The sequence below is a fragment of the Thamnophis elegans genome, chromosome 13, assembly GCF_009769535.1.
Source record: "Thamnophis elegans isolate rThaEle1 chromosome 13, rThaEle1.pri, whole genome shotgun sequence".
NCBI classification, from domain to species: Eukaryota; Metazoa; Chordata; class Lepidosauria; order Squamata; family Colubridae; genus Thamnophis; species Thamnophis elegans.
Genome location: NC_045553.1, coordinates 30099961 through 30244139, shown reverse-complemented (window position 1 = coordinate 30244139; position 144179 = coordinate 30099961). Strand labels below are relative to the sequence as shown.

Sequence of the window (144179 nt, the reverse complement as noted above, 5' to 3'; positions counted from 1 at the left end):
TTGGGGGTAATATGCTGACTCTGTAAACACCTTAGAGAGGGCTATAAAGCACTGTGAAGCTGTATATAAGTCTAACTGCTGTTGCAATTGTTATTGCTACATTAAATGAAATCAAATTACTTTTTTTAGTCTAACGGTAAAGGTTTCTCCTGTCCAACTCTTGTCCAACTCTTGGAGGCAATGTCATCTCCATTTTCTAGCTGAGGGAGCCAGTTGTCTGAAGATACTTCCTTGATGACCAGCATGACATAGGGCAAGGTGCACGGAATGCTGTTATCTTCTCACTGAAGTGGTACCTATTTATCTACTTGCATTTACATGTTTACGAACTGCTAGGTTGGCAGGAGATGAGAAAGTAGAGGGAGTTCACCCCATTCTGTGATACTTAGATCTTGAACTGTCAACATTCTGGTTGACAAGCCCAGAATCTTGACTGTTACATAAATGTACCTTCCTTTCTCCTTCCTTACCCCTCCGGCCACCCCTCTGCCACTTTTTTGTCATCCTGCATTACCCAATTTTTATATTGTAACTTTAAAAAACCATGCTTAAGTTGAATTTTTGCAAGAAGCATAGGATAAATGCTGGCAACTCAGAAGAGATAATGCTAAAACTGATGCCTAATGACCTCAGCAGTTGATTGATTGCTACATTGACTTTGGATAGCAATAACTATTCCACCATGTTCCCAGAAAAAATTGGCTGCAGGCAAGCTGTTAAGTTAGCTCTCTGTAAAGAGATAGGTATACGATGATAAATCAATATCAAAGCTTGCTTTGCATACAGAGGTCCTTAGGTTTCCAGATTTAGGTGGGTGGTGTCTTCTACTCTCTCAGAATTTTAGAGCGGCTATCAAGCAGAATAAGGAAAAGGATGAGAACATTCCTTTGGGAGGCAACCCTCCCCTACAACTAGTTAAGCAAACCACATATAGACATCTGCTTCTCAAGCTACTTTGGTAGATGAGTATGTGCCTGCAAGTTAATGTCAACTCTTAGCCATAACGTATATCGATTTTCTCCAGGAGGATCTGTCCTCAAGCTAGTCCAGCAAGAGGCATCTAATGGCAAGCTTTGGCAATCAACCATTTGCATTCATACCTGCAAAACGTGCTCCTTGTTTCAATCCCCCAGGAGTGGGGAACAGCCTGTAAATGGCTCTGTGCCTCGGCTTTGTGCAGCAAACAAAGCATGCTAATCAAATTGATAGGCATCTGCATCAATGTTTACACAGAGCTATTTCAGGGATTTTGTGAGGGTAAGAAAAAAAAAATGCTGGGTTGTCTATAAAATGAAAGAGCCTCCTCTCATCCTGTTCTTTAAAGTTACTATCTGATTGAAGAATAAGAAACAGATCCATAAGTTTTCAATTTACCAGAAGTAAAATGGGGAAGGGGGAATTACTTACAATAAGAAGAGATCCCAGAAAGAAGCAATGCCAAATCCCTTGCACTATACTGCCAAGAGATCTTCATTGATGACTTAAGTTCAAGGCAAGGAAAGCTTTATTTTCATGATAAACAGGAACCATCGAGCAGATGATGATGATTAAAAGGCTAAAATGGGAGAAAAGAGGCATACCTTCCTGGATAATCCAGTAAAAAGGAGAAACTTTACAAATTTCAGATCAAACATGGAATAATAGAGTTGGAAGGGGCCTTAGAGATCTTCTAGTCCCATGATGGCAAAGCTATGAGATGCGTGCCGGAAGTGGCACACAAAGCCATCTCTCTTGGCATGGGACCCATCGCCCTTTGCTCTCCTGGGTTCCGGCATGCCAGCCAGCTGGTCTTCATGGGCGTATGAGCACCAGCCCCCTGGTCTTCTGGTTTCTGATGTGCATGCATGCCCAAAGACCAGCTGGTCGGTGCGTATGTGCATGCCGGAAATCATAAGATTATCTTCCCGGTGTGCGCATGCACATCGGGCGGCTGCTCTTCTAGTTTGCAGCATGAGCATGCACGCTGGCCAGCTGGTCTTCATGCATGCATGTGCACCAGAAACCAGAAGACAGTGCACATGGATGTACCAGAAGAGCAGTCGTCCGATGTGTGCATGCGCAGTGCTCTTTCGGTTTCCAGCACATGTATGTGTATGCTCCTGTTTCAGCCCTCAGCACCAAAAACGTTTGCCAACACTGTTCTACTCCAACCACCTCCTTGACCAGGAGACCCTATACTATTTCAGCTAAATGATTGTCTTTTTGAAAGCCTCCAGCGATGGAGCACCCACAACTTCTGAAGGCAACTGCTCTTCCATTGGTTGATTGCTCTCACTGTTCCATTGTTTCTCATCTTGCCTTTGACCCTGTCTTTGGAAAGAACCCCTCAAATGTTGGAACACGGCTATCATGTCATCCCCTATTCACTAGAATAGCCATACCCAATTCCTGCAACCAATCTTCACATGTCATAGCTTCCTAATCATTGTTCTTGCTCTTCTCTGCACTCTTTCCAGAGTCTCAACATTATTTTTAATATATTGTGGTGACCAGAACTGGATGCGGTATTCCAAGAGTGGTCTTACTAAGGTTTTGTAAAACCTTAGAAAGATGATCATGATCAGTTCCATGATCTTATGGTTCATTCCTTTCAAGAAACATGTCAATTAATGTGCTAAAATCTGCCTCCAATTTCTCAGCTATTTTTTTCAGGGTGCCTGAGAACTAATTTTGACTTTTGAAATCTGGGAGCTTTTCAATTGACTTCATTGTTAGAAATGGAATAATGGTTTCTTACTCTAAAACTTTCTCTACCTCTTGCCTATCCATACTTTTCAAGCCTGGAAAAACTTTCTAAGAGGAATTCTCCAGTGAAGTTTTCTTTTGGACTTAATGGAAAACACAAGAAGTCAGAACGGTTGTACAATGAAACGGGCCACATAAATAAGTACAAGAATGCCACATTCTCAGAATTTGTTTCCAATGCATTGTTCTCACTGTACCCCTAATTTCTTTTCTTCCTCCGAAATGGATGCATTTATACTTGAACATGTTTTTTTAAGGAAATATGAGATGACATACATCCCCCTAAGAAGTTATGTTAAGAATCTATATCTGTAACTTTTGAATTGGAGCCAAAAGAAACAAAGTTCATCTCCATTTCCTGCCCAAATATTTTCATAAGCACCAACAAGAAGTTCTTAGAGAAGGACAACATGGCTTCCCTTTGTGATTTCTGATAACCTTTCATGACTCAGTCAGCAGTTTTAGCAAATAAACAGAAGAATAATCTTGCCCATTGGAACTCTCCAAACACCAAGTTTTGAGAGTTGAGTATCTTTAGGATAAACACTCCATAAATTCAACTTAACAATCTATCCTTCAGGAAGGTCATCTCTAATTTCAGAGCACTGCTTATAAATTTTTGCAGTTTTTCTTTTCAGGAGTACGGTTTCAAGATAGTCTTTGAGAAGCCTTGAACATTGCCTTGAGTCCTTACAGATAATACCAGAGGTAGTATTCAGCTGGTTCGGATTGGTTCACCCGAAACACCCACCCGGGCTCCAGAACATCCTATGTAGCCTCATTTTTGATGCTACATGTGCATCAGTGATGGGATTCAGCCAGTTCTCAACTATTCGGGAGAACCAGTTGTTAACTTTCTAAGCAGCTCGGAGAACCGGTTGTTGGAAGAAATCTTATTTTGTTTTTTTCCACTTTACAGAGCTAATCCTGTAAGGAAGGCAGGAAGGAAACATTCTGGTGTTGTTTCTAGTCTCATCTTTATTGCCCTGATTACAGAAACTGCCTCTCCGATTAACCCTTATTACATTGTCACAGCTAAGGCAAAGCGCCCATCAATGTGAGTGATGTTGAGTTGGCCACACCCACCCAGTCACATGACCACTGAGCCACGCCTACCCAGCTGGTTATTAGGGCAGAGAACCGGTTGTCAAATTATTTGAATCCCACCACTGATGTGCATGCCACATGTTCAAGCAAAGTGCATTTGCTGAAGGCTGCACACATGCACGGAAAGTGCACGTGCACACGCTCACATTTGCAAGCCAGTGGTAAACTTATCTGAATCCCACCGCTGGATAATACCACATCATTATAACTTGCAATGTGATCAAATTCATCAATTATGAAATAGGGAACAGTAATCTCCACTGTATTCGGTTTAATTTCAGTTGAAGAGTCAATCAACACTAGATTCATCCTTATCCTGTCCTGTCCTAATTTGCTTTCTTGCAACTTCTGTACTCTGGTTTCTGCCATGGACTCCAAAGCCCATACGGTCCTTGGGTTGAAAAGCAGTTCTTCATTCTGCCTTAAAAAAGGAACTTCAGTCATGTAAGCCACATCCTATTCTTATCCATTATCACCTGTATTTTTCCATTGGTCCACTAAATGCACTAAGCCTTGTGGTTAGATGGATCCCTACCTTGGTATTTCCCTCTTCTCTTCCCATGGAATACAAATACCTCCTCTTACTTTTTGTAAGCTATGATTTGATCAAATCCTCCAAAAATAGCTGATGCACACAGACCAAGACCAAAAATGGGAATCTGTGTGTTATTTCCAACCTACCATGGCTGAAGCACAATTTCCTGTAATGATTGAAAGTGCAAATTGACTTTTTCTCTCAAGCCAGGGAGAAAAGGAATTAAAAATAATGGTTTAGGAGCAGACTCATTCCAAGGTGCTTAAACTGTCAAACTACAATATTATACCATACCTGAAACAGCCTACCTCACAAGTAATAAAGGCCCAGAGATATTTCCTAGCGTTATCAATAAACACTAAAACTCCAAGATAGATGAAGCACAACAGGAAAATTAGTAATTTCTAACTGCCCTTTAAAAAAAAAAAGATCTAAAACTAAAAAGACAAATCAATTCATTGGTGGCTCATGCTAATTTTTATCTTTGTTCCAAAGTCATTCCATGCTATTTTTGCAGGCTGATTAAAAATCTGTTTTCATGAAAGTCTATTTCAACATATATTATTAAATCTACTATTTCCAACAATATATATGTGTGTGTGTGTGTGTGTGTGTGTGTGTGTGTGTGTATATATATATGTATATGTATATGTATATGTATATGTATATGTATATGTATATGTATATGTATATGTATATGTATATGTATATGTATATGTATATGTATATGTATATGTATATGTATATGTATATGTATATGTATATGTATATGTATATGTATTGATTTGAATATATATAGATTTCAGAATGGAAGTAGTGATCTTCCTCCCATATTTGGGCATACCGGGGGTTGTAAAAATCATATATATATATACTTAAAGTCACAACCCCTGGTATGCCCAAGTATGGGAGGAAGGTCTCACTTCCACTCTCTGTCATTAGGCTCGTCACAAGAGACCATCCAGACAGAAAACCAATATTTTTTACTGTTGCCTTTTTGTTACATTTGCTATATTTATGCTGATAAATAAATAAAGGGAGACTAGTATAGATCTATTTCAAGTTATTTAGCTCTCATCAGCTAGCCATACCCAAGTTTGGGAATCGAACCTGTGCTCTATTGCCTCCCAGGCAGGGAGTTAACCATTTGAGATACAGAGAACGACTCCTTATCAGCCAGCCAGGGTGGGAGGTATATACTTAAAGTCACAACCCCTGGTATGCCCAAGTATGGGAGGAAGGTCACACTTCCACTCTCTGTCATTAGGCTCGTCACAAGAGACCATCCAGACAGAAACCCAATATTTTTTACTGTTGCCTTTTTGTTACATTTGCTATATTTATGCTGATAAATAAATAAAGGGAGACTAGTATCATCCAGTAATCTGGCCACATGGGAAAGAACAACTGGACATCTTCCTTACACACCTCAACAGCCTACACCCCAAGATACAGTTCACCATGGAAACAGAAGCAAACAACCAACTCCCCTTCCTGGACGTCTTAGTCTACAGGAAATCTAACGGCTCCCTAGGACACACCATCTACCAGAAGAAAACACACACCAACCGCTATCTGCACGCACTCTCACACCACCACCCAGCCCAGATCAATTCCGTAGCCAAGACACTCATCTCCAGAACAAAACGCCTAGCTGATGAACAACACCTAAAAACCGAACTACACACTCTCACCAACGTACTGACATCCAATGGATTCCAAAGAAATAAGATCACCAACCTAATCCAAAAAGAAACCCCCACTAAAGTCCAGGACAGAGAACAAGAAAATGGAAAAGCCCTCCTCCCATACATAAAAGGCACCACAGACAAAATCAGCAAAATCCTCCGCAAACACAACATCAAGACAGCATTCTGCACAGACCGGAAAATATCCACCATCCTAAGAAACCCTAAAGACAAAATTGAATTAGAAAATCAAGGAGTATATGAAATCCCATGCACTACTTGCCCCGCCACATACATCGGACAGACCAACAGAAGAATAAGTGCACGCATTGAAGAACACAAAAATGCAATCAAAAAAGAAGAACCAACTTCTTCCCTGGTCCAACACCTCAAAGCCACAGGACATAAAATTGACTTCAATAAGACCAGAACCATCGCCAAGGCCGAACACTTCAACAACCGTATAATCAGGGAAGCAATCGAAATAGAAAAACACCCACATAGCATGAACAGGCGAGACGACACCTCCCGCCTGCCAGCCCTTTGGAAACCCGCCCTCATTAACAAACGAATCCCAAACATGAAGAATGAGACCAGGCCCACACTCACAATAGCCACACAGAATACTACCAAAAAACATCCACAAAGAAAACAACCAAAAACACAAACTGATGAGGAGGCACGACCCAGAACCAGAAGCCAGACTGCTAAAGCACAATCAGCCTCTTCAAAACCCCTCCCACCCTCACAGGAAACACAACCCCCCAAACAATCAGAACAGAACACCCCTCCACCAAATAAGGACACACTTCCACCTAATCAAGACACACCCAAGCCCCCATTCAATCAGTTTTCATCCCCTACTGGCAGTTAAAACTTAATCCCCTACTGGCAGTTAAAATTTAATCCCCTACCAGCAGTTATAAGGAACAAACAGCCAGCCAAGATCCCACACTACTCCTGGAAACACCAAACCTGAAGTAGTCAGCAGCAGCCTGAAGATGACGAATGTGACTTCGTCGAAACGTCGCCAAGACATCTCCAATTCTACGCGGGAGAAAACCCGAACAACTAGAGACCTACATATATATATATATATATATATATATATATATATATATATATATATATATATATATATATATATATATATATATGAATGATTTTTTTCTCAAAATGTGTGATTGAAATGCATTTAGATAGTGATGGGGAAATGAGAACTGTGTGGCTCCATTGCTTCATTTGCATGTTTTGTTTGCATCATCCAGTACTGGGAGAGGCTTCCCCATGAAGTGGTCAAAGCTTCAAATAAGGGAAAGTACCTTTTCACGTCATTTCTTTGCATCAATGAGATGCATCTCATTCAGATTTCAGATTCAAAGAATCTTGTTGAAGCAATCAAAACCACCTACAATTGCGCGAATGGATGAATGAATTTGCTAGATTGGTGGGTGGATTTATATGTGTGCATTATCAACCATAGACACAGCCTTCCCCCCTCTAGCCGAAACACATTAAATAAATAGAACATGTCCATCAGCGCAAACATTTTAAGTAATTTATCAGCAAAAGAACACAAAGGCAAAGTCCTAGACATTGGCTGAATATTTTTGCATGCATCGGGATGACGACACCCAGAGATTTCCAAATATAATTAATTCACCATGATTTAATTACATTTATAATCACCTGCAAAGCTGCATTGCAAGTTGTTTGTGTTGGAAGAGAAGAGTGAGCTATTGCTGGAGAATAGACAGTGCTATAAAACGTCTCAGGTGCACAAAGATATGGGCAAAACTAGTCTGCCACTTGCTGTCCCCTTTTTGTGCCTGGGACTCTGCAGTAAAATCAATGACTAATGCCACTTCCAATTTGACATAGACAGGAAGATGTCTACAGGGAACATTCCCTTCTTTCTTTCTCCAATCTCTGTATTGGAATCTAAAACCAGGTAAGGGGGTTGACATTTTCTTTTCCCAGATTCTTATAGGCTGCTGCCTTATCTTGAGTTGCGTTGTTGCTCCATTAAACTCCACTGGATGTAAATGGAAGTGAAAACGAGACACAATCATTTTACAAGCTGATGAGGGTATTCAGCACTCAGTTGGTATTTATAGTTCTGAATATTTTTAAAAGCATCTCTCCTTCCCTCTCACTCTCCCTTCCTCCCTCTCTCCCTCTTTTCCCTTCTCCTTCACTCTCCCTCCCCCTTTTCTCTCCTTACCTCTTCCCCTCTCTCCCTTCTCCTCCTTTCTCCCTCCCATCCAGTGGTGGGATTCAATTTTTTTTACTACCAGTTCTGTGGGTGTGGCTTGGTGGGCATGGCATGGCTTGGTAGGTGTGGCTTGGTGTGTGTGGCAGGGGAAGGATACTGCAAAATCCCCATTTCTTCCTGATCAGCTGGGACTCGGGAGGCAGAGAATAGATGGGGGTGGGGCCAGTCAGAGGTGGTATTTACCGGTTCTCCAAACTACTCAAAATTTCCACTACCAGTTCTCCAGAACTACTCAGAACCTGCTGAATAACATCACTGTTCCCATCTCTCCCTCCCCCACTCACTCTCCCCCTACTCTCCTTCTTTCTCTCCCACCCTTTCCCCCCTCCTTCCCTCCCTCCTCAAGAAGAAAGTCAAGTTCCTATTAATGCAATATAGAACAATCTAGTGTGGAACTGTTAAACCAACAGACAAAATAAAAGGTTTCACCATGTGTCAAAATGGCAGAGGAAAATACTGGCTTCCAACTAATACTTGATCTGGAAAGAAGCAAGTGTCCTTTGGTAATGGGTTGTCTCCCCCCCCCCCCACAGTGTTCTTAAATACATCTAACAAGAATATTCATGTTTTTATCTGTTAAATACTGCAGCAAGTGAAACTCCAGGTTTTCTGACTGCAAATACAAAGAGATTTGCTCATTTGGCTCAGAGTTTTCCATCACAGTGGCATCTTGAGCTGAATGTCAAAATGTTCTGCTATTGATCCAGTGGTAGATTTAGACACAGCTATTAATTTTTGCCAAGGAGCCATCTGTGTTATGTTCACAAATCCAACCAGCAAGTTGTTGCTTTTCTGGGACTAACTCGGTTGATTCCAAGCAATCACCAACTGCTGAGCATGTCTCTGGTTTTCATCCCAAGTCAATAAACCTATGGCCCTGGATATGCTGCATTTTGTTAAAAAATGAACACAAGCAGACATCCATTCTTTCTATGTCTTGCCAAAACATGTGATTTTCTTGCTCTGTAAATTAGCGTGCAAACTCTTCAGCGTATAAACAGTCCATAGTTTAGAAGAAAAGTATTTCCTCAGAATAAGCACTGTTACTCGAATATGAGAGAGTTAGAATACAAAATTGAATATGAGATATCTCTATGGGAAGCAGTGAGGTTCCCATGGAAATAGAAAAAAACTGGTTCAAGGATGAATATAAGTCTCTATTTGTTGCCAAATATGTATAAGGGCCAAGGAAAACGCGTTGAACTAGACAAGGGTCTTTACGTAGCACACTGCTCAGCAAAGCAAAAAAACACTGATTTGTACATTCTTGTTTTTCATTTCAAGAATGATAGGGCTGGAAGGGACCTTGGAGGTCTTCTAGTCCAATCCTCTGCTCAAGCAGGAGACACTGTACCCTCTGGACCAATGGCTCTCCAATCTCAACTTGAAAACCTCCAGGGTTTGAGCACCCACAACTTCCAGTGACAAGCCGTTCCACTGATTAATTGTTCTCATTGTCAGGAAATTTCTTAGTTCTAGATTGGATCTCTTTAATGGTCTTCCAATTCCAATATTCAATTATCATCCAAGGAAGGTTTAAACATCTGAAGGGAATAAAGAAAAAAAATTATATAGGAAATATTGTGGTGAGAAGGTAGAAAAAACATTTTCTTCACAATAATTCCTGCACTTTATATTTCTGAAGAAATAATTTGGTGGTATGGGAATCCTAGGAAATTTCTATAACAAATCAACATAAAAATCTTGTTTGTGCAATTCCCGTTTCAATCAGCTGCATCTAAAGAAATAATGTCTGAGAGTACAAAATGCTAGTATTACTCCAGGTTCGTTACTATTTTAATAATTTGCTGTATCTGAAATGTCTTGAACTAAATCAGGTTGGTACACACTTAAAACAAAAGATTTTCCATATGGAACACCAATGACCTGATTAATAAACCACAACAGAAAATGTGTATTTGGAAAATTATTTAATGTGTCCATAATTGTTTTGGTGGTTTCTTGGATATTGTTGCTGGCTGTACTTCTGTATTATGCACTTTATTTTTATCTCTATTTTGACATCTGATATGTTGGATCCTGTGTGAATAAACCATGGGAATTTCAAAGAAATCTAAATGTAAGTAAAATGGTATAAAGTTGTCCATTTTGAGTCAGAACGACTGTCTCCTTTTTTGTGTGTGTGTGTATAATGGAACATAATTTTTATTAAGAATGTTTATTAGGATTATAGAAAAAGACAAATATTTTAATTGTTCACAATTTCCAAAAAATCTTCAAATATTTAGAAAGAATCTACCTATTGTTTTAAAAAGAGGACATTAACTACAAGAAAGGAAGAGTAAATTCAAAGGAAAAGTTGTACAATCTTTAGATTAACAGAGTACTGCATCCAGTTTTGGTCACCACACTATAAAAAAGATGTTGAGACTCTAGAAAGAGTGCAGAGAAGAGCAACCAGGATGATTAGGGAACTGGAGAGTAAAACATGAAGAATGGTTACAGGAACTGGGCATGGCTGGTCTGGTGAAGAGAAGGACCAGGGGAGACATGATAGCAGCCTTCCAATATTTGAGGGGCTGCCACAAAGAGGAGGGAATCAAGCTATTTTCCAAAGTACCCGAAGGCCGGACAAGGAATAATGGATGGAAACTGAAACAAGAAGGAACTTTCTGACAGTGAGAACAATCAACCAATGGAACAGAAGTTGCCTTCGGAAGTTGTGGGAGCTTCATCACTGGAAGCTTTCAAGAAGATATTGGACTGCCATTTGTCAGAAATGGTGTAAGGTCTCCTGCTTGAGTGGGGGGTTGGACTAGATGACCTACAAGGTCCCAACTCTGTTAATCTGTTATACTTTATTTGCTCTTAATGAAGCTTTCTTGCTGTTGATTACATGATCTATGTTATTTATTCTGGGGAGGAAAAAAAGATTTGGTATGTGGTGGGTGAGTTATCAGGAGAAGGTTTAAAATCTCAACAACACCCAAATGAGAGCTATACAGATATTCCAACTAACACAATCTAAGTAATTATGGGCTGTCAAAAAACCAAAAACAAAGACCCATATTAGAAGCTACGAATCTTTAACTCTACAAGTTAATTGTACTATCTAGCTGCATGAATCTGCCACTCAAGTCTTTAGCTGAAAGCAGTTCCAGATACAGAATGCCAAGTGTTAACTGAAAATAAAATAAAGCAATTAGGAAGGATTACATGTTCCATATTTAAAGAAACCCCATCTCCCCATAAGCTCAGCCATTAGTCCTGCAGTTTGTGAAGCCTCAAACTGCTGGACTAATTAAAAATAATTAAAAGTAATCTATAATTTTATATCCATACTTTTTCTTAAATCATTCTCTGAATCAAAAATTAATTCAATTTCATTTTAATAAAACAAAAATGTTAACTAATGATATGTGGCTTTTGTAATGTGATTCACACCGTCACACATGACTGATATATTTTTACCTCAGGGGCTCATAATTCTATGGTTAAGAAGGAAACCAAATTCTCCCTTTCAGAACTGAGATAACATGCACCCATGCACTATTTTTATATTTTTTCTACCTTATTTGTTTAGCAATTAATATATCATATATGACAGAAATTTATGAATCCCTGACTTAAGATAATACATACTTTTGCTTCTAAAATATTTTTTTCTGCCAAGCGTCTTTAGCATTGGGGAAAATAAAAGTTACTTAAGCAACATTAAACTCACAAACCCTGGAATAGTGGAATACTGCATCTATGCAGAACCTTCTTACTGTCATTCTCTGAAGTTCAAGTCAGTTCACAGAATCCCATGATTTTCTGACTCAAACACTCTATTCCCCTTTCCTGTCCCATTGAGATGGTCAAGTGGGGGGTGGGGAGTCAAGATGGCAGCCCCAACAATATGATTGAGAGCCAGCACACAAAAACTAACAAGTTTCATTCATATCATTGTGGTCACCAACTTGATTTTTTTCCACCCATGCCTTGTGGATACCCATAATCATCATACCAGCAAGTGGCAGGGAAAAGGAATACAAATTAAAATACAAAAAATGGTTAGGGAAAGAGCTTAAAACAAAACCAGAGACTTTAAGACTAGGTGGTGGTAAAGAGATAAAATGAGTCCTTTAAAATTTAATATATCTATATCAGGTAGGTAGATTGGATGGATGGATGGATGGATAGATGGATGGATAGATGATAGATAGATAGATAGATATAGATATAGGTAGATAGATAGATAGATAGATAGATAGATAGATAGATAGATAGATAGATAGATGATAGACAGATAGATAGATAGATAGATAGATAGATAGATAGATAGATAGATAGATAGAGATAGATAATCAAATTTGCAGACAACACCAAGCTAGCAGGAATAGCCAATACTCCAAATGATAGACTTAAGATACAGAAGAATCTTGAGAGACTTGAACATTGGGCACTATCTAACAAAATGAAATTCAATTGTGAAAAAAGTAAGGTTCCACATTTAGGCAAGAAAAACAAAATGCACAGGTACAATATATGTGGTACCTTGCTTAATTGTGGTGACTGTGAGAGGGATTTTGGAGTCCTAGTGGACAACCATTTAAAAAGGAGCCAGCCGTGTGCAGCAGCTGTCAAAAAAGCCAACATATTTCTAGGCTGCACTAACAGAGGGATAGAATCAAGATCATATGAAGTGATAATACCACTTTATAATGTCTTGATAAGGCCACACTTGGAATACTGCATCCAGTTTTGGTCACCATGATGTAAAAAAAGATGTTGAGACTCTAGAAAGTGTGTAGACAAGAGCAACAAAGATGATTAGGGGACTCAAGGATAAAACATATGAAGAATGGTTGCAGGAACTGGGTATGTATATAGTCTGATGAAAAAAAGGACTTCAGTAAGGCATTTGATAAGGTACACAATAACCTACTACTAGATAAAGTAGAAGAATGTGGGTTGGACAGCATCACTACCAGATGGATTTGTAACTGGCTGACCAACCACATTCAACTTGTAGTCCTCAATGGAACTGCATCTACATGGAGGGAAGTATGCAGTGGTGTACCCCAAGGCTCTGTTTTAGGCCCAATACTCTTCAACATCTTCATCAAAGATTTGGATGAGGGAATATATGGGGAATTCATCAACTTTGTAGATGACACCAAGCTGGCAGGAATAGTCAACACTCCAGAAGAGAGGCTTAAGATACAGAAGGATCTTGACAAACTTTAACATTGGGTACTATCTAATAAAATGAAATTCAATGGTGAAAAGAGTAAGGGTCTACATTTAGGCAAGAAAAACAAAATGCAGAAGTTCATAGGTGGTACCTTGCTCAATAGTAGTAATTGTGAGAGGGATCTTGGGGTCCTAGTGGACAACCATTTAAATGTGAGCCAGCAGTGTGCAGCAGCTACAAAAAAAGCCAACACAGTTCTAGGCTACATGAACAGAGCGATAGAATCAAGATCACGTGAAGTGTTAATACCACTTTATAATGCCTTCGTAAGGCCACACTTGGAATACTGCATTCAATTTTGGTCGCCACAATATAGAAAAGATGTGGAGACTCTAGAAAGAGTGCAGAGAAACAACAAAGATGATTAGGGGACTGGAGACTAAAACATATGAGGAACAGTTGCAGGAACTGGGTACGTCTAGTTTAATGAAAAGAAGGACTAGGGGAGACGTGATAGCAGTGTTCCAATATCTCAGGGGTTGCCGCAAAGAAGAGGGAGTCAAACTATTCTCCATGGCACCTGAGGGTAGAACAAGAAGCCATGGGTGGAAACTAATCAAGGAGAGAAGCAACTTAGAACTGAGGAGAACTTTCCTGACAGTTAGAACAATTAATCAGTGGAATAGCTTGCCTCCAGAAGTTGTGAATGCCCCAACACTGGAAGTCTTTAAGAAGATGTTGGATAGCCATTTGTCTGGAATGGTATAGGGTTTCCTGCCTAGGCAGGGGGTTGGATTAGAACACCTCCAAGGTCCCTTCCAACTCTGCTATTGTATTGTATTAAGGACTAGGGGTGACATGATAGCAGTCTTCCAATATCTCAGGGGCTGCCATAAAGAAGATGGGGTTAACCTATTCTCCAAAGTACCTGAAGCCATGACAAGAAGCAATGGGTGAAAACTAACAAAGAAGAGAAGAAACTTAGAACTAAGGATAAATTTCCTGACAGTTAGAACAATTAATCAATGGAATAACTTGCCTCCAGAAGTTGTGAATGCTCCAACACTGGAGTGTTTTAAGAAGAGATTGAATAACCATTTGTCTGAACTGGTGTAGAGTTTCCTGCCTAAGCAGGGGGTTGGACTAGAAGACCTCAAAGGTTCCTTCCAACTCTGTTATTCTATTCTATTCTAAAGTTTCAACAAAAGGTGAAATATAAAAAAATGAAGAGCTTAGGAAATGAGGCTAAAACAAAATCAGGCGATTTTGAGATCTAGATGGTGGTAAAGAGATAAAATAAGTCCTTTAAAAGATATTTCTGTCCCTTCCTGAAACTCAAAATTCAGATATCTAAACTGAACAATGTGGGGTTTTTTTCCTTCCAGCTATCTGGAGAAATCTTTGGGTATAGAGACCTGTAATAACATCTACAAAGTCCACTTTTCTTGGTTCTATTTCTGGACCTTCCCGATCATGTTTCTCTGGAGTCAAAATCTGACCCTGTGGGAATTTGGCCACCCTTATTTAAAACAGTCAATTGTTGTCCTTTCTCGAGAAGAAAACGCTTCCACATTGCGTTTTCTTGCCGTTGCATTATGTACACAGAGCTGACCTTCACGACCGAAATTAACTGAATAGTATGTAGAATGAGAGACACAAATAAATCGTTGGAATGAGATTTTGCAACATTTAAATCTCTTGCCAAATCAGGGGGATTAGAGATATTTTTATACGCAGTGGGAACTGGGCTGCAATTGGCTGGTTGCATTCATTGACACAGGGGCAGCTGAGATAAGGTTTTAGAGCAATAGCTCGCTCCTTAAAAGACTTGGGTTACAATGTGTTCTCCCTAAAGAGATATAAACTCCTGTGACCCATACATGTTCTTTACTGCTTCCAGCTTTGTCAGTTTATATAAAGGTATATGGTCCTTGTTGGTAAAGGCTTGTTCCTAACACAGCAGTTCTTGTCCACTTAGAACAGTGCTGCTGAACACATTAATCAATGGAATTATATCAGACTAGCTGGATACCCATGCTTCGCGCCAAAACTATGTGATTGGGCTACGGAGGAGAAATTCAGTTCACAATCTGTTGGCTGAGTGGTGGTCGGTGATTGAAACACATACGGGAATATCGCTCCCATCGCCTTCCCATCAACGTTTAGTACTGTAAGGAGCTCCAGACTACTCCTGAGTGAAGGAGTGGAACATCTGCCAGTTTGAACTGAGGTAACGGAATGTGAGGCAACTGGCAGTTGGAACAGAGTTCTTTTCAGGTGTGTGTGTGGGGGGAGTAGAATGTCTACCTCCTTAGCATCAGAACGTGTTAATATAAGGCAACTGGCAGTTGGAATAGAGTTCTTTTCAGGTGGGGAGGAGATTAGAACTCCTTAGCAACAGAGCGTATTACTGTATAAGAAATACTGATGACCTAATGGTCATTTGGAAAAATCCTTTCTTAGCGAGCACCTAGAAGCCAAGAGGAACATACGTGCCAAATTTCAAGTTTTGGCTTTACTGTTCTGGAGATTTTGTGATGAGTGAGTGGTATTTGCCTTTTATATATATATATAGATAGATAGATGTAGGCAAACTAAGGTCAAAGATTCACCAAACCCATGACAAAGTTGCATCTGTATAAAATAGATTTCCTCATGTCACTCCACGGTGCTTTTTCAAAAGGCAACTGGATTTTGTTTTCTTGCATGAAGACTTTGCGCTTCTCATCCAAGAAGTCAAAACTGAACTGAAGAAGCTTCTTGGAGGAGAAGTAAAATGTCTTCAAGGCAAGTTCAAGTTGCCTCTTGAAAAAGCACCTTTGGGACAACCATGACCTGGATGACTGAGAATCTCCATAGACCCTTCTCTCGTGTCACTGCAACAGAAGGGAAGGGGAAAGGCTAAAAGGATTGTGTTACCTGCATTGAACTAATTTAACATTTGAATGATTGGCCTTGTAAATATATCTGTCAGAAAGGATGGGGGAAGTATTGTTCCCAACCTTATTATATGTTGTTGTTGTTGTTTTATTTTATTTTATTATTATTTTATTTTATTTTATTTTATTTATTAGACACATTTCTGAACCACACATTTCCCTGAAAGAAAGACTCTGGACAATGTACAATAAAGCATCAAAATTAAAAATAGTGTACAAAAATTAAAAACAATTAACATTTTAGAATTAAAAATATAAAGCATTATAAAAAAAATTTTTAAGGAGGCAAGAATCATAAAACTCCATTAAAAATAGTTGACAAAGGCAAAGCTGGAGGGTTCTCATGATACCAGCCAACTATAAAGAAAAGGCAAAATCCTCACTGACTACACAATAATATTTTAAAGAGAAAGCATAAATATGTTTGCTTTATACATATGTCGAAAAATAAAATCAAACAGACTTTTTAATAAAAGTTGAGGTGTTTTTTTTTTAAAAAAAAGATATAACACGGAGTCTGGAACGCAGTGGTACATCAGCTTAATGACACTGGAACAGCCAGCCAGAAATGGTCTGCTCTCCAGCGGTTTGAGCCCGGCTCTGTGAAATAGGGTGAGCTCTCGCCATTTGCTTCCCAGTTCCTGCCCACGCAGCAGTTTGAAAGCAGGCAATATTGCAGGTAGATAAATAGGTACCATTTCAGTGGGAAAAACTTAGCTGCGTTCATGTGTGCAGAAAGCAGAATCTGATGCTGGACCTGGCAGGACATGCAAGGCAACAGGAAGGGCGGGTGAGCTAAAGGTAGACCAGTGGAGGAAACTGGAAGAGCCAGCAACCCAAGCGCTACTAGGCTGCTGATCTAAGATAGTTCAACCCCTGTGGTACACCAAGAATAGACTGAACTGAATGAACTAGCCATTTAGGCTGTCAGGACTGCATCACACCTAGTGCTTTCCCTGGCATTGTATGCCATACGCCTAAATAAACAAAAGTGCAGTCTAACCTTCAACCTTAGGTAGGATGCATACCACGAATGGTAGCTCAAAATCAGGCAACCTGGAAAGTGACAGATAAGCACTGTGCTCTTTGCTAGGGTAATTCTTTAAAATGAGATAAATATATATATAATATCTTCTGAGTTTCCCTATAAAGCGAGCAACAATGGAGGGATTAGGAATTCCTCAGAGCTATCTCCATATGAGCAGACACATTGCTGAAAAGAAATGTTTTATATCCCACCTACAGGCAGAGAGAGAGAGAGGCAGAGAGAGAGACAAAGATAGACAGAACTGCAGAGGGCGGTACATCCAGAAAAGGACTTGCAAAAACCCAACAACTCATCACATTTCCACATTATATAAGAACTCATTTGATCTGCTTCAGTTTGCTGTAACAAGGCCAATCCTCTTATAGATCAGTTTCTGGACTAAATCGGTTGGCCAAGTTCAATAGACAAGCCACAAAATGAATACCTTTGATTCAGCCCAAAACATTTATTTTGCCGTTCTCTTTCTGCTGACATTTCCAGCTGATCTCTGCTTTATGATAAGTGCCAAACATTTGCCATTCTTCTTCTTGCTATCATTGAAAGTGCCTTGGGAAGCATTAATGAAACTAGTCTGCTAAATAAATTGCCTCAATTGTTTACCCTGAAGCATGAGATAAATTCCTATGAAAAGGCAAGCTGCCGATGGGGATCATTTCTCTGAGAGGAAACAATTCAAAGGAATGATTCAATGAAGTTAAGATTCAAAAGTCAGGTATCCTTGAACTGGGATCAGCAATGATACTTCTTTAGATCATGAAGGATTTCTCAGGATCAGGCAACTTCCATCCACATGCAGCCTTCTTCATACAAAGCGAAGATCGCTTGGGACTTGTCTGCTGTGAAGAATTGGGATCACATGTTAAGTTCCACTTAAGCTCATGCCTATAAGAAGAATATAGTAAACTAGTGGTCAACAGTAAATTGGTACTTAATAAGAGTCAACAGAATTCAAAAGGGGTTGACCACCTATGGGAATGTTAATGCCTCCAGGCTGATTACTGCATCCAGTTTTGGTCACCACACTATAAAAAAGATGTTGAGACTCTAGAAAGAGTGCAGAGAAGAGCAACCAGAATGATTAGGGGACTGGAGGCTAAAACATACTATGAATGGTTGCAGGAACTGGGCATGGATAGTCTAGTGAAGAGAAGGACCACAGGAGACATGATAGCAGCCTTCCAATATTTGAGGGGCTGTCACAGAGAGGAGGGGGTCAAGCTATTTTCCAAGACACCTGAATGCCATACAATGAATAATAGATGGAAACTGAACAAGGAGAGATTCAACCTGGAAATAAGGAGATATTTTCTGACAGCAATCAACCAATGGAACAGAAGTTGCCTTCAGAAGTTGTGGGAGCTTCATCACTGGAAGCTTTCAAGAAGAGACTGAACTGCCATCTGTCAGAAATTGTGTAGGGTCTCCTGCTTGGGTGCAGGGTTAGACTAGATGACCTACAAGGTCCCTTCCAACTCTGTTAATCTGTTAATGGTTCCTTTCTCAAGCTCTATCTGTCCTTCTCCTACAGGAATACAAAGAACCTCTTCAGAGAAGTCCCATGTAAGAACCAGTTCTGTGCAAATGGGGAGTCCACTGAAACAGCCCCTTGAATCCAATGTAGCAGCATTTCATTGCATGTGATTCCTGATAACTATCTGGGCATGTCCCTGAAGTTTTCTTGACAATGCTTTTGGGATAATATTTCAATATATTGAAATGTCACATTGGAAGTGCCCATTTCACTTAATGCCTGCTATTCAAAGTACTCGAAATCAGGAGCAACATGCTATATTTGCAAGAAAAGAGATGGAACTAAGTTTAGACTCCTTTTTGACAGTACATATTTAATTTTGATGCAATATAATTATGTGCATTCTGCATATATGTCCCAAAGGTTCTTTTCTCAAGAGGCAACTGGACTTTCTTGTTTTTTCTTTGAAAATATTTTGCTTCTCATCCAAGAAGCTTTTTCAGCTCCATTCCCTACCATCCAGTCAGAGCTGAAGAAGTTTCTTGGAGGAGAAGTGGAAACACCTTCAAAGAAAAAGACCAATTGCCAGTTGAAAAAAGCACTTTTGGGAGAACCATGACCTGAATGACTGAGCATCTCCATAGAGATTCTGCATGTATTTTGTGCCATTTGTTGAATTTAATAGAATATGAGGTTTGTTTGCTCTATTTTCAACTCTGTCATCAACCATTTCAAATCTCTGCAACCATCACCTCTTGCCTATGTTTTTTTTCATTTTGTAAAGATTTAAATTCTTTGAGAGTATGAAGGATCAAACAGCATTTATTTTACTTATTTTAATAGCCTTTTTAGCTATAAATTTCCCCCTGTGAAGCTGATTATGGAACAGAACAAGACAATTGAATTATCAACAAAACCAACAAGGGAGTCTTAAAATAGATAAGGAATTCAACTAAAACCTTAACTTTTATAACTATACATGTTTTTTCTGTATTTAAACACATTAAGAATGAAAACCTTCATTTTTAGATAAAGAGACTTGACTGACACCTTTCCATCAAGTTTCTTTTAGTAATATAACTCTAAACACAACGGAGCAATAATCTATGTACTAATTTATGTGGGGAAAGAGTTACTTAGGTATAAATTCAAATATATTTGCATAGATGATTCAAGTCAGTCTCCCTCTACCCAAGCCATATTAGTTTTTAATTCTGTGTGAAGTATGATATTATAGAAAAATTCATGTGTCTTGAATATGTATTCATTTAGCACTCCTAGTTAATTATCATACCAATCTGATTTCACTGAACTATTTTAAAGCTATTTATGCCTGATCAACACTCAGCAATAAAAGCAATAATCTCTAATTCCAAAACCACACTGCATAATCTTAAAATAATAAAAGATACTAAAGGAGAAAAATGCACACACAATGAATTCAGGAGAACAACAGATCTTGTATATAGTATTGATGGAGAAATTCAGGAACGTGACTTGAAAGAATATAGATTCCTTTCCATGGTTGAAGTAGTTTACAGAGCTTTTTCATTTTGCAATATCTTTTTGTTTAGGTCACCATGCTGATAGTTCCCCTTTTTGACAGCATCACAAAACAACTTTCCAGCCAGTAATTCCAAGCTAGAATAAAAGCAGAAATAGGAATCAAAGCTATGTGAAATATATGACATTATTAAGGAAGTTGTCAACAGATGCAGCCAGCAGCATCAAATACCTATTGAATCTTCTGCTGTTTTGTTCTGGGAAGTGAGAATGCTTTTGACAACAGGTTCAACAAGCAATTGCCATTCCACTTCTCCTATACAGAAGTCCTCGACTTACGACAACTGAGCCCAAAATTTATGTTGCTCAGTGAAACATTTGTTAAGTGGGTTTTGCCCATTTTAGGACCTTTCTTGCTACAGTTATTAAGTGAATCACTGCAGTTGTTAAGTTAGTAAAGCTCTTCTTTGAACTTTTTCCAAAGTCTCAACATCTTTTTAGTAGTATGGTGACTATACTACACTAGAGTTGCAGTATTCCAGGTGTGCTCTTACTTTTATAAAGTAAGAATTTAGTGTGTATGTGACAGAGAGAGAAAGGATGCTTAGCATATACAGATTGATAATATTTTTGTAACTAGGATCTTTTGTTTTATAAGGAGTTTTAATTTGCATATTTGACTCTGGGACAAGGTTTGCTATTTGGAGTGTTCATATTCTTTTGAGCAAGCTACATGGAAATGGATGGCAAGATAACAAAAACAGATCCTTTCTGCCATTCTTATTGCTAAGAGACGAGGCTTTCAAAATCAGAAATATAGATTTATGTTTCAAATTATTCAGGGATTAGAAACCTGATGTCACTTGCAATCTATGAACAAGTTGCTTACCAATGTGGAGTATGGATGGATGATTATAATTAAATATGCGGAGATAGATAGATAGATAGATAGATAGATAGATAGATAGATAGATAGATAGATAGATATAGATATAGATATAGATATAGATATAGATATAGATATAGATATAGATATAGATATAGATATAGATATAGATATAGATATAGATATATAGATATATATGTTGTATTTGTGCTGATAAATAAATAAAGGGAGACTAGTATAGATCTATTTCAAGCTATTTAGCTCTCATCAGAAGACCTCCAAGGTCCCTGCCAACTCTGTCATTCTATTTCTGTGTAGCCTAACAATAATATATATATACATACATACACACACACACACAAACACACACACACACACACACACACACATCAATGACTGGTGCTGGTGGTTGATACGGTTTGCTGCAGCTTCCTAGATATCGACCAAGTATCTTCTTAAAATGTACAATGTTCCAAGTAGCGCAGTTTTTTGCAGTTCCGCTGGTGTTATTGCAGGAAGCTGCAATTTGTTGATATATCTTGTAAAATTCTTGGACATGATGCCAAGTGCCCCGATGACAATGGGTATCACTGTTGCATGCTTCATCCATAATCTTGTAGTTTCAATGGCCAGGTCACAATATTTCATTATTTTTTCTAGTTCTTTTTCTTCGACTCTAGCATCTCCGGGAACAGCGATATCAATAAACTGTATACTTCAGCCCTCTACAACTGTGATATCCGGCATGTTGTGCTCCAAATGATGATCTGTTTGTATTCAAAAGTCCCACAAGTTCTTCACCTTCTCATTTTCAATAACTTTTTAACACGCTCTGATGCTAAGGCGCTCTACTCCCCCCTCCCCACCTGAAAAGATCTCTGTTCAAACTGCCACTTGGGCATGGCCAGTGCGTGACTCATCCGGCCTGCTGGCTGGGAGTTTGGAGAGGAGCCTGAAGCAGAGAAGGTGATAAGATAAGAGAGGTTTCTGTTGTGGCCCGGCAGGAGTGTTGGAGCTGCCACCAGACTCCGACAGCGAGAGGCCCTATGAGTCAGCCCTGGAGGATATGGATGACCCTGGACAGGGTTCCGACTCCGAGCAGGGCACAGAGGGACTGGTTGGCCACCGGGTGGTGCCTGAGCCTTGGATCAGTGGGGAGGAGACAAGAGAGAGTGATCTAGAAACAAAACAGTGAGTTGTGCCAGGATGCACGCCGTTGAAGGGCTACTCGGCGTCAAGAACAACTACATAATTACAGGAGGTAATTACACTCAGCTGGTGGTCATTAAGCTCCTCTCCAGACTATAAAAGAGACTGCTTGTGCCACACCCTTCTTGCAGAAGTCAATGCTGACTAAAGAGAAACAAACTTGGCAGGCTGGATTGCTGCCAGAGATTGTTTGAAGTGCTGCCAAGGTTTGTCGGCCTTGCTGCCAAGGTCCTTATCTGTTTGTTTATTTGGCTTTCAGCCACCGAGATTTTGAACTTGTTATTAAACAACATTCTCATTTAAGCTTGTCTCGGCTTTCGTTACTGGACGGAGGTGGGGGTCAGAACAGATTGACTTCTGCCCAAGACAAAACTCCATTCAGCTACAATGGAGCAACTCCATGCTGAGAATGCCCAGTTGGCTCAACAGATTGCTTTGCTGGCTGGTCAAGTCTCTCAGCTTCTGGGACTTGCTAACACACACACACCCAGCCATGGAGGAAGTGCCCAGTGGCTACACCAGACAGGTTTGATGGCAAACAAGCTATGTTTGCAGCGTTCCTGGGACAATGCCAGCTGTTTATCAGCTTGAGAGCGGAGGACTTTCCCAATGACCGGACGAAGGTGGGATTTATCATCAGCTTGCTCTCAGGCACAGCTGCCCGTTGGGCTACGCCGTTGTTATCTCAGCATAGCCCTCTGCTGGATGATTTCCAGGGCTTTTGTAATCATCTCCGGCTGATGATTGAGGATCCCATTAAGGAAGAAACAGCCACCAGACTACTCAGGGCACTGCAGCAGGGCAGTGGCTCCTTGCAGGATTATGTCAGCGAATTCCGGCTGCTTAGTCAGGACTCAGCTTGGAATGAGCCAGCCCTCAAGGACACTTTTCAGGACGGGCTGTCTGATGACTTGCAGGATGAGCTGGTGAGGGTGGACAGGCCACCGACGTTCGACATGTTAGTCCACTTGTGCCTCTGGATAGAAGCCCGGCTGCAGAGGCGGAGGCCTCGCCATGCGTCCCAGGAGACCACTAGTGTGCCGGTTCCTCAGGAGACTGCAGTTGCCAGGGGGAAGCCCATGGAGTTGGGTGCCACCACACCCTGAGTGGCACATATGGTGATGGACATACGGCGTGCAGGGGGGTTGTGTTTTTCTTGTGGGGCTCTTGGACACTTAGCCACAGCTTGCCTTAAGAAGAATAGGGGGGCTGCGAGGTCTGAGGCCCACCCCTCAGCTCCAGCACCACGTTTCAGGACTTGGGCGGGGCCCGATCCGAAGAAAACTGTAGGCTGGGTACAGTCTGAAACAGAGGTGGACAGGCCACCACGGCACATGGTTTTAGCAGCACACATCCTCTTATCGGGTAATTTGCAGGGAATTCCAGCCCATGCCTTGGTCGATTCCAGGGCTACCACGAACTTTATGGATGTGGCGTTTGCTACAGCATACGATGTCCCTCTGTGTCGGTGGACCCATCAATGCCAGTCGAGACTATTGATGGCCAGTTGCTTCTGTCTGGGCCTATCAAGGCCGCCATGCAACCTTTGTGTTTGATCCTCGGGGAGCACGAGGAGGCCATCCAATTTTACGTGGCTTCAGGCCTGCATTTCCCCGTGGTCTTGGGCTTGGCTTGGCTGCGGGGCGCACGACCCTCAGATCTACTGGTCACAAAATCTGGTCATGTTCCTGTCCCTGCAATGTGTTGACCACATCCAGCAGGTCTGTGCGGCCCAGGTACCCAGCTCGCCCAAGGTGGACATGCTGCCGGGTTTAGCGCACTTCACGGATGTCTTCAGCGAGCAGGAGGCGGATCAACTGCATCGGCCTTACGACTGTCCCATCGATCTGGTACCTGATGCGAAGCTCCCTATGGGTCGTCTGTACTCCATGTCTGAGCCAGAGTTGGCCACGTTATGGGACTTTCTTGACAAGAACCTTGCCCGGGGGTTTATCCGGCCTTCGTCCTCGCCCTTGTCTGCCCCGGTTTTGTTCGTGAAAAAGAAGACCGAGGATCTGAGACTTTGTTGCGATTACTGGCGCCTGAATGCCATCACGGTACATAACCGGTACCCGCTGCCCCTGATTCCGGAGTTGTTGGAGCGGCTCTGGGAGGCAACGGTATTCACGAAGTTGGACTTGCTTGGAGCCTACAACCTGATTTGAGTCTGGGTGGGGGACGAATGGAGGACGGCCTTTGGCACCTGGTACAGACATTTCGAGTACACGGTCATGCCGTTTGGGTTGACCAATGCGTCGGCGATCTTCCAACATTTTATGAACGATATCTTCTGGGACCTGTTGAATCAGTTTGTCGTCATTTACCTGGATGACATCTTGATCTACTCGACGTCCCGGAAGGATCATCAATGTCATTTGCTTCTGGTTTTGCAGCGACTTCGAGAACATTGTTTGTTCGCAAAGCTGGAGAAGTGTCAGTTTTGGCAGACTACCATCGAGTCCCTGGGGCACCGGATCTCCACTGAAGGAATTGCGATGGAGCAGGGCAAGGTGGAGGTGTTGCATAGTTGGCAACCTCCTTGATGTATGAAGGATGTGCAGAGACTTCTCGGGTTTGCCAACTACTACCAGACCTTCATCCCCAGCTTTGCTTTCTTGACCGCGCCCCTCACTCGGCTCCTGCAAAAGAAAGTGGCATTTCACTGGGGTCCCACGGAGCAGCGAGCGTTTGTGGCCCTGAAGCAGGCTTTTATGAAGGAGTCGATCTTGAAGCACCCTGATCCCCATCATCCATTTGTCATGGAGGCGGACGCGTCTGACGTCGCGGTGGGTGTGGTGTTACTGCAGGTTCACGCCCCTGATGGTACCCTTTTCCCTTGTGCTTACTACTCTCGGAAACTCAATCCTTCTGAGCGCAATTACACCATATGGGAGAAGGAGTTGTTGGCTATCAAGGTGGCGTTTGAGGCCTGGAGGCATCACCTGGAGAGGGCCAGGCATCAGGTCGAGGTCCGGACGGACCATTGGAATTTGGAGGTTTTGACCACAACGTGTAAGCTGAACCAACGCCAGATCCGGTGGTCTCTGGTTTTTGCCCAGTTCAATTTTAAGGTGACGTACATCCCTAGTGTGTTGAATCAAAGGGTGGATGCCCTGTCTAGGAAACCAGAGTATTCTGACCCTGCTGACTCGCTTCCACCCTGGACTGTTATACCCGTTGAATCCTTCGCTGCAGTTCATGAACCCGTGGACATACAGTCTCTGATACGGGATACGCAGTGGGGCGACGAGTGAGTGGAGCAACGAAAGGCAGAAGTAGGGCCAGCTTCCCCATGGACCTTTGATGAGGACCTTTTGAGGTATCGGGACCGGCTCTATGTGCCCACAGGGCCCCTCTGTGGACTGGTTCTCTCCCAGTGTCATGACACTCCAGCAGCGGGACATTTTGGCCTTTTCAAGACATTGCACCTGGTCTCCTGTATGTTCTGGTGGCCCTGCTTATGAGACGACATGCAGAAGTACTCCCCTTGGTAACCCCAGCCCTTAGTCCAATCCATTACTCCACAGGTGTCATGTGGGAGACATCATCAGGTTGGTATGCCGGACAGTTGGCCTTGGCGGGAAACTCCTCTCCCTGCCACATGCACAGTATATGGTGAGAACAACTCCTTTTCCACAGTCCTCCTGCACAGAATACTTCCCACACCCAAATACCATGCCCCCCTCCCCGTTTCAATGGCAGATGAAAAGCAAGCAGCAAAACAGAGGCTGACATATACCTTTTTTCCTTCCTATTCTTTCTACTGGGTAGGTGGAAAGTCAACTGAAATTTGGGGGTGTCTTCCCTTTAATTTTCCCATTCTCTCTCTCCCTCTCTCTCTCTCTCTCCCTCCCTCCCTCCCTCCCTCCCTCTCTCTCTGTGTTTTGTGTGTGTGTGTGTGCCTCTGTGTATATATATCTAGCCACTTTCTTGGGATTTCTTGCTGAAACCTATAATAAAGGTGATTAACTCTTGTTCTAATAGCCACAGAAGCCTAGAACCTGACAGCCATTTGACACCATGATAGAGGTTTCCTGCCTGTTGCACAGAAGGTGCTTCTTCACAATTTCTGTAGCCCTTCTTGGTATTGGCACTTTTTGCATCTTCCATTTCATTGATTGATTTGCTTATTTTAATTTCAAATACAGTGAGTAGAGGAGGTGGCCCTCTTTTGAAATCACATAGCAGTGTGACCAAAGCCATTAACAAATTGGATTAGGTGGATATCATTTCACTCAAATCATAAAGCCATGAGAGAATGTCTTTTTGTGGATTTGTCTGAAACTTGCAAGTTTCTTTTTTAAAAATGGTGGGGGGAAAAACGTCAATATGGTTATCAGGGAGAAACAATTTGCTGGGTCTCTACTGTAATACAAAAAATAAAATATATGTGCAAATAAACAAACACTAGAACAGAGGAAAAAGGTATAAATGAAATTGACACTTCTGAAAAAGATGTTAGCATGAAACAAACCAACAAATCAAGGACACAGCTTGGGTTTTTACACTTTGGAATGCACCTCTAAGGGTCTGAAATTTCCTTTCTTCCAAAAAAAATAACAAAAACAAATATAATAATATCTACTTCTGGATGTTCAAGTCAATATCCTCCTTTTCAGTCCAGCAACAATGACCATTTGACCACTTTAATTAGTCCCTCTGCTGTTATTCAAGGGAAAGGTTCTCTTCAGGTGGGATTACATTCCATAATCCCACAGAACAGAATAATACTTGGAAGGGACCTTGGAGGTCTTCTAGTCCAACGCCCTGTTCAAACAGGAAGGCCTATATCATTTCAGACAATTTTTTTTCTTAAAACACTCCAGTGTTGGAGCACCACAACTTCTGGAGGCAAGTTATTTCATTGACTTAATTGTTCTGTTAGGAAGTTTCTCCTTAGTTCTAGGTTCGGTCTCTCCTTGATTAGTTTCCACCTGTTGCTTCTTGTCCTGCCTTCAGGTGCTTTGGAGAATAGGTTGACTTGACTCCCTCTTCTTTGTGTCAGCCACTTAGATATTGGACTACTGCTATCATGTCAGCCTTGGTCCTTCTTTTCATTAAATCCCTAACCATTGGGTATCCCATCTGAAGCTGATGTTGGCATTTCAAGCTATTTAGAGGGTGCCCAGTTGCCTTTCCCTGCTATCCCTGGACGAGTACCAGAACAGAGTTATTTCTTTGCCTTGTCCTTCTATGTGCTCAGATCGTTACAAAGAACTTTATTGGGAAGAACCAAGCATTGAAGATCTTCTAAACTATCTAAAGCAGTGTTTCTCAACCTTGGCAACTTTAAGTCTTGTGGAATGCAACTCCCAGAATTCCCCAGCCAGCCCCACAATGATCTAAAGAATATATGTATGAATAGTGAGGATGCAATCAGAATAGGTTTTTTTTTTTTTTACAGCTCATTAACTTCATGGAAAGTTTATGAAAGCCCCAAATGTGCCAGCTTAAAAAGAACACAAGAAATGATAGCCACAGCACATCTACTTTAATTCAATGTGCAAAATGCAAAATGCAAAAAAAAAGACCTTTGCTAGGAACATTTTATTAGCAGTCCTATTTCATGGTTATCCTACAACTTTTGCACTTCTATTTTATGATCTGAGCGTATGCTACAGCAGGGCTCCCCAACTCCCAGGCTGCAGGCCATAACTGGGCCCAGGCCTGTTTCCAGTCAGGCAACACGAGCGATGGGGAAGTGCACACACATGCAAAGCCCCACTTGCACGAGCGGCGGGCACGCGCCTGCAAGCCAGCACCACTCGTGCAAGTGGAGGGCACTTGAGCAGAGGGCCCTTGTGCTCGCACACGAAGCTCTCTGTGCAAATGGAGCTTCACACACAAGCACAAGCAGCCCTCCCTCTGCCCAACCACAAAGCTCCATTCCCTTGGCTGGAGTGGGGGGTGGCTGCCACTTGCACCAATTGAGCTGTACACATGCACATGCCACTCGCATGCCCGCCGCCAGGACAGGTCCCCAACGTGAAAAGGTTGGAGCCCACTGTGGTGCAGCATATTTACCTGACCTGCAACTCAAAATTTCATGCAGCTAAAAGAAGCATAAGGGTTCAGTGTCTGTTCTTTCATGCATTGCAGTGCCTTCAGACATTATTGATGGAATGTTTAGCTATAAATTGGTTGGAAACATTTTGTTACAGATGCCCTAGGGAGCATTAATTGGGTCCCAGAAACTGCATAAGCATCACATTCTAAAAAGAATGGAAATTTGCTGTAATATGAAGGCATAGTTTGCATATGAACCATTTTGTATTTTGCTTATACCGTTGTTATTCAACATTTAGCCCAAGAGAAATACAAAATCCACCAAGCTTCTTATTCTTCTGTTTCACCGCAGGCATTTCCTCTGCATTATTTTAACTCTATGCTTTCATTTCGGTGGCAAAGGAATTGCTTGAAATGTTCCACATCCCAAAGGGTCTCAGTCAAGATTACTTAAAGATACAAAAATTAAAGAACAACAGAGTTGGTAGAGAGCTTGGAGATCTTCTAGTCCAATCCCTGCTCAACCAGGAGAGCTTAAACCATTCCAGACAAATAGTTGTCCAATCTCCTTAAAAGCCTCCAGTGATGGAATACCCAAAACTTCTGGAAACAAAACCAGTTACACAACCACTCATTGTGTATTTTAGGCTTCAGTCTTTGTTGCTTTTCTCTGCACTCTTTCTAAAGCCTCCACATCTTTTTGTATTATGGTGACCAAAGCTGTATGCAGTATTCCAAGTGTGGCCTTACCAAGGCATTATTAAGTGGTACTAATACTTTATGTCATCTCAATGCTCTCCCTCTATTTATGCTGCCTAGAATTGTGTTGACTTATTTGACAGCTGCAGCACACAGATGGCTCCTTTTTAAATGGTTGTCCACTAGGACTCCAAAATCCCTCTCACAGTCACCACTATTAAGCAAGGTACCACCTATACTGTACCTGTGCATTTTGTTTTTCTTGCCTAAATGTAGAACCTTACTTTTTTCACAATTGAATTTCGTTTTGTTAGATAGTGCCCAATGTTCAAGTCTGTCAAGATCCTTCTGTATCTTGAGCCTATCGTTTGGAGTATTGGCTATTTCTGCAAGCTTGGTGTCATCTGCAAATTTGATGAGTTCTCTGCCTGCCTGCCTGCCTGCCTGCCTGCCTACCTACCTACCTTTGCATTTTTGCATTTTTTTTATATTGCACTCAATCAGGGGTCCTCAAACTATGGTCTCTGGGCCTAATACAGCTTGCCAAAGCAAGTTACTCCCACTCGCTGATGGGATGGGGTCCTTCAGGCACTTAGCTTGGCTGCCTGTTTAGTAGCTCCAGCCCTTCCCTCCCTCCCTCCATCCCTGGGAGTCCAGGCGCTTCAGTGAGTGGTGTGCGAAACTTTGGCCGGACTCCTCAAAAGACAGCGTTTGCAGGGGGCCAATCTAGTGTCCGGGCTGGCTACAAGACAACCATTCATTCTTGGCCATATTTGAGATTCCTAGCTGCAATGGACAGCAAACCTAGGGTTGACTCCAGGCTCTTCTCTCCACTAACAGGTGGCCCAGCTAAGTGCCTGAAGGACCCCATCCCATCATTAATTCATATTAGTGGTCCACGGGATTTAAAATTATGAATGTATTGGTCCCGAGGTCCAAAAGGTTGGTGACTCCTATCCTATTCTATACCTCTGCACATGGCTTTTCTTGTAAAATCTTACTTTTCTTACCACAGGATTGCATACAGAGACACTGAAACAGGGAACTTCTGTTTCCAAACATGGACTCTCCCAAGTCACGTTTCCCAGATTTCTAATTGATTGATTTCATCATTATTTCATTGATGTATAACTTTCTCTTCCAGCCAGTACCCTAAGCGCCAAAGAAACCACACGGCACAATATAAATAGATATGGGAGCAATGTTTGAAGCACAGAGCTATTTTGGCCTCTTTGGTTTTCAAGAAGCAGTGTTCCTGAGCAATTAATTTGCGTATCAATGAAGATACAGCCACGCCATTCCTTTGATATATTTCTCATTCCTCAGTATTACTGAGTATTCCCCTGTTACTGCTTCTTTCCAGTCTTCAGCCTCAAGACAGGACAGTATTGAGTAATTCAGGCACACTTCAGTGGCCAAGCAAAGTATTTATCACCAAATGGCCGTGTTCAATGATGTGATTTTTTTTTAAAGTTTGGCATTTTAGCTGGGAATTATGCATAGTTGGTGTGTTAAGAGTCTGGGGAGGTAGTTGACCAACAAATACCATCTCCCCCTCCCTCCCTGCCTCCCCAATTTATTTGTGTGTGTGTTTAGTGGTGGGATTCAACATTTTTTACTACCGTTTCTGTGGGTGTGACTTGGTGGATATGGTGTGGCTTGGTGGGCATGGCAGGGGAAGTTTACTGCAAAATCCCCATTCCTTCCCCACCTTACAAACCTGATCTGGGAAGGAATTGACACACACACCCCTCTTCATTTCCCCAAATAAAATATTAGTCATAAGAAAAGGCTCCCAGAAAAGCAAGGAAAAATCAAGCTGCTAATAAAGAAACCTGCCTGAGGCTCATTCCACACTCCAGCCAACTGCCTAAAGGAAACTTTGTAAGAAGAAAACAGTGCTTGGAGATAATGAGCCTATAGAAAGTGGAAGCCGGACGTTCGGCTCCATATACAAGCAGGCAAACAGATCGGTAGAAAACCCATTCAAGACAAGATGTTTCACAATGGGAATCGCCCAAACCCTTTCAGAAACACAAAGCCCATGTTGCACAAACCCCAAAACTTCAAAAACATAGAACCATATAAGAATTCCTCCTCTTATCCAGTTTGTTGTTCAGCTGACTCAGAAAAGATCTGCTCAATGTCACTTTTCTCCTGCAATTAAAAAACTCCTTCCAGCAGCTGCTTCTTGCCTTGTCAATTTAAAGCGATGGTGGCTTGTTTTTTTCTTCTTCTTTGCCAAGCGATCTCCCAGCTGAAAAGTGAGTCCTGATTTTTTTTCCTTCTAGCTAGCTGATCAGCTGGGAGGCAGTGAATAGATTGGGGGTGGGGCCAGCCAGAGGTGGTATTTGCCGGTTCTCTGAACTACTCAAAATTTCCACTACCGATTCTTCAGAACTGGCTGAATATCACCTCTAGTGTCTATGTATGTGTACACCAGGGGTGGGTTCCTGCCAGTTCTAACCTCTTCTGTAGAAGAGGTTCCACAAATCTACAGTGCCGTTTAGAACCGGTTCCAGCTGCCCCCCCCCCGTCCGTCCACACATCATCAAGATAAAGAACAAGAGGAGGAATTCTGGGAGTTGAAGTCCACAAGTCTTAAAGCTGTAAAGTTTGAACACTCCTGCAGTTTTTTTTCTAAAGGGTTAGGGGTGCAAGGGTCTTGTAACTTGACAACTTTAAGACTTGCCCACTTCAATGCCAGAGTTTCTGAGCCAACATTTTGGTTGCTAAGCAAGAGCATTGTTAAGTGAGTTTCACCATATTTTACAAGTTGGCCACTCCCACCCAGTCACATGGCTGGCAGGCCACTCCCACGAAGCAGGCCACATCTACGCAAGAGGTTCTAAAAAGTTTTGAAACCCACCACTGGTGTACAGACACAGAGACATATACACACACATACCCCTCCAAGAGTTACTCTGTGCTAAGTTGAACAGCCGGTAACTTTTATAAATAAATAAATATTTGTACCAAGTCTACTGTACCATCAAGCTCCCCCACTCCAAACAAATGCAATACGAAGTAGCAAAAAATAAAGCTGGGGTCCCACCCATGATAGCTCTGTGTCACCTCCTTTGAATCCAAAAAACGTCACTGGAGAGTAACATTTTCCTAGCAGCCTCTTTGACTAGCAGAAAATCTCATCCTTTTTTCTTTCCTCATTTCATTTTAGTCAGAGTCAAATGTTTAAAAAGATCAGGGCCTGCCTGGATAAAAATCAATAGTACTGTTATCTGAATGTAAGCTTTTATGTGAAAACATGGCTTCCTATTGTTGCAAATGCAGCACAAGTTTGTCCTCCCTCAGTAGCCGCCAGCTCAGCTCTTTTTCCTGTTGATGCATAAATAAGGGTTGAAAGACAGCTGAGAACCAGGAGAATCAGTTGAGGAGCCTTCTGAAAGACAAATACAAGGCACAGTTGAGACAAAACAAGCTCCCTCTCCATTCATCCCTTTTATCCACATTCAGAATATTCAGACTGGTTTCCCTCTCCGATGCAGCAATCTCTGTAAGCATCATTGCGACATCTTTGTCTTTTTTTCACCTGTCCCTAATCCCTCGAGGGAGGGGGGGATCTTAAGCCTAAAGGTTAGAATAGCTGTATTTTTAATTAATTTGTAAGTAGCTTTGGAGATTTTTATGAATTTATTTGTGAGCAAAGAATGGGGTCAAAAATAATTAAATAGCTGCTATTGTTTGTTCCATATCATAGGTTAAGGCAAGGTTGTATGTAAGCAGAGATGATAGATAGATAGATAGATAGATAGATAGATAGATAGATAGATAGATAGATAGATAGATAGATAGATAGATAGATAGATAGATGGATATAGTAGATAGATACTGTAGATAGATAGATTGGATGGATGGATGGATGGATGGATGGATGGATAGATGGATGGATGGATGATTTGGTAGATGGATGGATGGATGGATGGATAGATGGATGATTGGATAGATGGATGTATGGATATAGTAGATAGGTACTGTAGATAGATTAGATAGGATGGATAGATGGGTGGATGATTGGATAGATGGATGGATGAATGGATGATTGGATAGATGGATGGATGGATATAGTAGACAGATACTGTAGATAGATAGATTGGATAGATAGATAGATAGATAGATAGATAGATAGATAGATAGATAGAAGAAATAAATAAATAAATAAATAAATAAATAAATAAATAAATAAAGAAAGAAAGAAAGAAAGAAAGAGAAAGAAAGAAAAAGAAAGATACATTTCATTTTTCTTTTAAGGTCCCTTCAAAGCCTATGATACTAAGATCAGCCATGATTCACTTGTAAACAATACCTATTCAAAAATAGAAAGCACAATACATGTTACAGAATATGTGAAATTTCACAAAAGATATTGATGCTCTCCTACCCAAGAATTGATTTTTCTTTTTCCTTTAAAATTGGCTGCAACTTGAATGTCCCTAACTGTTAATACCATGTCACAAATGGCATTTATTTAAAATTGCCCCATGTCTTTCATATCTTAAATAATGGAGGATCGTTTCCAGTGATCTTCCAGACAATGAGGTCAGTGGATAATTATTTTCATGCTTAAGAGTTATGAATATTTTTTCTGTAGAGCTAATGACCAACTGACCTGAATTTAAATGAAAGTTGTCCTTTAGCAGATGGCAAGGTCAGAGTCAGCACAATACAAATGGCATGATTTAAAATGCTACTTAGATTAACATAAGAAGACTATCAAAACTGTGCCCTGGATGGCAACCAGATCTGATTTAACTGCTTCCTCTGTACAATTGTCCATTCACAATATTTGAGATAGTAAGATTTTAAAATGGAAAGTTTCCTTCTTTTTTTCCTTCTTCCCTAGCAGTACCACCAAACCCATGGTGTATTCATTACAAACTGCATTCATTACAAACAGCAAATTATCTAAATGTCTATGGAGATTCTCAGTCATTCAGGTCATGATTGTCTCAAAGGGGCTTTTACGAAAAGCAACTGGACTTCCTCTGTTTTTGCTTGAAGAGGTTTCACTTCTCATCCGAGAAGCGTCTTCAGTTCTCTGACTGAACAGAACTGAAGAAGCTTCTCGGATGAGAAGCGAAACCTCTTCAAGCAAAAACAGAGGAAGTCCAGTTGCTTTTCGTAAAAACACCCGTTGGGATGGCAAATTATCTATTTTAATGGAAACATAGGCTTTGATCTGGTCTCGCTTGGACTTTATTTTTTTCTTCCTACAAATTATGTCCTTTCTTTAATAGGACAGCATACAAGGAAAACACCATGTAAAGCAATCTTTCCACAAAACTCAAAGAAAGTAAAAACAACAACGCAGGGTTATCACATTCAGCTGGTCTGAACTGTTTAGTTTTCTGCAAAGAAAGCAATGCCCTCCAAAAATCTTGCAGTTATTCTAAAGTAACAATCCATATTTTTAGAGCAAGAACATTCATGGAGAAGACAGACTAAGCATTATATGGATCATTGGCAGACCAGGGGGTAACAGGATGAACCCCTGCAGCATCTGGAGTTATCCTTATTTCTAAATCAAACTCATAAACTGGGCAGGCAGCCAGTTTGTCTCAAAATAGGAGTTTCCATTCCCTAATGTTAGACAAGACTTCACTTCCAAACTGGGATAGGGACTAATATTATCTTCTATGTTCTTCTCCTTTAGTTGAAGGAATCCTGTTTTTAATTTTTTTTAAAAAAATAATAATAAATGTACACTGCCAAGTGGACTTAGCTAAATGCTCTCAATAATTAGAGTCCTCTACTTAATGAAGTTAGACGCACTAAGCTATAAACCAAATGAAATGACATTCATTTTGTTCATCCCTTGTTTTCTTTACATTACCTGTTTATACAGCAGTCTCTATCCCATCCACTTTCAAATTATAAATAATTGCAATAAATAATAAACCATTAAAACCATCATCAGGTTTAATGGAAAGAGATTTGGAAAATGAATTGAATTGTGATGTTATATATGTTGACGGTAGCACAAAAATGGAAGGACCCTTTGATTCCCACTGTTGGAAGAAATGTTCATCTGGGTTCAACTCTAAATGGGGGAAAAGACACAGGAAACATGGAGGCTGCTTGGAAAGATGGGTTAATGGTGGACAGGTTTGACACACATGGTTTGAGGTCCTGGGGAAAAGGGGGATTACATGCTTCCAGATGTTGGGTGAAGAACAAAGGGGGGAAGGGGGGGCTTGCTGAGAGTTCTTGAGTTTTTTATACTCTCTGTTTGGCCCCACCTCTCTGTTTCCTGTTCCTGTATAAGAAATGTATTCTGATTGGTTAAGTGGTTGTCAGGGTCTTAGCTAACTCTGTAGGTTGTGTGTCTTTTGTGTCCCAAGCTTGGTTGAGTTCCCAGATGCCATGTGTTGAGTTTCTGTAGAGGGTTAATCCTACCTTTGTTATGTTGACTACCTCAGGCATTTTAATGGCTCATTGATAAAAGTGGGGGCTATTAAGAGTGAGTGTGTTTCCTGCCTAAAAACATGTTTCTCCATTTCTTATCCAGGGAAATATAAAATTCTGCCTTTTCCTTTTTTTCATATTTCATTTTTCTACGAGAGGGGTTGGTTTTAACTCCCTACACCACAATGGCTGCAAAAGTTGATGGAGTTAGAAGAGATGGCTAAACTGTTTGCTTTGAATAAAGAGGATGGGAAAATATAATCACTGTTGTTTCTACTTGGAAACCACTTCTGGACTTTATGCTTGAGATGGGGGAAAAAAGGAAACTTTGATTTTACATTTTACCAATTAAATAGGTTTGTTGTTGTAGAAATGGCTAATTTATATTACTATGTAAAAGTAAAAAGTTGAGGTTGATGTTATTATCTTATTCTACTGCACCAAAAGGAGTCGGAGTTCAACTTTTCTTTTCTTTTTTTCCCTTTCACCTACACCTTTCCCTTCCCTTCTTTCTCCCTTATTTTCTTACTACTTTCTTGTGTATTTTTGTATGTTATATTACAAAGTAATTTTAAAAGCCAAAAAATCATCAAGAATCCATTAAAGCATGTAGCTCAAATCTAATTAAAAATACATCCCATTATACAGCAACCCAGAGTCATACCCTTATTTGCTTAAAGGTTGTAGGAACAAGATGGCCTTCAATGCCTTCTGGAAAGATATTCAGTATCTTTTCATCTGGTTTGGATCTTCCATGCCAGTGGTGGGTTGCTTATCCCGTTCCAACCGGTTCGGTTGGAACGGGGCCGGCGGTGTCCTCGTGCACGCGCGCAGTTCACGCATGCGTCTTAGTGCCTGCACGATGCTCCAACTGCTCATGGAGAATCGCGCAGCCACTGTATGTGCCATCCAGCTACTCACGGAGAATTGCGCAGGCACTGTATGTGCCATGTGCCTGCGTGGAAGCGCAGAAGCCTTCAAAGACTGGTAAGGAGCGCGGGCGGACGGGTGGGCCCTTCGCCGTTCCCGAAAGTTACTTACTTCCGGGTTCACCGACCAACCCACCCCTGTTCCATGCCCATTAAAAAGTGTTCCACAGAGATGGGGCAGCCATGGAAGATCTCTTATTTGGTCCCCTCCTTCATTTCATGTGGAGACAGTGACCCTTAATACTACTTCTCAGGGCTGGTTGAAACAAACTGGTTGAAGCAGTCCTATAAGTATATACCAGGTGTTGGCAACCGGCAGCTCCAGATTCGCATGCAGCACTTTTGTCCCCCTGCTGTGGCTCCCTGCTGGCTGAACCCATGACTGGCTGGCCCCGCCCCTCACCCTCCCCTTCCAGTCACTCCTCACTTGGCCTGAGAGAGGGGGGAGAGAGAGGGAGAGAGAGAAAGAAAAGAGAGAGAGTGGAGAGCAAGAGGAGAGAGGAAGAGAGGGAGAAGGAGAGAGAGAGACAGAGAGGGAGAAAGAGACAGAGAGAAAGACAGAGAGAGAAAGAGAGAGACACACACATAGAGAGATACCTGTTTCCCACATAAAAAAACACAGGGAGCCATAAAACCTGGGTAGGTGTGACTAGGGCGGATCATGTGACTGGGAGCGAGTGATGCTGAGTTGGCCACACCCACTCAGGTTTTGTGGCTCCCTGTGTTTTTTTTCTATGGGAAATGCGTCCAAATGGCTTTTTTGAGTGTTTAAAGTTGCAGGCCCCTGGTATATACTGTACAGCTGAGGTAATTAATCATATAAGACGAAAGACAAAGGCTTCTTACATCCAATATTGAATCATGCTTTTTTTTTTAAAGCAAAAGAACACAACTTCAAATTAGCATAGAGGAATGGAGCAGAAACAAGTGAGATGAAAAACAGAGATGTGCCTGGCCCATCTTTTCATCTTTCTATCTTTGGATGCTGGGTCATATCATCCCAAGAATGCCCCGTGCACACAACACTACACTTAGACATTCAACAGTAAGCTCAGAATCTCTTCCAAAAAACCCACCAATAAAGATTTCAAATCTTTATAAGAATAAATAAGTTCAGCGGCTTACTGGAGTAAAGGGACTGTTAAGAGTTTCCTCTGCAGAACAGAGCTGTGAAAAATGTACATGGCAAGGAAAGAACGAGAAGCCTGGCCTTGGGAGAAGAAACAAGCTTACAGAATTATGGAATAACAGAGGTGGAAGAGACCTTGGAGGTCTTCTTGTCCAACCACCTGATCAATCAGGAGACAGTATATCATTCCAGACAGATGGCCGTCCACTTTATTGTTTTGAAATCTCCAGTGATGGAACACCAACAATTCCAGGAAGCAAGCTATTCCACTGATTAATTAGTCTCACTGTCAAGAAATTTCTCCTTAATTCTAGGTTGGATCTCCCTCTAATGAATATATACCTGTTACTTCTTGTCCTGCTCCTCAGGTGCTTTGGGGGATGTTTTGGAGGAACTTTTAAGAAAGGAAGTTTCTGGAAAATGACATGATTTTAAATTGTCCATAGCCTAGTGGGCCAAATTACTGCTAAATATATGTTCAGTTTTATCTAGTCACTGACCAAAATAATGTATGTATGTATGTATGTATGTATGTATGTATGTATGTATGTATGTATCAGTGGTGGGATTCAAACTTTTTCACTGCCAGTTCTATGGGTGAGGCTTGGTGGGCAGGGCATGGCTTGGTGGGCATGGAAGGCAAGGATACTGTAAAATCTCCATTCTCTCCCCACTCCAGGGGAAGAATACTGCAAAATCCCCATTTCCTCCTGAACAGCTGGGACTCGGGAGGCAGAGAATAGATGCGGGTGAGGCCAGTCAGAGGTAGTAATTACTGGTTCTCCGAATTACTCAAATTTTCCAATACCGATTCTCCAGAACTGCTCAGAACCTGCTGAATACCACCTCTGGTATGTATGTATGTATGTATGTATGTATGTATGTATGTATGTATGTATGTATGCATGCATGCATGCATGCATGCATGCCTGTATGTGAAGGGAAATACTAATAACAATACAAACTTGTTGGTTTTAGTAGAAACATTTGTTTTCTGTAATACACATATATTGTGCCTTGTATTAGGGTCTGTAAAATATCTAGGCAAATGTCAAAACGTGTGATCCTTGCCATTTGAACTCTTATCGATCTGCAATCTATGGGCATAGAACGTATCCCGTATCCCAGAATGAAGCTGTAAAGAGCTGTAAAACTGACATCCTCCTTCTACCTAAGAGTGTATCTCACCTTTGATCTGTGCCCTTCACAACAGGGGGCCAAATGGGAACAGAGGAAAGAGACAAGACTGATAAAGTTAGTGATGATGTTTCTAACTGAAGGGTAGTTCTTCCCTGCATACCCTTGGGGTATGTTGAGAACAGCTGACCATCATGTCTTTAAGCTTTGATCAAAGATTAAACACTGATTGTTATTCAAGCCTCTGTTTAAGTCTCATGTTTGGCTCATTGTGACTTGGGTGTGTTCTCAAACTTCTATGTGTCTCAACCAGTGGTGGGATATGACTGGTACACCCAGGTACGGGTATACTGGTGTCTGCTGGGAGTACCAGGTACCAGAACGGTACCGTGCTCCAGAGGGTCTGCCCGCCTGCTCCCTCTCCTTACCGCTATTTGAGCCGATCGGGGCATTTGCGCATGTGCACGGAGCATACGGCGCCTGTGCGATGCTCCACCGAGCAGCCAGAGCATTGCAGGCAGTGGGTATGCAGTGTACCAGTTGCAATGGGATCAGGAACCCACCATTGGTCTCAATGTATTATCAAACCTTACCTACCTACCTACCTACCTATCTATCTATCTATCTATCTATCTATCTATCTATCTATCTATCTATCATCTATCTATTTATTTATCCATCCATCCATCCATCCATCCATCCATCCATCCCATCCCATCCCATCCTATCCTATCCTATCTATCTGGGCAACACTTTTCAGAAGTGCTCTGCAATTGCTTTCTTCCTAGGGATGAAATAAAGGGACAGTTCGCTAAGACTAAGGCAGGATTGGAACTCATATGATCTTCCAGTTTCTAACAGTGCTTTCACCTCTACACCAAACTGCCTCTCAGAAACACTCTGTTTTGCCCTTCTGCAAAGTCCTTTTATCAGGTTCAGAACTTGCAAATACGGTATGCTGCAGCTTAATGCTTGATCCTTCATCTCATCTGTTTAAGATTTACTTCTTCTGAAGCTAAAATACTTAGGATAACTAACATTCCTTTTAGCTCAGGGAGGTTATTTAGAGAGGCTACACTATATGGGAACCACACACTTCTCATACACAAGTATTTCTAGGGAAAACAAAACAAACCTATTACTCAGGATAAAGTCAGGAGCTTCAGGGCTCCGTTAAAGTGCCCTTTGAGTGGCCTATCAGTGTTTAAAAATATGGTTGCATTGAACTATACATGACAAATAAATAAGACTTCAGTTTCCAATATCTTGAGAATTAAAAGGCCTCTGATAAGTAACTTCTCTTTGAACAGTTTAAAAATCTATCATAACTAATAAAAACGGAGTCACAAAACAAGGGCATCTCATGTTAAGCAAGAGGGTAAACAAAGAAATAAAATTGGAGAGGGAGGCAAAAATAACTCCAATCCACAGTTTTTTCTCAATTTTTAAGCCCTTGTTCTTGGTTCACTTAGTTGTCAGATGCAATGTGAAAGTTGGCTGCAACTTTCAATTTAGACTTTGGAGGTTGAACGCCAAGGGCTCCTTCTGAAACCTCCTGGGGCAGAGAATTCCTGAGAAGTGTCACCCAGTAGAGATTTTCTTCTATTTCTTCCTAAACCTTTCCAAGAAATGTTTAGGAAAAGTAGAACACATGCCTAGTTCAGTCCCAGACATCTCAGATACAGCTGGGAGATCCCCTTTCTTGAACTCTGCGGAATGATTAGCTATCAAATATCGGCTTGAATGGACAGTGATCTGACCTTGTGTGAAGCACTTCATATAATCCAGAAACAGTGGCAGAAGCAAACGAAGAATGTTTCCAAAGTAAAGACCTACCCAGCTCAAACGGAAAATGCACTCTTTCAACCAGTGAAGTCACAAGGTGTAGCAGCCAATTCCTTCAAGTCATCTTCAATTAGTAACTAGCAGAACTGCTGGAATAGAGACATGTGGTCTTGGCCTTTGGCCTGGTCAGTTTTTATCCACATACTTCCAAAGGTTTTTCCCCAAAAATGTTTATTTTATTTTATTAGTTTGTAATATAAGAAACAAAAATACAAAGGAAAATAGTAGGAAAATAAGGGAGGGAGAAGGGAAAGGAAAAGTATAGGGAAAGGGGAGGGGGAGATGTTGACTTCAGACTCCATGGAATGGAATGGAATGGAATAGAATATAGATTAGAACAGAACAGAACAGAATAGAACTGCAAGGGACCTTTGAGGTCTTCAAGTCCAGCCCCCTGCTCAAGCAGGAAAACCTATACAATCTCAGACAAGTGACTGTCCAATCTCTTCCTAAAAACCTCCACTGATGTAGCGCCCACAATTTCAGATGGATGGATGGATGGATGGATGGATGGATGGATGGATGGATGGATGGATGGATGGATGGATGGAATAGCAAGAATTACTGGGCCAGAAACTAGTCTGAAGAGCCACATAGTGTCATCCTTGACACAAAGGAATAAGCAAACCAGTGGTGGGATTCAGCCAGTTCACACCTATTCGGGAGAACCGGTTGTTAACTTCCTAAGCAGTTCGTAGAACCGGTTGTTGGAAGCAAACTTATTTTATTTTTTTCCACTTTACAGGGCTAATCCTGTAAGGAAAGCAGGAAGGAAACACTCTGGTGTTGTTTCTAGCCTAATCTTGATTGCCCTGCTTACAGAAACACCCTCTCCGGTTAACCCCTATTACATTGTAACAGCTAAGGCGAAGCGCCCATCGACCTGAGTGACATTGAGTTGACCACGCCCTCCCAGTCACATGACCATCAAGCCACACCTACCCAGCTCGTCATTAAGGTAGAGAACCAGTTGTTAAATTATTTGAATCCCACCACTGAAGCAAACATACTGAATTCTGTAAACAATAAACAATGCTTGAATTCCAGTTTTAAACAGTCATTCACAAACTAGAACTTAAAAATGGGATGCAGATCTCATTCAACAGAGAAAAGGAAACAAGGGGTGGGGGAGACAGAAAGAGATAGCAAGATAAATCTCCTAAGCACCACTTTGGACAAAAAAACCCCTCTCAGCAGTAAATACAAGAGACAGGTTCAGAATTAATCTTCAGACCATATTAGGAACTTGCTGATATGGAATGCAGCAAGAGCAACATTTGCAGTAGAGACCCTTACAGACAGAGAGGAGGGGAGCTGACTAGCAAATGACTCTGAGCAAACACTATGTTCAATAAAGATGTAGAGAATCTGATGAAGATTATTTTCTCCAATCCCTTGAGCTTTCAGGGACGGAGTTGAGAACAAAAACAGACCTTTTGCCAGCTCAGCAGTCCAAACCAAGAACTCAAAAACAATGCTCAAAGTAAAATGCCAAACTAAGGAGCAAAGCCGGTCTTCTCATTTGCAAAATTCCAAATCAAGCATTCAGTTTGAGTTTCTTTTCTCATGACCCTCAATGCAAGACGTGTCTAATAATTTGGTTTTCTCTTAACATTGTCTCCATGGATCTTTGGATGGAGAATTCTGAACAAGCCAATCACAAACTATTGGTCTTTCATCTTTTTCCATTTTTCCCTGGAACAAGGAAGAGATGACAGAAATAAAGAAAATGATCTCACCTGCTTTCAATTTGAAATTCAGTAACATGGAGTCAGCATACTAAACAGCAGAGACATCACCCTGACAACAAAAGTGGGTATAGTCAAAGCTCTGATTTTCCCAGTTGCAATAGATGGCTGTAAAAGGTGGACCATAAGGAAGGCTGAGCACCAAAGAATTGAGGCCTTTGAACTATGGTGCTGGAGAAGGCTCCTGCGAGTCCCTTGGACTGCAAGATGATCAAACCGGTCAGTCTAAGAGGAGATCAACCCTGACTGCTCTTTAGAAGGCCAGATCCTGAAGATGAAACTCAAATACTTTGGCCACCTAATGAGAAGGAAGGACTCACTGGAGAAGAGCCTCATGCTGGGAAAGATGGAGGGCAAAGGAAGAGGGACAACAGAGAAGGAGGTGGCTGGTTCAAGTCACCGAACCAGTAGGCATGAGCTTAAATGGATTCCAGAGGATGGTAGAGGACAGGAAGGCCTGGAGGAACGTTGTCCATGGGGTCGTGATGGCTCGGACACGACTTTGCAACTAACAAGAACAACAACATGGAGTCATTGTACAGTTAATGTCCAATTGGAAGGATTCCTGGGGTTCTAAAAAAAAACTCAACTTAAATTAATGCCCCACCTTCCCCAAAATAGATATGGTTGACTTTAACAGCTTTTGGTCTTTCTAACTCTCACCCAGCATTCAGCGGTTCAACCTTACATTTATCTACCTCTCTGACCTGTTAGCTTTTAAGGAAAATACAGAGGCATCTTATTTCCTTAGCTCAATGAAGTTCCCTGGGGTCAAAACATCTCAATCATAAACTGCTGGTATTGCCAAATGACCCATTAGCTAAAGTGTCCTCCCTTTCTCCTCAACTTTGAACTAAAGCCTTTACTACAAAGGAGAACACACACAAAAACAGTCACGGAGCTGACTTTGTCACATCCATTATTTAAACAAACTCCAAAATGAGTTGTAGGTTATGGCAGCAATTTCTTATGGCTTGACCTTAGCAAAAAAAGAAAAAGTCATGTTCCAAACATTTCATCTGAAAAACACTTTAAAAATAATCAAGAGATACACTGTAGCTAAATTTTCTTTGTATACATTTCAAATCCTTTCTGTTTGCAAGGAAGAAAAACCTAATTTCTAAATATACACACAGCAGAGTTTATTTGAATCTCCCCCCCTCCCCTTGCATTAAAGAACTGCAAGTATAAGCTAAATTCAACAGTCTCTGGTCAATGAAGTTGTTTCCTGTAAGCAGAAAGTAGCAGGAAGCTATTGGAGTTGACATCCTAAGAATGAATCGGAGAGGTGTGCCCTCTACTGGTGTGTTGTACATGTTGCAAGATATAACATCATAACAGAAAAATCTAAAAGTAAAAATCACAGTAGAAATCAACGATTTAATCCAAGCTGTACGCTCCTGTAACTTTCTCCAACTAAGTTGCTGGCCTTTTCAATGACCATAATAGACTGAACTGGGCACCCGTGCTAAAAAGCAATCATCCACTTTCCATTCAATATGATGTGGAGAGTTTACAACACCTTTAAGGTGAACTTTATAAGGTAGGTTGAAAAAGGTTTTAATTTTAAAACAAGAACCACTCTTTTAAAACAAAAGGAAAATTACCCTTCCAAGGCTTTTCCACGTCATTTGATTCAGATGTGATTACAATAAATTGGTTGAATCCAATTGAATAAAAATATACATTTGATCTTCCTTTGTTTTGTTTTTACTTTCTTTCTTGCGTTGTTGTATCTGCAATATATGCAGGATATGTACCTGCAAGCTGTTGTGGTGTTTGTGCACAACAGAGAAATCCAGTCATAAAGGAAGAATTGACTGGCTGAATCTGATCATCACTAAATTATTGATCTATTTCCAGCTCACAACCCTGTTTTGTTCCGCTGTTTTCATGCCGGATCAAATCAGTTCTTGATCAGTGGAGCAAACTGATAGAAATAAGTGGCCCTGTTGCAAGAACATGCGATGTGGCATCTAAATAAGTAAAAGCAAATGCATTTGTTTCATTTGTCTTTTCCTCATTCGTAAAACCACTGCAATATAAATACCCATTACTTCTTGACAAGATGTGCCTGCTTCTGCATTCTAACCAGCTGGCTCCAACCGATGGAACATTTGACATTCTGGGAGTTTGGTCAAACCAAAAGGGACATTAAATATTCCTTACCAAAAGTAAATAATAAACTTTGAGGAAAGGTGTGATTTCTTGGAAATGCCGTTGACTGTCCCAGCAGAAAAGTTACTGGATCCCCTTTAAAAAATCCAATTCTTACCATGGAGAGAAAGAAAAGTTGAATAACAAAGGCCAAGTAATTTTAAAATAATCTGGCTGTTTGAAATAAGACAGATGGCTGGATAATTAACCTGTCCCTGGAATATGAGTCTTTTAAACTATCCTGTTATCATAATTCTATTCTGTAAAGCAAATCTTCAGTGGAACATGTGAAACTCTCGTGTTAAAATAGCCTAACAGGCTCTGAAGACTGATATTGTTGCCGGAAGATAACTGGTTTCTAAACTCTCTGATAGAAATATTGCCCAGAATGATGTATCTACATAATTTTAGAATCTGGACCTAAAGATTTTATAAAACCGCTGTTGAGACTTCACAGAAAGAGTAGACCAGGAGTGACAAACTCAATTTCATTGAGAGCCACATCAGGGTTGTGATTGACCTCAGGGGGGGTGGGAGTGTCCAGGTGGGCATGGCCAGCTCAATGCCATTTGTTTCAGGGATACCTATGGTGGCCTGAGCACTCTGCCAGTGAAAATGGGCTCCCAAGCTTCATTTTTGCTGGCAGAGGCATTGGGGGCCAGTCCTTCGCTGTTTCCAGGGTAGCCCCTGGGCCAGATCTAAGCACCCATGGATCCGGCCCCCGGGCCTTGAATTTGACATCCCTGGAGTAAAAGGAAGCTTGGGACTAGTTTCCACAGGAGGTAGAGGGTCAATCATCACTAACTGGGTTTAAACATGCTTGGGATTAATATATGTAACAACATCTGTCAAAAATAAAATAAATAAAAAAAACATAAAATATAAAAATAGTAATTAAAAACAATAAATTAATTAAGAGAAAACCAAAAACAAACAAACTCACAGGGCAAACTCAATGGACCCCAAGGTCTTTTTTTCTGCCATCAGATTTTTATGTGTCTATGAGATGGAACAAGTGTTCCTTCCTTTACTTCAAACTTCAATAAATTAGTCATATTAAATTCAAGTTCTCTTCTCTTGATGGGGTTCTAGATTCCTGCCCTCTGCTTTCCCAGCTCAAGTTCATGCATGCAGATCAGGGGTGGGCTGCTGCCAGCATGACTGCTGGTTTGGTGCACAATTTTTTTTTTGCAATTATGAGATCCTTTCCTAACCCAGTTTAACACTTCCAACTCCCCCAAGTTAAGGAAAAAGAAAAAAAAATCCAATAACAATCATATTTTGCTTAAACCCTTCCTGGAAAGAGTGCGTGTGGTTTCAATTCTGTGTTGTGGGTTTTGTGACAATGTGTGCCAGCTCTAAAACCCATTCAAATTTGTAATTGTAAAAGACTTGATCACAACTCTTAACAATTCTTAATATAGCAATAGCCAGCAGAAAGATGATCTGGCCTAAAGTCTCTTTAATTATAACTAGCTGATAACCCGGTGTAGCCCAGGTATGTAATTATCCCAATCCTGTATTAGAGGGAGCCCCCTTGTGGAATACTGTGAAGCCGTTCCCATGGCAACTCCACTGTGCTGTACAATAGAAGCCATTTTAAGGCACAACAGGCTGTATCTTAACAGAACTTGAATCCAAAATGCACACTTTCACTTTAAAAAGTACTGTGATTTGACACTATATATCTAATTCAGTCCTTTGCATTTCAGCAGACCAAGCATTCTGGAGTTATGCTGGAACACATGGACATGACACACCAAGGTGTGTTAAGGGTGTCTTACCCTCCACAGTATTTGTTTCCAGAGAGTAAGGCATCTGTGTACCAAGTTTGGTTGAAATTGCTCAAGGCGTTCCAGAGTTATGCTGGAAAACACCCACCCACACCATTTTTCTCTATATAGATAAGCCGACTATACAAAGAATGATCGAATCTTGCTGCAACCTTCTTTTAATATCTATATTATTTTAAATATTTCCAGCCTACCATATATAGAATTTGAAAATGCAAAATAGAAACAGGTGGAAGATATGTCTCTCCCATTGTGAAAGCAGGTGGAAGATTTTTTTTCCCATTTTTCATTGAGGCACGTTTGATTTGTTGTGACAAGAAGATTCACCTCAAAGTGAATGTAGTACAGAAGATATAAGTTATAACAAACAGAAGCACAAGAAGCATTCTAGGAGGATGGGCTGACAACTTTAAGTCTCCATTTCATCAATCAAGAAAGGGCTCTCTTTCCCAAATGCCTCAATTATCCAGTGATTCCGAGAACCACAGAACACCAGCTCCATTTAGATCTCTGTAAATAAATCTACCCATAAACAGAATTACCCAGAATGCTAGCCAACAACCTTTTTGACATTAAACAATCCATCTTTCAAACAAAATTCATCTTGCAAGAGAATAATAGTCACTCCAGCATTCTACCCATAGTTGTGGCCCGCCGGCGGCCAGCAGAGCTGGCAGTAGAGTCGGAGAATGAGGAGGTTGGGGAGGAACATAGGCCAGTCCTGGAGGCTGAGGACAGCTCAAACGAGGGCTTTTCGTCAGAGGCAGGGAGAGAGCTAGACATCAGTGAGGCAAAGGAACAGCTGGAGCGTGTTCCCAGTGTGAGCTTGCACAGAGCTGCCAGAAGACAATGACAACCAAGAAAGCAGGGTCGACTTGGGAGTAAAGCCACACCTTGGAGGTGATTGGCCCCTCCCATAGGAAACAAAAGAGGAGCGAATGGAGAGTTTCCTTTTGCAGGAAACATTTCGTTCCTTCGGTCATTTCAAGAGTGGAAAGTTCTGTTTGTGACTATAAGAGACTCTGTGTTGACTTGCCCTGCATTTGGAAACTAGTTATCTGGCAGCTCTCCGAGCAAGATAAGGTTCGTGCTGATAAATATTCCTCTGAAAGACTGTTTGCCAAGCCTTGCGGACTGTGACTGAAAGGATTTCACAGTCGTGTAAATAAAAGAGGTTTTTCCAGGACCAAGACTTCATGCTTTTTAAGGAAGCCTGGGTCAGAACACCTGCAACTTTTGCAAACTAGTGGTCTCTGGATTCTGGGACCACAACTCCCAGAATTCCTTGAGTGAATGTTCCTAAGGGAGACATCAGTGAGACCGATGAACAGCTGGAGCCTGTTACCAGTGTGTGCATGCGCAGAGCTGCCAGACGAAGGGAACAGCTAAAGAACAGGGGTCGACTTGGGAGTAAGGCCACAGGTGGACAATGACTGGCAGAGGAAATAAGAGTGGAGTTTGCAGGAGACAATTAATTTGCTTAATTGGTTTGTGGCTCTTCGAGACACCTTGCCAAGTTCTGGGCCTGGCAGCTCTCCAAGCCAGATAAGGTCTGTGACTGTGAATCCTCCCTTGAAAGACTTTTTAAGGAATTCTGGGTCAGGACACCCGCAGCACATGTTTCCATGCAGCTTTTGCAACCTAGTGGTGTCTGGATTCTGGGACCACAACTCCCAGAATTCCTTGAGTGAATGTTTCTAAGGGAGGATCCAATTCCTGGGAATTTCAGCTCTTCCGTCCGTGTCTAGTGTTGCTTGGTTAAACAAGGTTGGTTTGTGAAAGGGGTAGTCCTCGACTTACAACCATTCATTCAGTGACCGTTCAAAGTTATACAATTGCACCAAAAATAGTGAATTATGACCATTTTTCACACTTACGACCATCGCAGCTTCTCAGTGATCACATGACCAACATTTGGATGCTTCACAACTGGATCATACTGGGTCATGTGATCCCCTTTTGTGATCCCCTTCTAATAAGCAAAGTTAATGGGGAAGCTTAACAACTATGTTACTAACTGAACAACTGCAATGATTTACTTAACAATTGTCATAACGTTTTCAAATGTGGCAAAACTCACTTAATGCCTGTCTCACTTAGCAACATAAATTTGGACTCAATGCTGGTCGTAAGTCGAGGACTACCTGTACGGAAGAAAATAAACCAACTGCCTTTCCTTTGTCTGCTTTATCCTCAAACAATAAAAAATTGTTTTATTATTGGAGGATTAAGACCCAATCTTTCAATAAAATCCTGTTTACTGTAATGGAAAGGAAGGTAAACTCCCTAGCCCACACATTCATTAACTGTTAGCAACATCTGAGCTTCAATTTGCTTTCTACAGTATGAATAAATTACAATACTTATTATTTTCTTTCAAGCTGAATCTTTCCAACTGAAGCATGATTTTAGAATTCATATGCATGGAAAGCAATGCTTCCGTTCACAATCTATTGTTTGTTGCAGAGAAAAAGAGATTGGCCCTTTTAAAAAAAATAAATTGGCAATTACGATTAAGAAAAGTGGAATCCATTCCACTACCCCCACTTATCATTTGATTTAGAACAGCAAAAATGTTCAGAAATAAATGTTGCAACCTAGGCTTCCCTAGTTCATGAAGTAGACTCCTCGTCCCAATAAAACCTCTTTTATTTAAGTTAAAGGGAATTCTTCCCCAGCAAAGTCCTGGCAAACAGACTTCCCAGAGATTTCACAACTCTCCACAGCTTGGAGAGCTGCCAGGCCGATATCTTCAAAACGCCACGCTGTAGCAGCAATTCCTTGGCAAGAAGTCAGGAACAGATCTTCACCCTCGTGAATTCAACTAATTGTCTCTTGCAAACTTCCTTCTCCTTTCGCTCCTCTTTTATTTCCTCTGGGAGGGGCCATTCACTGTCTTCCTGTGCCTTTACTCCCAAGTTGGCCCTTGTTCCTTAACCTTCTCCTGGAAGCTAGGCACACGCGCACACTGGGAACAGGCTCCAGCTGTTCTTCTGCGCCACTGATATCCAACTCCGAAGGCAGATGATAACTGTCAGATGGCTCTGGCCCGCTCTCTGCTTCTGACACAGAGCCCTCATCAGAGCCTTCCCCAGACTCTAGGACTGGCTCATGTTCCTCCCCAACCTCCTCATTGTCCGTATCTGCCACAACAATTGATTAAAGTATTTGGAATACCTTTTTTTAAAAAAAAAAAAAATCTGCCATTATCATTATCGTATCAGGCAAGTGACCACATTTTATAGAGAGAAGATACTTCAGATTTCAACCTAACCCCCCCCCAAAAAAAACAGCCCCGATTCCTTCGAGGATGTAATATTCAAAGGGGCAAAATGGATCTACAGGCAGTCCGAAATAAGAATGAATTTTAGAAATTATACCACTTTGAACTGATCTCAGAGCAGAAGTCAACGTGGCTGATGGAAAGATAGAATGATAAATTGCTCACAAGAATCAGGCAATGCAAGTCAGTGGCTGTATGACACATTACTTCTGCAACTATCTAAGATAGCTCAGTATATAACTCACTCAAGTGATTGTAGTGTGAAAACTTTTGCTTTACATAAGTCTACTATATTGAAATCAATTTGCGCTCTGGTGGAGCAGTGGTTAGAATGCAGTATTGTAGGCTAATTCTGCCAACTTCCAGAGTTCGATTCTCACCCACTTAAGATTGACTCAGCCTTCCATCCTTCTGAGGTGGGTAAAATCAGGACTCAGTGTCAGGGTTCCGAGAAACACCCCCAACAAACTAAAACTCCAAGGCCTGAAGTTCCTCAAAGTTCCAATTTATTAGAGATGTCACATTGGCACATCTGGGAAAACCCGAATCTGAAAGCTTCCAGGTTTTCCCCACCCAGTTCAAAGTTCACAACCTTGCTCCATACCCACAACTTCCTCATATGGTCTTCAGACTCGACTGAAGACAATCCCAGTCACTCCCATCCAGGTGCAGGCAAATACAATACAATAATACAATAATATAAGAGCAGAGTTGGAAGGGACCTTGGAGGTCTTCTAGCCCAACCCCCTGCCTAGGCAGGAAACCCTATACCATTTCAGACAGATGGCTATCCAACATCTTCTTAAAGACTTCCAGTGTTGGGGCATTCACAACTTCTGGAGGCAAGCTGTTCCACTGATGAATTGTTCTAACTGTCAGGAAATTTCTCCTTATTTCTAAGTTGCTTCTCTACTTGATTAGTTTCCACCCATTGCTTCTTGTTCTACCCTCAGGTGCCTCGGAAAATACTTTGACTCCCTCTTCTTTGTGGCAACCCCTGAGATATTGGAACACTGCTATCACGTCTCCCCTAGTCCTTCTTTCTGTCAAATGTCCTTGACTCCCAGTGCAAGGAATGTTGTTATGGCTAAGTTTCCACTGCCCGCCCCCCCCCCAAAAAACCCCTCCCAATTTCCCAGGCTAAAAAATGTGGCAGTCAGGAACAAAAAAAGAAAAAAAATGGCTTCCAAAACTGACACCCAGATTGCTGGGGTCAATATGCTGACTCTGTAAACCATTTAGAGAGGACTGTATAGCACTATGAAGCCCTGGTATATAAATCTAAGTGCTATTGCTATTTAATTACCAAATTAGAGTTTCCTGTATCACAATTATGCCCTCTAGTGGTCATTTGGATTTTTTGTGGCTGAAATATGGTAGATTTCTCTGCAGCTGTGGTGCAAAAAAATCTAGCAGAACTGAAGTTTGCACAATCAACCTCAACTTCAGAAAGAATTTGTCTCACATTTACCTAAAGTCCATACTTTCGAACCAATGCTTAAACTAGAAATGTTCGTCCTTAGACACCAGCACTTCTCTGAATTTTGAGACCCAGTCCTTCATCACAAAAATGACACAATTCGCTAACTTATCAAAAGTACTTTAAAAAAAAAAACAATGGATATTGATGGCAAAATATGAGTCAATTAGGAGAGATGTACTAAAAATGTGTCCATATATTGCCATGCAATTTTCCTTCCTTTATTTAAAAATACCCTCCATCTGAAATGGAGGTTTGGAAGTATAACTGGAGAAAAATGAGAAGCAGAGAATAATTTGCATTTGTATTTATTAGTTTGTCAAACATGTACAAGGTAGCAGGTATAAATATAAACATGGACATGAATGAAAGAAGTGAGTACAAATACATGGGGACAGTAGGACAGGGATAGTAGGCACCCTGGTGTGCTTATGCACGCCCCCTTTACAGACCTCTTAGGAATGGGGTGAGTTCCACGGTAGACAGTTTAAGGTTGAAGCTGTGGGGGTTGAATGAAATTGATAGATTGAATGAAATAGGTTGAATGAATCGATAGATTGAACAAAATAGGTTGAATGAAACTGATAGATTGATCGAAGATAAAAAACATCAGGTCACCAAGTTAGAAAAGGCTTGACTGAAGTCTGGTGTATAGGAAAGCAGCTGGCAGAGCTGTATAGAAAAGGTCATCGCTCCTGCTGCTCTGATCTCCTTTATTTTAACAGTTACACTCACACATATGCACCTAACAAAACTCTCCAGTTTCATCCAGTTTCTAGTTAGCAAGGCAAGTTCTGCAGTCATCCAATCATCCAAAGTACTTGTAAATCTGTGTGCTCTGGAGCCTCCTTGTGGGTGAATCCTGTACTGCATCATCATTTTAAACATTCATTCTCTTCCATTAATGGCTGATTATTTATGAAATTAATTCTATTTTCATTTATTCCCAGTTCCGTTGCTTTTAGTTACTGGGGAGCCACTTGGGCAATTCTTTTTTTTAAGGGTCATTCTTTCGAACAGTTCAGTAAACCTTCTCAAGTAAACCTTGTTTGTAGGATCCAATCTGGGTGGGTGAGTTATTTGTTTGTTTGTTTGTTTGTTTGTTTAATTTATTCAATGTATATTGCTGCCTATTTGCACATGGCAACTCAAGGTGGCTTACAGAATATAAAACCACATTTAAAACAATAAAAGCTAACAAAAAGAATCAAATAAATTAATATACCCTGTTTCCCTGAAAATAAGACCTCCCCGGATAATAAGCTGAATTGGGCTTCTGAGCAAATGCGCTAAAAAATCCCTCCCTTGAAATTAAGCCTTGCCTGAAAATATCGCAACACAGCAGCAGCCATGCAGTGACCATGCTCGCCACCTCCTGCACTTCAAAATCAATAAGACCTCCCCAAAAATAAGGCCATGTGTTATTTTGGGGGTCAAAAGAAAATAAGACCATGTCCTATTTTCGGAGAAACGTGGCAGTACAATAACAAAATCACCTCCCACCCCTGGCAACAGCAGATCACAAGCCATTTAATGGGCTCCATCCCACTCTGGGTTCCCCACTGGCAGAACCAGTTCTTCAGCGACTTCCGGAAGAGTGTTTTGACTCTGTAAAGAACATTTGCAGAATTGGGTATGGCTAGTCAAGGCATACTCAAACTACGGCCCATGGGCCTGATACAGCCGTCCAATGCAAAGTATCAGGCCTGTGGAGTGGTGGGATGAAAAGCAGCTGCCAGCTTGCAAAGAAGTGCTTTAAAAGTCTTTAAAAGTCATTAAAAACAGTCTTTCAGATGTTTTTCACCATGTGATCCATTAAAGGTCATTAAAAGTCATTAAAAGTCTTTAATTTAAAGACTTAATGATTTTTAAAGACTTTTAATGGGTCACATGGCTGTGAAAAACATCTGAAAGGCTGTTTTTAAAGACTTTCAAAGACTTCAAAAGTCTTTAAATGACTTTAAAAACAGTATTTCAGATGTTTTTCACAGCCATATGATCCATGGCCGGTAGGGGAGTAGGGAAGAGCTGCTTTTAAAGTAGCACTTTAAAAGTGGGCGGGTGGGTGGGTGACATGTCTCCTAGCTTTTTCAAAATCAGCTGAAGTTGGCTAACGCTAATTCAAATGCAACCGCAGTATAATGCCTGAAGGAGAATTCGCCCACTGCTTTGATTCTTCCCATATATAAAGTACATCACCAAATTGGTTGCTGGACAATTTTGGTAGATATTCATGTGTGTATATACACATGCACAAGTGTGGCAAAAAGCAAATCAGTTTGGGAATTCTCCTCCAGGCTTAAAAGACCTTTAGCCCTGTAATCCCAAATAAGCAGGCCCATACTTCCCATTTAATTAGTAGTTTATTTATGTTGGTTAAAATTGTTCTTCATTTTAAATATGGTAAAGGGTCTCCTGCTTGTAAAAGGGGGGTTGGACTAGAAGATCTCCAAGGTCCCTCCCAACTCTGTTATTCTATTATTATGAAGAAACTAAGGCCAGAGGAAGGAGAAAACTTCTGATGAAGTACATAGATGTCAAAGACTATTGAAGTCACCATGACTACCCTGAATATTGAAGTGAACTTTCCCATCCTCAAAGAAATGACCAGAAGTTATTAAACTTATATATCTCAACATTTATACTTGGCCCTGCTTTCAGATGAATTCTTCAGTGAAGCCCAAGTTAGATTAATGTTCATTTTACCTATCTCTTTTTAACTAATTACAATTTACCTTTGAATGTGTATTGTCCCAAATTTCTGATGGGGCAGCACAGGGAAAGATTTATACCAACCAATCCAGCCACATGATATGTGGAAAAAAATGTTACATACAATACCAAATAAATATCCTACCTAGTTTGAAGAACCCAATAAAACGTGAATTACTCACAGTAAAATGAAGACACATCAGGGCCTGGGAGAATTCAAAGCAATTTGAAGGCTAACATAACTATTAACAGAATAGCAACTATTCCACATGTGTTTTCAAACTAAGCATAGTTTGATCAGCATAGAAGAATCAGGTGATTTTTTGACTCCATAAAATCACTATTGAGACTGGAGTTAAAGGGCCCTGGTCTCTTTTTGCAAGCATTTGTATAGCCAAGATACTGTAGACCAGGGGTGCTCAACCTTGGCAACTTTAAGATGTGTGGACTTCATCTCCCAGAATTCCCCAGCCAGTCATGGGCCAGTTTGCCAAGAACTGAATTTTGATCATGGAGATGCTGCAACAGACATGTGAAAACAGGTGCTAAGTCTCTTTATTCAGCGCCATTGAAACTTGGGTCACTAAATAAACTGTTAAGTCAAGGACTATCTGTATTTTAAAGCCATCTTTGATATTATTCAATATTGCATATTAGGTTCCATTAGTTAATAAACTCAGAAATTAGATGACTATGTACATTAGAAATTGCTATAAAAAATTTTTAAATCTGAAAGTAAAATAAATTGCTCTGTACTTGAAATATTTTAAGGCTACTCTTCTTATAGTAATGATACTACTGGCAGAGTTATCATTGTATTTTTTTTAAAATCAAACAAAACAACAGTACAGGGAGTCCTTTAACTTACGACTATTCCGCATCCAGTTTTGGTCACCACATTATAAAAAAGATGTTGAGACTCTAGAAAGAGTTCAGAGAAGAGCAACCAGGATGATTACAGGACTGGAGGCTAGAACTTATGATGAATGGTTACAGGAACTGGGCATGGCTAGTCTAGTGAAGAGAAGGACCAGGGGAGACAGGAGAGCATTTTCCAATATTTGAGGGGCTGCCAGAGAGAGGAGGGAGGTCAAGCTATTTTCCAAGGCACCTGAAGGCCAGAAAAGGAATAATGGATGGAAACTGAACAGGGAGAGATTCAACCTGGAAATACAGAGAAATTTTCTGACTGTGAGAACAATCAACCAATGCCTGAGGAAGTTGTAGGAACTTCATCACTGGAGGCTTTCAAGAAGAGACTGGACTGCCATCTGTCAGAAATGGTGTAGGGTCTCCTGCTAGGGTGGGGGAGGGGTTGGGCTAGATGACCTACAAGATCCCTTCCAGCTCTGTTAATCTAATCTAAGGAGAGTTTCAAATTATAACAGCTTTGGATAAGTTTCTTATGACCATCCTCAAAGTTATGACCGTCATACCACCCTCACAGACTTGTGATTGTAACGTGTGATCTTCCCAGTTGGCTCCCAAAAAACAACAGCTAGACTCACTTAGCTAAGTGTGAAATTCACTTGAAGACCATGGTAAAAATCGTTGTAAAATCATGTCTGGTCACATAAGTCCCCCCCTCCCCAACACTTGGTGACCAAAATTCTTATCCCAATTGTGGTCGTAAATCAAGGACTACTCCGGTTTGTTGTTTTTCCATGAGCTTTGCTGCCATCTTAGTGTTCTCAGCTGCTAATATACTTTAATTAGCAGTAACATCCTCAGCAAAAGGTGACCAAATGTAAAGAGAGGAAAAGGCAATATGAGACAGCCAGGGTTCAGTTATCTAGGCTCTCTGCTTATTAGTGAAGATGGGCCTTTTTGTCCCACTGGCTAGTTTAGATATATATTATATATAGCTGTGATTGCAGCATGCGGAGCCATTTGTTAGGGCACACCGGGTGTTGCCCTGTCAGCTCCAGCACACATGCGCCAGGGGTGGGTTTCTCGCCCCGTTCCAACCAGTTCGGTTGGAACGGGGCCGGCGGCATCCTCGTGCACGCGCGCAGCGCACGCATGCATACTAGCGTCTGTGCAATGCTCCAGCTGCTCCTGGAGGATCGCACAGGCGCTGTATACGTCCTGCGCATGCGTGGAAGCGTAGAACTTGTCAAAACCGGGTAAGGAGCGCGGGCGGGCAGGTGGGCCCTTTGCCGTTCCCGGAAGTTACTTACTTCCGGGTTCGCTGACCAACCGGTTCACAGGGACCGCCGCGAACCGGTTGAAACCCACCCCTGGCATGCGCGCCCTAGCCAGCTGCCTTTGACCTTCTTTTTCAGCCATTTTTTGCCCTCCGGAGGCTTCCCTGAAGCCTCTGAAGGAGGGAGGAAAAAACCACCCAACGCACAAACGGGAAGTTTGGGAATGGACTTCCAGTTTGCACGTTGGGGCGTTTTTCATGCTCCGGAGGGCGAAAAACAGCCCTATGAGCAACCTGGTAGTTCGGGAACAGTGACTTCCAGTTTGCCTGTAGGGCTGTTTTTTGCCCTCCGGAGGCTTCAGGAGACTTCAGGAGTGCGAAAAATGGCCCTACGGACAAACCGGAAGTCACAGTTCCCAAATGCCCAGGTTGCCCTTACGGCTGTTTTTTGCCCTCCAGAGGCTTCAAGGTGTCCTCCGGGGGGGGGCAGGGGAGGCTGTTTTCACCCTCTCTAAGCTCTTAGAAAGCCTCTGGAGCCTGGTGCTTGGTGTCATGCAGGGGGGATTGTATGCATATGCACGTGGGGTCACACACATAGCATTATGCCCACGCCTGACCCCCCAGCGCTCCCCCCCACACACTTTTCAAACATGATCCAAAAAAGGTGAGCCATCACTGATAGCATTGATGCTATTCTCTTCCATTTGCACTGGACAAAACATGATTCTTTAAGATCAAGCACATAGCTTTGGATAGTGGTGGGATTCAAAAAATTTTACTACCGGTTCTGTGGGCGTGGAGTAACTTGGTGGGTGCGGCAGGGGGAAGAATACTTCAAAATCCCCATTCCCTCCCCTCCTGGGGGAAGGATACTGTAAAATCCCCATTCCCTCCCCACCCCACTAACCTGCTTTCCACCTCCATTCTCCTGTGCAGGGCAACACAAGCAGACCCAGCCAATCAGCTGGGACTCGGGAGGCAGAGAATAGATGGTGGTGACTGGTGGTGGGGCCAGTCAGAGGTGGTATTTGCCAGTTCTCACAACTACTCAAAATTTCTGCTACTGGTTTGCCAGAATGTGTCAGAACTGGCCGAATACCACCTCCGGCTTTGGACCAGTTCTAGTCCTATTTAGAATAGGACTGTTGAATAAATATCATTGGAAAGCTTGAGAAATATCAATGTCTACTGAAAATGACTAAATAAGCTGAATAAATTTTGGTTGCCTGGTTCCCAAAGAAAGCCAAAGGACCTTGGTAAACCCAGGAGCAGCACTTGGAAGTAGGTAGGATTCCTTCCTAGGATTCCTCTGTTGATTATAAAGGTTCATAAGGGTGAAAGAGGTCGTATTGAGCCACAATGGCCCAGTGGTTAGAGTGCAGTACTTTAAGTATTTCTGCTGACTGCAATTTAGCAGTTCAAATCCCACCAGGCTCAAGGTTGGCTCAGCCTTCCGTCCTTCCGAGGTGGGTAAAATGAGGACCCAGATGGTTGGGAGCAAGAGGCTGACTGTAAACCGCTTAGAGGGCTGGAAAAGCACTGTAAAGCGGTATATAAGTCTGTGTTATTGCTATGGAAGGGTTCCAGGCTAATCTGATTGCTGTCCAGAAAGATAACCCATAATATCCATTTTTGGGGTTCCTCCACGATCTCCAAAGGGGACTGCAGACAATTTCTCTCTCCAACTCACCCCAGTCAGAGAAAGGCAGATCGCATTAAGCCCCATAGTGGAAGATATTATGGTGCTAGTAAAATGGAAATTCAGAGAAAACATATTGTGTGTAATGAACGCACCTAGTTGGACGAAACAATTCTTCATCCAGGAACTCCCAGTAGACAATTAAATCCAGAAGGCATGCTGAACAAACAAGCTCCACACCAGGTTCTTTGTTCTCAAGTGGCAATTATGGCAATCAAAATTAAGTAGCTAAAGTTGCATGGGGGTTAGTCACAATGAAAGCATCTTCGCATTTAATTCTGGAGCACTTTGTTCCCATTAGGATTGGTGAACTTTTGACTTTTCTTTTTAATGTGTCATTTCAGGAGTAGAAAGTTCTGTTTGTGACTATAAGAGACTTTGTGCCAAGTGATGCCTTGCCCTGCATTTGGAAACTAGTTATCTGGCAGCTCTCTGAGCGAGATAAGGTTTGTGCTGATAAATATTCCTCCGAAAGACTGTTGAGGACTATGACTGAAAGGAATTCAGTCGTGTAAATAAAAGAGGTTTTGCCGGGACCAAGACTTCATGCTTTTTAAGGAAGCCTGGGTCAGAACACCTGCAACTTTCGCAAACTAGTGGTCTCTGGATTCTGGGACCACAATTCCCAGAATTCCTTGAGTGAATGTTCCTAAGGGAGACATCAGTGAGACCGATGAACAGCTGGAGCCTGTTACCAGTGTGTCCATGCGCAGAGCTGCCAGACGAAGGGAACAGCTAAAGAACAGGGGTCGACTTGGGAGTAAGGCCACAGGTGGACAATGACTGGCCCCTCCCAGAGGAAATAAGAGGAGTGAAAGGGGAGTGGAGGGGAGTGGTGGGGAGTGGTGTTTGCAGGAGACAATTAATTTGCTTAATTGGTTTGTGGCTCTCCGAGATGACTTGCCAAGTTTTGCAGATATGGGCCTGGCAGCTCTCCAACCAAGCCAGATAAGGTCTGTGACTGTAAATGCTCCCTTGAAAGACTGGAATAAGCAGAATTCACAGTAAATTAATAAAAGGGGTTTCTTTCGGGATGAGTTTCCTTCATGCTCTTGGGTAGCCTAGGTCAGAACAGGTTTGCACATGTAAGTAAAAATAAGCACATACCCAATTTGGCCCAGTCACTACATTTCACATTTGGTGCTGCATTATTGACACTAAAGAGATGTTTGCGAATCTGCATGTTTTGGAAATTTTCACAATTTATTATATACGGTTTGGCATTAGCATCTGGATCCTTAAAAGTCAGCATCGCTAACCATAGCTTGAAGTTGGTAGTTCTTCTTGTTACATTTCAAGTTGAGCTCGATGCAAGGTTCCAAGTATACCTGAAGTTTACCGAGAAACGGTGATACTGGCCTTTCCTTCCACAACTGGCCAAGTGTTTACCGTCGTTGACCTTCAGACCTTTGAAAGTCCCCAAGTTGTGGAAGGTTGGCACGCACTGCAATCTCGGCTTGGACAAACACACAAAAGACCCACACGTAACATCAACCTCTAGGACACCCCAGCTCAGCAACTGAAACAACAACATGTCATCTTTATTAAGGAGTTCCCATCGTAATGTAACACAGAATTTTAAAGAAAGAAACAACACATGACTTGTTTTATGCCATTATTTTCCCCATCCAGAGAATGGTCAAATATTAGGGTTGGGGTTGGGTTTTTGTTTTTGTTTGTCTACACACATGATCATCTTAGCACTTAACAGCTCCGTCACTCATGTTCACAAGCACAAAATCCAAGGAGTAAAATCCAGCTAGTATTAAATTCTACATAGTTTAATTATCTGTAATTATGATTTTTCTCTTCTTTTAGAGCATCAAGTCACTGCGGTAAATTAATTCCATGTTCAGTGTCATTTTTTTATGCATTTACATAGGACAGTCATTAAAAACAGACACACGGAGCGAGTGAGCTCCCACAGGAAACAACATGCTTACATAGCCTGCAATTTTTTTAAAACTTTTTTTTTCTATTCCCCATCTCAAAGCACAAAGCAAAACAACAATGATGAACATGGAGGGGGGGGGAGAGAGGGACAGAGAGAGAGAGAGAAAGAAGGAAGACTCAAGTGAATAGCAGAAAGCTGCATTCATTCCATACAACTGAAACAAATACGGTTGCTTGGAGTTTGTTTGGTTTTTTTACAAAAGAATTGTTCTCCCATTTTTTTTAAAAAAAATGCTTGAATTCATTATTAAAGCACAAATGAAAAAAATAACATTAAAAATAGCTGAACATATATATATATTACACTTACTAAATATTTTCTTAATAAAAGTGCAATCTCGTAAGTAAATTAAAAAAAAATTAAGAAATCCATTTGAAATGGTCTGGAATTTGTTAACATGAACAAAAAGGAAAAACGGGCAGATTAACTTCAAATTTCATACCTATTACACCGTACATTTCAGCATCCAAATGGCAGGGTTTTTTTTTTCCCCACTCCGCCCTGAGCATTGGCAATTGTAAACCAAAGACAGGAAGTGCCCTAGGGATTATCTTCATATGGCTGAATGTATGGAAGGAGGAATACAAACATGTTGGATTATGCACATCACCCATTGCTCCAGTTACCAGAACATTGGGGAGCTACATAAACATGTAGGCTTCACATGTGTTCCAGTAAATACGGTACTACAGAGGAAAGCCCAGTCCGTATTGACAAGCTGGAAAAAATATATAGATAGTCAAGGATCCACAAGAGACCAGTAAAGTTGACCACATCTGTGGATGTCAACTCAAGGTTAACTGAGAAGAAATGCCATGCTCTGCTTGGTCTATGCATGGAAGTGGTGACAGGAACAATGGCATGTTGGACGGGGCTCCTTCTGACCGTAACTTAGCGGAAAGAGAGAAAGGAGCGTTCATGACTTATTTAATGAGGGAGTATATCTGGGAATCTTAATATTTCATTGTGTAAAATACGTGCTGGGTAAAATCCTTAGGACTTTTTGGCCTTGAATGCAATTGTGTCCTTCGTCCTCTTAGGTTTCAAAGGGCTTCTGGTCTAGCTTAGGGAAAGTAGAAACTTGTTTAAAGTAGAAAGAAGAATCTTGTTTAACACAGTCTGACTGGATTTAAGAATGGGGCTATTAAAACCCTTCCAAGACCTGCATCCAAGATTAAGTAAAGGCACAAATTAATCCCATACGTGTACACCAAGACTGCTACTTAAAAAAGGAAGAAGTAAACAATAAAGGAAGGATGTATCCAAATAATGACTCAACCAACCCAACAAGGATGGGAAAGAAAAGGGAGATTCTAAAGTCTTTGCATGTTAACCTCCTAGAAGGTTTAATGGAAAGCGGTCATATTTCTATATATTCAGATCAGGTAAGTACTGTGAATTGTGTTAGTTCCTGTACGGGCTACATACAGATGAAACTCACAAGTTATACAATATGCACATTTGGATTCTATCGTGGTTTCGGAACTAGGCAAAAGGAGCATCCACTTCATTGGACCAATAATAAATACTAAGAGGCCTCTGCGCACCTAGATGAGCACTTCTAATCCACCCACATTCAGACCTTTGCACAAATTATTAAAAGGAGGATGATTCGGGAGACCTTGGCAGTGCTATTGGCTTGTTAGGAATACACTGCCATCGGTTAGCACGAGGGATTTGAAGAGCAGTGACTGGACACTGCAGTTTGGAGTCGGTGCCAAGTGCCAGCGTGCCCAAAGTAGAAGCATTTTATTTTCAACCCCAAACAATGCAGGGTTTTAGAACCACTCCAAGTCAGGAAAACCCAAAAGCTCAATGCTTTAGTGATTCTGGGTTTTGGCCAAAGCAAAAACTGATTGTAGCTGATGAATGGCACCTATTCTCTCCCCTCAGCAGTTCCAAGTAGGATATTCCACTGGTTCAACCCAAAACCTTCCCAGAAACGTCAGTCTCTCACCTCAGCTGCCACCCATGTCTAGCAAGGAGCATTGCATCAGCTTCCTCATTATGTCCGCTGTCATCCTTCCTTTACTGCCTTGAGCTGGCAAAGTCCTTCACTTTTTTTTTCCCCTGCAGGCCACCCACACTGCTTGTGTCCAGGCCAAAGAAACTACAATTTGTTCTGTACACAGATCAGAACTGCTCTGTTTCATTCCAAGCGTGGACCAAAGCATTTCAAAGGGTGCGTGGTTTGATTCAGGCACCGGCTCCCTCAAACCTTCAAGTACAGAACCGCTGTTCCATAAAACAGGTTGCACAACCCTAACTCCAAAGCGAATCTTGATACATCTTGATCAAAGAACGGCAAGGATTCCTATTTCCCGGGTTCCATCCATTCTCTTTTTCTTGCACCAAGGCATCCTGGGAATCAGTCCTACATGTCTCTCCCATAGCTCAGTTTTCACTCAGTCAAGACCCAACTCTCTTAAGACTACACTAGCAATGACATTTAGGCTTACGTCCTCCCCCAAAGCACTTCACAACACTCTCTGGGCACTTTAGCAATAGTAATATTACTATGAGTAGAAAGATGAAGATTGAGCTCATGAAGGGCAATACTGTAGTAGACTTAAGATTCCCAGCTATGAAACAACTGTGTTGTTAGAATAGAAGAAGCAAGCCACGGTGACAATTACGTTGCGCTCCTGGCCCGCTTATTTTGGGATAGTGGCAAGAATGGATCGATGTCTTCTTTTTTTCAGTACAATATACATTTTTTTAAGTGCAGGAAGTAATTTAGAAGATGCTCCCTGGCCAGTTCCCTTCTCTGAGCTCTCAATCCCTCAGAGTCTGTGGCTTGGATTTTCTAAGAACCTACTTCCAATAGAGACTGAAGAGTTTAAACAAGGGAGGGTCCCCTCTGTAATTTTAGGGAAAGTACAGTGGAGGATGTCTTTTAGAAGGTATACATTTGATTCCAAAACTCAAAAGAACCCCTGAAAAATTTGGATGGCAAAAATCAAGGTTGGGTTGATGCAAGAAATGACCAGAATATGGTGGAGGTAGGGAGGCCCTAAAATTCAAAAGAAAATAGGAAAATGGAAAGATTCTCTCCATCCTAAAATAAGGCATCACAAACAATGCAACAGGCAGGAACAAGTCTTAATCATATGTGTATACATACACACACATATAGAGAGAGAGAAGAAAAAGAAGAATCCTTCAATTGCTTCAAGAGCGGGATAAAGATATTAAATATCAAAATAAGATGGGGCACATTCTCCACTTCACAATGACACCTTGACTTAGCAGCATAAAATCCTCCTCCCTCTAATTAGTGGAAAGGAGGCCATTTCATGGGTTTGGATCTCAGATGGTTACCCCCACGTTCTAAGTCACATGCCTGGCGAGTCCAGTTTTGCAAATGTCCAGTTTAAACCCTTTATTTCTCTTTCACGGCAGTGAAAACACATCCTTAATAGATTGGGGGGGGGGAAGAGGCAGCTCACGGGAAATTCACTTTATCCTTCCTTTTATAAGAAAATTTTTAAAAAATAAGAGAGGCAAAGCAAAGAAATGATGATGTTCATGGTCACGTCAACTACAAGTTCTACACGTCAATGTTTTTATCTCTTTTAAAAGCAGAAAAGGGGTGGGTGGGAGGGGAGTATCTGTTCCCAAGTGTGGAAGAAAGGAGAAGTGAGCAGGTTTTGTGAAGAGACGGGGTGGGAAATAGTTAACAATAAAAGGAAAAGGAGGGAGGGGAGGGAGAGATAAAGAGAGAGAGCGAGAGAGAGCGAGAGAGACTATGGCCTCATCCACTGCTTCTCCGCAGTAACCATCACAGGCTCTAAAAGAATTTTAAAAAAGGTCTTTCCAAGTGCCCCCACCCTCTCCCGCCATCTCTAAGTGGACTTTGGCTCCCCCGGTGTCGTTTTTTAACCCAAGCTGGTGATGTTGGCGCGGCCACCAGGGGGTGCAACTATGCGCTGAGTAGTACGCCGTGGGATATTATCGTCGATTTGTGCACCTACAAGTTGGAAAGGGAGAAAGAGAGAGAGAGAAACATAGTGAGAAACTGAAGATGTAGAAGACATATATGTATAACAGGAGCAATTCAATTGTGATTTCAAAGTACGTCTAAAGCGTTGACCGGCTGAATCGGACTGATCAATACAGGTATAGTCCTTGACTTACAACAGTTCACTTAGTGACCGTTTGAACAGCACTGAACAAGGTGACCAAGGACTCTTTCTCACACTACTTACCACCGTTGCAGCGTCTCCATGGTCATTTGATTTATCATTCGTATGCTTGACAACTGATTCACCGTTATGACGGTTGTAGAGTCCCGGGGGTGTGTGTGTCATGTGATCCCCTTTTTGTGACCTTCTGACAAGCAAAATCAATGGAGGAAGCCAGATTCACTTAACCACCATGTTACTAATTTAAGAAGGGTGGTGATTCACTTGACAACTGTGGCAAGAAAAGTCGTAAAATGGGACAAACTCTTCTAACAAATGTTTCACCTGGCAACATGAATTTTGGGCTCAATTGGGGTCATAACTCAAGGACTACTTATATATAGCAGGACTCTCCAACCATGGCAACTTTTAGCCTGTCCGACTTCAACTCCCAGAATTCCCCAGCCTTTGGCTAAAAAGGCTAAAAGTTGCCCTGGTTGGAGACCCCTTGACCTATAGGGTAATTTCATCTGGACTTGCTCTGTACTCCAGCGGTCGCCAACTTTTCTTGTTCCGCAGCGGTGGCAGCAGTGGCAGAGAGGGAGGGTACGGTTTCGCAAACAGAACCTAATGCCATACATTAAGCCTTGCATCCTCACCCGCCACTTGCGCAGCTCGGTTCTGAATGGGCCACAGACCAGGGATTGGGGATGCCTGCTGTCCTGGATGAGTGAAGTGGGAAGATCCCATACAAGCTTGGTCTGCATGGCATGGGCCAGGGGAATCCTAACTCATTTCTTCTTATCCTGCACTTTTTAAAATTAGACCAGTGGCGGGTTGAAGGCAGTACGCCCCAGTATAGGCGTTAACGGAGCCAGCCCGGAGCACGGATACCATTCCGGTATAGTGCTCCAGAGGGCCCACCCAAGCTCCTTACCGGTCTTTTAAGTCTTCTGCGCTTCCGCACACGGCGCATACAGTGCCTGCATGATGCTCCGCTGAGCAGCTGGAGCGTCATGGAGGCTCACGGAGGCGCTAAGACGCATGCGCGCATCCATGTGGATGCCGCCGGATCCAGAACCCACTACTGAATCAGACCCCAAAATAACATACATTCCATTAATAGTTTACGTTTCCAAGGCATTTAGATTTGCACTGCCTTCTACTATCTTAGACAAGGGTGATATAACCTCATTAAAAGTCTTGAAAGATTATTCCACTGGCGATAGAATCTGTACTGCGATGGCTGCTCGGTTCTTTTCTCTTCCTTTGTGAACTAAACCATACAGGTAAGTCCTTGACAAGGTGGATAAAAAATCGATGATTTTAAAATATATGTATTTAAAAATTTGGATTTTTTTAAACATTTGAATCCGATTTTTTTTTTAACTATATTTATTTTAATAAAATGCTTTTGGAGTCAAAATCTACCCAAAGTTAGTTTTCTGTTTAAGATACATTAATAACTTAGTTTATTCAGCATGAAATGGAGCTCAGTTATGTAGCATGAGGCTGTATATTCCTGCAATATTGGGACTGTTGATGAGGTTGGTCAGAGGAGGAGCCGCTGCGGGACAGAGATAAACAGTTGCTCTTTTAAAATTATGATTTAAATCAAGTATATTTAAATCAAGGCATTTTACTAGCGATTTAAATCATAATTTAAATTGTGATTTACCGGATTTTTGGAGTATAACATGCACCAAGGTTTGGAAGAGGCAAATTTAAAAAAAAAAGTTTTTGCACTCTGCAAACCTCCCAAAAACAGCACTTTTTCGTGAAAACGGGCCCGGTTCCCCCCCCCCAAAAAAAAGGGCATGAATAGCCTTTAGGAGGCTTGTAGAGTGCTCCTTGGGGGTGGCAAAAATGATCAAAAAGCAGGCCCATTTTTTGTCAAAAAAAAGGGCATGCATAGCCTTTAGGAGGCTTATAGCGTGCCCTTGGGGGCTGGGGAGGGGACAAAATTGAACAAAAAACAGTCCGTTTTTCATTTATTTCTGCCCTCCCCAACCCCCAGGAGCACTCTATAAGCCTCCTAAAGGCTCTGCACGGCCATTTTGGTGAAAGGGGGGGGGGGGTTTCGGTAGGCAAAAACTGCTGTATCCAGTGTATAAGATGCATCCAGATTTTCAGCCTCTTTTTTGAGGAAAAAAGGTGCATCTTTATACTCCGAAAAATACGGTAAATCAAATCCACCCTGTTCCTTGACTTACAACCACTCCCTGAAAAAAAGTGACTGTTAAAGCGGTCCTCACGGTCACGTGATCAAAATTCAGATGCTTGGCAAATGGCTCCTATTTATGACGTTTGCAATGTGCCGGGGTCATGGGATCCCTTTTTGCGAACCTTCTGGCAAGCAAAAGTCCACGGGGTTGCCAGGTTCACTTAACAACCATTTTACTAACCTAACAACTCCAGTGATTCACTTAACAACAGCTGCAAGGAAGATTGCAAAATAGGACCAAGCTCAATTAAATGCCTGACTTAGCAACAGAAATTTTGGGTTCAATTGTGGTCATAGGTCTGTAAGACCGCAAAACTCATTTAACAACTGTCTTGTTTAGCAATGGAACATTTGGGCTCAACTGTTAAGTTGTTATAGGTCGAGGACCACCTGTACAGCTTAATGTTGTTCCATTATTCTGAACAACGCTCATTTCAGTCCGTAATTCTGGAAACTGCAGTTTGGAGATGCTGAAGTATCTCACTGAGATCTCCATTCAAGCAACCCAAAACATGTCTCAGAGCAGGGTTGGCAACCTTAAACACTCAAAGAGCCACAAACGTCCTAATCAGAAGCCCCCCGTTCAATTCTGGACCCGACCTAAAGTCCAGTTTCCCCACCAGAGTCTCCTCCTAGTGAGACTTTTTCCTCTACCTATCCTAACCAAAAGACCTAATAATTGTGGAGCCAACCAGCGACAGGAAGCCACAGCAGAGGGATGAAAGAACCACATGAGACTCCAGAGTTGCTGACCCATCCAGGGGATGATAAACTAGCTACATTGAGTCCTACTATCTGTATTTACTCCTACAACACTGAACCAGAGATAGTAAGCAGAGGCCTCTAAGCTAGTAAGCAGAGTTCCCTTACATCCTCCCCCTTCTCCCTGAATCTTCTTCCCTCCCACAATGCCAGTCAAATAAAGCAAAGACTCGTAAAAATATGTACCCGACAAGCTAAATCCAGACTGGTGCAAATTCCTCACAGGTGGAGCCTGCTGTTTCGCTGGGGAAGTCTTGGCTGAGGAAGCTGGCGTGACCGTTTTTGGTGTCACCGAAACTTCGCAAACAGGGCCGTCGTACAAACCGCGTGGGACACCCCTCAATTCAGCCAGCTTGAGGGAAAAAATGATGTTGAGGCAGAGAGGAAGAAAAGAAAGAAAAGTTGTGAGAAATATTTGGCAATATAGGAATACATAATCCAGTTGCTTTCGCTTGGATCCTTTACATCTTCTTAGCTTCTCAGTTGAAGTCCACAGGTCTTTTTTTTTAGCAGATTTTTTTATTATTTTTTCCCTTCTACAACATCTTACAGTCATTACATAAACATTGTTATGTCATCATACCTGTACATGTATATAATATTTAGCTTCTATATTTGCATATCTTTATACACATTTCTATATATATTTATCTAGAGTTTTTTGGCTTCATTAATTTTATTCTTGTTTTGCAGCCATTTGTACCAATTGTTCCAAATCTCATAATATTCCAAGTCTTCTTTATTTTTTAATTTCAGTGTTAATTTGTCCATCTCTGCACAATCCAAAGTTTTTTTTATCACTAATTCGTCCGAGGAGGTATTATTTTGTTTCCAGCATTGGGCAAATGCTATTCTAGCTGTAGTTAGCAGATGTGTTAATATGTACTTAATTTTCTTTGTATATTTCCCATTGATTATTCCCAGTAGAAAGATTTCAGGTTTGTATTTTATCTGTTCTCCTGTAATTTCTTGCACCCATTTCCAGATTTTTGTCCAATATTTTTGTGTTTCCGGGCAGGTTCACCATATGTGATAATAAGTCCCTTGTACTTTTTTACACTTCCAGCAGGTCGGCTTCATGTTTGGGTACATTTTAGCTAATCTTGTTGGCGATAAATGCCAACGATAAAACATTTTGTATATATTTTCTTTAAGTGCTGCTGATCATGTTAGTTTATAATTTGTGTTCCAAATTCTTTCCCAATCCACTAGATCTATGTTGTAACCAAAGTTTTTGGCCCATGCTATCATGCAACCTTTAATTCCACCCATCCCCTGGTTTTTTAAGTATTTCTACTTATGATCTCCTTAATATAGCTAACATAACACCTTCAGCAGACAATGGCAGGCTACCTCAAAGTCTTTTCCTGTCCTAAAACCATGTGCTTGTGAGACCACCAACAGCTGGTGGAAGAACATCAAAAGCTTATCAGGCCTTCACGCAAAATGTTGGTCTGTGGGGACATTTGCCCCAAGGAGACAGACTTAAGATGCTCCAATTAAATTTAAGAAAACTTCAGGTATTCTCATAGGGTGTGCACCAGGGCAATTGTGGGACTTTGTACGAAGCACATTTGCTAACAATTTCAAATTAGAAGCATCGAAAGAATACATGGAAGATTAAGTGCAGACCTGGATTGCAAGACAGAAAACCCTTTTTTTAAAAATCAAGAACTTATATCAAGAGCTGCATCACTCTAGCCTACCGCATTAAATAGGCCTACAGTGGTTCGGAGAAGCAGGCTGCATATTTTGAGATATTAATCCATATTTTCTCAAGAAACTCAGCCAGCCTGAAGATTGAAAGTTTGAGATGAGCACGAACTCATAATTCTTGGCTGTATTTCCATACATTTCCAACCACGTGATCAAAAAGATCCGGTAGTTTCCAACAAAGCAAAGTGCTAATCTTCAAGATTTGCCCAGCTTTTAACAGGCCCATTTTGTATTTATTTTATAATTTGCAAGACCAGATCCATAAAGATGGTGATGATTCAAGTTACTTACCCTGCTTCTGGCTTTGATACGTTTGTAAACAAAGTCAGGGAAAGGTTTCCTAGGAATGTATCGGCCAGACCCTTCAGTTACATGGAGATTACCATCCTCCAGCACAATTTTTCCTTGGCTGATGACTACTAAAGGAGACCCACGACACTCCATGCCTTCGAAGATGTTATATTCCACATTCTGGAAGACATAAGAAGTTGGTGAGTATTTGGCCTCAAGGAAAATTGAGGTGCTACTATCCAAAATAATCCGTCCTTGAAATTACATCTCTGGAATTACATGAACACTTCAGTGGTGAGATTCAAGTAATTTAACAACCGGTTCTCTGCCCTAATTATTTCTTCCAACAACCAGTTTGCCAAACTGCTCAGAAAGTTAACAACCGGTTCTCCCGAAGTGGTGCGAACTGGCTGAATCCCACCACTGGAACACTTCCTAGATATGTGGTGTCCTAGGTGGTCTCTAAGGGACGTGGTAGCTCAGTGGCTAACAAGCTGAGCTTGTTGACCAGAAGATCAGCAGTTCGAATCCCTAGTGCTGTGTAATGAGGTAAACTCCCATTACTTATCCCAGCTTCTGCCAAGCTAGCAATTCGAAAGCACGTAAATAATGCAAGTAAAAAAAATAAGAACAACATCTCCATGTCATGTGGCCGCTGTCACCTTCCCACCAAAGGTGGTTCCTATTTTTCTACTTGCATTTTTTGCATGCTTTCAAACTGCTAGGTTGGCAGAAGCTGGAACAAGTAACGGGAGCTCGCTCCATTACGTGGTCCTAGGGATTCGAACCGCCGATCTTTCTGATCAGCAAGCTCAGCATCTTAGCCACTGAGCCCTTAGGTTACATTTGTCAACCCCCAAGTCTCAGGCCAGCAAACAGGTTCCAGAAAAATAATTGACCAGATTTCTTTCTAAGGAAGTTTGAACAAGGCTGATTTTTGTATCTCTATAACAACTTGAATTTGTTTTGGGAAAGCAAACTTCAAAGAAAAAATGGCTATGGCAAGTAAAAACTTTTCCCCCAGATTAAGATTGCCAGTTTATTACTTTGGGTGAATTTTTTTAAAAAAGTATCCTTCTAAGCTGACTAAGGTATTTCTGGAAGCCAGTTTGAAACCCAGCATCTGCTCTTTAGCCTTACCAACGAAAATACCTTTTGATTTCAATATACTTTGCATTCTTAATGCAATATACGTGTATTCAAATACATTTCAACTTTGCATTCTTTCAGGTTTTGCAACCAAACATTAATCACTCAAAGCTATTCAACTGCATGATGGAATCTCCTTGTGAAGGGAGAGATTTTAGAGAGATGATCAACACTGCCTTCGCCCCAAATCCTTGCCTAGCGGTAATAACTGTATCTTTGTAGTAGGGAGTGTGGGGGAAGAAGATTCATAAGTAGAAACATACAGAAAATGTGATTTCTAAAAATTCCCTGGGCTTTTCGCCAGCAGCTCGAGGAGATATAAATAAGACAACAAAGCACTTGTTCGTTTGCCTTTCTCTTTTTTCCCCTCAAGGCCAAAGAAGCAAAAAATGCTCCTATCAAATTGTCTAAAAGGTCAATTACAACATTTCTTTTTGGACTGTGTCTCCGCTTCTATTGCTGCTCTTCGGAGAATGCCCTGCTCCAGTTCTATCAGGGGTTGAAATAAACAGTAGAATCACTAAACCAAATCTCAAAAATTATTTTTAAATCTGAATTAGTATTCTACTAAATTGATAAATACAATGCAATTATGTTTACAAAGAGACCTTCGGATTTATTAAAGATGAATGCACAAATCTAAAAGGGAGGGTGTTAGGAATATAAACCTAATGGTTGGGTTGGCAATATATAAATCATGTAACAATGTTGTACCTGTTTCTTTAAATCATACTGTAAAATGTGATTGGTTGCTGTTTTCCTCAATCGGCCATAAGAGGGAGCCAGAGTGACTGTTAGCTCACTGTTCGGTAGATACTGGGCTGATCTGATCTGAGTGCCGTGAGCTATTTTAAGTTTTGCAACTGTTAGCAAACTTTGAGTACTGAACTGAACTGATTATATGATACTGGATTATGTTATTTGGATTATCCCTTAACTGAAAGACATTGATGACTGACTGTCTTATCCGTGTATGATTTGGACTGTTTGATGGACTCTGATACCTCTATTTCCACGAAAGTAAAAGCCTATTTAAACTGCAGCGTCTCTGTATGCTGGTTTGTGTGTTCTCCAACACAACTCTAACAATGCTTTGCTGACCGTACTCGCTCTCCCAAAGGGGAGCTTACTCAACAGAGGGTATGAAAATTCAAATGCACTGATACCGTTCTTAGCCTATTGAATTTCACTAGTGCAATCTTCCAGATATTCAAGAAGAGTTCTTTCCCCATTCACATACTAGGTAAAGGTAAAGGTTGACCTTGCACATATGTGTTAAGTCATTTCCGACTCTAGGGGACGGTGCTCATCTCCGTTTCAAAGAGCCAGTGCTGTCCGAAGACGTCTCCGTGGTTATGTGGCCAACATGACTAAAGGCCGAAGGCACACAGAAAGCTGTTACCTTCCCACCAAAGATCGTCCCTATTTTTTCTACTTGCATTTTTTATTTGCTTTTAAACTGCTAGGTTGGCAGAAGCTGGAATAAATAACAGGAGCTCACGCCGTTACGTGGCACTGGGGATTCGAACCGCCGAACTGCTGAACTTTCTGATTGACAAGCTCAGCATCTTAGCTACTAAGCCACCGCATCCCTATGTTCACATACTAGGGATTGACAAATGTAGGGAGAGAGAAAAAAATCCTCATTTTCAATCCTCCAAAAATTGATGAGTTTTTTTTCTTTTTAATACCCCAAACAACTTCAAACAGATAATCTGTCAATGTTTCTTTTTTTTTTCTTTACCCACCCCCCCTCCCGCCGGTTGTCAGATGTTACAAAAGATATTTGCCAAGCTTGGACTGGCAAGGTTTTCATTATCTGTCAAGATAAGGCAAAGTTTGGGTTGTGATCTTGATTGGACCAGCAGTGAAGGAAGAGATAGTGTGTATTTCAAAGCACTTTCCCCGCAAACATCCTCAAAAGAAGTTGTGCTGATAGTAGTAAATGATTGATTTGATTTAGACTTGTCTGCAACTGGGCATAGGCGTTGATGGGTAATCACAGGATGCAAACGGTTGTTGACAGGCCGAAACACACGACTCCCAAATCTCAACCCCATGTTATGCGGTGATGTGCATCCTGCATGCTGATTGGTTGATCTGACTTCCTTTTGGTGCTTTGAGGGGTCTCCAACCTTGGCAACTTTAAGACTTGCTGGCTGAGGAATTCTGGGAGTTGAAGTCCACAAGTCTTAAAGTTGCCAAGGTTGGAGACCCCTGCCCTACAGCATCAAGGCTATAATGATGTGATTAATGGCGTGTCAGCCTCTAGGTCTTCCCACTGCAGTTCGGCATTTCCACCAGTATACTGCCCTCATTTTTAATCTGCAAACTTACTATGTTGTGCGTCTTGGCTGAGATCGTCTTGACGTTGTCAGGATCCCAGATCACCAGGTCAGCATCAGATCCCACTGCAATGCGCCCCTTCCGTGGATACAGGTTCAAGATCTTGGCTGCTGTGGTACTAGTGACAGCAACAAACTGGTTCTCGTCCATCTTGCCAGTAACCTGAATCAAAGGAAAGAACGGTCACAGTGGAAAAACAACATCAGCAGTAGAGGGGTGGGGCGAGGGGGACCTAACGGGGTCATCAAAGAAACAGCTTGTGATCATCCGTGCCCATACTGTTCTGAGAGAGAGAAGGAGGGGTTTTAAGTTGCCTGCAAACGGAATTATTTTGTTGAGCTACGGCTGACTCTTTGGCGCAGTGGTTAGAGTGCAGTACTGCAGGCTACTTCAGCTGACTGCTAGTTTGGCAGTTCGGCTGTTCAAATCTCACTGGCTCAGGGTTGACTCAGCCTTCCATCCTTCTGAGGTGGGTAAAATGAGGACCCGGATTGTTGTTGGGGGCAATATGCTGACTCTGTAAACCGCTTAGAGAGGGCTGAAAGCCCTATGAAGCAGTATGTAACTCTAACTGCTATTGCTATTGTTTTGGAATTGTGGAGCTTTTGCTCGTATTAGGACTGGAAATTATTTTTTTTAGGTGGATTTGTACCTGATTCCTAAATGCTATTGCTATTTGCATTTGAACGCTATTGCCCAGCTACAAATTTGTTCTAAGCAAACCAAGTCCCCTAAGCGGAGAAAGACTGGACTTAATTGTGCTTTCCAGAAAGCTAAGAAGAATCCCTTCTGAAACGCTTCTCACGCCCCTTTTCTTTCCAGGGGCCAAGATCTTTTTTGCATGACGACTATCTAGGCTGCAGCTCTTCCTCCTGTCTCCCATTCCCACATATCACTACAGCTACAGAGCTAGATGAATGCTAATCACAATGGGGTTTCAAATGATAGTATCCTATCGAAGCAAGGGAGAATCTCTAAATGTTTTCATCCTGATCTGAACCTCCAAGTTTATTGCCTAGATGCCAATAGGTTCAGGCCCTCTGTATCAATGTTCATCAACTAAGTTGGCATGGGAAAACCTCTGCCAACCTGTGACTGCAAGGGACTTGGTTACAGATGGTTGACATGTTTAGCATTGGTAGGCTTGATCCCAATCCAATCCAAAACAACCTACCACGGCTTTATCCCAGATGATGGACATCCGTTCCTCAGTTCCATTGGTTCCTTGCGGGATCAAAGTGAAATTGTCCTTCCCAACAGCTTTCTGGGCAGTATTGAAAGTACAGTGGCCACTGCCAGTTACCTGGAGATCTCCACTGGAAGCAGAAGACAAGAGTTGCTCTATTCATCAACGACAGAATGACAGAATGACAGAAAAAGCAAACAAACTGCACAATTGCTCACTGCATGTAACAAACTTTGCCCAGGACTACAAATTATTCATCTCTATAAATCACCTCTTTTATTACCAGCTGTGGTATTAAATCTTAGCTTGGGAGGAAGGACTGGAATTTTGAGCCATACATTTTGAAAAGCTTCCCAGGTTCAATTAGTGGTGCCAAGAGGATATATGTGCATAGTAAGACTTTCCTTGATAGAAAGTGGAGCACATTCGCAGCCTACGTCTCAAATATCCCAAACAAATGCAGAGGGGATGAATAAATCGGAGAGGAAGAGAATGTGTGAAGACAGCCTTTTAACACAACAGTCTTGGTCAACTTGGTGCCAAACCCGAGCCATCTGCATGGGACACAGAATTTTTTTCTCCTGCTGTGCCACACATTTTCTGTCAAGAGTTTGTTGCAGCAATCACACCCAGAAAGCACACACAGGTAACTGATTCAGCAGGATTCATTAACTTCTCTTTATATACAATATCACACGAAGTAAATATACAATACCAAAAGCAGGTTTTCCAATGTTTCCAGTTCAGAGCAGCAGACCACTCGTGAGCTCAGCACAGACTCAGAGCTAAAGAGCTAAGCCACACCCAGGCTCCAAACTGTTTCAGCTCCCATTGGCTGACCTTGTTACTAATCCCTATTCCAGTTCATGAATTCTCTCATACACTGACATTTTCCGTCTTTTGAGATCAGAGTCAACTCATATAAGGATCGTCACCATTTCCAACTCAACTCACCAGGACAGCAGAGAATTGAGGAAGTCCGGAGTAGTCGGGTCAGGACTCAGTGGTGGAGCAGTGACAAAAGCAGCTGCTTTGGCCCAGTTTTTACTCCAGTAATGAGATCCGTCGGTACCTAAGCTTGCTGCAATGGGCTCGCCATACACCACAGTGCCTGTTAATCAAGACAGGATCAACAGGACAATTATTGCCAGACTCTAAAGCAACCCACCTTCCCTCTTGGCTTAGTTTGAAAGAAGAACTGGAGAGCAAAGTCATGGACATGAGATTTGCTATCCACCAGGAATCAATATGATGGCAGTGATGCATAAATAATATTTGGTTAATCAACACACAGGCAAACAAATAAGCGTGGAAAGTGCCTTATTCAACGCTGATGCAGATTCAAGAATGGTATTTTCTCATGCAGCCCTTGGTGGGACTTTGGCCAAGGCACTGCTAGTTAAGAACCCGGGGGGGGGGGGAGGAGGGGAAATGGGAACTTTTGGGTATTGTTCTAGTGTCAATGAAGATATGAACAAAAGATGTGTGGGAAAATGTGTAATTCATTCTCAGTAGGAAGGTTGCCGGACTCCTATTGAAAAAAAGAGGCAATGAAGCCACTATGTCAGGGGTGTCAAACTCAAAGCTCAGGGGCCGGATCCAGCCTGCGGGGTACTTAGATCTGGCCCACGGGAAGCAGCAAAGGACTGGCCCACAGTGTTTCTACCAGTGAAAACAGAGCTCGGGAGCCTGTTTTCACTAGCAGAGTGCTTGGGCCACCACAGGTGCACCCAACAGAAGTGACCTCGAGCTGGCCATGCCCCAACATATTCCCAACACAATCTGAGTATCAACTGTGGCCAGAGGTGGGCTCCTACCAGTTCGCACCTATTCGGTAGAACCGGTTCGTCAAATCTACCGAACCGGTTAGAAGAGGTTCCACCAGTGGACCCGGAAAGCAGGCCACACCTACAGAAGAGGTTCCAATTTTTTTTGAAACCCATCACTGGTCCTTGGATATGATTATTCTACACTATCATGCTCATATTTATAAAACTCAGTGCCTCTGTGAAAGGTAAGGATGACTACTGCGTTTGTGGTGCAATCAGAACATTGCGTGTGTTAAAAGTTGTTTTAACGCAAACCAAAGATGCCTTTTAAAAAACACGTTTACATCATATTCTTATGCATGCCAGTGCTGTGCGTGAGGTAATTTAAGGTGGTTCTGACAAGTGTCGTCGGCATCTTCATATCTGGTCACATGGGCAGCAAGCCACTCCCATCTGGTCACATGGGCGGAGGCCACACCCACAGAGTAGGCCACACCCACAGAGTAGGTTCAAACAATTTTTGAAACCCACCACTGACTGTGGCCCAGTTTGGATTCAATGGGAAATCTTTTTTTCAAGGCATCACACGTAACTCTATTATTATCGTTTGATTTTTAACCCTCCTCCCTTTATTTAACTTAACCCACTTGCCAGCTTCTTTTTTAATTCATGCAACAGAGCAGCTGATGATAAATAAAAGAAAGGAAGGCCGCAGCATGCCATAATTCAGTGACTGCACTCTGCTGAAACACACATTAAGCTGAGGACCACAGATAAGGGTTTATAAGCGCTGTAAAACCTCCAGAGACAAAAATGCTTATCTAATTATTTAGACTGCATCATGTCCTCTTCAACTACTTTCTTGCATAAAGAGGAGTGGGGGGGGGAGAATGGGGGGAAGAAGGAAAAAAACCTTCATCTTAAAAACAGCTACACCTAACGAAGCTTTATTATAAAAATAATAAAGCTTAAACAATACAAGACAGAGAATACAAGTGTTCTTGGTGCTATTTAACTGGCAATTCCAAGAAGGGTGGGATTGTGGGGAAATATTTTTGCCTGGGACTAATAAAAGAACCTGGTGATGAGCAGCAGAAGTAAATATATGTTCTGAGACTGTCTCACACCTTAGGCTTATTTTTAAACACTTACCATATTTTTCAGAGTATAAGACGCACCTTTTTTTCCTCAAAAAAGAGGCTGAAAATCTGGGTGTGTCTTATACATCGAATACAGCATTTTTTGCCTCCCGAAGCCCCACCTCTTTCACCAAAATGGCCATGCATAGCCTTATGGAGGCTTTCAAAGAGCTCCTGGGGGTTGGGGAGGGCACAAATGAGCAAAAAACTGGCCTTTTTACCCCTCCCCCAGCCCCCAGCAGCACTCTATAAGCCTCCATAAGGCTATGCATGGAATCTTTTTGACAAAAAATTGGACATTTTTGCTCGTTCCCTCCCCCCCCCCCACCTCCCCAGGCACACTCTGCAAGCACCCCAAGGCTATTCATGCCTTTTGAGGGGGGGGGGACGGGAGGTTTTGGGGAGGTTTGCAGAGTGCAAAAACTTTTTTTTCCCTTTTGGAAAGCTCTTTAAGTGATTGATGAGAATTACATTGATCAAGTGCTGTGCCAGCAGAAACACCTACCTATCTACTGTATTTCTCTCTATCTCTATTTCTCTCTATATATTCCTTTATCTACCTACCTATCTAACTACACACTCCCTTTATTTCTCTCTCTCTCTATCCCTTTATCTACCTACCTACCTAACTACTCTCTCTCTCCCTACTTACCTACCGTATTTCTCTCTTTCCCTCCCTCTCTATCCCTCTATCTATCTACCTACTTTTTTTTTTTATTTGCCTCTCCAAAACCTTGGTGTGTCTTATACTCTGGTGCATCTTATACTCCGAAAAATACGGTATTTTCAATGCGTAAAGCATGAACATGATCAGAGGTGGTATTCTATTGGTTTGCCTGAAACAGTAGCAGAAATCGCAGGTGGCCCCACCCACCTGTTCTGGCTCTATGGCATCTGGTTTAGGCCCCTTTTTAGCAAAAAGTGCATGCATGGAAGGCTTAGCACATGCACTCACATTTGCGAACCGTTAGAGAAGGTAAGTAAATACCACCCCTGAACATGATAAAGACTGCATTACCAATAGATTTCCAGGGACAAGGCTGTTCAGGAAAGCCAGATCCTAGTCCACCATACAAGGGGGACAATAATGTTTGTTTGCCACCACAGCAAGGCAGAATTTCAATACTGTAACACTGTGAAATGCTGCTTATATTGTATTTATTTGCTTATTTTTTGGAGAGATAGGTTAAGGACGGTAATGGGACCCATCCCAGGGCACTCCTGCTCTGGTTCACGCCTGTATTAGGAACAACAACAATGGATGACAACAGCTGAAGGCTGTCTTCAGAAGGAAGATGGGGTTGCCTCTATCAGAATGAGGAATGCTGCAGGAGTTAGGACCCTCCCAAGGGATATATTCCCAAATGTCAGGAATATGGGTCATTTTTCATTCCAAAAGCAGATTTGAGGAGAGCAAAAAGCAACCACCAGACCTCCAAAGTTGGAAACGTTTTAAGACTCGTGGACTTCAACTCCCAGAATTCCCTAGCCAGAATTCTGGGAGCTGAAGGCCACAAGTCTTAAAAGTTCTCAAATTTGGCAACCCCAGTGATCTAATGCTTTTGCTCAGATTATGGAGCTCTGTCCAGTTCGGTTGTCCAGCTGGGGTTGCCACAAAGAAGAGGGAGTCAAACTATTCTCCAAGGCACCTGAGGGTAGAACAAGAAGCAATGGGTGGAAACTCATCAAGGAGAGAAGCAACCTAGAACCGAGGAGAAATTTCCTGACAGTTAGAACAATTAATCAGAAATTAATTAAACAATTAAACAGAACAATTAAAAGAGAAATTGCCTCCAGAAGTTGTGAATGCCCCAACACTGGAAGTTTTTAAGAAGATGTTGGATAGCCATTTGTCTGAAGTGGTGTAGTGTTTCCTGCCTAAGCAGGGGGTTGGACTAGAAGACCTCCAAGGTCCCTTCTAACTCTGGCATTGTATTGTATTGTATTGTATTGTATTGTATTGTATTGTATTGTATTGTATTGTATTGTATTGTATTGTATTAACACATATAGAGAGCACCTGCTAACCATTCAATGTTTGGGACTCCAAACAGCCCCAATATCTTTGGGTTTCCAGCCTTCTACCAATCTGGAAGCACCCTTTTTAATCCAGTTCCGGATTTGCAGGGAGGAGTCGGTACACGGAAATCGAAATCCTGTTTGTCTAGCTTGCTGCACTGACATATGGAAAAGCAGGTTTATGCTTTGTGTAAATAAAAGACGGAAGAAGCTGTTGGAGGGAATCCTGCTTAGCAGGGCGGGGTGGAGACCGTGAAGGGAATAATAAAAGAATGGCAGTGTTAGCAAGCAGGGACTAAAAAGATGAGGTCACTTTCCTATTTGCAAAACTAGCATTAGCAAAACTACCGAGCCAGCTGGTGGAGTACCAGAGAGGAAATGGATTTTAAACATCCAGTAGCCTAACAAGCTACTTGGAATGTGCAACCAGCTCCCTGCAAAAAATTCAACCGCTCTGGAAGTTTTAAAAATATCCAGCTAGGCATCCCATCATCTCGGAGATTTATGACGCTTGCAATGAAACAAGAGTGGAAAAACTAGTCATTTTTTTCCTCATCAGGCTTAACAGAATAATAGAACAGAATAAGAGTTGGAAGGGATCCTTGGAGGTCTTCTAGCTCAACCCCCTGCACCATTCCAGGCAAGTGACTGTCCAGTCTCTTCTTCCAGAGGGAAGAAGCCCACAACTTCCAGTGTTGGAGCATTCACAGCTTCTGGAGGCAAGTTGTTCCACTGATTAATTGTTCTCACTGTCAGGAAATTTCTTCTTAGTTCTAGGTTGTTTCTCTCCTTGATTAGTTTCCATCCATTGCTTCCTGACCTACTTACAGGTGCTTTGGAGAGTAGCTTTTCCCCCTCTTTTTTGTGGCAACCCCTAAGATATTGGAACACTGCTATCACATCATCCTTAGTCCCTTTTTCCATTAAACTAGACATACCCAATTCCAGCATTATATATTTTAGCCTCCAGTCCCCTAATCATCTTTGTTGCTCTTCTCTGCACTCTTTCTAGAGTCTCCACATCTTTTTTACATTGTGGCAACCAAAACTAAATGCAGTATTCCAAGTGTGGCCTTACCAAGGCGTTATAAAGTGGTACAGATAATCCTCAACTTACAATAATTCGTTTAGTGAAGGTTCAAAGTTACAAAGGCACTAGTGGGGGGTTGCAGGTGGTACGCCCCGATACAGACGTACCGGATCCTGCCCAGAGCACCGGGTACCGTTCCGGTAAGGTGCTCCTTACCTGTGATTTAAGCCTTTGGCGCTTCCGTGCATGGCGCATATGGTGCCTGCGTGATGCTCCGCCGAGCAGCTGGTGCATTGTGGAGACTTGCGGAAGCGTCGCAGGCAAGTACAATGTGTCTGCGCGCACCGTGTAAGTCCATGTGAGTGACGCCGGGGCCGTTCCAACCCTACCGGTTGGAATGGAATCCGGAACCCACCACTGAAAGGCACTGAAAAAAGTAGCTTATGACCAGTTTTCACACTTACGACTATTGTAGCATCCTCATGGTCATGTGATCAAAATTCAGATGCTTGGCAATTGACTCATATTGCAATATTGAGTCCCAGGGTCACATGATTCCCTCCTGCAACCTTCTGACAAACACAGCCTCTAGGGAAGCCACTTAGCAACAATTTGACTAATTAAAGAACTACAGTGATTCACTTAAAACCTGTGAAATCTGCAAGAAAGGTTGTAAAATGGGGCAAACTCGCTTAACAAATTTTTCACTTAGCAACAGAAATTTTGGTCTCCATTGTGGTCGTACGTCGAGGACTACCTGTACTAACACTGCACCTGATCTTGATTCTATATTCTATTAATAAATCTCACCCTTCTTCCTGGCCAAGGCAATCACTTCTGCGGCACTTTTGCTCATCACTTTGGTGATGTACAAGGGGCAGTTGGTTTGGTTGGCAATGGTTATAGCCCGGTTCACAGCTTCGGCCTCCACCTATCAGGCAAGAAGAGAGAAGGACAAAGAAGCAGAGATCAATCAATCAATCAATCAAACCATCAATAAATCTTTACTACAGTCACAGACCAGCAAATAAAAGCATAATAATAATAATAACAACAACAATAATAATAATAATTCTGTACAAATGGACAAAATACTGGCGCATAATACACCAGACATCACACTGGTTGAGAAAAATAAGGTTACAATCATAGACATCGCAATACCAGGTGACAGCAGGGTCGACAAAAAGGAATATGAAAAAATCGCGAAATACTCCGGACTTAAAAATCGAAATTCAACGACTATGGCACAAACCAGCAGTGGTAATTCCAGTGGTAATTGGCACACTGGGTGCTATTCCAAAAGCACTGGAATTACATTTAAAACAGTTAAAAATTGACAAAATCACCATCAGTCAAATGCAAAAAGCCGCACCGCTTCGATCTGCACGCATATTACGAAAATACGTTACGACGTCCTAGGCCCTTGCGTGGGGTCCGACTAGTAACCAATGCCAAATCCGGCGAAACAACTGGCTGCTGTGATACAATTGTATAATAATAATAATAATAATAATAATAATAATAATAATAATAATAACAACAACAACAACAACAACAACAACAATAATAAAAATTCTTCTTCACTGGAAATTGTGCCAAAAGTTTGGATTTGAATACAGCAAAAACCACTGGGACCATCAGGTTCAGAAGGTTTTAGAGAATGAGAAAGTTAAAATCTTGTGGGACTTCAGAATTCAGACTGACAGGCACTTGGCCCACAACACACTTGACGTAACAATAGTTGAAAAGAAAAAAGAATGGTTCATTGACATTGCAATACCTAGAGATGCACGAATTGAAGATAAACAGCAAGAAAATATCACAAAGTACCGGGACTTGCAAATTGAAGTTGAGCGACTATGGAAAAAGAAATTGTGTGTTGTCCCGATTGTAATTGGAGCCCTTGGAGCAATACCTAAAGGACTACTTCGCTATTTGGAAATTTTAAATTTATCAGACTTGAACATTCTTATTTTACAAAAAACCACCCTACTTGGAACAGCTTATATCCTCCGACGTTACTTTAACAGTTCCTAGGTCCTTGGTTAGGACTCAAGCTGTTGAGCTACCAACCAGCCCCAAAGGCTGTGAATCTCACCAAAGATTAACCACATAATAATAATTAACAGTGATACCCATTGTCATTGGGGCACTTGGCACCATGTCCAAGAATTTTACAAGATACATCCACAAATTGCAGCCTCCTGCAATAACACCAGCGGAACTGCAAAAAACTGTGCTATTCGGAACATCTTATATTTTAAGAAAGTATTTGGTTGATATCTAGGACACTGGCAGCAAACCGTATCAGCCATTAGCGCCAGTCACTGGTATTTGTAATGCATCTTTGAATGTTCAGTTGGCTGAGTTTCATGTTTAATGAATAAAGTATATAATAATAATAGTAAATCATATTTTTACATAATGACCAGTGGATTAATTTAGCAACTCGGTCGTGTCTAGCTTTGTAATCAGTTTGTGCGATTTTGCTGCATTCATATATTAAATGAGAAACAGTTTCAACTATGTTATTGCAAAGTCGGCAGTTTAGGTTGTCAATGGATTTTTGTATCTTCCCTTTCATGGCATTTGTTTGTAGTGCTTGTTCTTAAGCAGCCAGTATTAAACGTTCCCGTTTCTTTCTTGATAGTTCCCATCTTAAGTCATGTCCGTGTCAAGTTGTCATCACATTTTCCTTCAATGTTTTTCAAGTGCTGTCCATGCAAAGCTTTGGTTTTCCATCTATTTAATCTGTCATCCAGCTGTTTTTCCTTATATTCTGCCTTTGTTGCTGTTGTTTTTATGCTGTTCTCCGTTTTCACAGCCTGCAGCAATTTTTCTGTATTTTGGTTCACATAATCATTCAAACTTCGTTTTTCTTCTTCTACAGTTTGATGGACTTGCAATAGCCCCTGGCCCCCTATTTTTCTTGACAGGTACAACCTGTCGATGTCACTTCATGGATGTAAAGTGTGGTACATATTCAAAAGTTTGCATGTTTTCCAGTCCAAGTTTTCCAGTTCAGCCAAAGTCCAGTTGATGATTCCAGCTGAGTATCCACCATTAGCGCCAGTCAATATTTGTAATGCATTTTTGAATGTTCAGTTCACTGAGTTTCATGTTTAATGAATGTTAGGGATATAATTCTAACGGTTGTGTTGGCAATATAGAAATCATGTAACAATGTTGTACCTTTTGCTTTAAATCATACTGTAAAATGTGATTGGTTGCTGTTTTCCTCAATCGGCCATAAGAGGGAGCCAGAATGACTGTTAGCTCTGTTTATTAGATGCTGGGCTGATCTGGAAGTGCCGTGAGCTATTGTAAGTTCTGCAACTAGCCAGCCCTGATTACTGGACTGATTATAGGTTACTGGACTATGTTATGTGGTGTATCCCTTAACTGAAAGACATTGATGACTGACTGTCTTATCCGTGTATGACTTGGACTGTTTGATGGATTCTGATACCTCTATTTCCACGAAAGTAAAAGCCTATTTAAACTGCAGTGTCTCTGTATGCTGGTTTGTGTGTTCTCCAACACAACTCTCACAATGCTTCGCTGAACGTACTCGCTCTCCCAACGGGGACTTACTTAACACTGGTTATGGGCCCAGAGTATACCAGATGTAGCTAAAGGAGAGTTGGTGTTGATACGCAATACCGCGTACAGACAGCTGTTTATTTAGTGATTGTTACCATCCTGGAAAAGATGGCGAGCGACCCATCAACAAGCCTGCCTATGATAACCCGGTTAGATGGAACAATTTGTGTTTCTTGGTCTATGAAATGCAGTCTACTCCTGCGTAGGGAAGGTTTATGGGATGCTGTACAGAATCCACTGGATGTAACTGCTTGGAATCCAGGTAACGACGATGATGCCAAGAAGGTAGCAGATTTTCAGCGATGCCAACGAACATTGTGTATAATTGGTCTAACACTGAATGACCAACAATTAATACATATTAAAGCATATAATAATAGTAAAAGAAAATAGAAGTCAGACAGAATAATATCTTGTGATTGGTGGTTGATTAACGATGGTCAGTTAAAGCAGAGATCCATCTCAGTAGCATCTCTGAATGTTCCCCAACTTTCACAGGCTTTGTTTGCAAAATTGAAATCAAATGAATGGACAGAGAGAGCAGTTACACTGATTCTCAGTCACTGGTGGGATTGAACCAAGATTTGGCATATTGAACTGGTAAGAACGGATGCTCTACTTGATATCTGCCAAAGGGCTGAGGCCATTTGCTGGAATGAATCTGTCTCTGTGCTCCAACTGCATACAAATTCTACATTGTAGAACCAAGCAGCCTTCTGCGTTTCTAAAATAAATACAGTCTGAAACCTGTACAATTGAGCCATTCTTTTTAGCCAGCCAAACTGCCACAAAAGGTTCCAGGTCACCACCCTAATTTTTGCCGCAAAGCAAAGTAGGATGGGATTAGTCCTTGGATGAGAGGCTACCAGAAGATCACAAAGATAGACTCACTTTTTGGGTGCGGGGTGGCGGGTGGAACTAGTGTGGAAGAAGACTGGTCAACCATTTCCATTCTGTTGTCAAGAAATGTACAGGGTTGTCCCAAAGGAGCTTTTTTTGAGAGACAGCTGGTCATTGTAAGGAGTATAAACCCTTCCATTCCTGTTGTGGCAGCAGATTCGGACAGTGAGGAGGTTGGGGAGGAACATGGGCCAGTCCTGGAGTCTGGGGAAGGCTCTGAGGAGGGCTCTGTGTCAGAGACAGAGATGGGGCCAGGGCTGTCTGACAGTTATCAGCTGCCTTCGGAGTCAGACATCAGTGACGAACAGCTGGAGTCAGACATCAGTGAGGCAGACGAACAGCTGGAGCCTGTTCCCAGTGTGCGCATGCACAGAGTTGCCCGACAATGGGAAGAGCTAAAAAACAGGGGTCGACTTGGGATAAGGCCACAGGTGGATGATGAATGGTCCTTCCAGAGGAAATAGAAGAGCAGCAAAAGGGGAGTGGAGTTTGCAGGAGACAATTAGTTCGCTTAATTGGTTCGGGACTCTACGATACTCCTTGCCGAGATTTGCAGCTATCAGGCTGGCAGCTCTCCAAACCAGATAAGGTCTGTGACTGTAAATCCCCCCCTTGAAAGACTTTGAAATACCAGTCACATGAACCCACCCATAGCTACGCCTACCCAGCACCTACCCAGGTTTTGTGGCTCCCAGTGTTTTCTGTGGAAAACGTCTCTCTCTCTCTCTCTCTCTCTCACTCTCTCTCTCTCCCCCCTATCTATCTATCTATCTATCTATCTATCTATCTATCTATCTATCTATCTATCTATCTATCTATCTATTTCACTCTCTCATTTCAAGCCAGACGTGGAGTGACTGGAAGGGGAGGGTGAGGGGCAGGGGCAGCCAGTGGTGGGTTCAGCTGAGGGAGCCACAGCAGGGGAACAAAAGAGTTGCCGCATGCAACTCCGGAGCCGCGGGTTGCCAACACCCATCCTTGACTTACAGCAGCTCCTATAGTGACTGTTCGAAGTTAAAAGGGCACTGAAAAAGGTAACTTGTTACCATTTTTCACGTTTACCACCGTTACCAAACCAGAGCTTCTGGGGGCTGGGGAGGGCAGAAATGAGCAAAAAATGGGCCATTTTTTGCCCCACCCAGCCCCCAGCAGCACTCTATAAGCCTCGATAAGACTATGCATACGGGCCCATTTTCGTGAAAAACAGGCCTTTTCTTGCTCGTTTTTGGCCCCCTTACCCTCCCAAGGCTGCAAGGCCCCAAAGCCTATTCATGCCTTTTTTTTTTAAAATAAAACAGGCCCCTTTTCGTGAAAAACAAGCCATTTTTGGGAGGTTTGCAGAGTGCAAAAACTTTTTCTTTTTCCTTTCGGAAAGCTCTTTAGTTGGAGTGATTGATGAGAATTAGATTGATCAAGTGCTGTTCCAGCAGAAACAAGTCTTAGGTGCTGCAGATTGTCAGCGATTTCCTTCTCCAGCACATGGATAAACACACCTAGAAACATCTACCTACCTACCTACTCTCTTCTCCCTACCTACCTACTGTATTTCTCTCTCTCTCTCTCTCTCTCTCTCTCTCTCTCTAGCTACCTACCTACCTAGTCTCTCTCTCCCTAACTACTGTATTTCTCTCTCTATCCCTTTATCTACCTACCTACCTACTCTCTCTCCCCCTACCTAATTACTGTATTTCTCTCTCTATCCCTCTACCTTCCTACATCCTCTCTCTCTCCCTACCTCCCTACTGTATTTCTCTCTCTCTCTAACCCTTTATCTACCTACCTACCTACCTACCTACCTAACTACTCTCTCTCTCCCTACCTACTATATTTCTCTTTCTCTCCCTCTCTATCCCTGTAATGTCTTGTTTAGCAACATAAATTTAGGGCACAATTGTGGTCGTAACTACCTATATTTCTGCATTTCTCTAAATCCTTTTCCAAACCAATTTCTGACCCATCCTATGGCAGGGCGTTCCATAGCCAGCTGCTTTATTATTATTATTATTATTATTATTATTATTATTATTATTATTATTATTATTATTATTATTATTATAGCTCATCTGTTCTGAATTTTCCACTCCTAAATTTTTATTCTGGTCTGCTTGTTCACTTCACTCGGGCATAACTTTGGGAACTTCTTCTTTACTTGCCCTTCATTATTTTTAAATCACAAACCTTCTGCGGCCTGGCACTAATTACCACTTGCGGAAAGAACCCAAGTCCCATGGGCAAAGGGCACATTAAATGCTGCTTGCAGTCTTTTCCATGGGAGTGGGAAAACACGGCTATAAAATGTCACCTTTCAAGTTTTTGTGGCAGTCCCAGCCCGGGTGAACTTAGTCACAATTCTAGTATTGCCAAAAAAGCAAAAGAAAAGAATTTAACCCCCTGGTACCAAGACTTTTGTTCGCCCAAATTTCTTGGAATTTAAAGACTGTTGCAGGAGTCCTTCTTCCAATTTTATCCCCCAAATAACTCAATAACATTGCTTGGAATGAAGAGGTGTAATGGGCTCAAAAATCATCTAGTGCAGGGCTGTCGATACAAGGTACTTAGATCTGGCCCATGGGGCCACCCTGGAAACAGAGAAGGACTGGCCCATGGTGCCTCTGCCAGCAAAAACAGCCCTCCCAAGTTCTGTTTTTGCTGGCAGAGGCTGCAGGAGGATTCCCCCAGCCCTGCCCGGGCCACCACAGGTGCCCCTGAGACAAATGACATTCAGCTGGCCACGCCTACCTGCCCCCCCTCCCCAGGTCAAATGCAACTCTGATGCGGCTCTCAATGAAATCAAGTTTGACATTCCTGGTCTAGTGAGTCCTAATCCACTGGTTAATTGTTGTCACTGTTATGAATTTTCTCCTTCATTACAGGGGCAGTGGGGAGTCCAGCTCTATTCTGAATTGAACAGAATCCATCTGAGAACCTGTTCACCACAGCCTGAATTTCAGTGATGCAAAGTTAAGAGGGTCAATTTAGGAGCAATGCAAAAAAAAAAAAAGCATATGAACTCTGCAACAATAGTTTTTTGTTTTTTAATCAGTCCTTCCCAACTTATTCCCCAAAAACTATCAAGGCAAATAGGAAGCTTGTTAAGGAGAGATCAAACCTAGAATGAAGGAGAAACTTCCTGATAGTGAGAACAATTAACCAATGGAATGGCTTGTCTTCAGAAGCTGCCGGGGTTCCATCGCTGGAGTGTTTTAAGAAGAGATTGGATAATCATTTGTCTGAACTGGTGTAGGGTTTCCTGCCTAAGCAGGGGGTTGGACCAGAAGACCTTCAAGGTCCCTTCTAACTCTTTTATTCTGTAATGCTTAATTTCTTGGGGAAATAAGAAATATGAGGAGCCTAACGCGGTGGCTCAGTGGCTAAGACACTGAGCTTGAAAGGTCGGCAGTTCGGCGGTTCGAATCCCTAGTGCCACGTAACGGAGTGAGCTCCCATTACTTGTCCCAGCTTCTGCCAACCTAGCAGTTTGAAAGCATGTAAAAATGCAAGTAGAAAAATAGGAACCCCCTTTGGTGGGAAGGTAACAGCATTCTGTGCGCCTTCGGCATTTAGCCACGCCGGCCACGTGACCACGGAGAGTCTTCGGACAGCGCTGGCTCTTCGGCTTTGAAACAGAGATGAGCACCGCCCCCTACAGTCGGGAACGACTAGCACATATGTGCAAGGGGAACCTTTACCTATTTTCCTCCATCTCAGCAGGGCTTTCTGCTTTCCATCTCCTTCCTCCCCCCTGGCCTCCAACTCAAATTTTTGACCAGTTTTTTTCAGTACAGGTAAGTCCTTGACTTACGACAACTGAGTCCTAGATTTGCATTGCTAAGCAAGACGGTTGCTCAGTGAGTTTCATCCCATTCTATGACCTTTCTTGCCACAGTTGTTAAGTGACTCCCTGCAGCGGTTAACTTAGTAATGTGGCTGTTCATCTGGCTCCCCCATTGATTTTGTTAGTCAGAAGGTTGCAAAAGGGGATCATGTGACCCCGGTCATAAATATGAATCGCTTGCCAGGCATCTGAATTTTGATCAAGTAACCATGAGGATGCTGCAACAGCCATGTGAAAAATGATCAGACGTTTCTTTTTCAGTGCCTTTGCAACTTTGCATGGTCACTTAACCAAAGAAGGCTACCTCTATGGCTTCTCTCCCATTCACATTCAACCTTCTGGGATGCTTCCTTCCTCCGTCTCCTGGCAGAAGAGTCTGGGTTTGTCACTGGACACTGCCAGTGCTCCATCCTTTAGAACTGTGATGGCAAGCTTATGGCACACGTTCCAGAGGTGGCATACAAAGCCCGCTCTGTGGGCATATGCATCATCGCCAACTGCTCTTCCACGTTCTCACCTGGTCCGGCTTGCATATGCACAGTGCCCAGGTGCCCTCTCGCAGAGCAACACAACACCAGGTTAGCCTGCTTTAGAAGCTCTTTCAAGGCAACACCCACATGGCACTTACACCAGGTCCATGGCTTCTTAGCAGTGGTGAAAACCTCTGAAGTCTGCTACCGCTTTGGTGAGTCTGCTACCGAGCACGTGCTTTGCGCCCGCATGCCCAACTGAGGTATGTCCACGCACTACTAAAAAAGGAACATTTTGAAGCCTTCCGAGTGTGCAAAGGTAAGTAGAACAGCGAGGGAAGGAATCTGCTGTGCCACGTGATTTAGACTAGGTAGAAAGCAGGAAATTTTGACAATTCTAAACTAATATAAATCACGCATCACAGCTGATCGTCAGAAATACCAGTACGCCTGAACCGTTAGCATTTTTTACTATCGGTTTGAGCGAACTGGTAGCATTTCACCCCTGCTTCTTAGCCTATGTAGATCAGTATTAAATAGGAACAAACTGTTCTGTTCCAGATATGGAATGTTCTTCCTCTGGAACTTAGTGGTTTATGTCCTTAGTTGCTACTATTTACAAGGTCCAGCAGCAGCAACATTTCCAGATTTCACATTAAATTCTTTTCCAATCTTGTTTTTGAAATACAGAAAATCAAAACATCTACACTCAGGAGTTATTCAACCATCTTTCAGAGCGTTCTTCTCCTCCTTCTTGGACATAAAACGACCTTCTGAAATTCTCCATCTGTCACCAAAGAAATTGGATTACTCTTCTGCATGTCTCCAAGGGAAGGGAATCCATCCAAGAACTGTTTGAGGGCCAGAAGAACCAAGTTTCCTTTGGGTTAGAAAATATGGAAGTGGCTGTGGGAAAGGCTTATACGGTGAAAAAGTGAATCTAGCACTAAATAAGTGAAAGAATACTTTACTCATTTATTTTTGAAAGAGTTCTATTGTGAAAGAGTTTCTAATGTTAATTTTCTTTTAACACATTCAGTGATACCTTGTAGGGGGGAAAAAATTACTTGCTCAGCACTATTAAAAACCTCAAATATGCAAGAGTTTTACCCACAAACCTTGTGCATATAAAATACAAGGGAGTTTTCTATCTAGAGACCACTAAATAGAGAATACAAATACTTGAATTGAGGATGCAATGCTTCATCAGTGCTGCTGGCTCTCTGAAATGCAATTAAAACCAAGGAACAAGCTAAACATTTTATAATGCACTCACTTCTTCAGGCCTGCTCAGAACATGTCCTTCAGGGCCAGTGATCCCCAGTTCCAAGATCCTTTGCTGCTCCTAAGGAATAGGAAAAAGAGCACAGATCAAACTTATTTTACTATCAATCAATCCATGGAACAGAAGTTGCCTTCAGAAGTTGTGGGAGCTTCATCACTGGAGAGAATGGGCTGCCATTGGTCAAAAACAGTGTAGGGTTCCCTGAAGGCTCCGGAGGACTAAAAACGGCCCTACGAGCAAACTGGAAGTGACACGCCCTGACAAATGGCTCCGCGTGCCACCTGTGGCACGTGTGCCATAGGTTGGCCGTTCAGGAGCTCGACTAACAAGAAATAAATGATATAGTAACAGCAATAGCAGTTAGACTTATATACCGCTTCATAGGGCTTTCAACCCTCTCTAAGCGGTTTACAGAGTCAGCATATCGCCCCCACAGTCTGGGTTCTCATTTCACCCACCTCGGAAGGATGGAAGGCTGAGTCAACCTTGAGCCGGTGAGATTAGAACCGCTGAACTGCAGATAACAGTCATCTGAAGTGGCCTGCAGTACTGCACCCTAACCATTGCACCACCTCGGCTCAAACATGAGCAAGTACATAGGACTAATGCAAGAATACAAACATGGGATGCTTGCACTTTTTAATCCCAGTAAGGAAGTCCCAACTGGAGAACATCTTGGTTAGGTTAAAAGAGGGTTGGTTGTGCGCTCTGTGATTCGGAATATTGTTAATCATAATCTTAGCGTGTTGTGTGGACCGGACCATCCCATTAAACTATCTTATGGTTTCCTCGTTTGGGGTGAAAAGTTTGTCACTAGGGCAATTGTAGTCTGCCATCTAGGGTTGAGCATGGTATATGAACCCTGCCTAGAAATTGGCCAAGTTGACAGAAGACCTTCTACTAGAGTGGAGCTAGAGGACCTAGTTCAGAATTCTTGGAAAATCTAGCTTCCACTAGTAACAGATTAACAGAGTTGGAAGGGACCTTGTAGGTCATCTAGTACAACCCACCCTGTTTTTTGTCCTCTGGAACCTTAAGGGAAGCCTCCGGAAGGCCCCTGAAGGCTCCAGAGGGCTTAAACCAGCCCTACGAGCAAACCGGAAGTCTATTCCCAAACTTCTGGTTTGCCCGTAGGGCCATTTTTTTGCGCTCCAGAGGCTTCAGGGAAGTTCCTGAAGCCTCCGAAGGGCCTCCGGGGGGACGGGGAGGCTGTTTTCGCCTTCCCGAGGCTCCTATAAAGCTTCTGGAGCCTGGGGAGGGTGAAAAAAGCATGCAAAAAATGGGAGAGAGCGCCTGTCATGCACGCATGCACACCGGGGGATGGAGTGTCACGCATTGCATTATGGGTGTGGCATGCCTGTGCACGACCCCCTGCGCTCCCCCACCTGTGGCACACGAGCCAAAAAAGGTTTGCCATCGCTGGTCTAACTGTCCGCTCTGCCATTTCTCACGAAGTTTACAATTTATTGTAATATTCGTTTAAAGTCAGTTTACTTTTAATTACACACGAGGCAACCGGCAACCATGGGGTCATTGTCTGAGATATTTCCTTACCTAAAGGCTGAACCAGAACGACCACAGGCAGACAAAAAAGCAGCAGGAGGGGAAGCTTCTGGCTTCCTGCCGGCTTCCCCACTGACTTTCCTTGTAGGAAGCTGGCAGGGAGCTCTGGAAAGGACAGTCGCGTGACTGCAACGTGGCAGCACTGAAGCAGCCATAGCTTTGCCAAATTTCAATCGCACGTAAGTCATAGATCCTGGATTTCAGAAGCATTATGTAAAGTTAGCTCATTTGAGGCACACCGATTCAAAAATTGTTGCCCTACAATGCACTGTTTTGCCCATTAAAAGATTGCAAACAATCAAGCAGACACAAGAGTATTAATAGCACATACATTTCTTCTACTATTTGGATTTTTTAATGTAATTCTCACAATAGATTCATTTCTGCAAGCAGGTTTGTCCGATGAAATATATTTCAGGCAATTTTCTTCTTCTAATGCACCATTTTTTTTAACACGCTTTGCAAACTGTATGGCCCAAGTTTGAATCCCATGTGTAATAAACACATTTGGAAACACTACTAACAGGACTGCAAGCAGGAGTTACCTCTGCTATGATGTCTCCATTCTCAGCATGGACTTGAGCTATTGCACCAATGTCGCGGATTACGCTCAGGACCTCATAAATCTGTTGAGTAAAAGAGAAAACATGCATTTTCCTGAACTACTTCCCAATCTGCTCCATGTTACTTGATGAGCTCAGATTCCTACTCTCAAAGTTCAAAGTCTTTTAAAGGTCACTGAACTCAATTCTGTGTTTATTTGGACAATATCCAGGGATTTTCAGACTTAGGGAAAAAAATATTTATGACTAAAATAAATGTGATGCTGTCTAGCTCTACATTATTTTTCCCCCAATTCCTATCAACCACAAAAAGCTACTTAAAGTTGTTGTATAAATCATTTTCCCCTTGATTTACATTCTTCTTCAGCAACATCAAATCTATACTGGATTTTTGGAAACCCATTCAACAATCTTATTCTGGCCAAATCAGTGTTAAGTAATACCAAAACTCTAAAAAGGCAGGGCCCAGTATGGATATTTTCAATTTATACCATAGTTCTTCCACAGACTGGCAAGTTATTATTGCAATATTATTTAAAATATTGTTAGATAAGAATGTAGTAGGTTCCGCTGGAAAGAAAATGTTCTCCAAAGGTTGGACTCAAGTACCAAAGGCAAGGGAGGATTTGAAACTATAGTGCTGACACAATCAGCTCGGCAGTAAAGGCTCTAGGCTAATAGCTAATTAAATTAAAAGCATATATTAACCTTGCTAAAATGGCTCAAAGGTCATCTTGTTTCATACACATGCCTACAAGCAAAAGAATCCGGAAAACTCTGGTTAATGATGAGTCAAAAATTTAATACATAAGCAATGTTGTTCTGCTGCTGCCCTCCAGCAGTCCAAGTCCATTTGGGTGGAAATTTAGATCCACTCAAATGATTGACCTCAATCCCTACAATTCCAACACAACTTGGGGAGATACACTTCCATCCGTAACTGAAAGAAGCTGGGTTGAGAAGGCTGATCTAGAATAAAAGAGTGGTCCAGTGAGCCGAAAGAGAAAGTATTTAGAAGGTTGTTCATCTATTTATTTATAATTAAATTTCCACCCGATTCCCAATGAATCTAGGAGAGGAAAAAAGAAAAAAAAGAAATTGAAGTTGTCTTCATAAGGAGAGAAACCGAAGAAAAAGAAGAAGAAAAAGAAAGGTGGTCATTGTTGTACGTTAATGGAGAAATCATTTCCAGAATTTTGTCCAAGTATCTTTGCATGCATTAAATTCTGACTGATAGGAATAAGGAAAGTTGTGTTTTGATTTCACTGCCAGAATTCAACTTATCATCCCATTGAAAACACTGGAGAAAAAGAAAAGGAATGTGGTTGGGTGGGAAGGTTTTTGTTTTGTTTTTTAAAAAGCTCCACCTACTAGTACAAATCACAATGTTGTACTTGCTACTCAAGAAGCATTTGCTTCCAGCCCAGCTGCAGGGAGCTGCCAAATTCCTCGACACAAGTTGGTTCAAGAAACAGCCAACCCATTTTTGTCTACTTCTTAGTTTGGGAATAGGATAGTCTTGTTTGTCCAGCTCTCACAAAGCCAGTTATACTGTGGAATACAACCAGTAGCAGCCCAGGATTAAAGTAGAAATGCAATGCTCAGAACCTGCTCAGCAGCAGTCTTACCTGAGAATCTGTTAGCTGAAAATGGTCCTTGAAAGCCATATACACCAAGAAGGAATTGACTCCTATTAGAAAGAGAGACTGAAAATGAATCCCCAGTCCGTTTACAGAGGAATCTACACATAAGATTAGCAATGATGGGAGTGTATCTTTAGCCTGGTATCCATCAGTCATTTTCAAATGCAACTTCCACTGGATATAGAATTGTACAAACTGACCTCCAACAAGTGTGGAGAACACCAGTCAGTTTCTATGGCCTGGGAAAATCCTATCCCATAATAGCACTAGGACTTTTATATACTGCTTTATAGTGCTCTCTTTACAGCCCTCTCTAAGCGGTTTACAAAGTCAGCCTCTTGCTCCAACAATCTGGGTCCTCATTTTACCCACCCCGGAAGGATGAAAGGCTGAGTCAACCTTGAGTCTGGTGAGATTTGAACTGCTGAACTGCAGCTGGCAGTCAGCTGAAGTAGCCTGCAGGACTGCATTCTAACCACTGTGCCACCTCGGCTCATAATAATATATTATTTCTAATATGCACCAGTTCATAATACTAGAGAGGTGGAAACAAACACAAGGTTGTTTTTCACATGTAGGCATCACCTCATAAAACTGTTATCAACTGATGGAGCTGTTATGTTCTCTGCCTTTGTTTCCTAACCAAAGCACATCAACGCCTCCTGGAATCACCCCAACCAGTGACAATCATGAAGCAAGACTTCTTCTGCAGAAAGTGCAAAGCCATTCTTTTCAGAAGACACTCAACTGCCGCAGCTACGTTCTACGGTATCCAGCAGTTGCTGCCACATCACACTCCTGACAGCGGGATAAATTAGCCACGTGTCCACATGCAACCCAAACCTTCATCCATGTTCAAAAGGAAGGCATCAACAGTTTTTAAGAGACCCTCAAGCTTAAATGCAAGAGGAAGATACACACATGCTTGAACAAAACTCAATGGTTACCTTCTCAACTGGAAAACTAATGTTTTCAGAAGGCATAGAATGGGTCGGGAGGATATGTGGGGAAAAAAGAAGGGGAGAGTGAAACAAATTATTTGGAGTTTTTATACATTCCATCCTGAAATGGTTTGTTTCAAGGAGCAATCGCGATAGCACTTAAGACTTATATTCCGCTTCATATTCTTTACAGCCCACTCTAAGTGGTTAACAGAGTTAACATATTACCCCCAACAATCCGGGTCCTCATTTTACCAACCTCAGAAAGATGGAAGGCTCAGCCAACTTTGAGCTGGTCAGAATCGAACTCCTAGCAGTGAGCAATGAAATAGCCTGCAATACTGCATTCTAACCACTGCCCCAACACAACTTTGTGTAGCATTAACTATTATTGTTAACTCTAAGCCTGGAATAATTTCACTTATTGTTTTATTTTGTAGGCTTTTACAGCTGGCATCAGTGAGGCAATAATGAGTTTTGGGGTTGAATGGCTGTGGTCTAATTTTCTTTAGTTCTGACATTTCACCAGCAGCTGGCATCTGACTGGCATCTTCAGAGGCAAAGCGAGCTACAATGTGATGTACCTGTCAGTAACACAACCTCTCCTCCTGTGAGCTGCTGAGAGGCACCCCACAAAGCAACCAACTCTGCCCTCTGAAGGTGGCCAGTCACAGCTGCTGGCTAAATGTTGGAATCAAAGTAAACTAGATCACAGCCATTCAGTCAAAAGTTCATCGCTACTTTATAATGTCCCCATGTTGATTCATCCCAATTTGAGCAAGGGGAAATTCTCCTACCAAGAGAAACTGGAAAGTACATTTTTAGATAACAACTGGGACACAGACCACTTGGCACTAGCCTAGAACATGACTTTTGTGCAAGTACTCAGAAGGTTTTTCCAAGACTTACCATGATCTTTAATCAGAGCTTCCATCTCCTCTTGAACTCCTTTGTGCCACTCTGTGATGTCCACGTGCAAAGAGTAATCGCAGCAGGACTTGCTGTCAGCCCATTCTCGCCACTGATCAAATGCAGAAATCAAACTGGTGCCGGGCTCCGGAACAACATGATCAACTAAAGAAAGAAAAGGGACATGTGTCCAACGGTTAATGCACTTTCAAGGTTTAAAGTCTCAGGATTCTAAATGAAAACGAAGGGGATGATGGCAGAGCTTCTATTCCTGCCACCAGATGCATTGGAGAAATCTCTAAAAACTCTATACCCAACAGACAGTAGGTATCATGGCTCAAGGATTCCGGGAACTGAAGAAGATGAAAACGTTCAGAGGACAGAACAGCATGTACAGTTAGTTCTCGGATTACGACAGTTTCTTCAGCAACTGTCCAAAGTTACAATGGCACTGAACAAGTGGTACTTATAATGGGCCCTCTTAATTTTGACTATTGCAACATCCATGCAATCTGATTGTGATTTCCTATATTCTCTGATGGCTTCCCACAAACAGTGTCAATGAGGAAGCAGGCAGGAAGCCAAAAGGAGCAGGAGGTCCTCATTTAACTACATACACAGTCCTTGTTTAATGATTGCAACCCCACTTGGAATACTGCATTGAATTTTGATTACTACACTATAGCAATAGCATTTAGGCTTATATACCACTCCATAGTGGTTTACAGCCATCTCTAAGTAGTTTACAGACTCAGCATATTGTCCCCAACAATTTGAGTCCTCATTTTACCCACCGAGGAAGGATGGAAGGCTGAGTCAACCTTGAGCCGGGTGAGATTTGTTTTGAAATGCTATCACTAAGCAATGTGAAAATTGTCCTGCTTACCAAGCCATCAAAATCTAGACTGTGTAAAATCCATGTTTTTGTAACAGACCATCAAGCTTTCTCTTTTCCAAGCTGACCATATGGCTTTTAATTTTTTTAAAAAATCCCTCAAATCTTAATCTTATTAATAATATTCAAAGCAGCTGTAACTTCAAAAAATCATAAAAATAAACAAAACAACAAAACAAAAGTATTAAAAAGAGCAAAAGACTCTGGAAGAAGAACAATGGATCTTCTCAGACATTATACTGGGCTTCTGAGACAGTTCAAGGCAGCATTAAGCCAAGAGAAGCATTATGTATGATGCCAGCTCAGTCAGATGCCAGCTATTCATGAAAAATAATAGATTATTTGCAAAACAGGTTTAGGTATTACACAAATCAAATTCTACAAGAAAAGCAGACATTAAAGTTCTTGAAGTCTTTAGGAACTTGGAGCATCAGGATTAGAGATGAGGAATCAATTCAGTCAATTCAACTTCCAGGGTATCTATGGAGATTCTCAGTCATCCAGGTCATGGTTGTCCCAAAGATGCCTTCTCAAGAGGCAAATGAACTTTATTTGGTTTTCCTTGAAGACGTTTCACTTCTCATCCAAGAAATGCCTTCAGTTCCTCAGTTCTGACTGTGTAAGAAGCTTCTTGGATGAGAAGCAAAACATCTTCAAGGAAAAACAAAGTTCAGTTGCCTCTTGTCACCTTTGGGACAACTCCAAGGATGGACTGATCTGTCTACAGTGCTTCAGTTTGAAGGTGAGAAATTGTTCTCTCCTTAAATCTCAACCACCTTCTATTACTATTGCAGGCACTGCAAATTAAGAGTTAGTTCTCACCATCAGTGGTAGGAAATGGACCTTGAAGACAGGGAGAAATCTCACTAGAGAACTCAAGGATGGACTTGTTTTTTACATTATGCAATACATTATGGAATTTATTCCCAAAATGATTGTAAATCTATCATTCTCTTGGTCTTCAAAGGAGAATGGGCAAGTTCATGGATGTTTGGGCGACCCATTGATACCATGCTCAATGGCTATTTACTAATTCTAGAGTCATAAGGAACATGCTTTGAATTTCAACTTTTAGGAAACAATGATGAAGATGAACCTGTTGACCATATTTCTGAGTTTTCAGAATGTTCTGGAATGGACAATGCACATCACAAAATCCTTGGGAAGATGGACTAACATGGAAAGGTGTATGAGAATCCATGGACCGACTGATACCCATGGAATGGACCTTCTCCATTTCTGCAACGGATGGAAGACTGTTAGATCCAAGTTTGAACTATTCTGCATTGCCCTTTAATTCTGTATATACATATTAGTTTCTAATCTATTTCCCACCTATCCTATCCTGCCTTCTACATATCTCAGTCTGTCCCCAAATGCTCCCTCAAGACCCCAGTGGAGCCTTGCCTAATAGAGGGAAATAATTTGTGCACTGTGTTGCTAAAGGTCTTGGGTTCAATCTCCAACTTCTCCAGGTAGGACCGAAGAAAAAAGTTCTTTCTGAAAACTGGCCTTAGCAGTGATGTTAGTCACAAGAATGTGCTGGTCAGCCAAAATCAGATTTGCCCATTTGTCAACTGTTTCAAATTTTTCTGGAAAAATTCCCTTTTCAACTTTTGGCTAAAATCAAATGTAGTATAGCTGTGGGGGTGTAGTGTAATATTTGGAGCACCAATTCAATTTTCAACATTGCATTTATGTTGTTGTTTAGTTGCGAAGTCATGTCCGACCCATTGCAGCGCCATGGACAATGTTCCTCCAGGCCTTCCTGCCCTCTACCATCCTCTGGAGTCCATTTAAGCTCATGCCTACTGCTACGGTGACTCCATCCAGCCATCTCATTCTCTGTTGTCCCCTTCTTGTTTTACCCTCAATCTTTCCCAGCATTGGGCTCTTCGCCAGTGAGTCCTTCCTTCTCATTAGGTGGCCAAAGTATTTGAGTTTCCTCTTCAGGATCTGGCCTTCTAAAGAGCAGTCAGGGTTGATCTCCTCTAGGACTGTCCGGTTGGATCGCCTTGCAGTCCAAGGGACTCGCAGGTGTCTTCTCCAGCACCAGAGTTCAAAGGCCTCCATTCTTTGGTGCTCAGCCTTTCTTAAGGTCCAACCTTCACAGCCATCCATTGCAACAGGGAAAACCTTGTAGCCTTGTCTATATACACTTTTGTTGGCAGGGTAATGTCTCTGCTTTTTAGTATGCTGTCTATCTTTCCTCCCCAGGAGCAAGGGTCTTGGTTGCAGTCCCCATTTGTGGTAATCTTGGAGCCCAGGAAAATAAAATCTGTCACTACCTTCATTTCTTCCCCTCTATTTGCATATATATCAAACACTTAAAACTCCTTAAAACTGCATTTTGGAGATTGTTAAGTTAGTATCACGGTTGTTAAACCGGTTTGGCTTCCCCATTGACTTGCTTCTCAGAAGGTTGCAAAAAGTTGATCCCATGATCCCAGAAATGTCATAAATAGGAGTCAATTGCCAAGCCTCTGAATTTTGACCATGTGGATGCTGCAATGGTCGTAAGTGTGAAAAACAGCCATAAGCAATTTTTTTCAGTGCTCTTGACACGGTCACTAAATGAACTGTTGTACGTCAAGGACTACCTGTAATCAAATGGTTTTAAAATCAGAAGCACCCAATCCTAACAACTAAGACTAATACAGATATTCCAATAATCTGAGGTGGGATACGATGGTTCCAGTGTGTGTGTGTGTGTGAGAGAGAGAGAGAGAGAAAGAGAGGGAGGGAGGGAGGGAGGGAGGGAGGGAGGGGGAGATATCAACATCATCATCATCATCTATGGGAAATGCTTTCTGTAGTCCAGGGAGAAAACAACAGGAGGAATGATCTTTTGCTTGTCCAAAGCTCTGCATGAACATCTCCTACATAATACATGGGCAGATAATGTCCTGCTTCTCAATGGAACAGGCTAGTATAAAATAAACAACCAATTAACCAGGTCCCAGTGGAGCTCCGGAAACAGAGACAATGGATAAATATTCAACTATCGCTTCCCTGCCAGATGTCAGGATGTGATTCTCATGATCTGGGTACTCTCTTTCTTTCCCACCACAACAATCCACAAGGCTTGGACATGGTCACCTTACACAGCCCTGCAAAACCCATCTGAAACCATCACTTAAATCAATCAATCAGAATAGAGCTGGAAGGGACCTTGGAGGTCTTCTAGTCAAAACCCCTGTTCAAGCAAGAGACCCTATGCAATTTCAGACAAGTGACTGTCCAGTCTCTTCTTCAAAGCTTCTAGGAGCAAAGTTCTTACTGTTATGAAGTTTCTCCTTAATTCCAGGTTGCTTCTCTCCTTGATTATTTTCCATCCATTCTTTCTTGTCCTGCCCTCTGGTGCTTTGGAATATAAGTTGACCACCTCCTCTTCGTGGCAACCTCTCAAATACTGGAATGATGCTATCATGTCTCCTCAAGTCCTTCTTTTCTCTAGACTAGCCAAAAGCAAATGCTGCAACTTTTCTTCATATTTTTGTCTCCAGGCTATTCATAATCTTAGTTGCTCTTCTTTGCACTTTTTCCAAAGTCTCAATATCTTTTTTGTAATGTGATGACCAAAACGGGATGCAGTATTCCAGGTGTAGATTTAGGTTCAAGATTTCATTGTTCCTCATAAAAGCAGGGCCGGATTTTCCTATAGGCTAACTAGGCTTCAGCCTAGGGCCTCTACATTCAAATTGTTAGCAAAATTAAAATTACACCATTCTAAAAACAGTGAACACTAAAACACTGAACTGAAAATAAGGAGAAATTCTACGCATATGACTAATAAACAAACATAAAAATGTATTGGTTAAGATCGTTCCAGCGCCGCGGCAGTTGGGGAGCCCGCCCATGTTCCCGGCACCGGCGGTCGGGCGAGAGGCGCGGCCGCTCCCAGTAGTCGCTCCGTTGACGCGGAGCCCACCAGCGGCCAGACAGCTGAGGGCGAGGGGGCCGAGACGGGCAGCTGAGCGCAGCAGGGGAGGCGGCTGGCCTCGCTGCCTTTGCCACAGAGCAGAGCCGCCCTCCGTCGGGAGGCCAGCTATATATATATTGATATATATCACAGTAATGATGTATTTTATTGTCTCTCATGCAATTTACAAACTTAAAAATGGGAAGTGAAAGGGCCTCATAAGTGGAATAGCCTAGGGCCTCTTTTCATCTAAATCCGGCCCTGCATAAAGGACATTACAAGTAGTCCTGGAGAGGGGTGGTATTCACTTACTTTTCCTACCAATTCGCAAATGTGAGCCCAAGAGCCCCATCCACGCATGTGCTCAGCCTTCTGCACATGCGCTTTGGCTTGAAAACGTGCCTAAATAGGATGGCATGGAGCCGGAGGGGGGGGAGGGTTTTGCTCCCTTTTGTGACCTTTTTTGCCACAGTTGTTAAGCAAATCACTCCAGTTGTTAAGCAAAATCGTGGCACGACAAAACCGCGAAGCCCTTATCCACGGAGACATAAGCGCGTCGCTAAAGCCGCGACGACATCATCGCACGTCATCACCGCCGCGACAACAGCGCGGCAACAGAAGGGCGCTTTAAAACGGCGCCGCGGCAGAAAGCCGATTTCAATTAAGGTAAGGGTTAGGATTAGGTTTAGGGGTTTGTTTTAGGGTTTGTTTTAGGGTTAGGTTTAGGGTTAGGTTTAGGGTTAGGGTTAGGGTTAGGGTTAGGGTTAGGTTTAGAGTTAGGTTTAGGGTACTGAGTGCTTGGGAATGCGCGGATTTGCCCTCCGTGATTATGTCATCGCGGTAGGGTCGCGTTTTTCCTTAGCGCTTAGAACGGCGCGAATTAGTCTTTGCGCTTATGTCTCCGTGGATAAGGGCTTAGTGGATTTGTGGTGGAACCAAGCAAAATATGTGGTCATTAAGCAAAACTGGCTTCCCCATTGACTCTGCTTGTCGGAAACCAGCTGGGAAGGTTGCAAATGGTGACCCCCACATGGCCCAGGAGAGTGCAACTATCTTAAATACATGCTACTTGCCAAGTGCCCGGATTTTGATTACTTGACCATGGGGATGCTGCAATTGTTGTCAGTGTGAAAAACTGTCCTAAGTCATTTTCCCCCCAGTGCTGTTGAGACTTTGAACAGTCACTAAATAAATGGCTGTTAATTCAAGGACTACCTGTATTCAAAAGCAAGAATAATAACATAATAATAACATCCTGTAGCTAGGATGAATGAATATAGGAAGGCCTTGCAACCATTATTGGAAAAACAAAATCGAAGCAATCCAAACAAACTTAAAAGGCATAAGGAACAGATCACACGATGATACGTGTCTACCCCATTCTTCCCAATCATCACTGGTTGCTATTCCTAATGGTACTTGAATTTATGTTTTACACTGATGTTCAGCATTCAATCTCATATTGTGTCACTACCTTCATTTCTTCCCCTCTATCTGCATATATATCAAACACTTAAAACTCCTCAAAACTGCATTTTCGAGATTGTTAAGTTAGTACCACGGTTGTTAAGCCGGTTTGGCTTCCCCATTGACTTGCTTCTCAGAAGGTCGCAAAAAGTTGATCCCATGATCCCAGAAATGTCATAAATAGGAGTCAATTGCCAAGCCTCTGAATTTTGACCATGTGGATGCTGCAATGGTCGTAAGTGTGAAAAACAGCCATAAGCAATTTTTTTCAGTTCAATCCAAACAAACCTAAAAGGCGTAAGGAACAGATCACACGATGACACGTGTCCACCCCATTCTTCCCAATCATTACTGGTTGCTATTCCTAATGGTACTTGAATTTATGTTTTACATTGATGTTCAGCATTCAATCTCATATTGTGTCAGTTGCTCACATATGAATGGTCCCATAACTAAACAAATAAATTCTCGCAATGAACTTTTGTTTCTTTTTGTTCTCGCTTGAAAAAGATTCATCAGTTCTAGATATATATATATATATTTTTCCCCAAAAGTCCAAACCAAAACAGGCATTATAGCAAACGAGACAACAAGGCTGCCCTCTGTTAGTTTATCTACGTGTTTTTATGTGCAGCTGCCAATAGGCCACACTGAAACATTATATGCTTGCTTTAAAAATAATAATAATAACAATAATAAAGCTTAGAGATGATTGATGCAATTAATATAGCCATGAATTGCACCAGATTGTGTATTCATATTCATTTTCTTTCCTGTAAAATAACACACACAACAGAGAGAGGGAAAGAGACACTCCCAGAGAGAGAGAGACTGGGGGTGGGGGAGTGAAAGAATCCTTTCATTAAGCTTCAGCATAGGAAGAAAATGAAATTTAAGAATTCCACTAGCAAAGTGAAGCAATGGGTAAATAAATTTTTGTGTAGTAACCATTTTTATTTTTTTTAAAGAGACAGTGACATTCTGTTTTATAGAGGCTGGAACACTCCTTAATTACCATAAGGGCATAACTATGCAGAAGCAATGGAACCACAAGTAATTATTTAAGAAGCACCAAAATTAACCACACAGCCATCAGGATCATAGTAAACCAAACTGACAGTTATAGATGCAGGGAGGAAAAAAACCCCTCTGCCGCTTCAAACAAATGACATCCCTCAACTTCAACGTATCCTACACCAGACTTTCAGACCTCCAAGGGTTACAAATCCCAGAAGATGCCCATAGAAACAAAGGATTTTGAGAGCAACAGTTCCCCAACAGGACCTCTGGAGGTCACCAATCTGGGGGTGTTTGAGTTAGCTACAGGTGGCCACCAACTTACCAGCTCAATATTTCCAGACATGAAAAGGACAAGATTTAATATCCAGGAAACGCCAGGTGTTCTTCAATCTCACAGTAATTCCAACCATGAAATAGGACAGATAGTTGACCTACAATGGTTTGATTAGCAAACATCTCCAGTACAAAGGAATTGAAGAGAGTAACTTATGACTCGGTCCTTGAACTCAGAACTTCTGTAGCATCTCAGGGTCATGTGAACATCATTTACAGGTAGTTCTCGACTTCTCGATCATCAGTCACTTTTTCCAGTGCCATTGTAACTTTAAGCAGTCACTAAATGAACTGTTCGAAGTCGAAGACTATCTGAAAATGGATAATGCAACATGCAACACAATGTTGTAGCATGGTCCCCAAATATAAGCACTCATATTCCAATCAACCTCGGAATTTTTCCTTATCGCTCCTAGGGGTACCAATTGTAACACAGGAGACTCTTCCTAACACTATTGGCAAATGACCATTGACTTACCTGAAGGGTCGTTTTCAGTATGCTGCAAGGAGAGTCCAAGCATGGGTTAAACTCAGCCAATCTGCCCAGGACTGAATTGAAACTTTAGCCACGCCTCTGGTGTCGCCTTGACTTGCCAGATTTTCAATGAAGGCGTGGAACTGTGCGCGTTGATAAGAAGGCCAAGACGGTCCATAAACAACAGGTCCAAATAGTCTTCGAAAGCGGAGAAAGACCCCAGGGTGGGGTTGGACTCTCCTCGCAGTGTACTGAAAATGACCCTTCAGGTAAGCCAATGGTCATTTTCCAGTACGCTGCTTGGAGAGTCCAAGCATGGGACACACCCAAGCTAAATGTCACTAGGGCGGGAAGCTGAAGAGTCCAGGGTCTCTCCGCTGTTATGGATCCCCTGTAGGACTCGCCTTCCAAAAGCCCCCTCTGCAGAAGCAAATTTGTCCAGTTTATAGTTCCGAACGAACTGAGATAAGGAAGTCCAAGTAGCAACTCTGCAAATCTCTATTGGCGCCTGGGAGGCCCAGACCGCAGTGGTAGTTTCACTCCGTGTAGAATGTGCAGTGATATGGCGTGGCACCGGTCTGGATTGCAAGATGTAAGTGAGGGAGATGCATGCCCACAGCCAACGACCAATGGTGGATGAAGACACTTTACGCCCTTGGGAAGCAGGCTGAAAAGAGACGAAAAGTGACTCAGAACACCGAAAGACAGCTGTGTGCTTGATGTACTTGTGAAGAGTGTGGAGGACATCAAGCATGTGCCATCTCCTTTCTCTCGGGTGTCTGGGATGCGGGTAAAAGTCCGGCAGAATGACCTCCTGTGCACAGTGAAACCAGGAGTTGACTTTGGGAATAAAGTTCGGATCCAGACGAAGGACCACTCTGTCAGGGTGAATCAGACACAAGTCCTCCCTAACTGACAGAGCGGCCAACTCCGAGAGTCGTCGTGCAGACGTGATGGCAATTAAGAAGGAAGTCTTAAAAGTAAGATGTTTCAGGATGGCTAAGCGCAGAGGTTCAAAGGGCGCAGAAATAAGGGCCCGTAATACCACCTCGAGTTCCCATGATGGGAACCTATGGACGACCGGCGACCTAAGATTTGTGGCACCCTGCAGAAAGCTACAGACGATGGGGTGTCGTCCAAGTGAAGAATGACTGTCAGGCGCAAGAATAGTGGATAAGGCAGTCACCTGGCATCTGAGGGTACTAGGCGCCAGGCCCTGTCAAGTCCATCTTGCAAATAGTCCAGAACCTGGGGGACAGGAGCCGTAGTCATATACAGCGGACCATCTTTCAAAGGATTTCCAGGTGGAATCATACATTCTGGTCGTGGCCAGTCTCTTGGATGCCTGAATGGTGTAGATAACTTTGTCGGAAAGTCTGCTCCTGCTCAGGAGGTCCCTCTCAAGTGCCATACGGCCAATTGCAACTACTGGTGCTCCGGGTGTTGTAGAGCCCCCTGGCTGGGAGAGACCTCGTGCAGGGGAATTCGCCAAGGTGGATTGATGGACAGACTCACGAGGTCGGCAAACCAGGTCCTCCTGGGCCAGAAGGGAGCCACAAGAAGGACTTCCGCTCCCTCCTCCAGTATCTTTCGGATTACTCTGGGCAGGAGGGGAAGTGGGGGAAAAGCATATAGAAGACCCGGCGGCCAGGAGCAATGTAACTCATTGACCCCTTCCGCTTGTGGGCTGTAGAACCTTGTGAAGAACCTGGGTAGGTGAGGATTCTCCGGAGTGACGAATAGCTTGACTACTGGGTGGCCATACCTCTGGGACAGCTGATGGAAAATGTCCGGATGCAGGCGCCACTCTGAATGGTCGATCGTGGTCCTGCTCAACCAATCCACCTGGATGTTGCTCACCCTGGAAATGTGCTCCGCCTGAAGTGAGCACAGGTGTCTTTCTGCCCACCTTCCCAGGGATTCGGCCTCCGCCATCAGGGACCTGGATTGGGTGACCCCCTGGCAGTTTATGTGCACCTTGGTTGCTACATTGTCTGTAAGGATCATCACGTGGTGTCCCTGGATGCTGCTCTGGAAGTGACGCAGAGCCAACCTCACCACTCTCAACTCTAGCCAGTTGATGCTGTGTGTCAACTCGGACAGCGATCACCTGCCTTGAGCCATCTGGTTATGGAGGTGAGCCCCCCAACCAAACAGGCTGGCATCCATCGTGATGGTGATATGGTCTAGTTCTCTGAAGGAGCCCTTCATCAGGGTGGATGTCATCCACCATCTGAGGGATTGACATACCCAAGGGGGAACCGGAATTAGCGCCTGTGAATTGCTCTGTTTGGCCCTCTGGTGAGGTAGAAGCCATCGCAGCTGCTAAGAGTGAAGCCTGGCCCAAGGCACGATGGACAGACAGGATATCATTTTGCCCAACAGTTGGGATAACTGCACAATTGGAACATGCCGTGACTGATGAACTTGCTGCGCAAGGGATCTGATGCTCGTCATTTGGTCAGGTGACAGGGGGACCTGGCACGCAACTGTGTCTATGATGGTGCTCTAACCTGGTGGTTGGCTCCAGGTGGATCTTTTCTAGGTTGAGAGAGAACCCGTGGTCTTGAAGGACAGCCATCGTGTACTGTACGTCTTGCGTCGCTTGTTGGCGAGATGAAGACTGGATGAGAATGTCGTCCAGGTAGCATTGGAGCCGCACTGGACATGATCTGAGGTAGATTACCACCGCTGCAAGGATCTTTGTGAAAATTCTGGTGGCCGATGACAGGCCGAACGGCAGGGCCCTGTACTGGAAGTGCTGGCCTGCATAAAAGAACCTTACATACCTGCGGTGGGCCTTGCGGATGGGAATGTGCAAGTAAGCCTCCTTGAGATCTATGGACGTTAAGAGGTCCCCTGGTCTGATGCAGCCCAGGATGGAGTGAAGGGACTGCATCTTGAATCATTTGTACGCTATGTGGCGGTTTAGTTTCTTGAGATCTAATATGCCCGAGGTGCATATTATTGCACCTCTATAGAGCCGAGATGGCGCAGTGGTTAGGGTGCAGTACTGCAGGCCACTTCAGCTGACTGTTATCTGCAGTTCAGCGGTTCTAATCTCACCGGCTCAAGGTTGACTCAGCCTTCCATCCTTCCGAGGTGGATGAAATGAGGGCCCAGACTGTGGGGGCGATATGCTGACTCTGTAAACCGCTTAGAGTGGGCTGAAAGCCCTATGAAGCGGTATATAACTGCTACTACTATTGCCCCTCCACACACACACACACACACACACAAACACGAGCTTTTGGGGACAAGGAAGAGGATGGAATAAAACCCTGTTCCGGGGGTACCGGTTCTATGGCTCTGATCTATTTGAGATGGAAGATCTCCTGTTCCATCAGAGCTCTTTTGACAGGACAGGCGGGGGTTGGACACCGGATGAAGTGGCGGGGCAGGGGGGAAAGGAATTCTAATGTCAGACCTATGCGGATTGTTTGCAGGACCCACTGGTCTGATATGATGTGCTCCCATTGGGCGTGGAACAGCTGGAGATGCCCTCTTATGGGAGCCTCCCAATGATAGCCACTTATACCGGCCTGGAAACAGACACCCCCCCCCCCCACGGAAGGGCGGCTTGGAGTAGTTCTGCTGGCGGTCTCTGTCTCGAAAGGACTGACGGTCCTGAGACCTGTCAGTGTTCTGGGAGTAGGACCTCTGGTAGGAGCCTGATGTGGAAGGTTGGTCTGAAGCCCAAAAGGGCTGCTTTCTATAAAAGTTGGAACCCTAACAATCAGATTTTTTGGTGACTGAAGTCATGACCTTCTTTTTGTCCTTATTCTCTATAAGGACTGGGTCTAACGCTTCCCCAAAAAGCTTGAATACCTAAAAGTATTCAAATGTATTTTGAGACATAATATTTCCGTGCCAGTCACATGATTCTGTGCCAACATTGTTATTCGCATGAACAAGAATCACATGTAACACACACATGTATTTTTGTAATTGCTTGATGACGTATTTTGAGATGTCATTTTGTGTATTTAACGGTTACCTGTTCCACTCTTTTTTTTCCTAGAGAATCCTACATGCGCATGCAGTCTATTGATAAGAAGCCTCTTATCAATAAATAAAGCTTTTTGTTGCTTTTAATCTCTTTGTTTGGGTTTTCTTTCTATTTGTAAAATTATCTGGGATAATTTTTCTCTCACACACATTTCTGTAGACAGTCTGACACACACATACACTCTCGCTGATCATTAAAAGTATACTGGGTTTTTCTTCATTTTGTCCATTAGCAGTCATCCCTGACAACTGGGGAACTGAGTAATGTTAGCAGACATTATGCAATTGTCCACATTTTCTACATTTGAAAAAACGAAACATAGAACAAACCCTTGTTTGTTTGCTATGCAGAGAACAAATAAACTGAGTCAACTGATGGAAAGATGACGAAAAAATAATTTATATGGTAGAAATGTATTGCACCACCAGAAGATCTAGGATTCTGAACATTAATGTAACACAGTTCAGCCTAACATTACTTACTATCCCAGTGTCAGATAACACTGGAATGTTTGTCTCCCCAACCTTTTGCTTTAAAAGTCATTTTAAGTTAGAGTCACAAGCTGGCTGGTTTCCTCCCAACATAGGAGTCTGGAATTGATGCCACTACATGAAAAACTAGGACCAACAACACCAAACAGGCAATATTCCTAGGACTCAGCTTTCAACCAGACTCTAGAAAAAGTGCAGGAGAAGAGCAACCAGGATGATTAGGGGACTGTAGGCTAAAACATACGATGAACAGTTGCAGGAACTGGGCATGGCTAGTCTAGTGAAGTGAAGGACTAAGGGAGGCAGGATAGCAGTCTTCCAATATTTGAGGGGCTTCCAAAGAGAGGAACGGGTCAAGCTATTCTCCAAAGCACCCGAAGGCCAGATGGGGAATAATGGATGGAAATTGAACAAGGAGAGATTCAACCTAGAAGTAAGGAGAAATTTTCTGACAGTGAGAACAATAAACCCATGGAACAGAAGTTGCCTTCGGAAGTTGTGGGAGCTCCATCTCTGGAGGCTTTCAAGAAGAGATTGGACTGCCATCTGTCAGAAATGGTGTAGAGTCTCCTGCTTGGGCAGTGGGTTGGACTAGAAGACTTACAAGGTCCCTTCCAACTCTGTTAATCTAATCTAAACCATCCCATCCTTTATCAAATTTGTCTAGTGCTGCGTAGGACATAAAACAATGCATACTGTAGCCCCTTAAAAATAGAAGTTACAATAGCAGCTATCCATTTGAAATACTTGGTGTTTTGACCATGTAAAAAGCCAGTGCTACTAATAATGAATACGTTTATTAGTAAATTCACCAATACTTGTGATGGTTGGCTTTTTTCCTAAGAACATTTAGATTCCGCTTCCCTTCTCCGTTGCTTCTTCTGACCTTTAGCAGCAGAGAAGAATTGCCAGGAACAAATAGAATAAATAAAGAAACTAGCAGCAATTTGCCTTTTTTTCCTTCTAGGGCAAAAAGGGCTAGCCAGGAAAGTGTCAGTAGTAGCACACAACTTAATCCAGACACTTTGAAAACAGCCTTACATTGCTAGTAAGAGACCCGTTATAAAAACACGAATGCGCAAAGTCACCTTTAAAAAAAAAGATACAACTCCTTCCAAGAAGGTAATGGGGTAGAAGTCTAGGAAAATTATGTTTCTTTCCTTGATTCTTCAGCGTCGCGGAGGCTTGCGGAAGCATCATTTGCAACTACAATGCATTCGTGCGCCGAGCGCATGTGCGCACGCATCGCACACACCCATGTGGGTGACGCCTGGCCCGTTCCAACCCTACCGGTTGGAATGGGATCCGGGACCCACCACTGCTTCCAACTCTGTTATTCTGTAATATTACTTAAGTGTTTGCCCAACCAGGTGTGTCAAACTCAAGGCCCGGGGGCCAGATCCAGCTTGCAGGGTACTTAGATCTAGCCCACCCTGGAAACAGTGAAGGCATCTGAGCTCAATTTTCGCTGGCAGAGGGTTGCAGGAGGCCGTGGCAGCCCAAAAACGGAGCTAAGGAGCCTGTTTTCACTGGCAGAGCACTCAGGCCACAAAAGAGCCCGCGACGAGTGACGTTGAGATGGCCACGCTCATCCTGGCCATGCCCACCCTGACCCCTGGAGGTCAAAAACAACCGTGATATGGCCCTCAATTAAATTGAGTTTGACACCCCCTGGCCTAAGCAATTCTTTCAGATTTAAGGTGAGTTTTGTGAGAGTAAACAGAGCACAGCACTGCAAATCGCCTTATCACTTGCATTTCCAGACTGCACAACTGGACTCTTTGAGATGAGTGCAATATCTGGATTCAAAAATCACGTTAGATCTGTACATTTTAACCCTGGTTTGTTATGGTTCTTGCAGGTTATTATTGCTTGATTTACCACATTATTGCTAAATAATATGCTAGACTCTTGAAATCCAGGAGCACTTGATAATCTTAAATTAAAACATTAAAAATGGCCAGATTCTCACATGATTTTTTAAAATTCATGCAAGAATGATTTTTTTAAAATTCATGCAAGAATGATGCAGCTTTTAGGGAAGAGATAAGAAAGATAAAGAGATTGCAAGAAATTGCAGACCAGGTACAAGGATTACATAGATAAAAGTTGACAAACATTTGATAAGAGAAATAAATTCTAGAGCAAAACCATCGAATCGCTGTGAGGCATCTGGGAAGCATCTGCTACAAGTTAGCTACTGCACGTGGGGCTGAATTTCTGAGTAGTGAAGATTTATGTTGCTAGGGAAAACCTAGAAAAATACAGATTTTTCTCTGACTCAAACTGAGAATTCAACGCAACCAAATTTCCCCTCTCCCTACAAATATTTTTATTCATCTTCTGAAAATTAAAAACAGCAAGCAGAAAGATCAGTCCTAGCTTTAGATCAGAAAAACCAAATAATAGTTCGTGTAAGTTTAATAGTTGTTCTTAAAGAAATCCATGCAGACAAATTATATTCAATTTCATCAATTGCTCCCTTTTTAAAAAATAATTGGAAGAGATTTAGAGAAAGCAAAGGGAGGCAGAAAAAGTCTAGCCTTTGGTCACTCCATTTCAAAACCCCAAATAACCCATAATTAAACCTGGATCCAAAGACATCGAAAACTAGGACACATTTCCAAAAATGCACACATATCTCCAACCACCAGTTACTTTTTCTAGCATTCAGAAGATAAAAATAGCTAAAATGGAAGGAGAAAACGTAGTCATTCTCATTCTTCATTTTTATGTTTCCAATTAGATTTTGTAACTTGGAGGATTTACTTGGATAAAAGAAGAAAGCTCTTGCTTCTTCTCCCCCCACCCCTCAATAAAAAGAAACCTATCAAGGGATTCAGCAGCATTTTTTGTGAACAATTATTCTCCATTTAAAAAAAAAGAAACATCAATGTAGCTCTTTAAAAACAGATATCTTTTGAAAACCCCAAGGAACTCTTAGAAGGGGGGGGGACGGGACTGGTGATTGATTTAACTGCATTTCCAAGTCGTAATAAACGCTTGAATAAGAGAAAGAAGCCAAAGACCATCTTTGACAACTGTGGTGTCCAAGGATGGGGAATTTCTTTTAAAAAAAAAAGTCGTCCAACTGTTCAGTAGTTATACTGCAGTACTGGAAGAAAATGGTAATTTATGGGTGCTCAGCAACCCAAAAGGAATGTATAATGTATCTAGGCAACAAAAGTTGTTTTGTTTTAATTTTATTTTATTTTTTGGAAATACACTGCATCATTAGATTCCTGAATTGCACCAGAGTGAATTCTCTGCTTCCAAGTTGTATTTTGGGATATTATATGGTGGGAGTGCATGCCTGCAATGTTTATGATGAATGTACTTGTGTGCTCCTAAGTTACTTCGACCCTTCTCTTCCTCTAAATGTTCTTACAAGTGTTCTACAGCCCATAATCAGCACACACACAAGATCTTAACTCCTGGTCCTGGAGGAGTACAGAAGCACATCTGTTTCTTTGTTATGTTTTGAGTAATTGTAACTATATTTAGCTTGGATCATTCTAATGTATGATAGTCATTACTTGGGCTGCTGATGCATATCGCCCTGTCATTCAAATTAGGGCAGTCCAGAACTACAGACAGATGAACAACTTAAGGAATTGGACTCATATCTCATTAAGACATAGTATGGTTTTGTCTCTACTCTACCCCTCAGTGTGACTGTGGTGCTCCTCCCCAAAATATCCACCACATTGCATCTGAATGTCCATCAAGAGTTTACACCGTCCCAATGTCTGATTTTTTTCAACATAGACCACCCTGTCCTTGAATGGTTGGGTGGACTAGACGTTAACATTTGAACCACTATAAGTCCATGTATTTGCCATGTGCTAAATAAACAAACAGTATGGTTTGATTCATGGTTAGCATATTGCCAGAACCCAGTTACTGTGGCCCCTATTCAACAAAACATGGCTTCGTCACTCTATGAGCCAGCCAAGGTATGATTTCTTACAAAGCAAATCCTTATGATTCTGCAAAGGACTCAAAGCAGCAGGATACAACATTGTCCTCTTATTAAAATAGGTTCAACTTGGTTTGAACCTCCATTGTGAATCTGTTTTTCATCATCTTCCAATAGCCTCCTTTGAAGATGCAGATCATCCTCTGGTTCAGACATGTCAGCTGGCAATGCACCATAATTAAAACCTTACACATCGCCCCTGCATGAACCCAAGCATGGTTCACAGCTTAGAAAAGTATGCAGCTAGTGTAAGGGCCCTTCTCTTGATATCCTTGGGGTCCCAATCAGTGCGCCGAACACTGGCGGATGAATATTTGAAATACTCTGCAAAAAAAAAGTCAAATAAAACGATCTGACAGTATTGCAAATGGCCTTCAGGTCACTTCTCTTCTTGTAAACTGCTTTCCTGAAGTTCTGGAAGAAAAGGGACTGAAGCATGTGATGCCGTGCCACATCCCATCACAAACAAATCCCCCCGTCCATCGTGTTCGAAGAGGACCTTGACATCTAACAGCTTGTGGGCTGTCCACCATGTGTCCGCAGGCGGCTGGTAAGGCCTATACGGGCACGAAAAGTTCTGCCGCATGTCTCGCAGACATGCGTGGCCACCACTGTTGTAGCATTTGCAGCTCTTACTGCTACATACTACATTGAAGCAGAGTCGTTCTGATTTTTCTGTTTGCTCCAGGCAAAAGACATTTGCATAATTTGGGGTATTACACAGAATTAGGTAAATTAATACACTGTTTGCACAAAGCACTTAAAAGTAGTTGATTTTCTTGAAAAAGATGTCAAAACTTTCTCTCTTTTTTCAGATTTTGGCCAGAAGAGAAGAGAAATAGTGAGGCCAACCATCCAGATGTTTCTATTTTGAGGAGACAGGGAAGAGATGGACAACAATGTCATTTCAATACAGCAGTTCTTGGCTGAGCAACCTTTTTTGGATATTAAGAGTTTGGAATTAAAAACTGAGTACAGTAGATGACCTTCTAAATTTCAGTCCCTAGCCAAGCTTGCTTCTGAAAGCCCACTGCAAACTTACATATGGTTATATGGATGTGTAATTTCTTTTGATAATATGGTGCATCCTTCTCTTCTCCTTTGATGTGTCCCTTATTTTCTTGTTCCGGGTCCACAGACCCCCACCCCTGCACCGGCCTTTTGTACTAGTTATGCATGACTTAGAATGCCATATGTGAGATTTTTGTACCATGAGAAAGGCTAAGCTACTCTCCAGCCCTAGAACTTGTGGAGGGAAGAGAGTGGGGAAGAGAGAAGACAAGCATAACGGTTGTGCAAAAATCCAATCCAGCTGTTAAGGCTGAGAAACAACAGTTCCTCAGAAGGATCAACAACAAGGAGGAGGAGGGTAGGACAGCCAAGATGAAATACTGTGGAGGCTTAGCACCTACTTAACTTCAAGGACCCCGATGACAGTTGTACAAACTTTTAACCAAATTTATTTAGCCTAGAGAAAAAAAATCCTCTAAGGAAATTAACCCTTTATATACAGATGCTCTTCTTGTCATTTGAAGATGGTTTCATCTTCAAAGAGGTTATTGGAGGAGAAATTACCATATTTTTTGGAGTATAAGACGCACCTTTTTCCCTCAAAAAAGAGGCTGAAAATCTGGGTGCATCTTTTACACTGAGTACATCATTTTTTGCCTACCACCACCACCACCCTCACCAAAATGGCCATGCAGAGCCTTTAGGAGTCTTGCAGACTGCTCCTGGGGGCTGGGGAGGGCAGAAATGAGTGAAAAACAGACCACTTTTGCTCAATTTTGTCCCCCACAGCCCCCGGGAGCATTCTATAAGCCTCCTAAAGGCTATGCATACTCTTTTTTTGCAAAAATCGGCCATTTTTGCCCATTTTGTGGGGGGAGCACTGCCCAGGAGGAGCCTCCTAAAGGCTATTCATGCCCTTTGGGGGGGGGGGGGAAACAGGGCAGTTTTCACAAAAAATGGGTCATTTTGGGGAGATCTGCAGAGTGCAAAAACTTTTTATATATATAATTTGCCTCTTCAAAATCTTGAAAAATACGGTAATCCTTTATACCAGTGGCGAAATTCAAAAAAAATTACTACCTGTTCTGTGGGCGTGGCTTGGTGGGCATGGCATGGGAAGGATACTGCAAAATCCCCACTCCCAACCAACTCTGGGGCCAGCCAGAGGTGGTATTTGCCGGTTCTCCAAACTACTCAAAATTTCCACTACCAGTTCTCCAGAACCTGTCAGAACCTACTGAAATTCACCCCTGCTTTATACAGATACTCTTCTGACCTCCTAATCTATTTTAGCATAAAATTCAATTCAAACTTCCTACATTCTCTTTCCTTGAATCAATTATCCAGCAGGAAAGTGCAGGAGGAAACATGGTGTAAACTATCCAAAGTATACTTGTCAAAGTATAGAATTTCAAAAGAAAAGTATTAATTTCTATACTCAAAACAGAGCTTAATATGGTCTGAAAAGGGATGCAATTCTGCTTTTTCACCTTTTGGATATAAACAGCAATAGCACTTAAGACTTATATACCACTTCACAGTGCCTTACAACCCTCTCTAAGCCGTTTACAGAGTTAGCATATTGCCCCCAACAATCTGGATCCTCATTTTACCCACCTCAGAAGGATGGAAGGCTGAGTCAACTTTGAGCCGGTGAGATTTCACCTGTCAGACATAATGCTAATTCCAATTCAAGGATTTTGAGGGCTAGTGGAAATGATTTCAGAAGAAACATCCACGTTGTTTCTTGGAAACAAAACAAGTAGCAATGGCAATAGTACCTAAGACTTATATACCACCCCTTAGTGCTTTATAGCACACAGTTTACAGAATCAGCATATTGCCCAGTGGGTCCTCATTTTACTGACCTCAGATGGATGGAAGGCTGAGTCAACCTTGAGCTGGTCAGGATCGAATTCCTGGCTATAGACAGAGTTAGTCTGCAATCCTGCATTCTAACCACCACACCACCACAACTAAAAGAGATCTGACTCTGCTTTGAAATGCCTAGCTTGATATTGCTGTTGTTTCCAAACAATTTTTATTATTAGGAACTTTTGTTTAACATTCAACCAGAATCTGCCTATTGCCATCTGGCAGACGGTACAGGATAATAAAAACAAGGATAAATAGGCTAAAAAACAGCTCTTATCCCAGGACATGAACAATATTGAAATCTACTGTATAGTGCAGTATTAATGCAATATCAGGGGTTTTCAATTCAATTGTATAGAATGTGAAGGATGTGTGTTTGTGTTTTATTTTTATAGTTATAATGTAAACTGAAGATGGTATTTAATTTCTTTGTACCATGTGTAATGACAATAAGGTTGGTTGGTTGGTTGGTTCTGTTTCAAAGCCAGACATCTCCGTGGTCATGTGACCAGCTGTTATCTTCCCACCAAAGGTGGTTCCTATTTTTCTACTTGCATTTTTACGTGCTTTTGAACTGCTAGTTTGGCAGAAGCTGGGACAAGTATCGGGAGCTCACTCTGTGACGCAGCACTAGGGATTCGAACCGACAAACTGCCAACCTTTCTGATCGACAACCTCAGCATCTTAGCCACTGCGTCCCTATTGACATTTTTTTTAAAAAAAAAGTAAACTAAAACTAAACCTTGATGCAACTGCAGTCCTTCTTTGCAAGGATTCACAATGGTTTCATTACATTTCCTAACTGCAGATAGATGTGTGCTACTGAAACATAAGCAACACTGGCTGTTTCCTGAGCCAATCTAGGATATCGGGAGCAGATCTGATGCACCCAAGGTGGTTGATATTGTTTAGATTTATGTGACATAAGATTTTAGCTTCCCTCCCGAACCATGTAAAATTAGGAGAGTTTTGTAACACCTCAAAGCAGAGTTTCTTAAAGTAGGGTCCAAGGATCCCTGGAATCCCCCAAGATCCTCTAAAGGGGTCTCCAAAATCAAAATGAGTTGCCAGATATTTGCAAACATTTAAAACGTCATTCTCCTCCTTTTTATTTTAACTTGTTAAAAATGTAGGGATTTTTTTTTCTGTGAAGGTATTTAGGTTATGACCTGATGGGTTTTAGTATTGTCCTTTTTACATGATTTTTACATGAAAAGAAATGTTTTACAGATGCATCAATTTTAATTTTCCACATGGTAAGTATGGATAAATATAACCAGCACAACAAAAAGCTCTTTGTTTTAAAAGTAGAAAAGGGTCCTAAGAGCAAAATCTTTACAAAACATTGCCCAAAAGGAAAGTTAGAAGCATCCTGAACTATTAAACACTAACTCCCATTTTTAGGCAGAAACACCAGTTCTGTGGCTCATGCTCTTTTCTGACCTTTTGTTCTTGCACTACAAGAATCATCTTTTAATCTCCATGTTTTATTTACTTTATTTGCATCCTGCCTTTATTATTTTATAGCACGCAGCATTGTTGAGGTCCAGCCCCGATTAGAATGAATGTATGTGGTGTTCTGATTTTAAACTGTCTTTTTTTCTCTCTCTCTCTTTTTTCTCTCTTTTTTGTAAGCCGCCCGGAGTCCTTCGGGATTGGGCGGCATATAAATTTTGATAATAAATAAATAAATATTTTTTTCAAATAACTCAAGGCAGCAAACATATCCAACATACTTTGCTGTCTACAACAACTCTGTAAGGTGGGCTGGAGTGATAAGAGGGGGTGACTGTCTAAAGTCACCCAGCTGGCTTTCACGCCTAAGGCGGGATTAGAATTCTCAGACGCCTGGTGATTGGCCCAAAGTCACGCCGCCAGCTTTCATGTCTAAAGTGGGACTAGAACTCACGGTTTCCCAATTTTTAGCCGGTATCTAATTTAATTACATTTAAATTAGATAAATTAGTCCTTACTAATCATAGTAGTGCCTCCAGCCAGGGCTGCTCTTGTCCCTTGGAAGAAGTCATCAGCGGAGGTCATTCCTTGGTCAGGCATTTGGAAACGGGTATGGACATCAATTCCTCCAGGGATCACCATTCGCCCATGAGCCTCGATGGTTTTTACCCCTCCTGGCACAATGAGGTTCTCCCCTATTTGTCTGAGATAAGAGGCAGTCTGGTATCAGTATTATAAGCACAGAGAGAAAGAAGCACACGTTCCAATATTATTATTTTTTAAAATGTACATTTTCAAGGGGGAAAAAACCAAGAAAGTTCTGTTGCTTTTTGGGAAAAAAACCTTTGGGACTGCCAAGAAAGCCTGTTATCTTCTCATGAGAGTTGCAGCAAATGCCTTGGGCTGCCTCTCAATGCAGAGAGCATGGAGGGCACTTTTTACTCTCCTAAATTATAACCTAGTACAGCACCAATTCAGTAACAGCCCAGAAGCCAGGCAAGAAACGCTGCAATTGCTCTTTATAATTCATGTCTTCACAAGAGATTTTCACCCAATAGGCAGAAGTACCAGGATTTAAACTGTGTGCTGGTAAGAATGGGAATCACCAAAGTCTTCCCATTCTTGCCAAGTTCTCAATCTCTGTGGTCAACCTTAAATCTATATTTATATCTCTGGACTACAACTCCATGCATGTTTTCTTTGTGGCAGACTGCACTAAATTTAATGATCTCAAGAAGTCAACCCGAAATGGCTTTTTCCAATTTTTCTTTCCTTAAGCATTACTTAAGTTTTATCTCAACGCTTCCGTGGAGCCCAGTGTGACAGTTTTAATTAAATTCCATAACAAAAGCAAAATCATCAGCTACTCACTTTATCAACCCATCTTCCATATAAATGTCTGCATAGAAGGACTGGTCATCGTTGACTATTTTGCCTCCTTTGATCAAAAGGCGATCACTCTGAAACACAAAGACATCAAACAATACATCAACAAGAACAAAGGGTTGGATTTTGCAGAATAACAGAATAATAGCGTTGGAAGGACCTTGGAGGTCTTCTAGTCCAACCCCCTGCTCAAAGAAAATCCTGTAACATTTCAGACAAATGGTTGTCCAATCTCTTCTTAAAGACTTCCAGTATTGGAGCATTCACAACTTCTGGAGGCAAGCCCTTCCACTGATTAATTGTTCTCACTGTCAGGAAATTTCTCCTTAATTCTAGGTTGATTCTCTCCTCAATTAGTTTCCATCCATTGCTTCTTGTCCTGGCTTCAAGTGCTTTGGAGAATAGGTTGATCCCTTTCTCTGTTACAAACCCTGATGAAGACAGTGAATATCTCTGAATTATTCAGAGGGCATTCCATATACTGTAAATCAAGTCAGCTATTTTGAAGCAAAATAGCTCAGAATCGCAAATAAATTGCCTTGCAGCAATCTACCCTTTAAGTGTGCTTTCAAGAAAAAAGAAGCTACATTAATTGGTTGACCTATTTTATGAAACTGCATCTACCAGTTAAAAATATTCAGGAATCCCACAAGGATCAAGCAACTGTGCTGTTTTTAAAAGGAAGACAAACATTCTCCTATGAAATGCTAATTTTGCTGCCAGTTTTCTTCCTGAAATCACCCACAGAGGTTACAATCATCATTTAATTCTTTCAAATTAAGGGCTGTCGAGGAAGCTGACCAAATGCTTGTTGCCATGGAAGTTGGCACGCCAAACAGATTTTTCCAGCTGGATTTTTAGCAAGGTTTGAATCAAACAGATTGGTTTCACCCCTCTGATGAAGCTACTGCATGACAAAACAAATCTGCTCACAGGCATTAGATTAGCTGGACAGGAGAAAAGGAAGAAATCTAAACAACTGCATTTCTTCCAGATGGCAATTTTCTGCAGGAACTATAGCAATGCAATGAGCAAGCCACATTCTATGAAGATGGGATTTGTTGCCTGTCTTGTTTCAGCCTTCTGCCCACTAAAAACCAAGAAAGAAGTTTGATTAATGTCCATTGGTGACATCTGGATATTATGCTGTCAAGGCTTTCTCCTGCTTGGCCATTTATTAAGAAAATGGGCTAATCACATCTTTAGCAGCATCAGTGCTCTAAAGGGACCATAAATTGGTTGCCTTTGAGCAATTTTTTTCGGGTAGTGGCTGAAACCGATCTTCCCATCTTCCCCACAGGTTTTCTTCCTTAACAAAAAGACCTATTTTGGAAGTTTTATTAATCAGTATTATTTTTTATTATTTTTGTGTTTTTAACATTGTGTTTTTATTGTCGGTAAGCCACTTAGCCACACGTGGCTTATAATTCTGATAGAGATAGATAGATAGATAGATAGATAGATAGATAGATAGATAGATAGATAGATAGATAGATAGATAGATAGATAGATAGAGACAGACAGACAGACAGACAGACAGACAGACAGATTTGGGCTTGTGTGTTTTATGTTATACATTACCTGTAATGCATCTTTTCTGTTTTTTCAGATCAGGCTTCCTGGGAGATCCAAACAGCTGGAGAAAGGATTGTGGCAGTGGTGGATTTCAAAATGTTTTCGAACCTACTCTGTGGGTGTGGCCTCCTTTGTGGGAGTGGCTTACCGGCCATGTGACCTAGTGGGAGTGGCTTGCCAGCCATGTGTTCTCTCTCTCTCTCTCTTCCTTCCTTTTGTCTCTCTGTCCCTTTTTCTTTTTTTTCTTTCATCTCCGTCTCACTTTTTCTTTCTTTTTTTTCTTTTCTTCTCTTTCTTTCTTTCTTTCTTCCTTTCTTTCTTTCTCTTTCTCTGTGTGAGTCTGTCTGTCTGTCTGTCTGTCTGTGTGTGTATATGTGTCAGTGGTGGGTTTCAAAAAATTTTGGAACCTTTTCTCTAGGTGTGGTCTGCTTTCTGGGTCCACTGGTGGAACCTCTTCTAACCGGTTCGGTAGATTTGACGAACCAGTTCTACCGAACTGGTGCGAACTGGTAGGAACCCACCTCTGGATTGTGGGTTGTCCATGAAAGATGGGAGCCCTTTATGACTCCAGCAAGAAGCACAGCTCTCTTTTAAGAGCTCTTGTAATTCCAAACATTATTCCCCTTTTGGAAAACCTTGTTTATTTTACTTCCATTTGAAAGGGAATGGGTTTTTTGAATCTTCAGGTGTAAATCTGCACTTATATAAACTCATCACCCTAATTTGTTTGGTTCTAGAAGAAGAGAAAGCCCAGCTGTTCTTTTGTTTCTTACTTGGAATGTTAAAGATAAACACTCTACTTAAAAAAAGATAAAGCAAAACCCAGAAGATTGTAACATGTTTATTTCTTCTTTAAACTGTAACAGAACAGAAGCAAAATCTTAATTTAATAGACCAACTACCTCTTGCTCCTGTTAGTCCATTAAGATTAACTTAACTATATTATAAATTACATTATTCATAGCAATTTGCAACTTTTGTGTAATGATAGCATTATGCAAATGATGTAAATTATCACAAATGATGAAATCATTTATGCATCTTTTGCATAATGAGATAATTGTATAAAATTCCTTCTTAGGGGTCCTTGGTGCTCTCTGAGCATGGCTATTTTCTTGTAGACGTTTCATCACCAAAACTAGGTAACATCATCAGTGCTAGTAAGGAATGGGATTTGCTCCCATTCCTTACTAGCACTGATGATGTTACCTAGTTTGAATAATGGAACGTCTGTAAAAAAAAAAAACAACTAAGCTCAGAGAGCACCAAAAACTCTTCATTTTAACCCTGAGCTACAAATATTCTCCTTTATTGGTAGAATTCCCTCTCTCCGCACTACTCTTGATATAACAATCTTATCTAATTTCAGAGGAAGAGAGAACAGAAATATGGATCTATTAAACTGACTATCTGTTATATAGGTAGTCCTCAACTTACGACCAAAATTGAGCCCAAAATTTCTATTGCTGGAATGAGACATTTGTTAAGTGAATGTTGCCCCATTTTACAACCCAGCTTGCCACAGTTGCTAAGTGAATTACTACAGTTGTTAAGTGAGTGACCCGGTTGTGAAATGAATCTGGCTTTCCCATTGACTTTGCTTGTCAGAAAGTCGCAAAAGGGGATGACATGACTCCAGGACACCACGACCATCATAAATATGAGTTAATTGCTAAGCACCTGGATTTTGATGTGATTATGGGGATGCTGCAATGCTCCTAAGTGTGAAAAACAGTCACAGTCACTTTTTTCAGCATCGTTATAACTTTGAATGGTCACTAAACCAACTGTTGTAAGTCGAGGACTACCTGTGTATATTGTACAGTCTCTAAACTTTAATGTCATGGCTTGGGTCATACAACTTAAAAGATTTATTGACAACTTTGCATAGCACCAGCCAGATGTCTGCTGGGTGCTGGGAACAATGCAAATGTTTTCGATAAACGAAGCAAACAGAAGGCAAGAAGTCAACCAATTCTTGCTATAAAGAAATGGGCCGACTTCTCCCAATTTGGTGCCTTCTAGATGTCTTCCAGTAATCCTCAAAATTGCAAGCCACATGCTGGAAAGGAATTCTGGAGACTTAAGATTCAAAACATCTCGACAGAACCAGAATGGAAAGAGCTACAGGTGGTGGAACAAAAGGTGGTACTTTGCTCAATAGCAGTAACTGGGAGAGGGATCTTGGAGTCCTAGCGGACAAACATTTAAATATGAGCCAACAGTGTGCAGCTGCCAAAAAAGCCCACACAGTTCTAGGCTACATAAACAGAGGGATAGAATCAAGATCACGTGAAGTGTTAAAACCACTTTATAATGCCTTGGCAAGGCCACACTTGGAATACTGCATTCAGTTTTGGTCGCCATGATGTAGAAAAGACGTGGAGACTCTAGAAAGAGTTCAGGGAAGAGCAACAAAGAGGATTAGGGGACTGGGGGCTAAAACATATGAAGAACAGTTGCAGGAACTGGGTATGTCTAGTTTAATGAAAAGAAGGACTAGGGGAGACACGATAGCAGTGCTCCAATATCTCAGGGGTTGCCACAAAAAAGAGGGAGTCAAACTATTCTCCAAGGCACCTGAGGGTAGAACAAGACGCAATGGGTGGAAACTAATCAGGGAGAGAAGCAACTTAGAATTAAGGAGAACTTTCCTGACAATTAGAATAATTAATCAGTGGAACAGCTTGCCTCCAGAGATTGTGAATGCCCCAACATTGGAAGTCTTTAAGAAGATGTTGGATAGCCATTTGTCTGAAGTGGTATAGGGTTTCCTGCCTAGGTAGGGGGTTGGACTAGAAGACCTCCAAGGTCCCTTCCAACTCTGTATTGTATTGTATTGTATTATGTAAGAATCAGAAAGCATGAAACACAGAATGATTTTTTAAAAGCTGCAATCATTTATCTGGTGTAAAGCAGGTGTCCCTAACCCCTGAGTCACGGCCCAATACTGGGTCATGGCCTCTTCCGGGCCGCAGGAGAGATGCTCAAGTGCCCTCAAGCGATTGGAGCTTCATACAGTAGTGTAAAAGTGCCTATTGCTAGCGCGAGGGGAGCTTCATGCGCCAACACCCTCCACTCCCACGCAAAGCTCCATTTGCACAAATAGAGGATGTGCGCACCCACTGCACACACACATGGAGCTGTGCAAGCGTGTATGCGACTGCCACTCACACCTCACTCCCCCCATTCCGGGCTGGTCACCAAGCTGAAAAGTTTGGGGACCGTTGGTGTAAAGCATATGATTTTCATGAGGATATTACAATTGAAACTCTGGAATCTGTAGTTGTTAAGTGTCTCAAGAAACATAACATCTGCCTCATAATTTGGATACATGAAAGTAAATGTTAAATATTATGGGTTAATTCTAGCCAAAGACAACTCAATATGTTCAAGTATAAAAGTATGCAATCAGTGCATTGTCACAGCTGTATTGGGCAAGGAAGAACTACATCTTTCAAAGACAAGAAAACAGCTGCATGTCATGCTTTCCTTCCTGGATTCAATGAAAGCTTTGGCTGTGGTTTTGTTTGTTTGTGTGTGTGTGTGTTTTTGGCTGCTGTGAGGACAACATTGTCTACCAGCATGTTACAAATATGTAAAATGCAATCTACAAACACTGAACTACAAAAAAGCCAAGAGCAAGGACACAAATCCTGGACACAAATTGTTTCAACTTCTACCTTCAAAACAACGCTATAGGGCACTACACAGCAGAACAACTACACACAAAGGACAGGTTTTCCCCCCATGTCATCACTCTGCTAAACAATTCATCCCCACAACACCGTCAAATTATCTACTAAGACTGCATTACTATTATTCTTCTCTTTCTTCCTAGTACCTATCTCTTTCCTCTTATGACTATAACCATGTTGCTTGTATCTTTAAAATTTATATTATTTTATTTGTTTCCTAGTATAATTTGATTGCTTATTAGTAGCCTATGACTATCACTGTTCTATCTTATGATTCTTGATGAATATATTCTATTTTATTTTTCTTTATGTTTTATATGCACCAAAGACAAATTCCTTGTTTGTCCAATCAGACTTGGCCAATAAAGAATTCTATTCTATTCCATTTTTTTGTGATTGTGATTTTAAAATTGTGGTTTTAATTGGTTGGTGTTTTTTTTTTTTACATTTTAAGGTTTTTTTAAAACTGTTGGCTACCTTGCTTTGGAGCAAAAAAAAAAAAAACAATGCATAAATATTTATAGTATAATTATATTGGGAAGTTTCCATTCTTTTTGATGTCCTGCAGAAGGAGGCCTTGGGTTACAATCCAAAATAAATAGTTAGGTCTCCTAGTGATGACTTGGTAACATCACTTGTGGATTGTATGACAGTCGGACCATGTGTGGATCATATGAGTGTTGAATGACAACTTCCTTAACCTGATTTCCGGAAATGCATGAACAATCTGAAATGTAGGCAAGAAAGCAGAGATTCTATGAGTGAACCCAAGAACTCAGTGATCAAGACTCAGAAGTTTAGCCCCACGACCCTGCATACAAGTTGTTCTCAATAATACAACAGTAACTTGTTCTCCAAATTAAAGCAAGCTGTGCAGTGACAGTGTGATACTCCAAATCTGAGTTCTGATATTCTTGCTATGCAGATTATGATCGTCTACTCGATTGTTCTGCAGTTGAATTCCATGGCTTTCATCCTGAAGCTATTTAACCTGGAGCAGATTCTCCTTTAACACAAAGTGAGTGACTTATATTCATACCCCAGATTCATGTGTGATAGTTTAGCTTTAAGTTAAGTGTGCTGTGGTGTTCCCAGATATTTTGGCTCCTAAAACATAGTTTAGGTAATAGGTAAACCTAGCCACCTGCATCGTATTCAATGCACTGTCACTAAACGTCTATGGAGATTCTCAGTCATCCATCGTGCTTATCCCAAAGGGTTTTTTTCAAGAAGCAATCGGACTTGTCTGGTTTTTCTTTGAAGACATTTTGCTTCTCATCCAAGAAGCTTCTTCAGACCCTGACCGGATTCTATTCCCCACCATCCAATCAGAACTGAAGAAGCTTCTTGGATAAGAAGCGAAAACGTCTTCAAAGAAAAACCAGAAAGTCCAGATGCACCTTTGGGACACTGTCACTAAACCAATCACCGCTTAATACAATAGTGGAACTCTGGACAATGCAGCAAATTTAAGCCAAAGGCATCTATTGGAAGAACCATCTAAGAGAAGAGCTTTCGCTCTTTAAAATTCTACACGACTTCCATTGAAGCCCATTATATTTGTCTCCTGTCCCTCTCCAAATTAAAACAATGATATTTGACATCAAGGTTCTCCGACGACAACCCTAAACGTATTTCAGTAAGATATTTCTGCACTCTGACACATACACATATTGCCTGCTAATCGATACCAACAGATTCATCTCTTAAGGGTGTTTGGTTTCTGAAATTTGACATGTTTCAAGGAGACCAACTTGATATTGTCTTCAACCCAAGGCTCACAACTTCTAACTTTAGCCACACTTAAATAAGGTGTCCTTAACCAGAAAGACTACAACTTTGGATTGGGAAGGGAGGAACAGAGAAGGACCAAGGGTGACTCAGAAAAATAAAGTCCAGAAAGTATGAAATTCAGAAAACATATAAAGACATGCTAACAACAACCCATTAAGCTTCATTGTGTGTTGCACATCAGTGCTGCAGATAAACTCTAGTGTTGCAAAGTAAACATAATTAATTCCAGCCACCATCCAGGCTTTGTTTCTGTTAATTGTTGGATTAAAAAAAGCATTTGCTTCCAGGGAAAACAGCCTCTGTGCAAAATCACATGCTCAACCCCTTTCTCCATTGTTGTAACACCACTAACCCTGCAGAGCTAAAATAGGCTTCCCTGCTAATAGGAAACCAATCAAAGGATTTCCCCTTTTCCTTTGGAGTATTACTATCCATCCTGCATTGTCAGGTTTTCGTCGCCTTAACGAAATGGAAATTGAGCGTATTTCCAAAGCCCTGTGTTGTCCTCAGGAGCTTGGTAGCACCATCAGAGACCTACCTTGCATTTTATCTTTGGTAGGTAGATTAGAAACCTCAAATCTGAATACTCCGTGGTCATATAAATGCAGTGACAAATTGATCTCTAAAACAGCATTTCCTAAAACACATAAAGCCCTTGTGTGACTTCAGGAAGGGAAGGGAAGGGAAGAGGTCTTTCATATCAAGATTCAGCTTTGAAACTTGACATATACCTGCTTTGAAAGGAAGGGCCCCCAGGATACCTGGCTGTCAAATAAAAAAAGGAAGCCTATTTAAGGAACATCAGATTAGTGCTAATGATAAAGAAATCCATCCTCCTGTTAACACCCAGCCAGCATCGCTGATGCAAGCTCACATCCAACGGCACAGGGCACACGCTCTCCGCTCTCGCAACAAGCCCATCCCTTCCCATCATCCGACTTTTATGTAACTGTTCCATTTCCTCTCCCACTTTCAGATTGCCTGCAGAGGAGAAGGCATCCTTATTTGCTCTTTAAAAGGGGCTGGATGGGAGAGGAAGGCGGCCAGATTGGGGGGGGGGGGGGGAAGCACCTTCCCAAGGAGTGTTTCTTGGTTGGGGAAGGAATGCAAGGATGCACCCAGCCCACCCCTCTCCCAGGAGATCCTTTCGTTTGCCCAAGCGCCATTACTGGGAGGGTGGAGGGTCCAAGGCTTCTCATCCAAGGCTTGCTTGCATTGCCTCCTTTGTATGAGTAAAAAGGGAGGGGGACAAAAAAAAGAAAGCCAGGAGGAGGTGGGTGGGGACAGGAGAGGAACCTGCACACACACTCCCCCCCCCCAATCTTCTAGTCCCTAACCTGGGGAGGGAGGGCACTGAATGTAGCTGAGTTAAAGCAGATTATACCCATTAGATGTTGCAGCCCGCTTCGCTTCCATGCATGCATGCAGTTTTCCTGCCACAGCCCTCAATTCCCCACCCTGGCCTTAGGAGATCCAGCCCCCGCCCCCCCATACACACACACAGTACCACCTTCGTAGAGGAGATGCAAAAACAAAAGGACAAAGCTCTAATTGTCTTTGTAGAAGAATCAAATCCAGAATGAGAGGGGGGGGAGGTTCGCCTTTTAAGAGAAGCTGATGAAACCTAACGGTGCGGTCATAACACGAGCCTCTCTGTCGCCTATTCTTCCAGGCTGGACTGGACAGAAATGCAACAGCCGTTCGTGGAGATGCGGCGGCCGAGGAGAAGCATCTCAAAGGTCCGAAAGAAAAGGGGGGGGGGAGGCGAGGAAAGCAAGGAAAGAAGGCAGGCGGGCTTCGCTGCTGCACCACCAGGCAACTTCGAGGCGACCATTGTTTCATCCCGATCCAATCCCACTACCAGGGTATTTTTTTTAACTTTATTTTTTCATCGGCGGTGCATCCAAAATCAGGTTTGGCGCGCTTCTTCCTTCTGGAGGGGCTGCAAGAGCCTTGCAAGCTTTGCTCGCTGCTTCCCCCCCCCCCCATCTTTTTTTCTCCCTCCTTTCCCGTTACTCCCCTCTTCCCTGCCTGCAGATGTGCACACACAAAGGGCTTGACCCACCCACCCACCCGCGATTCGCTCCGGGCTCTTCCGCCACTCACCGTGATGCGTGGAATGTTTTTCTTCCCTTGGTAAGACATCTCGACCTCTCCCGGGGAAGAAGCAGCGCTCTCTCCCACGCCAAGACTCGGTTCCCGCCGCGAGCGACAAGGGAAAAAAGCAGTCGGTCCTCGGGTGGGATGGGGAGGGTTTTTCTGCTCCTCGCGAATTCAAAGCCCACGATCGCGGGTTGCAAAGCGGGGATCGCGGGGGGGAGAGCCCGATAGTGCTCCCTGCTTTTGCACGCCTTAGAGCTGAGGAGGAGGAGGAAGAAGAAGAAGAAGAGGGGGGGATTTCTGCACAAAAGCCCCAAAGGCCGTGCAAAACCTCGGGCGAGCTTGCAAAGGAACTCAATGAACCCCGCAAGGAGGCGGAGGAGAAAGTCGCGATCGCCTTGCCGTCCCTCTTGCCGCTCCGAGCCCTGCCCAGCCTCGAAGCTGGCGGAGGAGAAGAGGAGGAGGAAGAAGAGGAGGAGGGAAGCAGCGCAGAGAGAATCGCCGCCGCGGCTCGACAGACACCAGCCTAAGCGAAGCCTCCGCACAAGGAAGGTCCTGCCGCGCCTGCGCGCCCCGCCACGCCCTGGACTCTGTCCAGAGCGGGCCCGGGTGCCGCTCCGCCGCCGATTGGCCGAGGCCGTCGGCGGTATGCAAATGAAGCCCGCGGCCCGCCCAATGGGAAGCGCGCGGAGCGGTAACATGTAAAGTGGCGCAATGAAGCAGCCAATGGCAAGGCGAGGCTGCAGACTGGGAGAGGCGTGGAGAGTTGGGGGGGGGTGACTTGATGGCTAGCGGAGGGGGGCGGTAACGCGCAGGAGGAGAGAGCCGGGACCGGGCTGGGGATGGAGGGTGGCGTGTAGCCGCTGCAGGGTCAAGGGGGGTGGGGCGCTGGAGCGGCAGCGGTGCACTGTTTGCACGGCTGCATTAGAGTCCCCTGCGGGAGGGTTTCCGTGCGGGTGGGGAAGGGGGGGGCTGGTTGTTGTGATGCCTGCGGTCTGCCCCCACTTTCCTCCCCCCTTGCATGGGTAGCATCTCGGCCTTTTACAGCCGACGCCTGTCGCGCAAGCCACGGACGTCGCATCGGGGCTCTGGAGGCGAAGGGGAGCCGCAGAGCACTTTTGCAGAGGAGGGAGAATAGCGCGGCGGCGGCGGCGGCTGTCCACGCCCTGCTTCTTGCCAGCCAGACAGGAGAAGGGAGGGAGGGAAGGAGGGAGGGGAGGGGGCGGCTGGGTCTTCCTGGCCTTTGCTGGGCGCTCCCCCCTTCCAATGGCTTCCGAAAGACGCGAGGGGCGTTTCGGGCAAAGGTATCGGGGGGAGTTTTTTGCAGCAGGAGAATAAAAAGGCTGTCACAGACCCAGATTGTGGCGCCCCCCGCCCGCCCCTTCTTCATTTGTCTGCTACCCCTGGCACGCCTGGGTCCCTTTTTTAATGAAGCTCCCTCCTCTTCCTTCCGTGCTTTCTTCTTTTTTAAAGAAAGAATAATATACGATGCCTTTTCCCCATTTATTTTTTTACTTTCTCTGCTGAAAAAGAAAGGAAATTACGGGTTAGAGTAAAGCTGGGCACAGGGACCCGGTGAGGATGCCTCTCCATCGACAGAATGTAAGATTGCTGCCATCTGAAGCGGAATAATCGCAGAATAAAAAGAAGAAACCCCGGGGAAGGGGGAGCCTCTCAAAAAGCCAAGTCTGGTGGATTTTGAAAACAGGCTAGCTAGCTGGTTCACACCTGCAGGTTTGGAGAAGCTGAAGAGTTGGTTTGCACGTGTGAAGGAACAGATTTAGGAAACAATTGAGGCGGTATACAATATACAGGACAACACAAAATAATTGACAATCTTTAAGGAAAGGAAACTCGAGGTGGCAAAGAACTTGGCAATTAGCAATTAATCCATGCTGTGCTACAGAGGACTTTACAAATAGTCTTTCACTTACAATTGGAAGCAAGAGTCCCCACTGTTGAGCAAGATGGTTGTTAAGTAAGTCACACCCAATTTTGCCAGGGTTAAGTGAGTCACTGCAGTTGTTAAGTGAATCACACAGTTATTAAGTGAATCACACAGTTATTAAGTGAATCCTGGGTTTCTCATTGACAGCTGGTCAGAAGCTAGCTGGGAAGGTCACAAATGGAGATCACAACACACCCTGGGGTGCTGCCACCATCATAAGTAAATGTAGGTTGCCAAGTGCTCAAATTTTGATCATGTGACCATGGGGCTGCTACAACAGTCATAAGTTCAAGGACTGGTTGTAAGTGCCTCTTTTCAGTGCCATTATACCTTAAAAAGTTCACTAAACAAATGGTTATAAATCAAGGACTACCTATAAGGAATCATGCAAATAAATCCAAACAAAAGTTACTAGCTTGCCAATTGTTTTAAAATAATTAGGTGGTTAATAAGTTCTTAGGTGGTTTACTAGTCAGCATTGAAATGCAGGCAAGGGGGGAAAAACATCTGCAAAGAATGGTGCAGTGAGATATTTTTCTCTGCATTTTTGTGTTTTGTTCCAAGATCTCTTTTCCAGTATCCATCCCCAAGGCAAGTGGCCAAGAATAATAGAGATCCCTAAATCCATTTATTCCTCTTGGGTATCAGGAAATGTTAAATTATCAGACAAGGTTAATATTTGGAAACTGAAGCTGATCTACGCAAGCTATGAAAATCTGAAATGAAATTTTGGGGTCTTCCTGCCATGTTTTCAAGTTACCTGCTACCTTGATTAATTGATTGGTTGGTTGATGGCACCCGAAGGCAAGACAAGAAACAACAGATGGAAACTAATCAAGGGGAGAAGCAACCTAGAACTAAGGAGAAATTTCATAATGGTGAGAAAAATTGATCAGTGGAACTACTTGTCTTCAGAAGTTGTGGGTGCTCCATCACTGGAGGCTTTTAAAAGGAGACTGGGCAGTTTGAAATAGTATAGGATCTCCTGCTTGAGCAGTGGGTTGGACTAGAAGACCTCCAAGGTCTCTTCCAACTCTCTTATTCATCCTATTACTACCTGGAGTTTCATCCAAACTTGTCAAATTGCTTTTTCCAACCTTGCAAGGCCCAAAGCTCTTTATGATTCTCCAAACCAGTCTAAAAGTTCAGCACCAAATTGTAATTTTGAAGGCGATCAAATTCAGAAAATGGTTAAATCCACGGAAAATGATCCTGTTGCCTGTATTTATTAATCAAATGATTCTAGCCTTTCTCTTCCTACTGACCTGCAACCGGAAGGACATTTGAATCAAAACAACGTTTATATTAGGTCTGCACAAACATTGAAGCTCTCTCTGGATTTGAGGAAGCTCTGATCCAGGTCCTGCTGGAAATTAAAAGACCAGGTTCAAAGCAATAATTTCTTAAGGGCCAGAACTGAGCAAATGTCACACTTCATTCTAGACATTAAGCAGATCACCAGTTGGGATTTGAGTTTGCACATTTAAGGTTTCCATTTTAGAAGATGCAACTTGATTAAGACCACATTAAGTTACTGATAGGCATCAGTTCATGCCAATTGGCCTGTCCCAAGGTAGTCAAGCCTCTTTCAACACATCTTGGCTTTCGCACCTTTGCTATTAAAGGTTCCTGTTCACAAGAGAGTGCAGTGTTTTGGTTTCGGCTTCCAAAAGGTGCTTGGGCACCCCTGGAATGCACATAAAATCCAGGTAGAGTTTTTAATTACCCGCAATCACTCGACTTTTTGAGCACATCCTAAGCAGGGCTCTGCAACCCTCTTAAACACTCAAAAAGCCATTTGGACGCGTTTCCCACAGAAAAGAAAGCACCGGGAGCCACAAAACCTGGGTGGGTGTGGCCAACTCGAAATCGCTCACTCCCACCCATCACATGACATCCCCACAAACACCTACCCAGGTTTTGTGGCTTCCAATGTATTCTGTGGGAAACAGGTACCTCTGTGTCTGTGTGTCTGTCTGTCACTCTCCTTCTGTCTCTCTCACACACACACTTCTCAGATCAGGTGAGGAGTGACTGGGAGGGTGAGGGGTGGGGCCAGCCAGTGGTGGGTTCAGCCAACAGGGAGCCACAGCAGGGGGACAAAAGAGCCAAATGCGACTTGAGCCACTGGTTGGCGACACCTGCCCTATGGAATTCCTACAGAATGCAAACACTGCATCGTTAGCACTTTCTTAAAGCAACTTTCTCTTTTCTGGGATCTTTAATTGCAATGCTTCTAATGCCTTTTTAAATTACAGGTAGTCCTCGACCTATGACCACAACTGAGGGCAAAATTTCTCTCGCTTAGCAAGTCAGTTGCTAAGTGAATTTTACCCCATTTTGCGACCTTTCTTGCCACTGTTGTTCATTAAACCACTGCAGTTGTCACGACTGTTAAGGGATTCTGTCTTGACTTGGGCTTGTCAGAAGGTCACAAAATGGGATCATATGACCCCCCCGGATACGGCCACCGTCATAAATATGTGGCAGTTGCCAAGCATCTGAATTTTGATCATGTGACCGTGGGGATGCTGCAACGGTCATAAGCGTGAAACATGATCATGAGTCACTTTTTCCAGTGCTGTTGAGACAGTCACTAATGGCATATAAATTAAAAAATAAAAATAAATTTTAGAATCCTGTAACTGCCATCTGTAGCTACTGACTATCCCACTGAGAAATCCAGCTGCTTATAAGTGTTGGCAGACAGATGCTGCCCTTACATTCTCAATGCTCTTCAAAGCATCTTTTTGGAGACTGACTCTCTATAAAAGAGGGAAATTGAGACTCCACAGTACAAAGGAAGCAAGAATAAACAAAATGCATGGAGGTGTTCCCTTGGCATCAACAGCATGTAGCTGTGAGACGGGCTATTAAGTTCCTACTTCCTGCACTCCAGTATTTTTTGGAAGTGGTCTAGTGTCCAGTAAAGGCTCCCTCAGGACGAGACCATCAATACGGATCCAATTCTGAGCTCTCTGCCTTGCAATTTATAACCAGTTTCTGGCCAGTGCATTTTGGCTTGGCTTACATACTCATGCTAAGCCCCATTGCCGGGTGTTTCATTTTAGCTTAGCACGTGGTGCAAATCCAATCCCTGTGGCTTGTGAAGAAGGATTTGAGGCTTAACGTGCTGCGCCAGGAGTCCAGCTAATTGTAGCTTGTTCAGTAGACCATGGTAAACGAGAACTGTGCCAAATGTGTGGCCTTCCTTCTTTAGCAGGCAGCCCAGGCAACTGAGTGGGGAGGGTGCGGGTGAAACTAGACTGGGATATATTTGCAAACCACTTCTTGGTCCCCTCTCAGCCAGTCTGATGTTCTCCAGATGTAAACCTTAGTTCAGTCATTCCAAACATGAGGTCCAACTGATCTGAAGAGTTACTGGGAAACAGACAAGCTGTGAGGGGGTTATAAATCTCCAAATCTAGTCAAATATCAGAACAAATACTTGTTCTGGTCTCTTTGTAATAAACTTTTTGGTTTGATTTGATTTTGTCACTGGGACAGGCAGACAATCAAGATCAGGACTAACAAATTCCAGGGATCAGTCACCACTAGGCATCTATTTGGGGATTTTCTTTCTTTCAATAAATGCAAAGCCTACAAGCATCTGCTTTGCTGTGTGAGAGAATATGAAAACCAGGGCATTTGGTTGCAACTGGACCTAAATCAAGACTTGATTTGGCTTTCATAAGTTTGATCAGGGGTAAATGCTCTGAAGTCTGCTACTAATTCGCTTCACGTGTGCATGTGCGAACCAGTAGTAAAAAAAATGCTACCGGTTCGCCTGAACCGGCAGCATTTCACCCCTGAGTTTGATCCTTGCAATTCTGCATGCATTAGTACCTTTACAGAATATAACTCATTGGCGTTGAGTAACTGCAACATGTTATGTCATAACACGGTTGAGTTTGGGCTTACACTGATTTACAAACCCTGGGGTATGCCAGGACAGGTCCACATTTAGCGACCATGGTTGGGACTGGCAACTTATTAAATGAAGTGGTTACTAAGTGAAGCACAACTATGCTTATGACCTTACTTCAGTTTGCCTTTACTCTACGGATTTTGAAGCTGGAATATTGGTTGGATTAGTTGAGAAGTCAAGTTTTTTATCACTGTTGTAACTGAAATGGTAACTCAGTGAGGACTACCTCTGAATCATCATGGTTTATTCACTAAACAATAGTTCAACTGAATCAGTGTGATACAGGAATCAGGCCTATTTTATTTGGGTGGCAAAGAATTCAGTTGCCCCCATGAAAGTCATATTCTAACTTTTCCATCTAGTCCTGATTTTTGCAATATCATGGGATAGCTTTAATGTAGTGGTGCAGTGGCCTAGAGGGGGAGCTCCCTCTTCACAATCAGAAGGCTGTGCGTTCAATCCCAGGTAGAGGGCAGTGGTGGCTTTCAAAAAAATTTTAGAACCTCTTCTGTAGGTGCGGCCTGCTTTGTGGGAGTGGCTTGCCAGCCATGTGACTGGGTGGGCATGGCCAACTTGTAAAATGTGGTGAAACTCACTTAACAATGCTTTTGCTTAGCAAGCAAAATATTGGCTCAGAAACTCTGGCATTTGAAGCATGCAAATCTCAAAGCTGTCAATTTACAAGACCCTTGCACCCCTAACTCTTTAGGAAAAAAAACCCCAGGGGTGTTCAATCTTGACAGCTTTAAGACTTATGGACTTCAACTCCCAGAATTCCTCCTCTCACTCTTCATCTTGTTGATGTGCAGATGGGCGGGGGGAGGAAGCTGGAACCGGTTCTATACGGCACTGTAGATTTGTGGAACCTCTTCTATAGAAGAGGTTAGAACTGGCAGGAACCCACCCCTGGTAGAGGCAGATATTTCTCTCTCTGGGCACACTGAGAATATATCTGCTGAACAAATCACCACATTAGTGACAGAAAGGGCATCCAGCCATTAAAACACTCTGCTAGCTCCATCCAGTTGCCCAGATTCCACCCCGCAAGGGATTATGGGGTTGTTAAATGAAGACAATGGGATAGTTTTCATCTGAACCAAGTCCTAAAGATCAATAGAACTAAACTCTCAGTTAAACAGACAAATCAGTAACCCTGCAGATTCTGCCCCAGGAGGATCTTAGCAGCAGCCTCTCTACCAGGGGTGGGTTTCAACCGGTTCACGGCGGTCCCCGCGAACCGGTTGGTCGGCGAACCCGGAAGTAACTAACTTCCGGGAACGGCAAAGGGCCCACCCGCCCGTCCACATTCCTTACCCGGTTTTGACGAGTTCTGTGCTTCCACGCATGCGCAGGATGCATACAGCGCCTGCGCGATCCTCCAGGAGCAGCTGGAGCATCGCACAGATGCTAGTACGCATGCGTGCACTGCGCGCGTGCACGAGGACGCCGCCGGCCCCGTTCCAACCGAACCGGTTGGAACGGGGCGAGAAACCCACCCCTGCTCTCCACACTGCTGCATAGCCTTCACAAAACCAGATGCCTTACATTGTCTGCCACCGAAGAGAGCTAAGCACTGAGTCCATACTGCCTTCACTTCTCGTGCTGCGTAATATTTCCTAGTCAAACCTCAAAGCGTACAGGTGGTCCTTGATTTAATTACCACAATTGAGTGCAAAATTTCCATTGCTAAATGAGACAAGGGATTGGTGAGTTTTGCCCCATTTCACGACATTTCTCGCCACAGTTGCTAAACATATCACGGCAGTAATAAGTTAGTAATACTGTTGTTAAGTGGCTTCCACATCCGCATTCACGCTGCTTGTCAGAAGGTCGCAAAAGGTGATCACATGACTCCGAGAAAATGCCTGTCTTGGAGTTTCATTGGGGTTTTCAGGAATGCTGACAGCAACCATCATAAAAATGAACCAGTTGCCAAGCATCTGTGCTGTGGTGGCACAGTGGTTAGAATGCAGTATTGCAAGCTAATTCTGCCAACTGCCAGCGGTTCAATTCTCACCCGTTCAAGGTTGACTCTACCTTCCATCCTTCCGAGGTCGGTAAAATGTGTCGGGGGGCAATATGTTAATTCTGTAAACTGCTTAAAGACGGCTGTAAAGCACTATGGAGCAGTACGTAAGTCTAAGTGCTATTGCTAATTGAATTTTGATCCCATTGGCATGGGGATGCTGTAACTGGGGTGTGTGTGAAAAAGAGTCAAAAGTCACTTTTTTCAGTGACGTAAGTTGAGGACTTCCTGTGCTGCATACCATCTAATTCTAAAACGTTGGGTTAATCTGCCCTCAAACTCAGAAGGTTGTTCTTTTTATAGAGAAAGAAAGATAGGAGACTTAAAGCAAGTAGTAGTAATAGGAATAGGTAGTAGTAATGGGGAAAACAGGGAAGGCATGAGAACTATGTACATACACTATATTCCCAAAAGTATTCGCTCACCCATCCAAATAATCAGAATCAGGTGTTCCAATCACTTCCATGGCCACAGGTCTATAAAATCAAGTACCTAGGCATGCAGACTGTTTTTACACACATTTGGGAAAGAATGGGTCACTCTCAGGAGCTCAGTGAATTCCAGCGTGGAACTGTGATAGGATGCCACCTGGGCAACAAATCCAGTCGTGAAATTTCCTCGCTCCTAAATATTCCACAGTCAACTGTCAGCTGTATTATAAGAACGTGGAAGTGTTTGGGAACGACAGCAACTCAGCCATGAAGTGGTAGGCCACGTGAACTCGTCCAACAACATCAGTGTGTGACCTTACAAATGCGCTTCTGGAAGAATGGTCAAAGATTCCCATAAACACACTCCTGAACCTTGTGGACAGCCTTCCCAGAAGAGTTGAAGCTGCTATAGCTGCAAAGGGTGGACCGATGTCATATTGAACCCTATGGATTAGGAATGGGACGTAACTTACAGTAAGTTCATATGCGAGTAAAGGCAGATGAGCGAATACTTTTGGCAATATAGTGTATTATACAACTCAGGCATGAGATCTAAGAGGGAGGGAGTGTAGGAAGTTAGCACCCACCCGTCTCCTAGAAAAATGAAATATTTTAGGAAACATTAAAAGGACAGAATATTTGCCCTTAAAGGGAGGCAGAAACTCACCCCCCCACACACACACATACATTTGTTAGTGGACCATTAAACTCTGAGTCAGTCTATTCTACATAACAAAGATCTACCTACTTCAGGCAGAGCCATTATAGGAATCCCAAAGCCCTTTCATTACATCATTACCCAGCAACAGCTGACTCAAAAGGCAGACAGCCTACAAAGTTAGCTAAGATTCCCCGCCCCCTGGGAATCTGACCACCAATCATAAATTCATTTCTTACACAGGAACAGGAAGCTCCAAGACGGGGCCCAAGAGAGGGCATAAAACGCAGGCTCCCTCAGCATCTCTGCCCACCTTTTTTTTTCTTCAAGATCTTCAAGGATCCCTTTTTTCCCAGGACCTCAAACCACGTGGTCCTGTCCACCACTGAAATCATCTTTCCAAACAGCCTCCATGTTTCCAGTGTCTTTCTCTGCACCTGGAACCTGCATCTATGTTCAATAGATGGACATTTCTTCCAACAGGAGAAAGGAAAATTAAGTACTAATCTAATAGCAAAAACAAGATGGGGAGAGGGTCTTTGCAAATGAAGAGACATCCTGCTGCTACCACCTTGCAGCAGTCTGCTAGAAGAAGGACCCTGACCTTGGTCACAATTTGTAGCCACATCTTATCCTTTGGCCCATCCCAGGTTTGAGTAGATGGAATTAGCCACACCTTGGGCATGGAGCAGAATAAACTTTGATTATTATTTGATAATGCCCCACCCCGCATGAAGGTGAAATTATTAATGCTTTGCCATTTATTTTTGAGATTCAGTTGGGTCCCCTGATCTAGTGTGATCAAAGATCGTCTATGCTAAGAAGAATGAAAGAATTCTACTTTGGTCACCAGCCAGTTTCTGCCACCAGAAGCTTCCTTCGTCTGCCAGTGTTTGCCTTCATAATGAGTGGTTTGTTTTCCTGACCTCTTTTCTCCTTATCTTTGAAATACCGCAAGTTCTCTAAGCTCCTAACTGCGGTAAGTAAAGAGAAGCAGAGTTCCACTACTTTGTTCAAGGTTTTGGTGTGGTGTTTTTTTTTTTTAACAACATTTGTACAATTCTAAAGTGGTGTTCCCCTTTGCAGTCTAAAAAAAAATGAGGGACGGCATACTGGACTTTTCTTAATTATTACCCGTTGCCCTGCATTTGTCAGCTTCTGCTGGTCATGTTTCACTACGAAATAAGACAATTACTGTATTTTTGGGGGGTATAAGATGTGCCTTTTTCCCCTCTAAAAGAGGGTGGAAATGTTGGTGCGTCTTATATACCGAATACAGCCATTTTTGGCTTCCTGAAGCCCCACCCCCATCCCATTTTTGCAAAAAACGGAGGCCTTTTTGCCTTTCCCCAGCCCCTAGAAGCATTCTGCGGGCTTCAGCAGGGCTGGAGGAAGGCAAAAATCTCCCGCTTTTGCAAAAAAAGGCCCGGGTTTTTTTTGCAAAAACAGGGGCGTTTTGCCTTTCTCCAGCCCTGCTGAAGCCTCCAGAGTGCTCCTTGTGGGCTGGGGAGGACAAAAACTTTCTTACTTACCTCTTCAAAATCTTGGTGCGTCTTATACACCGGTGCATCTTATAGTCCGAAAAATACGGTAATTGTTTATAAGTTGTTTTATGTTTCACAAGTTCTACCATGGTAGTTCTCTTCCCCTTCTTTTGTAAGATTATTTTTCCCTTTGGTTTCTTTTATGCCTTCAATTATATTGTCTGAAATAGAGAACATTTGGTGCTATTTAGTTAGTTTAAACAATTTGATAACCAACTCCCATATGTTTTAGCTTGTAAGACGTGTAAATGAGGTTTAAAGAGGAGGACAAAAGGACCTGAAGAAGCCACAGCAAAATCCCAACACTGTACAATTGGACAGCCCAGCCATCAGGATTTCCGAAAGTTAAAGTCCACATATCTTAAAAGTTTAAAGAGTTGCCAAGTTTAAGAAACACTGTTCTATGGCCTCGATTACCAAATACTTTTCTGTTGATTGGTAATGTGCTAAAGGGAGAGATCGGGAAAATAAAATGCTTCTAATGTTGGGCCCATCCACTGTTTCTAGGCCATAGATCATGCAAAAATACTGTAGCTGTAAGAAAAGGTTTCCTCTCTCCTACCCACCGCTTCAAGCCAAAACATTCTCAAGATGACTCAAAATGAAGGGGTGACTTTTCTCATTTACTCTCTCTCTCTCTCCGTCTTGCCTACACACATCCCACAGATGCTGTTGGCTATCATGTAATGTGAATGTCATTATGAATTGTGATTCCAATTGAGATAATTTCGGCATGCCTGCAAGATTGATTGTCATCATGGATGCCAATTCCTTATTTCCTTTGATGTGGATGTTTCATCTTCTATAAAGTTGTAATAAATGCTTTATGACTTGATACTGTATGTATTTGGTAGTGTATGTTTTTAATAAATAAATAAATAAAGTTATGTTGGTGCCTGACTGCCATTAAGATTGATTTGATTTGAAACAAAGGCAATCTGCAAGCCTTCTGATAAATGGACATTTTGTGGCTGGCAGCCATTTTGTCAGAGGGCTCATTTATAACATGCTTTTAAAATCCTACTGGATCTATTCTCAGTGTATAGTATTTCAAAGAAACTCTATCATAAACACCAAGTCTCATGATTACAGCTTCTTTACTAATGTCTTTCACATCTTCAGCATGTTATTTGCATCTTTTTCCTACCTTCACCACACAGAGTTGATGCTGTCGTTCAATATTCACTCTCCATCTCCATATCTATGGAGACTGTCAATCAACCAGGTCATGGTTGTCCCAAAGGTGCTTTTTCCACAAGGCAACTGGACTTTCTTGGATATTTTTTTTTACAATTTGAAAACATTTTACTTCTCATCCAAGAGAACTTAAGAAGCTTCTGAGTGAGAAGTGAAATGCTTTCAATGAAAAAAAAAAACCAGGAAAGTCCAGTTTCCTTGTGGAAAAAGCACCCATCTGAAGGACCATATTTTTTTTCAGTTGTATTTGATTCAAGTCCAATCACTAAATTTATAATCAAATTAACATCCCCTTTTCACCCTGCATGAATTGCTTCATGCTTTCTAAGACCGCCAACGTCTCAGAGACGAAAATGTTTATAACCATGTCCATGGAACTCTTTAACTAAATGATTGAATTAATCCATTGTCTGACATGTGATCAAGCAAAGAAATATTGGAGTAGAATTCACATCTTAGCCGAGGCTATGGCTTTCCCAGTTGCAATGTTTGGCTGAGCACCAAAGAATTGAGGCCTTTGAGCTCTAGTGCTGGAGAAGACTCCTGCAAGTCCCTTGGACTGTAAGGCAATCAAACTGGTCAGTCCTAGAGGAGATCAACCCTGACTGCTCTTTAGAAAGCCAGATCCTGAAGATGAATCTCAAATACTTTAGCCACCTAATGAGAGGGAAGGACTCACTGGAGAAGAGCCTCATGCTGGGAAAGATGGAGGGCAAAAGAAGAAGGGGACGACAGAGAGTGAGATGGCTGGATGGAGTCACTGAAGCAATATATATGAGCTTAAATGAACTCCAGAGGATGGTAGAGGACAGGAAGGCCTAGAGGAACATTGTCCATGGGGTCGCGATGGGTTGGACACAACTTTACAACTAACATCATTATTCACATCTTAATACAGAAGATTCTCAAAGTGAATATAATAAAACCAGAAACTTTTCTTGTGGGTTTAATGGAAAAAAGGCTTGGGGGAAAAATGGAACTTTGATGTTATACAGTATATGTTGACAGCAGCAAGACTATACACAAAAATGGAAGGACACTTTGATTTCCACAATGGGTGAGTGGCTGTAAAAGATGATGGAGTTAGTGGAGATGGCTAAATTGACTGTTTTGATTAAAGAAAAAACACAATTACTTTTATTTCTATGTGGAAACAGATTTTGGACTTTGTGGTTTTTGGTGGGAAAAATGAAAGTTTGATTTTGGATTTTACTGATTAGATAGATTTGTTGTTATAGAAATGGTTAGTTTATATTACTATATAAAAGTAGAAAGTTGAGGTTTGATGCTATTATCTTATTCTACTGCACCAAAGGGGCAGTCAACTTTTCTTTTCTTTTTTTCCCTTTGCCCTACACCTTTCCCTTCCCTTCTCCCTCCCTTATTTTCTTACTATTGTCAGCCCTGAAAGCCATCTTTTTTGTTGGAGCTTCATGGCTGCCACATTTAGTGGCTGGGAAAATGGGAAGGGGGATTGCAAGGATCACGGAGGATTAGCCATAACAACATTATTTTCTATGGGAGTTAAGGACACTCAGCCTGCACCTGGAGGGGAGTGATTGGAGGTTGTCTCCTGTTGGGATGGTGAATTGATTGGGCCATGTGATGGATTTGTGGGTGCAGGGGATGGGTCTTTTGACTTTCTTTTGGGTGGGAAAACCCAGAATTTTCGGATTTGGGTTTTCCCAGATGTGCCAATATGACATCTCTAATAAAATGGAACTTTGAGGAATCGCTAGGCTTGGAGTCTTCTTTTGTTGGGGGTGTTAATTGGAACCCTGACAACTATTTTCTTTTGTATTTTTTATATTATAAACTAATAAAAAAGAAAGCATCCATTGTCTGAACTGGCACAGGTCATTGAACCATAAATGAGCCCTCAACTCCAAAGATCCAAAGATTAAGAATAGCCTGCTGGTAGCCTAGCCTGTTGGATAGATATATCTGCTAACCCCTTTAGCAACTCTGATTAGCACTTGGCTCAAACACAGTCATTGAGACAATAAAAGCAAGAATCAGTTCTTAAATTCCAATAAAGGTAATCCTCAGTTCACAACCATTCATTTAGTGCCTGTTTGAAGTTACAGGGGGACTGAAAAAAGTGAGTTACAACCAGTCCTTGCTCTTACAATCATTGCAACATCCCCAGGGTCATGTGGTCAAAATTTTGGTGCTTGGCAACCAGCAATTATTCGCAATTGTTTGTAGCATCTCGAGGTCATTTGATCACCATTTGAGACCTCCCCAGCCAGCTTCTGAAAAGCAAAGTCAATGGAGGATGTGGATTTATTGAATACGTGATCCCTTAAACTTCAGGATTATGGTTAACATTCATGGTCAAAGGTTATAGTTGGGCACAACTCACTTTGGAACCATCTTGCTAAGCAATAGAAATTCTGGTCCCAATTGTGATTGTAGATCAAGGACCACCTGAATGAGCAGCAAACTATATTTGCCAAAAATATTCTTGTTCACTAGGTATCTCCCCACCTTTTCTGGTGCTGACCACACTCAATACTGTTTCAACGCATTTTTTTCAACTTTCGTGTGTTATGAACGGGAAACAGGACACCGATATCCAGAACTAAGCATATCTCTTATTCCCATCTTCATAACCAGGATAAAAAATTGATATGGGGGGGGGGAGTCAATAATTAGAGAAGATGATTCTGCATAGTAGAACTAATGGGGTGGGGAAGAGTATTCCTTATCAATCTATCTTGGATTGTAAATGCATGCCTATCCCTCTGTTTCAGCCTGCACTTTTAAGAACTGAGTGAGCTCTATCAGATGATAGAGATGATTCCATCCAATATATTGTGGATAAAGATATACTTATCTATTCAGTGATTTATTACCCTATGAGTTCAAAGGGTTTGCATCACACAAAGCAGCTGACATGGACTAAATCACAACTTAAGATGTTCAGGTGCCAGGAACTCTTTGGCTGTGGCCTCAGAGCTGAATCGCTGTTTTTAAAATGTCAGAAGAGGAAAAGTATTAAATGCAAAGGCAGCAAGCATGTTAAACGCATAATTTATGTTTTACACTCCACCCATCTACTCTCGCTTGTCCTGCACCATATGCATACCAATTGGGGGTGCGGAGGCACTAGCAGAACATTCACAAATGCATTGATAGTATATGACTTTAACAGGTAATAAAAATTTGACAGTTAAATAGGAAATGCAGAGTCGCAAGATAAAAAGTCACAAGATGGCAAAGCAAATGCATGGTAGCATTTTGCAAAGCTGTTGAAACTGTGCAAGAAAAATAGAAATTGTAGTGCACAGAGATTATAGTAGGGGTCAAGAAAGTTGATGCAGGAGGGCCCCAAAAGTAGACATGACTGACCAGTGTCTTCCAGGCACTTTCTATTCCTTTCCTGGCAACCCGTGAATCCATTCTGGGACCTTCCCTGAAATTCTTAGGAAGAAGGATACACAGTATGAAAGATGACTTCTCAGTTGTCTTCAATCCTCTCCAGCATTAAAGGTAATCGAATATTGTGTGTATTTGAAATTGTGCAAAGAAACGGTCTATCACTGTATCTTTTGCAAAATCTTCTGGGACTAGAACGCTTTGCTGCTATTCTAGATCAACTGAAAGTTCTACAGAGAAAGTCCAGATACATCACTTAGGAAGCAATCCCGCTTAGGTAGAATTACAGATAGTCCTTAACTTGCAACCACAACTGAGATTTGAGCTACTGTCAATAAGCAGCGTGGTCATTAAAAGAGCCTGATTTTATGACTTCTTTTGCTGAGGTTGTTAAGCAAATCTGGCCTCCTCCATTGACTTTGGTTATCGGAATGCCTTTGGTGGAAGGTTGTGATTGCCTGACCCCAGGATGTTGCATCTGTCATAAATACATGGTGGTTGCCAAGCACTTGGATTTTGATCATGTTGACCATGGAGATGCTGCAACAGTCATAAGTGCAAAGACCAAACGTATGTCACATTTTTCAGTGCCATCATAACTATGAATGGTTGTAGGTCGAGCATTACCTGTAAATGAATGGGCTGCTATGGATTCATCGGGGTTTGGGAGAACCCATAGCTAATGTTATGGCCAGTTCAGAGAACCTCCAAATCCCACCTCTGGCTGGCCCCTCCCACCCCACCCCTCCTACTGCACCCCTCCCAGGAGTCTCCTTAGGTCCGTTTTGGATTCAAGGTAAGTGCAGGGCCAGGTGGAGACTTCGGGAGAGGGGAAAATGGGCCAGCTTCTGGAGGGTCTCCTGGAGGAAGCAGTTTTTGCCCTCCCAGAGGCTCGAGGAAAGCTTCCAGAGCCTGGAGAAGGCAAAAATGAAACACGCCCCCGCCGTGGTTAAGGAGGCCGACTAGGCCATGCCCACCGGGCAGAGAACCCATTGCTGAAATTTTTGAAGCCCATCTCTGCCTGTAAACTATGTGTCATCATGATTGTACATCTTTTGATCTTATGTTTTATATTTTATGTCATATATCTTGCCTTATTTTAATTGTGATGCTCTGTCACTAATAAACAAACGAACATTATGGTGGGGTGGGGTTTTCTGAGAAGTATCCCAGAGAAAAAATTGCAGTTATCTTGTCATCAAGATATAGAGCGAAATCCAGAGTAACTCCAAATTCTGAACCCAGTTCTTGAAAGAGGGGGCTACTCATTGAAATCAAATAGCAGAGTCTGTTCATTTCCTTACCAGAGGTAGATATGTATTTTGTCTGGATTGAACTTCATTTGGGGCCATCTCCCAACTACAGAATTGCTTTGCCAAAGACAAGAAATCAGGAGAAATAGAGTTGTATAATAACTACACAGAGTTCTCCTGCATGCTATTTTTAAAACAATTCACAGGAATGATAAGAACAGTCATATAAACATCTTAACTCAATCAGATCATTGTGAGGCATATTAATTCTAAAAATATGAAAAACCCAACAGGATCCATAGAAATGTAATTGTTTTGATCTGAGATGATCTCCTCAAACATTGCTGAGTCTAGGTAACCCAGTTGTCCAAGAATCTAGTGATACATTATTGTAAAAAGTTCATTCAGACATGGAAGATTTTCCCTGATGTGAAAAAGCATTACTCTGTAAAGGTAATGGTAAAGGTTTCCCTCGCACATATGTGCTAGTTCTTTCCGACTCTAGGGGGTGTTGCTCATCTCCGTTTCAAAGCCGAAGAGAAAGTGCTGTCTGAAGACGTCTCCATGGTTATGTGGCCGGCATGACTAAACACCGAAGGTGCACAGAACACTGTTACCTTCTCACCAAAGGTGGGTCTTATTTTTCTACTTGCATTATTTACATGCTTTCGAACTGCTAGGTTGGCAGAAGCTGGGACAAGTAACGGGAGCTCACTCCATTACACGGCGCTAGGGATTCGAATTGTCGACATTTCTGATCAACAAGCTCAACGTCTTAGCCACTGAGCCACCCTTTTGTAAACATGCATGCATAAAGATGAGCACAAACCACAACTGGCCCTTTGGTTTGAAATCCAGAATCCCAAATCTCATGTACCCCCAATAGCTCTTCAGAAGCAGTAAGAACACATGGGCCTGAATTTCAGTATCAGCAATGAAGATGCTGGACCTTTTGTTATTGATATTACCAGAGGTGGTTGCTGCCGGTTCGGCCCGGTTCAGCCAAACTGGTAATGGAATTCAGGCCTAGGTTGCAGAACCGGTATATATTCAGGCCTTCCATACCCTCAAACTGCTTGTTGCCACTTGGCTGCCGCCATTTTGAATTTTAGTAGTCGCACGTGTGCAGTTCACTGTAAATTGTTCTGCGCATTGCACATGGGTTGCGAACC

General features: G+C 42.3%; 1 protein-coding gene across 1 annotated transcript; it reads right to left on the bottom strand.

Annotated features, from left to right (window-relative positions):
* Window positions 1–59990: 59990 nt before the first annotated feature.
* On the bottom strand, window positions 59991–127177 carry DPYSL2 (dihydropyrimidinase like 2). The gene is made up of 14 exons (XM_032229582.1): window positions 126648–127177; window positions 117460–117548; window positions 116607–116791; window positions 95157–95321; window positions 93292–93353; window positions 91646–91726; window positions 89529–89597; window positions 80252–80372; window positions 74439–74595; window positions 73473–73614; window positions 72290–72460; window positions 68804–68983; window positions 66983–67148; window positions 59991–63656 (listed from the first exon to the last, which is right to left on the bottom strand). The coding sequence occupies exons 1-14, from the start codon at window positions 126684–126686 to the stop codon at window positions 63565–63567; spliced, it is 1719 nt and encodes a 572-aa protein (XP_032085473.1). The 5' UTR covers window positions 126687–127177; the 3' UTR covers window positions 59991–63564.
* Between the last annotated feature and the right edge of the window lie 17002 nt (window positions 127178–144179).

Bases quoted from the DNA above. Each gene is read 5' to 3' on its own strand.
- DPYSL2 (XM_032229582.1), bottom strand. From the start codon at position 126,686: ATGTCTTACCAAGGGAAGAAAAACATTCCACGCATCACG. The intron at 93,354-95,156 runs GTAAGTCTTGGA...TCTTTCTAATAG, and splicing joins AGCTCTGATTAAAGATCATG to GAGTCAATTCCTTCTTGGTG. The intron at 72,461-73,472 runs GTAGGTTGTTTT...CCTTTGATTCAG, and splicing joins TCATCTGGGATAAAGCCGTG to GTTACTGGCAAGATGGACGA.